This window comes from Muntiacus reevesi, chromosome 7, assembly GCF_963930625.1.
Source record: "Muntiacus reevesi chromosome 7, mMunRee1.1, whole genome shotgun sequence".
In the NCBI taxonomy this organism is placed as follows: Eukaryota; Metazoa; Chordata; class Mammalia; order Artiodactyla; family Cervidae; genus Muntiacus; species Muntiacus reevesi.
This window is the reverse complement of record NC_089255.1, coordinates 77,679,031-77,800,926: the sequence shown is the minus strand read 5'-3', so window position 1 is coordinate 77,800,926 and position 121,896 is coordinate 77,679,031. Positions and strand designations below refer to the sequence as shown.

Here is a 121,896-nt window from a genome sequence, read left to right as displayed (position 1 = left end):
ATAACGCGGTCTTGTGTTTTGCAGATGTACCTGGAACTAATGAACAGAAGTCCTTTCTGCTCACCTGGACCTTTCTCAACTCGGTTTTGGCAATTTTCTTACCAGATCTGAAAAATTTATGTCCCCCTCCTCTGCCCCCCCGCCCCCCCCCGCCCCCAATATACCACTTTATCATCTAACCGATGGAACCCAGCTCAGCCTTTTTCACTGAATGGGTGGAGAAAGGGAAAACTAGGCAACTGAATGGGGGGAAGGGTGGTGTTAAAAATACCTTTGGGGAGGGGGGGGTGCGTCAAGCAACCTTGGGCTTCCCTTGTGGCTCAGCTGGTAAAGAATCCGCCTGCAGAGCGGGAGCCACGGGTTCAATCCCTGGGTTGGAAAGATCCCCTGGAGAAGGGAAAGGCTACCCACTCCAGTATTCTGGCCTGGAGAATTCCATGGACTATATAGTCCATGGGGTCGCAGAAGTCGGGACACGACTGAGCGACTTTCACTTTCAAGCAACCTTACTCCCAAGTGTCCAGTCCTAACTCCTGATTCCTTTCTCTTGGACAGGACTCGGACGGCCCAAGGATGAGGCGAACTGAGGGAGAAAGACCGGCGCCTCTGTCTGCAATCCTCCCTCCACCTGTGTGCCACCTCGGGCTGCATTTTCCGGACCCGAGGCAAAAAAAAAAAAAAGAAAAAAGAGCGGGGAGCACACTCTTCCCGGCACCCGCCGGGCATCGGGGCGGCGATGGACAGTGGGCCGCCGGGGGAGGAAGGCGAGTCCGCAGACCCGCGACCACTTTGATTGTTGCGCGCCTCCAACTTCACAGAGTGCACCGCTCAGGGAGGGGGCGGGTGGGGTGCAGCCCAGCCTCCGCCCAGCGCGACCCGGGTCCTCGCACGGGGGAGGAGCTGTGGTGCGAAAGCCCCAGCCGCCGCCCGCGGTCTCAAGGCCAGCCGCCCGCGTTCTTCCGGCCCCGCAGCCCGCGGCGGGGGAGGGGCCGTCGCCGCCAGCGTTCTCCCGGCCCACCGCGGCCGGCGGAAGGGCCGCGCGCATCGCGGAAGCGCGGCCGCAGCTGTGGATCAGCTGCTGGAGGAGGCGGAGGAGAGGGAGGAGTCTAGGGGAGGTGGGGGGTGGAGGGAAAGGGAGGGAGGGGACCGTCAGGAAGCCGCGAACGCCACCGAGTGTCTGCACACCTCGCTCTGTCTCTTGCTATGGCTGGTTAAAAGAACCAGCCGGATCGCAGCGCGGGGGGAGGGCCGGGTGGGGGGGTGGCGGTGGAGAGCGGCGGCCGCGCGTGAGGCCGAGGGAGGGGCGGCGGCGCGAGCGAGCGGCGGCGGCGGCGGCGGCGGCGGCGGTTCCAGCATGAAGAGGAGAGCTGGCCTGGGGGGCAGCATGAGGTCAGTGGTGGGCTTCTTGTCCCAGCGGGGCTTGCATGGGGACCCCCTGCTCACTCAGGACTTTCAGAGGAGACGCCTGCGAGGCTGCAGAAACCTCTACAAGAAGGACCTCCTCGGCCACTTCGGCTGTGTCAATGCCATTGAATTCTCCAACAATGGAGGCCAGTGGCTGGTCTCAGGTAAATCAACCCCCTTCCCCTCCCCACGCTTCCCGGCCCCCTTCCAGCCTCCCCTTTCCGCTCTCTCTCTCTCTCTCTCTCTCTCCCTTTCTCGCCACCCTCCTCCTGCTCTCCGTCCCTACCCCCTCTCTCCTCAACCCACACCACCCTCCCTCCTTCTTCGGCGGTGGGAAGGTGGGTGTCAGATTAAAACCCTGGCAGGGGGAGGGTGGAAGGGGGAAGAAGAGAATGTCTTCTATTAAAAAAAAAAAAAAAAGACCTAAAATGGTTGACAGGTCCTTAATTCGCTTTATCCCGAGTGTAAAGTGATCTGTCCAGATGACTGCCCTGGAAGTGTGGGTCGGCGAGGAGGGGGGGGCGGGCGAGGTTACGGCCTGACTAAAGTTTGATGGGAAACTCTTCCTTCGTGTACTTTAAAAGGTGCGGGGGGCCTTTGGGCGTTTTGGAGCGGGAGGAGGCCGAGGCGCGCCTCAGGCCGGGGTTGGGGGGAAGGGAGGGGGAGCTCGAGCCCCTGTCGCCGGCGTCCTGGGAAGGGGCCTTGGGGGGGCCGGGGGTAGGGCGGTGACAGGGCTGGCCGCTGGGAGGGGTCGGGGCTGCGACTCCGGTTGAGCCGAGGGGAGGTGACGGGCGGGTTCCTGTGGGCCGCCCCCCTCGGCGCCCTCAGGGGCCCCAGCGCCATCTCCTCGGGTCCTGGGGGTGGCCTCTTCCGTGTCTTGTTTTTTTTCTGGTTTCGGGAGTGCCGAGGACTCTGGAAGGCCAAGGGGCACCGGCCTGAACTTGTGAATGCGCAACTTGTGAGGGCAGGCGGTGGGGGGTGGGGTGGGGGGCGACCCCGGGAGGCTGGTTGGCGGGAGCCGCGAGCCCGCACGCCCCTTCCCCGGCGCCTGCCTGTTGCAGGTGGTCTCCGCGCCTCCTCCTCCCGCCCACCTGGGCTTGGTTGCCCCCTCCCAACTCCCCCGACTCCCCCTCCGGTGTGGGGTAGGTGGCGAAATCGAGGCCGGGGCTCCGGCCCGGCGATGTAGGCCTCGCTCTCCCGGGGCTCCTAGCGACAGGCAGCTGAATCGATAGCCTATTGCTCCCGGGGAGGCCGGGGCCGGGCGGGTGGTGGCGACAGCTGCCCCGGAGGAGGTGCGCCTGCGGCCCCTGGGGGCGCTCGCCGCCGCCCTCATCTCGGGGGGTCGTGGGCCCAAGGCGGGCGAGTGGGAATGGGGTACGCTGGGGACGGCTCCCAGAAACCCGGCCCAGGGTAGGAGGGCGAAGACGGCTGATCTGGCGTTCCCGCTCGCCTTCTGCCCTCCCTACCCCATCCCTTTTCCTACGTCTAGAGGGAGGAAGGGGGAGCCCTGCGCTGGACGTGGCGCTTCGCTTCACCCAGCCCGGTCCCTGAATGGTTTTCTAATTTACGTCAGTGGGCAACTCGCCAGAAACTTCTGGGATCCTGGCAAAGCATCCGTCGTCTTCGGGAGTAAACTCTTCGCGAAGTGGCACGGGACGTGCCGTCCAGTTTGGGGGTAGCAGAGATAAGACTTGGGATCATTTCACGATAAGCCTTCTGGGGTTTCTCCAGGACTGACTTGACTTCTCCACCTCGTATCATTTTCTCTTTGACTAGGTAGAGTTTGGCCCTAGATCATCTCATGGAGACATCTGATATCCCACTTTGAGGCATACCCCCAAACAAAAGCTTCCTTCCCTCACAGGGCAAAAATGGGGGGAAGAGCTCTTAAAAGAGTTAACAGTTTTTTTCCCCTAACTGCTACTGCTGTATTCATCATAGTCTGTCTTCTTCCTAGACTGATGTTTTCGGACAGAGATATTCCCAAGTAAATGTACCCTACAGAGTGAGGGAATTTGTCGGGGGGGAGGGCGGCAGGGAGGTGCTATTACAGACTGAGCTAAGCATGTTGATTAAATGATAAATGCAGTCATACATTGCTCAATTTAACAAGCTTTTTAAAAATAACATTAAAAAAATAAAAATAACATTTATTAAAATATAATTCACATGTCATACAATTTATCCATTTAAAGTTCATTAGAACTTTTTTTTTTTTAAGGCGATAAAAGCCTCCTCTTTACCGTTTTTCCCTGTGTTGTATGTTCCCCTTTGTCTGACGTGAACCCCATTTTCTCTAGACTTGACCAGTTCATTTCCTTTATCTTAATTTTAGTCTATAGAAGAGCAGGACCCTTTCCACAGGGCAGCTCTGGTGATCCTTCTGGTTCTAGGCACAAGTAGCCCATCTCCATCAGTACTTCCTGGGTTCCAGCTTTCTTTGCCCCTTACCCCCCCTCCCCCTCACAGTTCCTCTAGCTCAGTCCTTCCTGTTTGCTTTTTATACTCCTGTCCCTTTCCGAGTCTTGTAGTAGGCTTTTTCCTGCTCCTCCAGTTTAGCTCAGGTAGTGTTAGCTTTTCTTACTTGTTCCCAGAAGGTAGGTAGAGTTTTGGTTAATAGCCTTATTAGCTTATTCGTGTGTTATGAATACAACTTACACAACAGAAAGTTCCTCCTGTTTGCTTCAGATAAGGAAACCCCCTTTGGGAGTCATAAATACACCTTCACTTCTTAAAGCTAATTAAATTTTGTTTTAGGAAGTCTTTCAGTAATCTTCCCAAATTTAAAACTATTTAAGGTATCATATTTACATTTTATCTATCATTGTTCTTCAGCAGTTAACACCTGAGGGGAAGAGCACAAGATATTTGAGGCTAATGCTATCTATTCCTAATGTTTCACCAAAAATGTGGTAAGAGGTCAAATGAGATTACTTTTATGCATTTTGTTGTAGTTCCTATATCTTGTCTGAATTGGTTAAAGCCCTCAAATGTGATGATTATGATGATATAATGTTCCATAGAAAAGGAGATCACATATGTGATTATTAGAGGCAGGGGTCGGGTGGGGGGGCGGTGAGCAATTGGGTGAAGGCAGTCAAAAAGTACAACCTTCCAATTATAAGATAAACAGGTACTAGGAATGAAATGTATAGTGCAGTTGTTAACACTATTGTATGTTATATATGAAAGTTAAGAGTAATTTTTTTTTAAAGAGTAACTCTTTAGAGTTCTCATAACAAAAAATTTTTTCTACTTTTTAAATTTTATATCTATATGAGCTGGTGGACCATTCAGTAAACTTACTGTGATTATCATTTCATGATATATGTAAGCTGAATCATTATACTGTACACCTTACAGTGCTGTATGTCAATTATATTTCAATAAAACTGGAAGAAAAGCAATTTTTATAAAATGATAGATTGCCTTAGTTTGTTCACTTTTTATTTTCCAATTGTTTGGGCAGGCTCACATTTCTTTTAACTGACACACGCTATTTGTATGGAGTTTTTTTGTTGTTTGTTTTTTCTTTTAAATTTTGTTTGGTCATGCTGGGAGGCTTATAGGATCTTAGTTCCCTGACCAGGAATTGAACTGGGGCTGTGGGAGTGAAAGCGCAGAGTCCTAACTCCTGGATTGCCAGGGAATTCCCTGGCACATACTATTTGATAGAATAAACTTAGACCTAGGGCAAAAATACTTGATGAATCCTGTGACCTTATAAACAATTCTGTTTGTTAAGGACACATCATTGGTTTTTTGTTCTAACAGCTAACCCCTTTTCCAGGGCACAGTGAGTTCAGTAGATATTAAGAGTAAAACAGAGACAACCAAGAAGGAGAAAAGGTGCTCAGCTGGGAAGTGAATGTAGGACAGCAATGAGTAGGAGGGTGGTTTTTGGACATTTTAAAATACAAAAGTGCTTTAGCCTAACAAATATTTTTGTTTGTTACTGTAAAGGGTGTTAACTGTGGTATCAGGTAAGGCAGTGTGGTATAGCATACACATGGTTAAAATCACTGCTAATTCAATTGACAAGAGGAGCCTGGTGGGCTACGGTCCACGGGGTCGAGGAGTCAGACATGACTGAAGCGATTTAGCACAGCACAGCACACGTCATTTAATGTGTGACCTTAGTCAAGTTGCTAAGCCTTTCTTTCCTGATGTGAGCAGGGAATACCAGCACCCACCTGAAGGGCTGTTGTAACAACTACATTAGGCCAGGTAATGAACAGAGTGCAAGGCCTCTCAGAAAAAATGCTGAGTTTGTTTTCTTTCCCCGTTGTACTTATAATTCATGATGTCGTAATTAGCTGACAGTTGTTCCTAGAGTGCTGGTAATGAACATGTGCAAATTGGGCAGACAGGATAGTTTTGTGACTTTTTGATGTGGAATGAGGAGGTACAGAATGGTATGGGACAAGTCTGGAATTTGGTGTCACATGATGTTGGAAGCTCTTCTAGTCTCAAATTGTTTGAATTTAGGCAAGTCCTAATCATTCCTCATCAGTAAACTGGGATTATCAAATTACTGTCATTACCTAACAAGGAGGTGTATTCAGTGAAATGTCATATGTGAAGGTACTTTGCAAACTCCATAGGTTTGAGTGAACATTACTGTCTGTGAAGGACAGTTTATGCTTGATGCTTGCAGGTTTCGTCTTAGAATATTTAAGGGTGTTAATTCTTTGAGAGAGGTGAGGAACAACAATTGTATATTGAAATGGTACTTATGAGAGATCCTAACACCATCAAAGAGGTTTATGCTAGTGCACTTATTTAGGGCATAGCCTAGGTTTACCTTTTGAGTCTGCTTGCATCTGATTTTTTAAATTGCCTTCAGTGTCTCCTCTTTGTTGCTGTTGTTTAGTTGCAAAATTATGTCTGAGTCTTTGTGATCCCCTTGGACAATAGCCTGACAGTCTCCTCTGTCTATGGGGTTTCCCAGGCAAGAATCCTGGAGTGGGTTGCCATTTCCTACTCCAGGGGATCTTCCAGCCCAGAGATTGAACCCGAGTCTGCTGCATTGGCAGGCATATTCTTTACTGCTGAACCACCAGGGAAGCCCTGCCTCCTCTTATGTTTCTCCTTTTCCCTCGAATGGAAATATGTTTACTTCAAAGTCTTTTTATTTTCTCCTGGGGAAGATGAACATCTTCCTGGAATCTGATTGGAAGACCAATCAGAACATAGCCCTGGGGGAATTCCTGACGGTCCAGTGGTTAGGACTGGGCATTTTTCACTGCCAGAGCCAGGGTCAGTCTCTGGTTGGGGAACTGAGATCCTGGAAGCCCCCCCCCCCAAAAAAAAAGAATGAATGTAGTTCTGTATATATATCTCTGCTTTCTTGTATCTTATAAATGGTTTGTATAAACAGACTTAGCAGTAAACAAAAATATTCAGCTCTTTGGGATAAGAGTTGCTGTAATATTATTTACCCTGAATTGATGCTTAAGACCTTGGAACTTGTAGCACCAGCATATTAATAGCCCATAGTGTGAAGTTTTGAGTTATAGTGAGAGATTATGATCTCTTTTTTAACCCTTATGACCCAATGTAGAAAAAGCACCTTCAGAAGCTTTTCAGATACCATCAGCAACTGCACTATTTCAAAGTGTTAATTAAGTAGGAGCTGTGAATGGGGAGAGGCATTTAATTACTTGGTCATAATATTTAGAATTGAACTCACTATTTAGTCCTATTTCTTTTTTCTGTGGGTCTCTGACTTATCATTATAAGTATCCACAGTTATACATAGAGGTTAAGAGCATGAACTCTGGATTGGGAGTGCCTAGGGATGAAAATCAACTAAACCGCTTGCTTACTGGGTTACCTTTGACAAGTCACTCATCCTTTGTGTTTCCGTGTTCATACAATAAGGACAGCGATACATCTCACAGGGTTGTGGTAAGTGTTGAATGAAGTAATACTTGTAAAGTTTTTCTAGCAAGTATCTAGACCATACTGTTACTCTGGTTGCTGCTACTGCTGCAGTTGTTGTTACTGTTGTTGTTTAACTTGAACTTCACAAAAATCTTTTAAGAGAGTGACACCTCAACATCTAACATTTATTGCAAATGGCACAGAACAGTGTGAAAAATTAAGAATGATCTCAGTGAGGGGAACTATTAGAAACGCTTTATGAATAAGCTTAACCCCAATACTATTGTCACAGCATAATTTTAAGCATCAAATAATAGCTGTGATAATAACTACATGCTTAATTGGAACCTATTTAACTGATGATCATTTCCTGTTGCCCAATCACTGGTTGTATTTCTTTTGCGGGAGTGGGGGGGTTAGGCTGGGCTACTAAGTTTATGTAATTAAGCTTTATTTATTTATTTTTAAATTAATTAATTTTTTTGTCTGCACCTTGAGGTATGAGGGATTTTAGATCTTCCCTGACCAGGGATTAAACCCACAGCCCCTGCAGAGAAAATGTGCCATCTTAACCACTGGACTACCGAGGAAGTCCCTATATTTCATTTTATAGAATCAGTTTTCTGTAAATTAACTCATGTAAGAACATATTACGTACAGGCAAAGTGTTTGACTTAGCCAGTTAAATGAATTCTGACTTTATAAAACTTCTCACATGTTTAATTAGAATGAATATCTTGGTCCAGGGGTTAGTTTATCAGGAGAAATAGGGCCAGATTTCTGACTAAGCTTTTGTTACATACATTTTGACATGGTGATTAGGAGAATTCTTGGATTTTCTTCTGGGCTTTTCTATTTACTGATAATTCATTGCTGTGAAGGTGTTAAATTTTATTCTTTGGTCTGTTAGTTCCACAAATAGTTTCTGAGCACATGCTGTTTATCAGACAGGAGCTATGGGAAGCACAGAGATGGTGAATCAGGTGTAAATCATACTCTTAAGCTTGCATTTGTGGAACTTTTATTTCTCAGTTGTAACAGTGTGTGGCCCTTTAAAATTTTTCTCTTCTGCTTTATGATACTTTAATAGATATTTGATTTTTTCTGGTTTTTAGTGTTTAATATAGCAGAAATCCCCTTGTCTGTTAGCCTGAATGGGAAAAAAAGATGGCTCATAGAAATGGCCTTGAAGGACACTGCTATGATAAATTTTAGAGATCATGTCACAAGGATATGGTATCACAGATATTTATAGATACACATTATTTTTCCCACTCGTTTTTCAGTCAACTAATTGCTATCTGTCAAAGACTGGCAAATGTAAAATTATGCCTGGATTTGTCACTTTTGCTTTAAAATAACCTAGTGAGTTTTAACTGATGGCCACCAGTTTCATTAGACATTATAAGTACATCAAAAAATTCTTTATTTTCATTATTGTTCAGAAGATCATCACTGAACTTAGTACATTTTTTGATCCCTAAGAGTTCTGAAGAGCCGTGGCCCTCAGTTGTGTATCCTGGCCACACATTGAAGAGAGGTGTCAGCCAGGTACAAGTGTGTGCTCATTGATTTGATTACTGATAGATTTGGATGTGAAGTAGTTGTAATCATTTAGATCAAGGACACTTTATTGACCAGTAAAACTTGAGACCCAGGAGTGCTGCTTTCTGAATTCAGAGTTAAGTGTGTTCATTTGTTTTCTCATGAATTGAGCAAGGTGAAGATCACTTTCATTGCTTATAAACAGTGTTTAATTTTGATCTTTTTGTTTTCTTTTTCATGGTTTCAAGAAAGAAGTAATTGCTTTTCTTATTGTTTTAGTCTGAATTTAAATACTCAAGGGTGAAATTAAAGCCTTTTAAGGTTAAAGGAACCAAAATCCTAATTCAAATGAAGATTATGTAGGTTAAGAAGGAATCAATTCTATTTTCAATTCTTGGTGACCCACATTATATTAAAAGTGTTATCTCTTATAGTTTAAGAACTGAATATTGATTTGTTAAGATTAATGCTTAGATTATTGTGGAAACATGAAATTACATTTATTTTTTACTTAATTTGTGTTCTTTAAATTTTTTGCTTTTTAAGTTATAAGTAACCTATAATAGTTGGGTTACTATTTGCCAAAGTGTGGGTATACAAGCTGACTTTAAGGGATCTTTGAATGACTATTTACATTTTAATAGTTAGTACATTTATTTTATACAGGTTAGAAAAGTTAACTAACCTGTATAAAATAGCTTTCATGGATTTATTGCTTAAATTTTTAAAAGTTCTTTTAAAGAAAAATGATAGTGGCTGTGTTATGTAGCTGTGGCAAAAATCAAAACTTGACTGATCTTGACTGACTGGGAAATACTACTTTAGAAAACCTATTGGTTTCGTCCTTCTTTCTCATGGAATCAGAGGGATGGAAAGGTCTTCATTTACTGGAAGAGGGAGTGGAGAAGTAGAAAGGTGACTTGCCCAGAGTGCTCGGTTAGTCTTTGGCAGTGAGGACTGAGTAGGGTTCACTGCTCCTAGGCAAGAGCTGCTTGTAGGTTACCTTATAGTAATTTTTTGCCCCTTCTTATCAGGCAGGCGACCTTTTCTGGAGCTCTTCAAAAGAACTGAAAGCTGAATGTTAGCAATTTCTGAGCACATGTCCAACTCTAGTTGCTCCTCTTAGATGATAAATTGTATTGCTATGTTTTGATGTAAATAACTTGCTTCAAATAGGTATGTTATGTTTATTCATTTAAAATATTTACTGAGAACACACTGTCTGCCTCCTTAATCTCAATAATAGCTCTGAGATACTTTTTAAAACATTTATTTAGCAGATAGTGTGTGAAAATGCACACACGTTTGCCACGCCCTCTGCTAAGCACTTTGTATGTCTTATTTGCCACTTACAGAATAGCCAGTGTTACTTACGATCTAGAAAGATGGGGGATTTGAAGGTTTTGTATTAATTGTCATAACTAAGTGCTAAAGAATCAAGAAAGGACACTGATAGATGACTGCTGAGGATCTGTGATGAGAACAGGTAGGGCAGTAGTGGGCTGCCCTGGCGGCTCAGATGGTAAAGAGTTTGCCTGCAATGTGAGAGGCCCGGGTCATCGAGAAGATGCCCTGGAGAAGGGAATGGCTACCCAATACAGTATTCTTGCCTGGAGAATTCCAGGGTCAGAAGAGCCTGGTGCGCTACAGTCCACAGGGTCCTACAGAGTCAGAGTGACTGAGCGACTAACACTCACTCACTCACTCACTCACTCAGGGCATTAGTAGGAATATAGATACTGGAATTCATTGTCTCTTGTTAAAAAAAACATGAAATAGAATTCTAGGAATGAAATAAGATTTTTTTTTTACTACCTTATATATTACCTTAATCTTTGTAGAAAATTTGATTCCAATAGCTGCTTCCCAAATTTTTATTCTTTTCAGCTTTAATACTTGTTACTCACCACTGCCAACATAGTATAAGCTCCCTAAAATTTAACTCATTATCTTATATCCCCTGCTGATCTCTCAAAAATCTACAGTGCTCCCCAGCATCTACCACATTAAGTAGGAATGGTTCATCTGGTGTTCGAGATATTACTGTTTATAAAAATAAATGTTCAACAGTGACTTATCTGGTAGTCCAGTGTAAGACTGCACTTTGACCTCAGAGGTGCGGGTTCCATCCCTGGATGGAGAACTAAGATCCCACTGCAGTGGTGTCAAAAACAAGAAGGAGGAAAATATTGTTTGACAATAAACTGAGGCTTAGAGAAGTTAAGTAACTTGTGAGACCTGTAGTTTGTGGTGAAGCTGGATTTCCCGCCTGGGTCTGCATGAGTTCTGAGACAAGCTGCTAACTGCTCTGAAATTTTTAGAATGTTATATACATTTTAAAAGGATTTGACCTTTCCCCTGTATTCTCATCTCCCTATGCTATCACTCTGGTTTGCTGAATGGTTTTTTTCACCTTTATGTGAAAACAGGAAGGGGTTGGGGTTGAGGGGATGGATCATGGGCTTCGAGCACATAGGCACAGTTCTGGTCACAGCTTCAGTTCTCACCTCTCAAGATCTCTCTCAGGACTGAAACTTAACTTTACATGGATTTTGATTTTGGCAGTCTTCTAAAGTCTTCTTTCCTAACACTGCATGTTTCATGCTTGCTTCTATAAACCATGTGACTAACTTCATACAGGGTTAAACTCACCTGCTTTAGTCTGAATAGGAGTGGGTATACATACTCTGGTTACCAAGTTAGTTCCTATTCCCCATTTACCTCACTAGAAGTACAAACAATATATATGTATTCACTGAGCCTGTGATTTGAGTTTGATTTCTGCTGAAAGTATGCTGCTTGAATATGTTTGGCTGAATTCCAGCCAACAGAAATAAGTGTATTTCCTTATAATTATACATGGGGAGAAAATATCTATGCCTGGGGCAGAGATAAATAATGTGCTTCAGAATAAATTGCTTTTTGGAAGAAGGTTTAAGCAATGCAACTTGGGAGATCTGCCCAGAGTGCCCAAATGACTGTAAGTCATTTGGAAGCACTTTTAACACTAACGAGTATGGTGTTCTTGCAGGTTAGGTTTACTTCTGTCACCAGCAGCTTCACTCTGTTTCTGTGAGAAGAGAAGGTGTTTTGGTTCCTTCCAGAGTTACTCACTGATTGGGTGAAAAAGGAGGGTTACTCTTCAGGTTCTGATCTTGGATTCCACTTGCCCTTACGTCAGTTTTTATAGGTCAGGGATTAAGGGGAAGAATTGACAACAGCAGTTTGTCACTTTAGATACCTGTTCTTCCCATGCCTTCATGTTCACACTTCCTTTGTCACCTTGCTCACTCCTTGCACTTTGCAGTGTTAGATACCCGAGATTCTGTCATGTACCTCTTGGGATGCAGAGTTGATATGCATTGGAGATCAGGTCTGTGTGCTTTGAGTACTGTTTTCCTGTTAGGACCAATCTTAAAGGAGTTTATTCCAGAGGGCTGGGACACGTAGGAATCAATGAGAAAATGGCACCAGAGGTAGCTGACAAGTTTATATTGTACCCAAGGAGCAGAGATGATATTAGCTGAAAGGCTGATTTCCATCTTCCCTGTTGCCTCTGCTGGGGCTCCTGTGGTTGATAAGGTGAGGTAAGATTTCGTTATATGGTCGATCAGCTAACTCTGTAGATCCCCTGCCTTTGCTTTGTTGTTGTTTAGTTGCTAAGTCATGACTGACTGTTTTGCAGCTTCATGGACTGTAGCCCGCCAGGCTCCTCTGTTCATGGGATTTTCCAGGCAAGATTACAGGAGTGGGTTGCCATTTCCTCCTCCAGGGGATCTTCCTGACCCAGGGATTGAACTCGCATCTCCTGCATTGCAGGTGAATTCTTTACCACTGAGCCGCCGGGGAAGCACCCCTGCCTTTGCTGGGGCCCTTAAAACCTAAGATGACCATATATCTGATTTACCTGGGACCCAGTTTCCCCATAGACCTAATACAATTATTAGTGCTCTTTCATTCCTAAAAGGTCCTGGTTTGGATGATAAGTCATATGGCCACCTACTCATGACCATAAGAGCTGTCTGGCACTCTGGTAGAACCAAAGCCTTAGTCTCTTCACTCCTCCTATTCACTGTTGAATGCCTCTGCTGGAAAAGTCTCCAAGCCTCCATTCTCCCCATGTCAGGTCTTTCAGCTGCCACTTTGAAGGTATAAGTTTGAGAGGCAAAGAGGTTGGGTAGTCATTTTTCTCCTTGTCCTAGACACCACCCCCCTTCCCCCTCCAAAAACAGGCTAAAACCGTTAAGAAAATGCTAGATCTAGAGGCTAAGTTACCTCCTCCTTTCCATATACTTCCTCTTATAGTTCTTGTCCTGCTATTCACTTGTACATTCTTTTTTCTTTTCTTTTTTTGTTCTTTAATATTTGGCTGTGCTGGGTCTTCATTGCAGTGCTGCAGGCTTCCCTGTTTGTGGCTTGCAGGCTCCAGAGCACACGGGCTTAGGATTTGCAGTGTGCGGGCTTCTCTCTAGTTTTGGTGCTCAAGCTTAGTTGCCCTGCAGCCTGCGGGATCTTAGTTTCCCTACCAGAGATCGAACCTGTGTCCCCTGTGTTGGAAAGTGGATTCTTAACCTCTGGACAACCAGGGAAGTCCCCTTCCTTTCTTTTTTAAAAAACTCTTTCCTGTGGGTTGGTTTTTTTTGCAGAGTTGATTTTGAGGAAAGGCATTTTGATGAATGATTCTCCACTGAGTTGGGATTTTTTTCCTGAGGTGTTTTTAACCCAAAGTGATGTGATATAGATTTTAAAACCATGCCAAAGGCTTAGCTTTGTGGATTATCTATCAAACGCCAGGTAATTACTTTGCCAACAAAGGTCCGTCTAGTCAAGGCTGTGGTTTTTCCAGTGGTCATGTATGAATGTGAGAGTTGGACTGTGAAGAAAGCTGAGTGCCGAAGAATTGATGCTTTTGAACTGTGGTGTTGAAGAAGACTCTTGAGAGTCCCTTGGACTGTAAGGATATCCAACCAGTCCATCCTAAAGAAGATCAGTCCTGGGTGTTCATTGGAAGAACTGATGGTGAAGCTGAAACTCCAATACTTTGGCCACCTCATGCGAAGAGTTAACTTATTGGAAAAGACCCTGATGCTGGGAGGGATTGGGGGCAGGAGGAGAAAGGGACAACAGAGGATATGATGGCTGGATGGACTCGATGGACATGAGTTTGAGTAAACTCCGGGAGTTGGTGATGGACAGTGAGGCCTGGTGTGCTGCGATTCATGGGGTTGTAAAGAGTCAGACATGATTGAGTGACTGAACTGAACTGAAAACTAATTCTTACTGTTGTTGAGGCCTGGTGTGCTGCAATTCATGGGGTCGCAAAGAGTTGGACATGACTGAACGACTGAACTGACTGACTGACTGACATTTGGAATAAAAGTTTACGCTTTCAAGTGTATAGTTTGGCCCTGTGAAGAGTTTTCAGGTATTGTAATTTTTCAGGTATGTGGGCAGTTGGCTGTCTAGTGTCTTTGATGCCGTGTAATGTCATCATTGAAGAAGTTTAAGAGACCTGGGTTAAAGGCCTGATTTCACCCATCTTGTGATCTTAGGCTGCTGATGTTCTGCCCCTGTGGAATCATGCAGTTTTATTGCTGAAAAGAACTAATGATCATCTGACCCCTTTAATTTTACATGTAAGAGCATGAAGGAGTAAAGAGGTAAAATGATTAGCCCAGTAGCTCACAACTAGTAAGCAGTACAAGCAAGATTAAAATCTAAGTCTTCTGACGTGGTCCTCAGTAGGGAAAATATGAGGTTCTGCATCTATAAAGGACTTCCTCAAAGTGGCTTACTCCACCAGTACATTTTATCTGAAGTTTTATTGTCTCTGAAAGGGATTGTTTTGATTAAGTTGGTGATGGCTCATTATTTTGCAGATGAGTAGTAGAGATTTTCCAGGGTGGAGGCAGACTGTCAATCTGGTTGACTCTTCAGTTTTAATTCTTAGCCTGCCTATACTTCCTTATTTTAAGTCTTCCAAGAACATTACTCAGAAGGAGGAATTTTTTGCAAATCCAGATACCTGTCAAAATCTTGTTATACAATTTTCCTCATTCTAAATTTCCATTAGTCTTGTATCTAACTCCTGTTTGTATATTTGGCATTACTCCTTAAAGCCAAGTGACTAATTGGAGTCTCTGAGGATTGTTTTGGGTTTTTTTTTTTGTAGATTTCTTAACTATGTTTGATGGCCTAGTACTAATATTTTATGGCTTCCTGCCATAGGTGGCTGCAGCATGTTTTGCCTTAGACATACTGGCAAGAAACAACTGAAATTGGCATGTTTGGGCAATCACCGTCAACTTGATTTAGTCTCAGAGTTGACCTCTCTGTTTACCTTCCTGGAGGGACTAAGCGTTGGTGCCTACATTGGTTTAATTGTTAGAAATTGCCTATGAAGGGTAAAAGAAAGCTTTATTATGTTGTTACTGTTGGTTATGCAAGGAATTCTGCAAAAGTTAGGCAGGCAGTTTTCTTACTTAAAGAAAAATGTAAAAATAAGAAACTTCCCAGAATGAATGAGGAGCATCTATGCTTGAATCGGGAAAGCATGTTGTCCAGGTTAGTTCTCTATGGCAGAAATGAGACAGGACATGAAGACAGTCTGTGGTCTGGGAATACCTCAGAATGAATGCATCGTCCACTCTCATAAATTCCCTGTAAATTCTTACTGTTGTTGAGGCCCTGAGAATCTGTTTTTAGTGTTGCCCTAGCTCTATTTGGGGCTTCCCAGGTGACAGTAGTGGTAAAGAATCCTCCTGCCAATGCAGAAGACACAGGATACCCAGGTTCCATCCTTGGGTAGGGAAGAGCCCCTGGGTAGGAAAATGGCAACCCACTCCTGTATTCTTGCTTGGAAAATTACACTGGCGGGCTGTAGTTCAAGGGGTCACAAAGAATCAGACACAGCTGAGTGACTGAGCACTCAACAGCTCTGTTTGAGGAGCTTTTGTCCTTTGACATTTCACTACTTCCATACTTTACTATTGAGAATTTCCTGTTGAATCATACAATTTATCAGATTATGGCACTTATAAGACAGACTTCATGTTTTTAAAATGTCATGTATTAATTATGGGAAATTTGGAAAATAGATGTTTAAAGAAAGAAGTATCACACCTACTCAGGATGACCATTTTGGACATATGGGACATGCTTTATTTAGTCTTTATATTTATATGTGCATATTTTTAAAAAAAATTGAAATTAGGCCACCCCTGCTGTTTTATGTTTTTTCTTAATTTTTTTTCATATATCACCTTGCTATTTAACATTTTTTCTCAATTGACACCTTAAAAAACAGTATTTGAAAGGAAACTTTATATCATTATAATGTCCATGAAATCACAGGTTTAATATGCTAGGTTTTTTCTTCCTGCTGCTGCTACGTCGCTCCAGTCGTGTCCGACTCTGTGCGACCCCAGAGACGGCAGCCCACCTAACACACGTTAAAATACATAATTGTTAAAGTCATTTCTCTACTGTCTGAAATCATCCAGTGGCCTCTGCTTACTATACTTTAGGAGAAACAGGGGCTTTGGACTCAGACATCTTGGATTTGAATCCCACTTTGCCTCTAACTGGTGGTGTGTTTTTTCGGACAGGTGAGTTTACCTCTTTGGGCCTTAGTTTCTTCCTTGGCAGAATGGGGATATTGGAGAAGATGATCTGTTGGGTGTCTTCGGACTCTATTCTGTGATTCTGATATGGATTTTTTCCCTCTATTTCTGTTTAGGAAGTAGAGACATTTTCTAGGGATTGGTGTGCTGGCTTAGGATTTAAAGATCCTAATTCTATTGAACTCCACTGCTGTTAGTCGTCAGACTTTAGAGAAACCACTTTATTTCCCAGTGTTCTGGTTGTCTCTCTAGTTGTTGCTGCCACTTTAATTTCTGCTTCTCCTTTAGTGTAAAGTCTTCCAAACTGGGAGTCAAGGCTTTCTTCACTGAGGCAAACCAGTGCCTTACTCTTCATATCCTTAAAATGGGGATGATATTTCTGCCTTACTTACTTAATTGGATATGTGGAAAAATGAGATAATCAGTAGATGAGTGGAATAATTTTCAGGATAAAGATACTACATAAGAGCAGAGTAATAGCAGAAGTATTTCTCCTGTGGCTACTTCTTTGTAGTGAACAGCAAAATTCATGTGATACCATCTTCTCTCTCCACCCCTGCCTGCACTTGCCATTTGATTTTTTTTTCTCCCTAATTTCAGTTTAGTTCAGTCGCTCAGTCATGTCTGACTCTGCGACCCCATGGACTGCAGCATGCCAGGCTTCCCTGTAAACTGAGTAAACCCGGAGTTTACTCAAACTCATGTCCATTGAGTAGGTGATGCCATCCAACCATCTCATCCTCTGTCGTCCCCTTCTCCTCCCGCCTTCAATCTTTCCCAGCATCAGGGTCTTTTCCAATGATCCAGTGAGTCAGTTCTTCACATCAGGTGGCCAAAGTATTGGAGTTTCAGCTTCAGCATCAGTCCTTCCAATGAATATTCAAGACTGATCTCCTTTAGGATGGACTGACTGGATCCGCTTGCAGTCCAAGGGACTCTCAAGAGTCTTCTCCAACACCACAGTTCAAAAGCATCAGTTTTTCAGCGCTCAGCTTTCTTCACAGTCCAACTCTCACATCCATACATGACTATTGGAAAAACCATAGCTTTGACTAGACGGGCTTTGTTGGCAAAGTAATGTCTCTGCTTTTTAATATGCTATCTAGGTTGGTCATAACTTTCCTTCCACGGAGTAAGTATCTTTTAATTTCATGGTTGCAGTCACCATCTGCAGTGATTTTGGAGCCCAATAAATAAAGTCTGCCACTGTGTCCACTGTTTCCCCATCTATTTGCCATGAAATGATGGGATCAGATGCCATGATCTTAGTTTTCTTAATATTGAGTTTTAAGCCAACTTTTTCACTCTCCTCTTTCCCTTTCATCAAGAGACTCTTTAGTTCTTCGCTTTCTGCCATAAGGGTGGTGTCGTCTGCATATCTGAGGTTATTGATATTTCTCCCAGCAATCTTGATTCCAGTTTGTGCTTCATCCAGCCCAGCGTTTCTCATGATGTATTCTGCATATAAGTTAAATAAGCAGGGTGACAGTATATAGCCTTGACTTACTCCTTTCCCGTTTTGGAACCAGCTTGTGTTACATGTCCATTTCTAACTGCTGCTTCCTGACCTGCATACAGATTTCTCAAGAGACAGGTCAGGTGGTCTGACAGTCCCATCTTTGTAAGAATTTTCCACACTTTGTTGTGATCCACACTTTGTTGTTGACTTTGGCATAGTCAGTAAAGCAGAAATAGATGTTTTTCTGGAACTCTCTTGCTTTTGTGATAATCCAACGGATGTTGGCAATTTGATCTCTGGTTCCTCTGCCTTTTCTACATCCAGCTTGAACATCTGGAAGTTCACGGTTCACGTACTGTTAGTCTGGCTTGGAGAATTTTGAGCATTACTTTACTAGTGTGTGAGATGAGGGCAATTGTGCAGTAGTTTGAGCATTCTTTGGCATTGACTTTCTTTGGGATTGGAATGAAAACTGACCTTTTCCAGTGCTGTGGCCACTGCTGAGTTTTCCAAATTTGCTGGCATGTTGAGGGCAGCACTTTCACAGCATCATCTTTCAGGATTTGAAATAGCTCAACTGGAATTCCATCACCTCCACTAGCTTTGTTTGTAGTGATGCTTCCTAAGGCCTACTTGACTTTGAATTACAGGATGTCTGGCTCTAAGTGAGTGATCACACCATCATGATCATCTGGGTCATGAAAATCTTTTTTGTATAGTTCTGTGTATTCTTGCCACCTCTTCTTAATAACTTCTGCTTCTGTTAGGTTCATACAACTTCTGTCCTTTATTGTGCCCATCTTTGCATGAAATGTTCCCTTGGTATCTCTAATTTTCTTGAAGAGATCTCTAGTCTTTCCCATTCTGTTGTTTTCCTCTACTACTTTGCACTGATCACTGAGGAAGACTTTCTTACCTCTCCTTGCTATTCTTGGAACTCTGCATTCAAATGAGTATATCTTTCCTTTTCTCCTTTGCTTTTTGCTTGTCTTCTTTTCACAGCTATTTGTAAGGCCTCCTCAGACAGCCAGTTTGCCTTCTTTTTCTTGGGGATGGTCTTGATCCCTGTCTCCTGTACAGTGTCATGAACCTCTGTCCATAGTTCTTCAGGCACTCTATCAGATAAAATCCCTTGAATCTATTTGTCACTTCCACTGTATAATCTTAAGGGATTCGATTTAGGTCATATCTGAATGGTCTAGTGGTTTTCCCTACTTTCTTCAATTTAAGTCTGAATTTGGCAACAAGGAGTTCATGATCTGAGCCACAGTCAGCTCCTGGTCTTGTTTTTGCTGAGTGTGTAGAGTTTATCCATCTTTAGCTGCAAAGAATATAATCAATCTGATTTCGGTATTGATCATCTGGTGATGTCCATGTGTAGAGTCTTCTCTTGCATTGTTGGAAGAGTTCTCTAATTTAGGAACTGCCATTCGACCCCAGTTTTGTGACCTTGGACAAATCACCCAGTTTTAACTTCTCCATGGTCTAATTGCATGCAGCCTGCACTGAAGCCTGCACTCAGCCTGCAAAAATCAAGGTGCTGTCTTCTCTCAAAACATTGGGAGATATGTCTGACTTAAGCCTGTAGTCCTCTGGCTGAGTAGTGGCTTTCTTTTAAACAAGGTTGTGTAATCTCTCCTCTGCTATTTAATCTGGCAAGTTTTTCTCATTTGCTTTGCTGTGTGGCCCCTGTGTACTTAAGAGGCTGGACTGTATAGTGGTAAGGAGCACCATCTCTGGAGAAAGGTTACTTGGATTCAGATCCCAGCTCACAATTTTGGTTGCTTTGTACCTTCAGGTTACTTAGTTTTTCTGTAGTTTCATCTGGATAATAAGGATAATACCTGATTCATAGGGTTACTAAGAGGATTAGAAGATCCACTACATGTAAAACCCTTAGGATAGTCCCTCACCCAGAGTAAGTTTAACTGATGTTAGCTATTTTGTTTTAGTTCAAATAGCATAATAATTAGCTAACATATTAGCTAACATTTATCTACCTGTGTTATTTATCAGGCAGTAGGCCAAGCCCTTCACGCAGATTATTCCTAACGTGTGTTTGTCCCTCAGTCATGTCCAACTCTTTGCAATCCCATGGACTGTAGCCCGCCAGGCTCCTCTGTCCATGGGATTTGCCAGCAAGAATACTGGAATGGGTTGCCATTCCCTTCTCCAGAGGATCTTCCTGACCCAGGGATCAAGCACGTTGCAGGCAGATTCTTTACCATCTGAACCACCAGGGAAGTCCAGTAACACTGTAGACAATAGGTAGAGTTATTTTCTCAGTTTTGCAGATTAGAGGATATAATTCAGAGAGGTTACATAACCTGTGTGAAGGTACATAGGTGGGACAGTCAATCTCTGCCTTTTTTGAACTGGCCAGCTGACTCACAGAGACAGAAATGTGGAGACCGTAGAGCTGTTTTCATGCTCTAAACTGACGTATCCTCGGTTCATCAGCTCTCCTTATTAGCTTTTTGGGGTCAGAAATTTGGGCACAGCCGTTCTGCTCCCTCTACTGGCTAAAAAGCAGCCCAACAATTTCAGATGATGCTTCAGTTTGTATCCTTTGTATTTTTTGCCAACACATGGTTGAAAAGTGTTATCTTTATACAGGGCTCTTAATACCTTGCCTAAGGAAATGGGTCTGGGTGGGGGAGAATGTGCACCTTGCATCTTCTGACACTGACCTTGAGGGCAAGCAGAGGAAGCAGGCCCTGTCATAATGATAGTTTCTGCCTCAGTGATTCCAATCTCCTGTGGACTTGGGCTGCCATTATCATTTTAGGTATTAAGGACACATCATTTTAAATGATCCCAAGGCACTCTACAAATAACCATTCATGTTAAATCACCGAGTATTTATTTTGTAAAATTAAATCCAAAATGAGCATTAAAGATAAATCTGGGTGATAGGGGAAGATTCTTTGGTTGAGAATGGTTATGACTTTGAGTGCATAGGTGTAGTTATTGTTTCCTTTTTTGTTGAACTTTGTTTTTTTTTTTTTAATGCTACTGTAGTTCAAAGAGGTGGTGCTGCTGGCAGAGAGAAGTTGTGCTGCCTGTTCATATATTTTTTTTTAATTATTTATTTATTTTACTTTACAACATTGTATTGGTTTTGCCATACATTGACTTGAATCAGCCATGGGTGTACATGTGTTCCCCATCCTGAACCCCCCTCCCAACTCTTTCCCCATCCCATCCCTCTGGGTCATCCCAGTGCACCAGCCCCGAGCATCCTGCCTGTTCATTTCTTAGTGAAACACAGAGGTGCCCTCAGTTATATTTCTTTTCTATGGATATCTCAGCACATCCTGGAGAGTTTTATTTTCTTTTTCTATCACGAACATTAATATATATATATATATATAAAAATATATAGGGACATCCCTAGTGGTCCAGTGATTAAGTCTTCACCTTTCAATACAGGGGATGAAGTTTGATCCCTGATTGGGGAGCTAAGATCCCACATGCCCCCTGACCAAAAAACCAAAGCATAAAAAAGGATACAATATTGTAACAAATTCAATAAAGACTTTAAAAATTGTCCACATCAAAAAAAAAATCTTTATATATATTTTAAATTTTTTGGTAATGTGCAAGCACATACAAAAATGTAGTATATCCATCTATAACAATTAACATTTTATCACCTATTCACCTCCATTTTTTTCTGGAATATTTTAAAGGAACTTCCAGACATTCACCACTTAACCCCATTAGAGAATGCATCCTTAACTGATAAGAAGTATTTTTTCTTTTTTAACATAACCACAATACCATTACTATACCTAAAAGATATAACAATGTCATACAATATTTAAATAGGAAGAGAGAGAATGAATTTGACAGTGTGTTGGTTGGTTGTTAAATTTGCTTCTAATCTTAGTTTTTTAAAAAAGAAAATTTTACACATACATTTGAGGTCCCCTTTTACTGTTTGTGTTTATTCTTAAATAATATGGTGATGTTTTGCATATTTATATATACTTAATGCTTTCCTTTACATATCCGTCTGAAACCTGTTTTTATTACTTAAAATTAGGTTTTCAAAGTTTATTCATTTTGGTACATCTACCTAGCTCATTTTAAATGCTCTATAGTGGTTCCACTGAGCTTAGATTTCATTTGTATTTTCATCCTAATTGTTTTTATTGTTTATATATCGATGGATATTTATGTTATCTACTTTTTTTTTTTTTTTGCTATTATGAACAGTGAGGCAGTGGACATTCTTGTACGTTTCTTTGTGCCATTTTGAAAGAAGAGATCTATAACTTATATTTCTCTAATTACTATAGAGGTTGAGATCCTCTATAATATCTGTTTGCCATTTGATTTTCCTCTCCTGTGAGTTGTCATGTTTGCCTCTTTTCCTACAGGTTTTCAAAATTGATTTGTAGAATTCTTGTGTATTCTTCAAAATAAGCCATGATCAGTTTTGTGTGTTGCTACTAGAATCTTTATCATTTCAGGCAGTCCCTTCTTGGTCCCTGTCTCTGCTCCCTCTGTTCAACTCCAGTTAAGTTGATTTCTGTTTTAATTCCTGTGGTCCTTTGTTTTATTCTTACCTAGGGGGTTTTGAGTTGTGCTACCAAGGCAGAGAATCCCTTCAGTTGTCCATCAACTGGATTTGCTTTGTTGGTTATGGTTTGTTTTTCGTTGTGTAATGCAAACAAGCTAGAATAGTGGTTAAGAAAATGAGGACTATAGAGTCTTTTAACTATTTCCTTTTGAATCTTGAAAGTGAAAGTCGCTCAGTCCTATCCGGTTCCTTGTGACCCCGTGGATTATACAGTCCATGGAATTCTCCAGGCCAGAATACTGGAGTGGGTAGCTGTTCCCTTCTCCAGGGGATCTTCCCAACCCAGGGATCGAACCCAGGTCTCCCACATTGCAGGTGGATTCTTTACCAGCTGAACCACCAGGGAAGTCCTTTGAATCATGACTTAACCAACCACTTTATTTACTGTTGTTACCTTGGCAAATTACTTAACTCCTCCTGTAGTCGACTTTATAAAAGTCTCATAAAACCCATGAGAGTAGAGCTATTACGATTCTAGGTATGTATTTGATGAAACTCAGGCTCAGAGAGATTAGATTAGAAACATGAATATGTGGAAGAAACATGTGGGCCTCTTTATCTTTTAATATGCACTTTTGATAGAGAAGTGGGCACAGAAAAATATTTCTCTAAGATACAAAGTAGCAAAAACAGTGCCAAGTCCCTGACCTGTGGCCTCAAGTGGTGGGGGAAAACAGAGTAGAAACTATGTAGAACTAAAGTGCCGATGGCTTGTCCAAATCTATGAATAGGGAGGAAAACCCCTTTATGCCATTTTTCTTAAAGCAAACAAAACCCCAAACTTTATTTTCATGACTTTATAAGAGATATGGAATTTAAATAACCATCCTAGGCCAGCCTAGTTGAATTAGGCAAATCATAAACAAAGAACATCATGGGTCTTAGTTAAGGGATCATTCTGGTAGACAAATGAAATACTTTGGAAGAGGACACAACTTGATTTTGACCAACAATGGAAGGAAGAAGAATCCCAAGAAACAAAGGAACTCAAGGAATGAAGGCAGCTTCTTTCTAGAGGATGGAGAATAAGTTTGATTTGGCTACTATATTTTCTACTCTTTTTTTTTTTTAACTAAAAGAGGAAATATGTTTATGGCAAAATGTCAAGTAGTAAAGGAAGGTATAAAGTAATAATTAAAACATAATGATTTTCCTACAGTATATACCCAAAGAACAGAAAGTAGGGGCTTGAACAAATATTTATACATCCGTATGCTCTTAGCAATGCCAAGCACAATAGCCAAAAGGTGGAAACAATCTAAATATCTATAGATGGATGAATGAACTTTAAAAAAAAATATGGTATGTGTGTAATGAAATATTACTCAGCCTTACAAAGAATGAAATTCTGATATGTGCTACCATATGGATGAACCTTCAAGATGTTATGCTAAGTGAATAAGCCAGACACAAAGGGACAAATATTATATGATTCCATTTATATGGGAGTACCTAGAGTAATCAGATTCATAGAGGTAGAAAGTAAAATGATGGTTACTGAGCATTGGGAAGAGATATCATTTATTGGGTACAGAATTTTAGTTTGAGATGATGTAAAAGTTCTGGAGATGGATAATGGTGATGTTTGCACAACACTGCAAATATACTTAATGACACTGAATTGTGCACTCATAAATTATTAAAATTCTGCATTTTCTGTTATATATATTTTATCACAATGAAAAGTCTCCCAGCAGCTCTAGCCTAGAAGTGGTGTCCACTGAAAACAACTTCTTTTACAGTCATCTAGATATGCAAATACAAGCATAGACGTGCAAGCATAAGCATGTTAAGTCAGTGTCTACTCTTTGGGGCATTCACTTAGGTGCTAGAAATTCTGCAGTGAACAAAGCTGACAAGGTTCCTGCTGTCATGGAGCTTTTTAAAAATTTGTTTTACACAAAAGGATGTTGGTATGCATACTGTTCTACACTTCATGTTTTTCCCCTGACAGAGACCTTTAGTCATCTTTCTGTGTTAGTTCTTATAGACTTATTGATTCAGTGGTTGCATCTAGTGGTACACTCTTGTATGATTGTGATACAGTTTGTAGCTATTATATTGAATGGAGAAGAGGAGGCAGAAGTATAGAACTTACTATTTTTCTGCCCTGTTGTAAGTTACATTTTTATTAGGAATAGAATATAGGCTTATTATAAAGAGTCAAGCCATGCCAAATCTATAAAGTAAAAGTAAAAGCTTTCTAACATGTATTCTACCTCTCTTTTAATCCTACTCCCTGGAAGTAGTAAACCCTTTTAATAGTCTATTGTTCATCCTTTCAGACATGTATAATGCATTTGCAAAAATAAAGAATATGTAGAACATGTACCTTCTCATTCTCTAGGAGCTGGCCCATGCAGTAGAATATTGCTCTGTAGAGAGTTGTGCAGAGGAAAGAGCTGGACTGAGCTTCATGAGAGCCAAGTTCTGTCTTGATCCTGCTGCTGTGACAGGCATTTCCTCAGTTATCCTTTGTCTGGTGTCCCATAGTTAATGAGATCTCATCAAAGAGAGTGCTTTGGAAACTATTACGCTTTAAATTTTGGGAAAATTTCTTTAGAGTTCTTTGATTGCAAGCAGTAGAAAGCAACTCAGGTTCTGTTAGACCAGAAAAAAGTGGGGGAACATTAGTGGAAGAATTTTAGGTAGCAGATGAAGAAATGTGTAAATGACTGGGTCTCTGGAAATTCAGGAATTTCTGTGTGTCTGTTCCAAGATGTAATTCCTGGGGAAAAGTGAGGGACTTAGAGGCCACATGTCCACTGATGATTAATGGGGTAGAGTCCTGGGTTTATGTGCCTCATCAGAATCTCACGGAGGTGGGGAGATGCAGTTTTGAAAAGTATGGGATTCAGGCTGGCGAAATGGAGCGTCAGCCTTGAAACGCCAGCTGTTCTAACCCTAGGTTCTTGCTCCCCTCTCAAGGAGGAGATGATCGCCGGGTTCTACTATGGCACATGGAGCAAGCTATCCACTCCAGAGTTAAGCCCATACAGCTGAAAGGAGAGCATCATTCCAACATTTTTTGCCTGGCTTTCAACAGTGGGAACACCAAAGTATTCTCTGGAGGTGAGCAGAAGGGAGATTTCCCCTTGGGAAATTGACTGTGGCTGGGATTTCAGATAAAAGAGTGCTAAAATTACTCCTAATTTTCTTTCCTTTAGCCTATTGAGTTGTGGAAATATTGGTTTCCTATAGCTTGTCTTCTCTGTATGATAGCAGATTAGATACACATATCAGACTAATGTCTGTCTGTCCTTTCTCTCTTTTGCTCGTTTCTATCTTTTTCAGTAGAAAACTTCACATTGCAGTCTGGTACACAGACACATATTAGAAAGAGTACTTAATTTTACTATGTGTGACTCACTCTGATTTTTCTTTTTCTATTCTGTTTTGTTATTAAAGATTTTAAAGGTTGTGATTCCAATCGGTATTATGACCCATTAGTGGCTCCATGAAAACATGTTTTGTTCGGGTATAACTGGAATGGCTTGCCGGCAAGCCAGCCTCTTGATGGCATCCATTAATCACACTCCTGTCTGACCACTACATTTCTAGGTCTAACCTCTCTTCTGCTTGCATGGTAGCTCAGACGGTAAAGAGTCTTCCTGCAATGCAGGAGACCTGCATTCCGTTCCTTGGTTGCCCTGGAGAAGGGACTGGCAACCCACTCCAGTATTCTTGCCTGGAGAGTTCCATGGACAGAGGAACCTGGCAGGCTACAATCCATGGGATCACAAGGAGTCAGGCATGATTGAGCGACTAACACTTTCTCTTCTGCACTGCAGATTTCCCCACTGGATATCTACCTTGTGTTCCAAATGTAGTTTAAATGCAGCAGATCTAAAACTAAGATTTTAGTTCTTCTCACCTGCACAAATATTTCCTCTTGTTTCATGGATTCCTTCTCAGTTATCACCATTCAAGTAATTATCTAAATTTTTAGGTTTAACTTTTAAGGAACTGCTGACATTAAAGCATTTTCAATCTATAAAAATGACAATTTCATATGGTTCAATCTAATAGAAATCTCAAATTCAGTGTCAAACGTGCCTTTCTGTCATTTTTACATCTTGTAAGTCACCAGCTATTAATATTTTGAAAGCCTCATATTCATCCTTTAGTTTCTGTTCTGTTGCTGTACCTACTGCTCTGATTCAGGTTCTCATTTTTGGCCTAGACTACTGTAGTGTCCTTCTGTAATTTCTGCTATCAGTATCTCCTTACTCATTGGTTATACAAGTTTTCTTAAAAGATGATGAAGATGTGAATAGTAGCAAATATTTGTTGGGGGGGCCTAGTTCTAATCTGAATGCTTTAACACTTTTATCTTCACAATTACTATGAAGTAGACACAACTATTCCTATTTTGCTGAGACATGGAAAAGTTACAGATTCCAGGTCTCACGGATAATGAATGTTTTGTTTTTTAAAAAAAAAAAAACACTAGCTTGGAATAGTTGATTGATTTGCCAATAATCACTTACTCTTTTCCTGAAGAGCCATTGTTTTGTTTTTGTTTTTTTAATCATTCATTGGATAATGCATTTTGGAGATTGCTTTTTGTTATTTTTAGTTGCTATTATGTTTTTTAAAATTCTCTATAAGTATATTCTATCCTTCTTAATGATTTTTATAAACTTTCTTCTAATTAGCACTCTTAATTTTTATTAACACTGACTTTGTCCATTTGTTTTCCCTGAAATCTTTAACATACTGAATTGTAATATGAATGGGACCACTTTGCAGGAATTGTCAAATGTCTGCTTTTTCCCTTACAGGAAATGATGAGCAAGTTATCCTCCATGATGTTGAAAGGTAAATAGATTGTTGATATGTGAAAGTGATTAACTCTGTTTTTCATATGAAGAAAGGTAGATATCTCTTTAGACCAAAATAGTTCTTCTTTTTTTGAAGTAAATAGCATAAAATCAACTGTCTTTTGCTGAAAAAAAGATTTCAGTAATAGTTTTCAAATTAAATTTTGATTTATAAAAAGATATACAAAGTTGATATAAAATTATAGTTTTCTGGTGAAATTTTAAAGGGTGAGGTTAGAGAGGTTAGAAGGGAAGGAAACTCTTAACCCTCACAGTAATTTTATGAGGCAATGCTGTTATGATCTCAATTAGGAAACAGGCATGGAGATGTTAGGTAACTTAAGGTCAAGTGATGTTAGGATCTGAACTGAGGCAACCTGGCTTTGGGGCCAGGTATTTTCTCACATGCCAGACATCAGGAATTCCTCTTCTTCCCTTGCTGGCATCAGGGCTGCTTTATTGTTTTCCCTCACTTCTTGGAAATCCAGCATCACTCCCCAAGTCTGTACACAAGCAGATGCATTCTATAGTAAGTCAAAACATGAAACTCATATGTTGAGTCACTTTTTTTTGGCGGTCACTTGGTGGGGAGGAGTACAGTGGGGATCTTAGTTCCACAACCAGGGATTGAACCTGGGCCCTGGCAGTGAAAGCACCAAGTCCTGACCACTGGACTGCCAGGGAATTCCCTTGAGTCACTTTTAAATACGCTCAGTTAGTGCAAAAAACAGTCTTGTTGTGAGGTCTTGTCTCTTTAATAATACCTTTTTCTTTTAACCTGAAAGTTGAATACTACTTTTTACTTTTTAGTAAATGTAATATTCTTGGGGTTTAGCTGGGTTGATTTTCTCCTGGAAATGAAAAGAGCTTCATTCTAGGAACTAGAGGGCTGGGACTCTGCACTATTTTTGTTTGAATGTGTATGCCTATGTGCCTCTCTCTGTCTCTCAGCAGTGAGACCTTAGATGTGTTCGCTCATGAAGATGCGGTGTATGGCTTGTCAGTGAGCCCTGTGAATGACAACATTTTTGCCAGCTCCTCCGATGATGGCCGGGTTCTCATCTGGGACATCCGGGAATCTCCCCATGGAGGTAGGGCCCTGTGCACAAAGTAGTTGGACTGTGCTTCAAAGAGTTTGACGTCAGCTTCATTGAGGATCCAGTTTATGACTTGAGGAACCCGGGCGGAAGTGCTGCAGAGGGAGAGGAAACTCACACGGGGACATAACTGTGTTTCTGGAGGTTCTGTACTGCCCCCCAGTAGTCAGAAGTGAGGCTCCTTGGCCAGTGCTCTTCCAGCCACTTGTGACCCGCAGGCCTTTGCACGAGTGTAAACACCACAGTATCTTGTTGTGTAGTGGCCCCAAGGAACAGAAAGTGTGGAGCCTCGTTTGTGGAGGGTAGCCACAAGGGCCCTGGGTGCGTGGTGCTGAAATGCACATGTTCTGGGTTATTTAAGAGAATGGGGGTGTTGTGCACTTTGTTGCATTCTAGTTCCAGGGTTGTTGTTTTGCTGGAAGAACCACAGACCCTCACCTTAACTGTGTATAGAAACTTAAAATGATAGCAGATACACTCTGTTTAAGGGGGATTGTTTGGGTGAGTTCCTCTTCTGAATGTTTTCTTTGCATCTCTGAAATGTAAAATGAAGAATTTGTCTTGTTGACTTTCTCTGAAGTTCTTCAGGAAATTCACCTTTTCAGCTCATTTCCTGCAGAGAGATTTCAGTCACTCTGTCTTCAAAGGCCCTTTTCTCCAGCACAGCCTCAGTGCCGCCCACAGCCCCACTCTGGGTGCAGCTGTGTCAGCACCGTAGCTCTGTACCCGAGTTACCGTCCTGCCTGCCTTGTCTGGCGGGCTCTGAGTCTTTATTCTATATGTGGAGCATTTCATATGTTGGTCTGTGCTCACTGCTGAGGTTCAGGCTGTAGGAGAAGCTTATTCTCAGGGTCAGGAAGATAAGGTAGCCACAGCAGCATCTGTGATTGAATGTAATGGTTTACTTCCCGGATGGAATTCTCCTTTGTCTGAACTGCCTCCTGGCTGAGACGATGGAGCGCTCGCTGTGCCCTCTCCCCACACAGAGGCCTGTGACGCATCCTGTACGGAATCACAGACTGAGGAGTGCTTTCCTCCTGCCACCTCTAAACAACTTCCACAGGATTGAGTCCTCCCAGGCAGCAGAGTGGTTCCTTCCTCACCTGGAGCCAGCTAGTATATGCAAGAGGCTGCAGGGTTTCTAGGGGAAGTTGATATACATAGGAGCTGGCTGGATGCAAGAGAAGTTCAAGTATTAGATGTCTTTTTTTTTCTTTTTGAAGAATTCCAACATTGGGAATGAAATCTTAAAATTCTAGACTGAAGTCATTTTCTTTTCAATTTAGGGAGCAATATTACCAGAAGGAACAACTGCACTGTTATTTTAAGTCTATATAGTTACAAAACTTAATTTCTGAAGCTGATAAATTTGGACTAAGGTATAATAATCCTACCAGTAATTGAGTGTGAATTTTTTTTAGCTCATGAGGAATTCAGTTTTACTTACTGTGAAACAGCTTACCTTCCTGGTTACAATGACCATTTTTGTTTTATTACAGGATCTAAATAGGTGCTATGTGTATTTCTCAGTATTATAGCTTAAACTTTGTGCATATGTGTTTAAGTTGTTGTTTTTAGACTTTCTGTGTACAGAGGGTATGTGCCAGGACTCATGGGGACTTTGTGAGTAAGCATGCTGGTGGGATGATGTACTGCGTAGGGTTCCAGCCTCCGGGGGTAGTTGTTAAAGACTGTGCTCCTCTTTGCCTTCACAGTCCTCCTTGTCTACCTGCCATTGGCCCAGAAGTGCCTGAAGTGGACTGATCAGAATTTTTCTCTTCACAGAGCCCTTCTGCCTGGCCAACTATCCATCAGCCTTTCACAGTGTCATGTTTAACCCTGTGGAGCCCAGGTTATTGGCCACAGCCAATTCAAAGGAAGGAGTGGGACTCTGGGATATTCGAAAACCTCAGAGGTGAGCTCCTTTTATTTAGAAGGTGTTAACGCTTTTCCCTGCCTCAACTCTGAAGTATAATCAGCCAGCACGTGTTGTGGGAACCTGGTTGCCAGTTGATCTCAGTTGGATATCTCCTAACATATCCTGGTTTCTCTGAAACCAGGAGAACTCTATTCCCAAGGGGCAGGCAGTGTGAGATATCCACACTCCTTGCTAAGAAGGAATCATTAATTGTAATCTGGGCTCTAGACAGGATCAGTTCTAGGCAAACTTTGCAATGGGAAAGCCTTGCTTTAGCACTACCTTCTATCTTTAGGTCCACAGTTCTCCAGATGCATGGAAGGGGGATTATGGTGATTTATTAAACTCATTACTACTGAGCTGGGGATTTTTAACCCCAGACTGAAGGAGATATGAACTTCAGGAGAACTATGAACTCCCAAATTGCATGGAAATTATATTGTGTTCAACTAAGTGTGTTTTTGTGAGGAGGAAGTTTGGTTTTTGTTTTTTTTTTCTTTCAGTTTCTCAAAAGGACCAATGACTACAACAGTAAAGGTTAAGAGCTACCACTGCAGTGTTAGGGGATGTGTTCCCCTTGTGTTTGCACTATTAAAGAGTGCACTTAGGACAATTCTGAGCTGATGATTCAAATCACTTATGGGGGAATTTCAGACATCATTAAGAGAAATATGTGGATGGGGCAAGTAGGAACCTCTTTGATGTTCATTAAATCCCACGGGGGAGAGATGACCTTCTATGGCACCTATGACCTTTTATGGTATATAAAGCCAAACCTTGCTTTATGAAAGATTCACATGTATTCTAGCTCTTCTGAAAATTCCACATGGCAGTAACGTCCCACTTTAAGGTACTATTGCAGAAGCGTATCATACAGAGTAAACAAGGTTATGGTTTATTTCATGGGCCTCAGATGAAAGGGGCAATTAAGTACAGAGGATTATCTTCCTTGGTGATTTTTCAGTCCTAGCTAATTCCCTCCATGGGGCAGTCTGATGAGGTTGGAACTATGGGATCCCAGAAGGGGATCCCTGGTGTTGAGAGGGGATCCCTGAGGCTCTGTCAGGCAGCAGAGATTTCCCCTGCTCTCCGTTGCATGTGCACCTGGCTCTTCCTTCTCCATGTGATGGCAATGCATGTAGTGGCAGGACCCCTGTGGTGCCTTTGCACCGTGTGCTTAGGGAGGTCTGTCCTCTGCCACGAAGACAGTCTCCTGTGTTTAGCTTTAGCATTCTCTCCACCTTGCGCTCTTCATGAGCAACTGTTCTGCCTTGTCCATATCACAAAAGGCAGAATTTGGAATAACGATGCCAGCTTTCTCCCAGCCTGCTATCTCCTGTACTGAGAATGAATAGCTGGCAACTGGAGTGAGGCCTGAGCTATTCATCCCCAGTGGAAAGCTTGAGTAGCTTGTGATGTCAGCAGTGTCTTGAGAGAAGAGGGCGGTTGAATGTTAATGCTTCTCCCGAGTTTCCTCCACCAGCTTCCTACTGTGCATTGTATTTGGGCCCTCCTCCCCTTTCTACTTATCCTTTCACTAAACATGGCTTCTTTCTCTTTAAAAAAAAATTCTAGGTGAGATTTCTGCTATATTTTTATAGTAACACTACTAAATTTAGGGTCTGTATCCAGACAAACGTAAAGAAAAAGATAAAAAGAAGACCCTATCTCAAGCTGATCTTTGTTGCTTGTGTTTTTTAAATGCTTTGTGTCAGTACAGTTCTTCTCTTTGCTGGTCTCTAGTCACTTTCTCCAAAAATAACTACGGTGAATAGTTTTTTAGGTATCTGTCATGAACAAAGTTTAATGCATATAACTAGCATAAAGAATATATATCCTTAGAAGAATTTAAACTAAAAGGACCACATAATAATACCTTGTTTTCAGCTTCTTTTTTCGATTAATAATATGTCTTGCAGCTTTTTTCATATCAGCATGTAATGGATCTAGCATATTCTGTTGATGGCTACTTGGTATTCCATTCATGTGATATACCCAACAACCAGACTTCTTGTTTCCTGTTGGGCCATGATAAACTATGTTTCACTGACCCTGGTCACACATATTTGGCCTACCTTTGCAAAATATCTAGGTAATTACTGCATCAAACAAAGAATGGATGTTTTTACATCTTTTTAAAATAAAAATTGTCAAAATTTCCCACCGCCAAGAAAGGCTACACTGATTTACAAACCTGTCAACTGCACAAGATCACATAAATCTCATTAACATGTAGTCCTTCATTAATAGTCCTTCATTAGCACATAAACTGTTACAAGTCTTATGGGGGAAAGTACTATGTTCTAGTTTTGACTACTTCATTTATGTGTGAGGTTATGTGGTTTCTTTGGTAACCTGTAGTTTTCAAAGCCCATGTGGGAGAAGTCATCTAGTAAAGCTAATTGGCATTCTTGACTGGTTGCTTTCTTGGAGTAAAAGGGAGAGCACAATGCTGCAGAGACTAGGATGTTTTTACCTGTTTCTTTCATCTTTTCTAAGGTTCTATGTGATTTTATGGATACGAGGCAGAGAAAAGCTATGAAATATTCTTGGGGTCCTGTCCTCTAGTGTTTGGGGATTAAAGTGCAGATCTTTTCTGTTTGAACTTTGTCAGTACAAGTTGGTATGGGGAAAAAGAGACAGCCCTTTGTCTTTTCCATGTGGGATTAATTATGCTGTGTTGCAGTGGATGATTTGTCTCCTAACACAGCTGCCTAGAAACCCCAGCACCCAAATCTTGGGACACTTCTGAATCACCTGGAAGGACAAGCCTCAAACAGGAGAGATGATCTAGTTCAGGGGTACTTTAATGTCTAGGGAGAGATTTTCGAGAATTTGTGAACCCCTTATAATTGCAGGTCAAAAGATGTGTGCTTGTGTATCTGAGTGAGCACATATGGCATTTTTTTCTAGGAACGAGGAGAGCTTTTACCAGGTTCTCAGAGACCCTTGAATTCCAAGGGGATGAGTCGCTCAGCATTCTAAAGTTTCTTGATTTAGAGCCTATTGTGGTTCCTTAGCTGACTTCTCAGTAACTTTCAGCTTGTAGTAGCTTGGGTACATCTGTGTGTTCTGGGCCTAATTGAGTGGCCCACTGCTTCCTAGAAACAAATATATCTCCGTGGAACAATAAAGGGGTCTCACATTGAATACCTTTTCCTTCCTACCTTGCCATAGGGTTAGTTCCGTGTAGAATGGTTTTCCTGCCTTACCCCAAGCCTGAGCTGTGTCTTTCCACTTCAGCAGGTAGCCCATAAGAGTGTGGACAGGTTCATGTTTGTCCCACTGCTGCCCTGAAATAAGCTGATTAGAGGTCTGTAATTTAGAATAAAGTATCAGCTTTAGAAGGGACTTCAGTTATCTTCTGATCTGACTGTGACTTATTTTACAGATTTTAAATGGAGGCTTGAAGAGCTTGATGGTTTAGAGAGTAGGATCTGAAGTACATCCTGGATACAAAGCCAGGCAGTATACCTTAATAGCCATGGGATCTTGAGCATGTTACTTTACCTCTCAGTGCCTCATAATAATAAATAATAGCTAACATATATTAAACATGACTTGCTGGGGATAATGACAGTTATATGAATAATTCCTTATTTAATCCTATGACAGCCTTATTAAATCAATTCTGTTATTCCTATTTTAATGATAAAGAAGTCAGGGTTCATACAGAGAGGTGAAATAACGTGTGTATATGTATATTATTTCCTTCCCCCCTTTAAATCAATTAGGGACCCTGTATATCCTAGTTTTCTTTCATCTGTGCTTCCTTGATATAAAACTTTGTCAAAATTCATCTCAAATTTTTCTAATACAGACCTATCCAACTCTAAAGTCTGAGTCCTTTAGACTTTCTGCCTCACTTTTCACTGTCTTATGGCCCAGCCCCAGTTTGCACACTGACTTTCCAAGTTTTTTGCTCTCTTAACCCTGGAAATCAGAACATGCTATTAATTTTTCTTTGTAAAGTTTTAGAACAGAAGTTGTAAACTAGTTGCCCATAGGCCATATTCAACCCACAGGGATGTTTTCTTTGACCTACATGATGTATTAGTGTTTAGAAAATTACACAGAAAAAAATCAAAAATTTCTAATATTTCTTAAAAAAGTCAAAAGACCTGAAATCATTGGACCTTTATTCTCATGTGGCAACAGCCGAAGCTGAATCATGCACAGGTTCCTCTTAAAACCTGTAGTAAGTGTTACAGGTTCCACCACTCCTTCATGTCTTAACCCAGGTTGTTTCCTTTCACTTATATTACTTCCCTGACCCTGTTGTCTTTGGAATTTGAAGGTTTGCTTTGGGGATTTTAGTGCAAATGAGTGGACCCTGGGTAGGTAACTTGAATATAATGACTGGATAACAAAAAACTTCACATATAGAAGTATAATTGCAGGTTTGGATGAGGTTTCATTCATTTCATGTAAATTGTTTCTGCTGGAATCTTTTCACAACCATCCTCTCCTTTATCACTGCCAATGTCCCAGTTGTGATGACTTGCTTGGTCTATTGCAGTTTTCAGAACTGAGCTCCTTGAACATCCAAAGCATTAAGGAAAAGTGAAGTGTCCCCGGCTGTTACTCTCCTTGTCTCACCATTTTCATCGCCTGTTTTAGCTGTCTGCTCACTCACTACCTCTCTCCTTTCTTGTGTCTTTATAGTTTCTGTCAGTTTTTGTCAGGAACTATTAGTTCTGTGAGAGGTAACAATGTCTTGCTTTGACAAGGATAATAAAGAGAGTGGTTCTTTCCCACTCAGTAATAAAACTAGGGCAAGCCAGGAATTCCTGTAGACTTACTTCATAAGCTGGTGCTTTTACGTGTTGTGTAAATGGGCAATAAATGCAAATTCCTGCTGTCAAAAAGGACTTGCTTGCTCTTAGTAATTCACCTGGCTTTAGGGCCTAAATATCTGTTCTCTGGGCCTGTGCCAATCCTACTTCTGTTGAGACCAAATTAAGTGCAACTCTGTCTTCTGAACAGCCGGGCAGTCTCTGCCACATTACCTTTGAGGGCTGCTCATAGTGTTGTGGGAAAATAGAGCCCAAGAGTTCAGCTTCAAAGGCTGGAAAAAAAATCATTCATGCTCTGCTTTTTCTCTCTTCTCTCCCACTTACTCATCTTTACTTTTTATATGAACATATCCAGTTCTCAGGCAGATGTTCCATCAATTGAAACCCATGATAAAAGCTTGTTTTTTCCCTGAAACTGTATTCCTTCCTTAAGTTCTTTATTTTTATTAATGTCACCATCACTCTTGTAATGATACTGGCTGAAATCCCAGAGTCCCCTGTGCCTCTTCTGTTTCTTACCCCCTGTGCCATAACCAGCCTTGCTCTGTGTTAGTGCTGGCCACTTCTCTCAGTTCTTAAAGCCTCTGCCCTATTTCAGGCCCACATTAGTCTTCCCATAAGGGGCTGACTTCTAAGGTGTTGGCTGGATTCTTAACTTGCTCTTGCTTCTGGCACACAGCACGTGTCCTTAAACTTACTTCTGCCATTCCCCTACCCAGGAGCTCTAGAGGCTGCTTCTTATCTTTGTTTATGGCCATATTCCCCAGAACCAGTAATGTGGGATGCTCCAAGAAAAAAGATTTTTTTTTTGAATGATTGAATGGATGACCTAGTTTATGGACAAAATAAAAACTCGTTAAGCAAGCAGTCAACCCCTTCTCTGGTGCCAGTGTCCCTTTTCCCCTTGTAGCTTGTCTTCTACATACAAATACATGTAAAGGAGAATTTATCTTTTCTTTTCCTATTCAAATTCTAGTTACCCTTCAAGGTCCAAGATCAAATGGAAGCCCATCAGTGGAGACCTCCTTGCTGTATCTCCCTGTTACATTCTCTTAAAGCGTCCTTCCTTTTTTTAACTCGCTGTGTCCGCAGCACCTAGCCCAGTTTTGGCGCAGGGTACATGTTGAATGAATGAAGCTTTCCCTCACTTCTGGCAGAAAGGATCACTCTGTCCAGAGCCTCTGTAAAGTACTTAGGGTCTGTGTCATTCATGTTGCATGTCTTAGTGACGTGAAGTCGTTCAGTCATGTCCGATTCTCTTAGTCACCGTTTTTGCCATCATTGATTATCTTTACTATGACTATGTTTTATCTCCAGATAAAAGATTATGTCTTTTCTTTCTAGTGCTCAGGAATTGCTTCTCAGAAAGGAAGCTCTTGTCTTAATCTGTTCTATTACTTTGCATGTTTTTCTGTGGATTTTTAAAGACAGGGCCATGTTTTATATCTGTTGTCTAGTACAATGCTTTGAAGTTATGACCTTCAGTAAATAGTGAGTGAGTGCAGTGTTACACTCATCCCGAAATAATATGTATTTTCAAAACTAGCTCTCTGTAATGTTTTCATTAACTCCCTGATTGTAATAGCATAGATCAAAATGTCATCTGTAGAGAATAAACCCTTAGAGGAGGTTGTAAGGGTTCTTGCAGGGGTTTGAACGGTTGTCAGTTAGTTAAATTAGCGCTGTAAGGAAGTCAAGAATTCTGGCAAAGTTGCTTTCTAGTGTTTGGGCCACAAGGTGGAGCTCTAGAATCAGCTTCACTGCAAGAAGACACCAGGGTCCCATTATCCTAACCCAGTAATTCTCAAATTTCAGAGGGCATCAGAATCACCTGGGGAGGTTGTTAAAGTGCTGCTTCCTGGAGCCCAGACCCAGAGATTGAGTTGTCCATCCAGGGCCGACCCTGTGAATCTGCCATTTTTTAATACATATCCCAGGCGATTTGGCAACTTTGCTTATCCTGAAAGGTGGAAGCTGTGATTTTTCAGGCATCTGTGTTGAATTTGCTGCTGTGTTCATTTGGATCTAGGGCCTTCCGGCTTTAGGCCAGAGCTTCCGTGTGTCTATTCATTCTCACCAAACACAAATGTACGTTTTATAGCAAGAGGTTTAGCTTCAGACCAGAGCATCTGGGGAATGCCTGGTGAATGGATGGGAGTTGTGGAAGCATGTTCCTCTTCATATCCTCCCTTTAATACTTCCCAACTCCTCTTACTCAGGGGAAGGTGATACCACACCCCTAAATCCAGTAGACATTTTTACTTTAAAATCAAGTCTTGACTCTTCCATTTTAAAAAAACTTTTTATGTTTAAAAATTCTCTCTCTCACCGACACACTGAGAAATAGTAAAATAAACTCTGTTAAACCTGGCACCCAGCTTCAATAATTAACCCATGGACAATCTTATAGGTTTATTCTTCCACTGAGATGACTCCCATTTCTGTGTAACTTTGTATTATTTCCTCTGTAAATACTTTAGTATGCATCTCTGAAAGATATTCTTTTTTAAAAATTGAGATAAAATTCACATGATATAAAATTAACTATTTAAAATAGTTAAAATTAGCTATTTTAAAGTGAAAACTTTAGTGGCATTTAGTTCATTCACAGTGTTGTGCAACTACCACCTCTATCTAGTTCCAAAGCATTTTTATCATTCCAAAATAAAACCCATACCCATTAAGCAGTTTCTCCCCAGAATACTTCTCCCCTAGTTTTTGGCCACCACCAGTCTGCTTTCTGTATCTGTGGATTTACATGTTATGGCTCTGACCTTTAGTCTGTCTCTTTTATTTAGCATAAAGTTTTTGAGATTCATCCACATTGTAGCATGTATCAGTATAGTATTTCATTCCTCTTTATGGCTGAATAATTTTCTATTGTATGGATGTATATACCACATTTTATTTATCTACCTACTGATGGACATTTGAGTTGTTTCTACCTTTTGGCTATTGTGAATAGTGCTACCATTATGATTTATGAATAAGTATTTGAGTACCTGTTTTTAGTTCTTCTGGTTCCATCCCTAAGAGTGTAATTGCTGGATCATATGGTGATCCTATGTTAAACTTTTTGAGGAGCTGCCATATTACTTTCCATGAAAAGATAATTCTTTTAAAAATCATATTATTATTATCATACCTAAAAAATTAACAATAATTCCTTAATACCACTGCACATTTAATATTTACATTTTCTTAATTGCCTCCTGAGTGTTACAGTTGGTTCTTATGGATCAAGATTTGAATAAGGTCTGTACCAAGCAATTAGTTGATATGGCTTCTTTTTTAGTCTATGGATACTCCTACCTTTCATTTTTTTCTCTTGTAACTTATTTGTTAAAGGAATTGGATTATTTATTTTATGGAATTTCTCACATTTTCGATTATATAGGAGGCCCTTTGTATCCTTGGGTTCTATATCTATATCTGTGGGGTTCGTGAATCCAATCCCCCATAGATGCCAAGGGGCAGCTGTCCTGATTGTGTGTTTATATCATCATTTAGTATGTTCCCTCTTATCTCAGTATTTTTCATAAATTGGTATTAGGTCTAGGGACTGAAATAGTTTTAGGTTTGATTCTTTTTGGCGGGGGTTACAAAAATAATTCATAGATGGTGTTGTATAAGGAAACCAAAAATGTCTGGTTTTGTGTTTTGTTTTAAAATACATTGACTGACTTCTCAGTTCAGCTTTTTAAAATACAAGTAATGCTGGTGAAGATGTGGAGAAACTGAATCACTCATACATTGTGAGTAAGAATGTAAAATAGTACAAAATATCTAGAAAATGTTTTGGTAGTTCCTTTATAAACTAAAAATGAACTTACTATCTGACCCAGCAGTTGCATTCTTGGGTGTTTATCCAAGAGAGAGGAAGACTTATTTTCATATAGCAACTTGTACGAATGTTCATAGCAGCTTCATTTATAATAGCCAAAAGCTGGAAACTACCCATATGTTTTTCAATCTGTAAGTAATTTAAAAAATAATAATAAAACTGTAGTGCATTTATACCATAGAATACTACTCAGCAATAGAAAAACAAAAAAGTGAACTGTTGATACATGCAACAGTTTGGATAAAGCTTAAGTGAACTATGCTACATAAAAAACCCAATCTCAAAAGGATATGTACTGCATGCTTCCATTTATATAAAGCTCATGAGCTAATGTAACAATCATGAGATGGAGAACAAATTAGTCATTGCCAGGTGTTAGGGTTAGTGGTAGAAGGAGTGGATGTGGCTATAAAAGGAAGTCTTGTGGTGATGGTACACAAAAGTATTGTGGTGGTGATTACTTGAAGTTGTACACGTGATACAATGGCATAGAGCAACCCACACACACACGCAAATGAGTGCATGTATAGCTGACAAAATATGAATAAACTCTATAGATTGTACCAATGTAAATTTCCTGGTTTTGATATCATACTATAGTTATGCAAGGTGGTAACACTGGGAGAGTCTGGGTAAAGGGTTCAAAGAACCTTCTTGATTTTCTATATATAGTATTATATTATTAGCAAACAGTGACTATGTTACTTTTTCCTTTCCAATTTGGATTCCCTTTTATTTCTTTTTCTTTTCTGATTGCTGTGGCTAGGTCTTCCAAACTATGCTGCATAAAAGTGGCAAGAGTGGCCATTCTTGTTTTGTTCCTGATCTTAGAGGAAATACTTTCAACTTTCCACTGTTGAGTATGATATCAGCTGTATGTTTGTTATATATAGACTCTATTATGTTGAGATATGTTCCCTTTACACCCACTTCTGGAGAATTTGTTATAAACGGTTGTTGAGTTTTGTCAGAAGCTTCTTCTGCACCTCTATTGAGATGATCATATGATTCTTATTCTTTGCAAGCTCTTTTTACAAGAAAATTTCTTTGCAAATTCCTCTGAAGATGACTCTCACTCTGTCATGTCTGACTCTGCGACCCCATGGACTGTAGCCCGCCAGGTTCCTCTGTCCATGGAATTCTCTAGGCAAGAATACTGTACTGAGTTGCCATTCCCTTCTCCTTCCCCAACCCAGGGACTGAACCTGGGTCACCTGCAGTGCAGGCAGATTCTTTCATCTGAACCACTAGGGAAACCCTAGATTCCTCTGAATCTATAATTATTTCAAAATAAAAAGTTAAATGTAAGTAATACATAATAGCATTCTCCTTTTAAAACTATGAATAAGGCTAAAATTCCTCCTTACTACTTCCAATCCTGGTCTTCTGCCCCCTTTCCTGAGGGTAATGAATGTTAAGAGTTTGTATTTGCTTCCAGAAATTTTTCTTTGGTTTTATATGCTTATACATGTACCTGTAGAAAATACATGATTTTTGTTTCTATATGGAGGTATGTGTTTCACACGGACGATGTACTGCTATACAGTTATTCTACAACTTGACTATTTCACCCATCAGTATGTTTTGGGAATTTATCCATGTATTAACATATCATTTATCTTGTTTCTTTTGCCAGTTAAGAACTTGAGTCACCTCTGACTCTCTGTGAAGAGTCAGCTTAGATTTTTCTTCTAGGTAGTCTTTTGGACTGCTCCTCTCCTGTGTTCCCAGTGGAGGGATAGATATTCTTCCTATGTCTTGCACAGCACATATTCCCCTTATTACAGCATTGTTCATATTATAGAAGGAAACTGATGGCTTTCTTGTCCCTCATTAATTCTTGAGGATGTCTTTTCCATCTTATTTCATCTTTAAATCCGTGTGCTTTGCATAGTATCTAGAATAGTTAGCAGATTTTTAGTAAGTGGTTATTCAGTAAAGGCATGCATATATGAGTTACTGAACTACAGGGAAGGATATGAAGTGAATTATTTAGATGAATCCTTCTGGCCTTGATGCATTGTCATCTGATGCTGTTCTTTTTGCTGGGTGGAATAATTAATCTCCACCGTGTAGTCTGTGAATCCTTGTTGAACCAAGAAGCAGAAAACAACTTGTTGGCCCTGTTTCTGCTGCTTAATTTATTGTATGGTCAGGGCCAAGTCATATAAACATTTAGGACCTAGGTCTCCTCAAGTTTGAGATGAAAATAATGTTACCATCACTATCCACCTTATAGGGTTATTTTAACTCATTGGAAAAGACCCTGATGCTGGGAGGGATTTGGGGCAGGAGGAGAAGGGGACGACAGAGGATGAGATGGCTGGATGGCATCACCGACTCGATGGGCATGAGTTTGAGTAAACTCCAGGAGTTGGTGATGGACAGGGAGGCCTGGTGTGCTGCGATTCATGGGGTCGCAAAGAGTCAGACAGAACTGAGCGACTGAACTGAACTGAACTGAAGGGTTAATTGATACAACGTACATGTAAACATTTTGGAAATTAAATTTAATGAAAAACCTGTTGCTTCTTCAAGGGTATCTGTTGTGATCTGATTCCTTCAGTGAATTCTTAATAGTTTGAACTTTTTATTTTGTGATCTTAGGTTTGACCATTTGTACTTTATCTGTTGTGAGTTACATACTTTAGACAGGGATATCTTGATATATCTTAATAATCTTGGCTTCATTTATCCATGACTTTAGCCATGTATGGAAGACTTTCCAGGAACCTTGCTAATGTTTCTGGATTCTACATAAAATACTTTGCACTTTGAATTGGTTTTTTATTCCAATAATACGCTTTGCCATTTATTTAGAGATACCTGGGAAATGGGATGGTGTATCTGCAAAGAGAGGAAGTGGGATGGTGTATCTGCAGAGAGAAACCAAACTAAATGTAGTTTCAGATCTAACCTGGTACTGTGTCCAGTGCTAACCAAGGTGGGGCCTGTTTATTACTTAAAATCCTTTCAAAGGAGGGATGTTATTTGCCTTCATTGAGAAGGATGGTGAGGGACACTGGTAGTTTTAGAGTCCTTTGCAAATTTTTAACTGTCTTTTAAAGAATTTAGAACAATGGCTTAATTTCAGATTTGCGTCTGCACCAGAATCCTGTAGGGCAGCATATTGTCTGCAGTTTCAGTTAAGCTCTTTAAATTCCGCTCTCTTGTACTTCTCTCAAAGCTATCTTCTATCGCCCCTTAATTAAAGAAGGAGTATGTTTGAGATGACGTTTTAGAATAACATATTTTCTTCTGATTACAGTTTATGTTCATTGTAGGAAAACTTGGAAAATAAAGTGAAAAGTATAAAAATAAATTAGCTAAATGCTGTAGTTTGATTAACATATCTTCTTGTTGATCTCAGTATATTCATCAAACTGAATGTTTATCACTATCTAATTTTAGATATGATTGGGTAGGGCACGTGTTCAAAGCCTATAGAATTCATTGTCTACTTTCTGGAAATGGGTAAATGAATTTTCTTTTTTTTCCAGCTTGTAATTGACTTCCTAAGGTTTGACTGTTAATTTACATTTTGAACTTTTATTCTACAAATACCAGAAACTTGCGTTAAAGTACAAAATATAATTAAGATACGTGTTGACCTGTTAAACTATTCCTTCTTGTTGACTGCTTATTAGCAGGTAGATAAATTTAACTCATTTGAAGGATGTGTGGTGGTGTCAGTGCAGAGAAGACCTGAGTGGTCATTGGCAAGTCATTTTACTTTCTGGGCCACAGTTCTTTGCCTGTAATAGAAAACTTGGACTCAGATGTTCTCCAAGCCTCCTGCTGTTTCTTTGATTTTTCTGCTGCTCTGTTGCTTGCCTCTCAAGATAGGGTTTTTGAGCAGACAAATGTCAGGAGCCAGGTAAACCTTTGTGGAGCCTTTTTTTTTAATGTTCTAAAGTCAGAGTGTTTCAGATCGCTGCTCATGATCCATTAGATCATGCAGCATCTATTTATTGAATGCTGTTACATGTCTGACACTGTTTAAGCACTTGAAATGCACAGGAAGCGATATAAAAGGTAATAACTTAGTGGGAAGGGACAAATAAGAAACAAAATAAATGGTATGTAAGATGGTGATTCATTAGTAGAAACTAAACAGGAGACAGGGAGCATTGGGGAAGTTTCATTTTTACATTGGGTATCAGGACAGGCTAATTGAGGAGGATATTTGAGTAAAGAAGTAAGTGAATGAACCATGTTCATATCTGGGGAGGAACATTTCCCTCAGGATTAGCAAGCACAGAGACCCTGAAGCAGATATTTGATGTGTTCTAAAGAGGCATCATGTGGCTGAAGTAGAGTAGGGGAAAAAGAGTGCTAGGAGGTAGATTCATGAGGGGTTGGTGGAGAGAGGTGTCTAGGGTCTCTGTTGGCATTGTAAAGCGTTTGAGTTTTAACCTGGTTGAAATCCACTGGCAAATGAATGATGCAGTCTGACTCATGGTTCAGCATCCCTCTGGCTGTCATATTCAGGATGAACTAAAGTATGGGCCAAGAGTAGAGGCATGAAGACAAGGTAGGAAACTCTTTCAGTAATCCATAAGGCCATGGAATTGATTTAGGTGGTCACAAGTATTTATTAAATGGAAAATCAGTGCACTGCACATAGTAGATGGCAAGTTGTTTAAAGAATTTATGCTAAATAAATGTGGGTGTACTGGAATACAGTATAAAATAACCTTATTATAAAAGGTTACTATAAAAAAGCTTGAAAACCATTATCTTAAGGCATTTATATTTTTGCCAGCTAGAACTGACTTTGGTTTTTGGACACTGTCAGTAAGCGGCTCCTGTATGAAACAGGCTGCCTTCCTATAATCACGTCTCATCAGTCAGCACTTTGGCCTTCCCATTGCATTCATCTCTCCTCCTGTTTTCCACTGTTTGCATAAGTGTTCTTGTAGAAGGGATCAAATTGTGATTTTTGTTTTCAAACCCTCTTCTGCTTAGCATTTTTTCTAGGCTTTGCCTCTTTCCCCTTTAACAGCCCTCTGACTTTGTGACCTTGTTCCCTGAGAGTCAGCACACCCACCTAGTTTCTTCTTCTGCCGTCAGGGACTGCCTGTTTACCTGCCTGTATTCCTACCCACTCCTTCTGCACCCTAACTGTTGCTGTAGCAACTGCCATCTCAGTCTCCCGCCTTCCCCTGACTTTTCTCTTCCTCCCGCCAACCTGTATTCATTAAACTTTCCCTCTCCAGCTTTCTACACTGTGAGGTCAGGGCTGATGCTTTGTAACATCTGTCAGAAGGTAGAGCCATTAATAACTTAGGATGAAGGTTAAATGACTGCTTATAAAACCCTTCTCTACTTTCCGCAGCTTGCAGTAAAGGGGGATTTTTTGAATAAGCAGGTCATCTGATGAACTGAGATGACTAAATGCTGAGTCCCTAATTCTACAGAAAAATCACGAGTGTCCTAGGACAAATCTGTTATGGCACTGCCTTTTAATTCATTTTGGGATCTTGCAGAGGGTTGAGATCTTGGTTGGTTATATGTGGCTTTGGGGATCCCCTGAGCCAAAGACAAAGACGTGGGCTGTAGATCACTTCAGCTCTGGGTGAGATGCCCCTGTTCTAGAAGGTGGTGATTAGAGACACTGCAGTACCTGAAAGCCCAGGTTCTTCCCCTTCTAACTTGCACAGAAGAAACGGTTAAGGAAGATGTGCTAGGGATTTCCCTGACAGGCCAGGGCTTTCCCTGCTGTGGCCCCTGATTCAGGCCTTGGCTGGGGAAGGCAGATCCTGCAGGAGTGTGTGCAGCATGATCATTTTTAAAATAAATAAATAAATTTTAAGAAAGGAAGATGTGAGGAGTATATGTATATATTATGTATATGTGTGTATAATGTATATATAGTGGGATACCATATAGCCATGAAAAAGAATGAAATAATGCCATTTGCAGCAATATGGACAGACCTAGAGATTATCATACTAAGTAAATCAGAAAGAGAAAGACAAGTACCATATGATATGACTTATGTGTGGTATCTTACAAAACAGACTCAGAGACATAGAAAACAGACTTAGATACCAAAGGGGAAAGGGAGCAGGGGAGGGGTAAATTAGGAGTTTGGGATTAGCAGATACAAACTGCTCTATATAAAACAGGTAAACAGCAAGGTCCTGCTGTTGAGCACAGGGAACTATATCTAATATCCTGTAATAAATTATGATGGAAAAGAATATATATACACACACATATATATAACTGAATCACTTTGCTTGCACACCAGAAACTAACACAATGTTGTAAATCAACTAGACTTCAATTAAAAAAAGAAAGAAAGAAGGCTTGCCTGGTGACTCAGTGTTGGAGAGTCCCCCTGCCATTGCAGGAGGCCCCTGTTTATCTCTGATCCGGGAAGATCCCCGTTGCTGTGGAGCAGCCAAGCCCGTGCACCACAAACTGCCGCGCCTGCCCTGGAGCCCAGGAGCTGCAGTTGTGGAGCCCACATGCCCTGGAGACATGTTCCGCAATGAGAAACCCATGCACCGCGGGGGGGTGGCCCCCGTTCACCACAACTAAAAAGCCCACACAGCAACAAAGACCCAACACAGCCAAAAATAAATAAATATAACTATTTTTTAAAGTGGATTTTTTTTTTAAAAAGAAAAAGTTTACAGGATTACCAAGATCTTGAATATACTTGAACGGAACTGATACAGGCTGTAACTTTTTAACTTGTCCATTTTTTACTTAATTCTAGTATCCTCTAGGATCTGTCATGTTCTCTGTGTTGTGTTATAGAAAGTATAAAATGCCACCTGTATTCCTTACAGGTCATCCTGTCCTAAAGCAGAAACAGAAGGGGAGAGATTTTTTCCTACCTATGTGACATTGAATTTTCCTCTCTGGTTGACTGGTACCAGCTCTGATGTCTGTGGTTTGGAATAGCAGTGCCTTGACTCCAGCCATTTCACAGGTGTTAGGAAACTTTAACATGGTAACTCTGAGGAAATACATGCCAGTGGGCTTTAGAAAATCTTGTTGGCACTATTTGATGAATTACTTAGTCGTAGATTTATGGAAGTCTAGGTTCATGAAGCCAGATCTTGGAATGTTTACAGGTGCTCTATCTTGTGCTGGATGTGATACTCCCAGTCACTTTTCTGGAAACAGCCTTGTTTTATTTCTCTTCTGTTCCAAAACTTTAGCCTTGGCGAAAGACTTTTTGTAAATGTTCTTTTTATCCTGCCAAAGCAATAAAGAAATCCAATTGACTATTTCTGAGGAGCCAAAACACCAAAAAAGGGCAAAAAAAAAAACCAAAAAACCACACCAAAAAACAGAGGAGCACACTAATGAGGAATATTTTCCTGATGTTCTGAGGTTCTCTTGCTTTTTGTCCCGGGCCTTTTACATGCTGATCCTTGGATCACCTCCTGTCCCATTCTTGTTGCATTTTGTCACAAATTCTTGGTTGAAGATAGGTCAAAAGTGAAAGTGTTGATCACTCAGTCATGTCTGACTCTTTGCAACCCCATGGACTGTAGCCTGTCAGGTTCCTCTGTCCATGGAATTCTCCAGGCAAGAATACTGAAGTGGGTTACTATTCCCTTTTCCAGGGAATCGTCCCAACCTAGGGATCGAACCCAGGTCGCCTGCATTGTAGGCAGATTCTTCACTCTCTGAGCCACCAGGGAAGCGGTGTGTGAAGATAGGCCAGGAATTGATTTTTGCTTTCCTTTTTCTTATAGGGATATTTTGATTTGAACTCATTTCAACTTGTTGCTAGTCCCTTCAAGATAGCACTCATCTCATTTAGGTGTGTAGTGGTAGCCACTTCTCTGGAGGAGCGGAGACACTGTCAAATTTAAGGCATTCTTGTGTGTAGGTACCATCAGTTCTTCAAAGAGTAAACAAGAAACTTCTCCTTCAGGGAATGTGTTGAGGGCAGGAAAAAAGCATTCAGGCATTGTGGGTAGAGTGGAAGGAACTCTGATCTTAAAAGGAATTGGAGTCCTTTCTCCTACTAGGCATTGGGCTGTAAAAAGAAGTGCCCTATTGTGTAGTTGGCTTTTCATTTAGCTTCTAGTAATCTGCTTTCTCTCCACCTTATTTTCACACTCACCCCAAATTCTGAAATGGAACCATGTTTTTCAAAGAGTGGTTTGAAAGTCACATGCATCATAATTAATTAAGGTTGCTTGTTAATCTGATTCCTGTGCCCACTTCTCTATTGAATTAGATCTGTATATGGATCCTGAGAATCTGCATTTGAGAAACAGTACCAGATGATTTATCATGCATCTTACACTTGGAATCATAAACAACAGGATCTTTGACATTGTATCTTGACTTTGAGGGGAAACTACTTCTAAGCCTTTTCTTCCTGATGAAGTAGATCATTCTTAACATTCTCAATAGGAGGAGCCAGCAGCAGAAACCCCTGCTGAGAAATTACAGTTAATGTAGCTCACTTTCTGAATTTCAGGTGTCAGTCTATCCCTCTGAAAGGATTCTTGCCCCCAAACATGAAGTATTCAGTTTTAGTAACTGCTGCTACAGTTTTGGTTGTTTTGGGGTATTATTTTGTAGCTGTATTCTTAAACATTCTAGGAGCAAGATTCCTACGTACCTACCCTCTCTGTGTGAGAGATAGGAATCCCCTGCCCAGAAGCTAAGGGAAAAGTTAGTGACTCTTGTGGAGCCCACAAACAGACCCCTGGAGAGTGGCCGACGTAGGAGCTTGGGCGGGAATGGGATGGGCCTAGATGCCTGTCCTGCAGGTCTACTGGAACCTGCAGAGGAAGTTGCTGTTAACTGATGCAAAGGGCTTTTGCCAGAGGCCCCAGCTTTCCGTCAGGGCTGCCTCAGCTGATGCAAACCCCTGCTGCTGTGGCTGGTGGGGTTGGCCAAGTTTCTTTTTGTTGAGTCTTGTTTCCACCCCCAACTTCTTGTCAGTCCTGTATACAGATGCTGGTTTATTTGCACACTCTAGGCTGATCTTGAATTTGAAAGGCTCTCATTGTTTTTGAGCTTAGTGTTCAGATAACACTGCATGCCTGTGGCAGCTAGGACACCCTGTGAAGGAAATGCCTGAACTTAGCCCTGTCATTCATTCCCGATATGTGTGTGAGTGTGGCCAGTGTTCAGGACGTTTTAAGAACATCGGTCTGTAGGGACAATTACTTGGGGCCTACAGTAGGACTAGGCTTCTTCTCTGTGATGTTTGGAGTTTTAGGGACCATTTTTTCTAAGTCACTTCTTTCCTTCCATTTCACAGTTAACAGGATTAAAGTCTGTTTGCCCAAGCCTTGTTTCCACACATAATTGAGGTACTAGAGTTCTTCCCTCTGGTGAAAAGACTGCCTTGGGGGGACAAAGGACTGACTGGCTAGCGGTGGTGCAGAATGTGTTTTATGATCAGGACAGGTTGGCAAATTCCTTTGCCCTGTGGTCCAGGGACTCCTTTCTTTTTTTAAAAAAAAAAGTAGTAGTCTCTTTAATTTGTATAACACTTAGTTACAAAGTTTTGTACCACATACCATTTTATTATATCTGTATAATGAAATAAATTTAATTGTGTATAAATAATGTATTAAAGAGTCTTCAGAACCAAAGTTAATATCAGAGTTTCAGAGAAAAGGTGACTACTTGGATTTATGTTTAGTAAAACAGCATGTTGAAAAAACTAAAATTGTGAATTAAATTATGTCAAATGGTCAAACATCCTAATACTAATAAATTTCAAATAAATCTTCCAGGCTCTAATTTAGATGTCTCAAGGCCCTTTCCAGCTCTGATTCCTTAAATGTATAAACTTTTTTTCTTAAACTACTAGACTCTCTTTGCAAGATCACAATGTCTTGTGAAACAGAGTGAGTTAATAGCACTAATGTGGCCCTCATTTCCAATGCACATAATTAGTACATAATCTCACTTTCTTACCAGTAATTTGGTTATGTATGGACAATGAATAGTCATCCCTCTATAATAAAACAGTGTCCAGGTAGTCAAGGAGACTGACTACTAGAAAGATAAGTTATCTAGTACTGTATAATTGTTAATATTCATGGTCATCCTAGTTAACTGTAAAATTGAAAGTATCTTCTGAGTCATCATAATAAATAATTTTGAACCATACCATCTGACTTTTTAAAATGTTATGAAAAAAAATGTTATGAATATTATGAAGCTGCAGAAGAATACTGGGTGAATCAGAATATACCAGTCTCTAGTAGAAGCTAGATAAATGGAATTATATGTATTAGTCAAAGTATATTTTAAAGCTAAATATAAACGCATTGGAAATTGTAAAGGGAAGCAAGTCATCCTGCTTTTGTTATTGTTGTTACTGCTGGCTCTATTTAATTTTAAATTTTTCTTTAGTATTTATTCTTGAGTTATGCCATATGGAATATAAAAATTCTCTGAACAGATTGAAAATTAAAAAATAAGTGCATAAGCAATAAAGTGATTATTATTTTTAAAAATCCAGAATAAACTAGAGTATCTTGTTTTTCTGGCTGATGGTTTCTGTGTCTCTAATTCAAAAGACAGATATATTTCTTAAATACCATCCATGATGGTCAGTTAGAGTGGACTCCACTGACTTCCCAGGGTCTTGACAAGTAACTATTTGCTTATGTAGCTCAGGTAAATAAAAGAACTAATCATTTTAATATGTCTTTTCATTCAAGATTCTTGTTGTATCCTATTCCTATAAACTTACTGGTACTTCAACTTTTGGAGATTAAAGAGAGGAACTGCCAAGTTAAATAACTTGCTTTAATGTAATCAAGGAGTCATCTCTGTCCTTTTTATTACCTTCTAGCCCACTGTGTAGAAATACCTTTCTGCCAGAATTCTGATGTGCAAGCCTGACGGGAGGTCCTGGTTATGAAATGCAGTGTTTTTTTTTGCAGACTCTCATCCTGCTTGCCTCATGCCTGATCCTTGTGCTTTCTGCCTTCCAGTTCCCTCCTGCGGTATGGGGGCAACCTGTCCCTCCAAAGTGCCATGAGTGTGCGATTCAACAGCAATGGGACCCAGCTCCTGGCCCTGAGGCGTCGCCTGCCCCCTGTGCTCTATGACATCCACTCCCGCCTGCCTGTGTTCCAGTTTGACAATCAGGGTTACTTTAACTCTTGCACCATGAAAAGCTGCTGTTTTGCAGGAGATCGTGACCAGGTACGCGCCTTCTGCCTCCTGCATCCCAGATTCATGCTTTCCTCTCAGATTGTTCTTTCTGTACTGGTCTTTATTTCCCTTTAGCCATGTCAGGTAGAAACAGTTGAGGGGAAACAGTAAGTGTCTGGAGACATTCCAGCTTAATAGTGAGTTTCTTCATCAGAGTTGCCTTTCGATAATATGAGGTACACACCATAAACCACAATATAGTTCTGAGCAACCTACATCTGCCGAGTTTGTGAAGAGATTTTAAGATTCTAAGAGTATGTCATTTCAGAAGAGAGGAGGAAGTCCACAGAAAATTAGCCTGCCAAAAAGGATACATTTTTTTTTTTTGGTATCAGTGAAACACCATGGGTACCAGCTAAGAGACTTACATCCTGAATAGCCCTTTTGGGTGGCATCTTTTTCCTGGATGAAATGGTCTGTGCAACTTTGAGAGGAAGCCAGATGCTGACTCCCTCCTTTATATAACCAGCACCACAAGTGGGAGGGAGAACGAAGCTGTGAAGTTTCCTGCCTTTTCACAGTCTTACTGGGAGTCGAAATACTGGTGTTGACTTAGAGCTGGCAGTTTAAAAACATACCTATACCTTGTCAGTCTTGGCCATAGAAGTGCTGAAGTGTCAGTGAATGGACCAGTTGGACTGGTCTGAGTAACCAAGTTTAAGTAAAGACAAATAATGTTTCTTTTTTCCTTCTTTTTTTTTTCTTCTTCTTCTGAAACATAACAAATCTTATTGCTGTTGCACATCTAGATTGGAAAAAGAAACCTTAGTTTCTTGCTAATTCTTCATGTTCTCTTTGGATCCATCAGCTATGTCAGAATTATATGTCAAAATTCTCACATGCTGTATTCCATTGCTTTAAAGTTATTTGTGGGCAAGGGACATACAAGAAATAGTTATTTGAGAACTTGTGAAGATCTTATTTTTTTGAAAACAGTAGCTAGGATTTTTCTCCCTAGCTGAGGTTGCTAGAGGCTCTCCAACATCATAGCTTAAAGATTAGCATATGTGGTAGGAACACAATAAAACTTTTTAATTAGAGTTGCTTGTTAAAGAAGCTGAGAATATCTTCTAAGTTGCCCAGACTAGGGATTTCCCCTTTTGTAAATAATAGAGAATGTATATCTAAATTCAGAATTTATATTCGAGTCAGGGCCTACTTAGCTGTGATCTACACTTAAAACCACTAGGTGGCCTCAGTTATATAAGTGATAAATTTCCCTTGAGAGACCACAGTTCTTGATAGACTTAGTTTTTATTAGGCAGTTTGTTTCTTGGGTGGAAAGAAGCAGTTTCTAGAGATGAACTGACTCTTGATAGAACAGGTAGCTTTCTGCTCTGCAGATGGTTGATTTAATTTCATTTAGCTGTGGAAATGACAACCAAGCGCCTCCTCCCTCTCTCTCTACCTTTCTTCCTTGCTTTTGTTGATTTTCCATCTTCTGTCAACCTCTTATGCATGTGAATTTTATTTCATTGAGCAATAAAGAGCAGGCACTACTTCATGAAGTGGTTTATTAGGTTTTATTACTGGAGACACAGGGCCTGAGGAAAAGGAGAAAAGAGGTGAAGGAGAATGGGTGCTGTGTTTTCTGTCGGTGCCTGTGTTAGCAGCCGGAACCTGTCTGCATGGAGTCCTTGAACCAAGATGTAAGAGCACCTAGGCCATGATTTCTCCAGCTTGGCACTGTCCACATTTTGGTCAGATAATTCTTCATTGTGAGGGACTGTCCTGTGCATTCTAGGATAGTTAGCAGCATTCCTGGCCTCTCCCCACTAGGTGCCAGTGTTACCTCTCCCAGCTTTCCCCCAAACAACCAAAAATGTCTCCAGACATTGCCAGTTTATCTCCTGGGTGGAGAATTGCCCCAGGTGAGAACGTTTGACCTAAGTTACAATTATGAGATATATAGGGACAAGTGGGCTTCCCTGATAGCTTAGTTAGGTAAAGAATCTGCCTGCAATGCAGGAGACCCCGGTTCAATTCCTGGGTCAAGTACAGGTATTACCATAGTCAGAAACAGATGAGTTATTTTGTGGTGGTCCTGATTATCTACATTGACAGGATGCAGTGCTTTTTGCCTTTCAGGTTATATATAATGATAAAAACATTGGGTGGCTTTTGATTTTCTCTATTCAGATTTGATGGTTATGTATGTCTTATGGGAAGAGTTTGTGGGTAATGTATCCTTTCTGACAAACTAGACTGTTTTTTAGATGGGCTAAGTGGTTCGCCATGGATAGAGGAGGATGGGAAGTCACTGAATCTTACTTCAGATCCATTTCAGAGTTAAAATCTATTTATATTCCTCATATAGATTATCAGAGTATATAACCTAGGGAATGAGACAGAGATTTATGTGTGGCTGTTTTCTTCACCCCTTAGGGACTAAGAAATGTAGCTAATTCATCATTATCTTGTCTCCAGTGTCTGGTGTACTAAAAGCACAATAAATATTTGTTGAAGTGAATCTTAAGTATTTTAGTCAGTGTGTGGTTTTTAGCTTTCTAGGCCTAAGGCTTGTCTAACTGTAAATCAGGACTGATAATACCTGTTTTCTTGCTCAACTTCCAGGAGCTTTAGGAGGATGATTAAATAATGGATTTTCAGTGAAGCTAATCAGCTGAGCTTATACTTCTAAGTGTTACACAGGAGGCCAAAATTATTGTCTCATTTCTGAAACATGTCTCTCAAAGGTGATTTACAGGCTCTGCATTTATACACTTTGGGCTGAAGCAGCGGCTACCATAGTTACTGTATGATCTGTAGGACTGATACTGACTAGTTCAAACAGGATCTTTTTAGCTGCTTTCAAATTCCAAAGCCTACTCTTTCCTTATATCAGGTCTTTATATTTGATCTTGTTTTTGTATACTTTAAGAACGCCCACAGCCTGAGGTTCTGCGCTCTGCAACTCTTCATTTAGTCATAGACTGGGTAAGTAACCATCCCAGAGAGGAATCTGAGAATTTCCATAATAGGAATGAACACGGTCAGGAAAGGCAGTGAGTGACTTATCTATCTGAGACAGTCTTCTGGCTTTTCATTACAATGAGATTACGCAGTCCACCCAAATCAAAACATTATGCAAGAGAGTCTGTATTTCTTATTAGACTATCCTAGGTTCACTAGGTAATTCATTAGGCCCAGAATGAAACTAACTTTTCAAGATCTTGGACTTGGAATAAAGTGTAAAACTGAATAGTGTTTTATGTCTTCTGCATGCTCATGGCCACCATTGTGGATCAATTCTAATTATAGAGCTTTTAGAGATTTTGTCCAGTCCCTAGGAGGGCCTTTTACAGATGAGAAAACAGGCTTAGAGAGTTAAGTTAAAACAAGTTAAGACATACAAGTTTGAGTAGGACTAGAACCCAGATTTTTGAGCTCTCAATAGAGTCTCCTTTTCGCTGTAAGAAGGTCACAATTTAATGCCAACAGAAGCAAGGCAAGCAGCAAAGACAAATGAGTTGGGCTAGAAGTAAGCAGTAGTGAGTGGTGGGGACTATAGCCATGACTTAGATTTACCCTCCCTAAATCTAAGTGAATGCCATGTAAAGGAAGCTTTGACTCAGCTTCAGCCTATTGTGGCCAAGAGGGCCTTTGATTTTTTTCAAGAGAAACCAGAAGTAAAGATGTATTATATGATGTTTCTGTCCTTTATTGTGCCCATCTTTGCATGACATGTTCCCTTGGTATCTCTAATTTTCTTGAAGCGCTCTCTAGTCTTTCCCATTCTGTTGTTGTTTTCTTCTATTTCTTTGCATTGATCACTGAGAAAGGCTTTCTTTGCTTGCTATTCTTTGGAACTCTGCATTCAAATAGGTATATCTTTCCTTTTCTGTCCCTCTAGTCAAAGCTCTGGTTTTTCCAGTAGTCATGTATGGATGTGAGAGTTGGACTATAAAGAAAGCTGAGCGCCAAAGAATTGATGCTTTTGAACTGTAGTGTTGGAGAAGACTCTTGAGAGTCCCTTGGACTGCAAGGATATCCAACCAGTCCATCCTGAAGGAGATCAGTCCTGAGTATTCATTGGAAGGATTGATGTTAAAGCTGAAACTCCAATATTTTGACCACCTGATGCGAAGAGCTGACTCATTTGAAAAGACCCTGATGCTGGGAAAGATTGAAGGCAGGAGGAAAAGGTGACAACAGAGGATTAGATGGTTGGATGGCATCACCGACTCAATGGACATGAGTTGGAGTAAACTCTGGGAGTTGGTGATGGACAGAGGCCTGGCATGCTGTAATCCATGAGGTCTCAAAGAGTCAGATGCGACTGAGCGACTGAACTGACTGACAAACTGATGTGAAGTTTCTTGATTTCTAAGTATTGCAGCAAATTCATACTTCATTGTATGAATTAAATGAACAGGTGTACCATAACACCTGTTCTATTCTAGAGCCACAAGTTTCAAACCTCTGCTTCAGCGGGAAAACATCCATTTTTCCTGTTTCCTACTGAACCTGTCCTAACTTCATGCCCTTTCCCCCTTCCATCTTTTAAAATAAGAAGACAGATATTTACTGAGCATCTACTGTGTGCCAGATGCTGTGGTAGACACATTTACATGACTGCCAGTTTGTATCCTCTTTGAGACTTTCATTCAAAGCCCTGTATACACTCTGTCACCCCCACTTTTGGCTAAAGATAGACGGTTTATTTATTGCTATACATAATAATAGTATAGGGCTTCCCTAGTGGCTCAGATGATAAAGAATCTGCCTGCAGTGCAGGAGACCTGGTTTCAATCCCTGGGTTGGTTAGATCCCCTGGAGGAGGGCGTGGCTACCTGCTCCAGTATTCTTGCCTGGAGAATCCCCATGGACAGAAGAGCCTGGTAGGCTACAGTCCATGGGGTTGCAAAGAGTTGGACACAACTGAGTGAGTAAGCACAATCTTATTGTTCAAATTTGATAACTTCTGTCATCAGATAAGGTGATATAAGTGACATCAGATTGGTTGGGCATCTACAGGACCAATTAGCCCCAAATAAAGCCTTAACTTTTTTTGTTTTTTAAGGCAGCCTACCTTCCAGTTTTGCAGTTTAATGAAGAATCTTTCAGTAAAACAGCAAATAGCATTCCTTCCTCTGGAGGCTGCCTAAATCTAAAGGATTCTCCTCCTTGCTTTTGTGTCATACTTGGATTTTTGTTTGCTTGTTTTCCCTTTTCTCCCTGAAGCCTGACTAGGTACACTCTGTCTCCCAAGCTTCATACTCCCCTCTGTATACTAGTGAGTCAGTCTCTTAACAGGGTTAAAAAAGAAGGCCAATTTTCCACCTGCTAGCTTTTCTGGCACTCACTTTTAAGACAGCACTCAGTTTTTGTTCCTTTTCTCTCACAATTCCTTAAATGGCTCTTGCCCTAGATTGCTAGAGTCCAGCGGAGTAGCTCAGGCTTCTGGGAAATAAGTCTTTCAGGCTAATGGGTTTGTGTGACTTGGAGATGGACAGTGTGGTAATTTAAAAATCTTCTCTTGCTTTAGTCTCATTTAACACCTGACCTAATAGTCGCTACATCTTGCTGAAAGTGGGAGAGGGAATAAAGTTTTCTTGAAAGGGCTGAGCCCTTGAGTGTCTGAACATTGGTATCATTCACACAGGTCTTTTGAACTTGATAGATGGCAGAACCCCTAAAATCATGACAAATCATCATATCTCATCTTCTGACTTGTACCCTGTGAAGCCAACAAAACAGCCTTGTATACCTGGCTTGGCCTCAGACGTTACATCACCACTCAACCTTTCTGTGTTGACACTGTATGGGCATAGCAGAGGTATAGGAATTTGCAGAAAGCGCGATCCAGGCCAGTAAGGCAACCTAGAGAGTTAGAGCTTTGCTTTTTTTCTTTTTCCCTAATAATTCCATGCAGTGAGGGACAGGAGCTAGCGTGTTGCAGGGGTTGCAAACAGTCAGACACGACTGAGCAACTAAACAACAGCAACAATAAAAACTCTGATTAAGCTCACTTGGGGGCCTAGTGTGCCATATGTTTCCCTGCAGTTGAAATAAAGGCACCCTTTTAACAGGGGAGATTCAACTCTTGGGTTCTGTCTCCTTTGACTTGTTTTGTGTCGGCTTTTTCTTCTTCTTGTCTTTCTTTTATGTCATATATTTTTAGCCCTTTGGGCTTTCCAGGTGGCACAGCGGTAAAGAACCCGCCTGCTAATACAGGAGATGCAGATTCAGTCCCTTAGTCCGGAAGATCCCCTAGAGGAGGAAATGACAACCCACTCCAGTATTCTTGCCTGAAGAATTCTGTGGACAGAGGAACCTGGTGGGCTGTAGTCCATGGGATTGCAAAGAGTGGTACATGACTGAGCAACTGAGCACGCACACACACATTTTTGGCACTTTAGCTTCAAAAGTGCTTTCATGTCATACTAATCCTCCCAGCGACCTTTGGGTGTTGTTGGACAGATTTGATGCCCATGTGACACTAAGGTCTAGAGTGGTTTGAAACTGCAGATCTAGTCAGTAGCTGAACCAGGACTAGACTCAGTCCCTTGTCTGTGATGTACCCTCTTCCTCATAGGCATGCTGCCACCCGTGTTTTCAAATCAAGTGGTGATATAGCCTTTTCCATGGGCTGATGAGAAAGAGCTGAACACAGAATATTGTGGCCGAGGAATTCCTTATTGTATGTATTTTTTAGGTGAATATTTTAGGAAACTTTATTCTGTAAAGAGAAGGTAGCATGAAAATAACTTGTTAAATCAGCCATTTATAATTCTTTTCTAATCCTGAGCCTCTTTGAAATTCTAAAAGCTTTGAACACTCATTTCAGAAAAAGATACATACGCACATAGTTTTGCATATAATGTTAAGGAGTTTATGGAATTCCTGAAAACTAGGGGTTTCAAGTATTAGCAATCCTGAATTAAGGTTTAACTCAAGGATTAAACCATCTTTTGGTTCATTTGCTGATGTAGAACTTAGAAAGCTTAAAAGGTTTTGGGGTGTATGCAGACCTACTAGATATGGTCTAGTTTTTAATTGTTAAACTGAAAAGGAACACTAGGTGACCTGATTTCTTCTTAGGAACAAATGGAATTGACGTGATCCGCTAACGCAGCATGATGGTGTTCCTTTAATGTATAGTTCCTGACTAGAAGTCTGGGCTCCGCTTGGAAATCCCTGGTAGATGTTAATAATGGGAACAGAGTATAACCTGCCTGCTTGCCCTTTTCTCCTTGTAGAGTTTACGTTAAGTAGGTTTACCACAGAAGAGAAATTGATTGCTGAAGGCCATTTGGTTAATGACGCATCTTCTTGCCCACGTTTCCAAAAGAGTTTTGCCAAAGATTCATCTCTAAGTAATCCAGGCTACTTTGTTACAAGCAGCTGTTAGAGATTTAGAGCTTTTTAAAAAAATTTCTTTCTTACTGATTATTTCACAATTATTGGCTGTCTTTATGGAACGTTTCTTTGTTAATAGAATTTTTCCTACTCAGAACCCATGAATGTTAGTTACTTTAATAAACCAAAGAATTCAAGGAGCCTAGTGGAGCTGACATGGCAAATGATCCAAAGAAGCAAAAATCATATTACTTCACATGCAAAAAATAGTGTTAATCTTATGAGTATGCATATTTGTTTGCATTTGTTGGGAGCCAACAGACCTCTATTTTCTCTTACCAAATAAAATCACATAAACCTATGGCTTTGGCCGTTTCCAAAGAAAAATTTTCTCGTTTGCTTTAGATGGTATTTGTGGCAGGCACTCAGTATAAATGATATGATCAAAGGTATATTATATACCAATAGGCAAGCCTTTTACTGAAAATAATCTCATAGAGAGCACATCACAGAATTGTTCAGTCACATTTTTTTTCCCTTCTGACAAAGGTCAAGGAGAAATGAGAACTGTGTTTGATTTAAATGTTAGTAGCAGTTTCTCTGCTCTTGCTAATCCAGGCCAGAGAGCCATCTGGTTTTTCTGACCTAGTCAATATGGTTAATTAGACAGGGATGCCATTTACTGGAGAAACAATTAATCAGTTACTATGGGAAGAACCTTAGAACTGTGTAAACTGATCAGTACTCAGTGAATAGTAGCTGACTGATGTTTCTTTATCCATTAGCAGATACTCAGTTCAGTTCAATCACTTAGTCGTGTCCTACTGTTCGCGACCCCATGAATCGCAGCACACCAGGCCTCCCTGTCCATCACCAACTCCCAGAGTTTACTCAAACTTATGCCCATCAAGTTGGTGATGCCATCCAGCCATCTCATCCTCTGTCGTCCCCTTCTCCTCCTACTCCCAACCACTCCCAGCATTAGCAGATATTGGGGAATATAAAATACTGTGCAAACACATGTATGCACACACTTGACACTTAAACATACACATTGTGTGTGTGTGTGTGTGTGTGTGTGTGTGTGTACACACTTTGAGAGAGAAGTAGGGCAGAGAAATTGAGCAGAAAGAGATTTCTGTGTTAGTAAAGAACCTAAGACATATTCTGGGTTATTTTTGGAGTGTATCAGGTAGATGGTCTGTTCCTCCTGCCTTCTAGAACTTTTTCGTCTTTTTAATATAGATTTTGATGGGTGTGAAGGGGGGGGGGTTTGGTTTTTTTTTTTTTTTGGTTTCTAAAACCAGGGAGGCCTTAAAATATGATTGATAGGGAGTATCTATATTCCAAATTTGTCCCTATATTTGGTTTGTTTAACCGTTAAGATTTATTTATTTTTAAATTTTTTACTGATGCATTTTCTTTTTTTTTAATCTTATTAAAGTATAGTTGATTTACAATGTTGTAGTAGTCTCAGGTGTACAGCAAAGTGATTCAGTTATGCATGTACATATATTCATTCTTTTTTAGATTCTCTTTTCTCTTATAGGTTGTCACACAATATTGAGTAGAGTTCCCTGTGCTATACAGGAGGTCCTTGTTGATTCTCTGTCTTTTAAATAGTAGTGTGTGTGTGTTCATCCCAGGCTTCTGATTTATCCCTCCCTCTACCACATTTCCACTTTGGTCACCATAAGTTTGTTTTCGATACCACTAAGGCTTAAATAAAGATGTTAGGAAAAAAGAAACTATTGCTTTGCTTGAAGATGGCTAATAAATAATTTTTTTTCCCAGTAAGCTTCTATTTAGTAGGCATTTTTGCCATGGCAGAGGCCATATTTAGATCCTTCTTTGAACTTTCAAGTTATTAACAATTACTTGTGGTTTAGGTCACTCTACCAAGGTGGTCTTTATATTTAGAGGCATGGGCCTATCTGGGAGTTCAACTAGCAAAATGCCTTTGCACGTAGGAAAAAGTCTTTCTTGAGAGCATGCTTGGTTTGTAGGCTCGGTTTGAGAATGCTAAAAGATGAAGAAAGGGGCAGGAGTTGTTGGAGGGCGTTATGGCAGTCTACCAAAAGAGGGGGTTTTTTGTGAGTGCCTGTTTTCTCTAAAGGTTAATAGATTGACAGAGGACATGTGGGTGAATAAAATAGTGACAGAGTGCTAATATGGTGATTTGGGTGGGGTGGTTGGTGGTGATGGTGGTCATGCTGGTGGTTCCTTGAACCTATTAGGAGGAACAATTGTTGCTCTTGTATGCTTGAACAAATTAGTACCTCCATACTGACAGTGGGTGAGATAAAATGCACTGGCCTCAGGTTAACTCTGCTTAAGATGACTGGGTTGCATTAAGATCAGTAAACAGGCTTTCCTCTTGGGATGTGAAATGAATGAACAGTTAAGAGATGAGGTTAAAGTGTAGCCAACCTTTAAGCTTTGTGGCCGGCTGAGAAGGATTATGGATGGTGTGCATCCACACAAGAACTTATGCTCATTTTTGCATTGGTATCACCTGTCTTAACCCACAAAGCCAAATTAAAACTGAGTATGTCTTCTACTCGCTGATCTGAAGTAGCCTGTGGGTCTCCCACCTCCCCGCCCCCCCCCCACCAATACCTCAGCATTTTAGGAAGTGGGACTTCTATTGCCTAAAAAACGGATTCCCTAAAACATTGTTTTGCCTTTGGAACCCTGCCCTATATGTCTGTGTTAGGATACAAGGTGAGACACTCATGGGAATTGAGTTTTTAATTTGTCACTCACCCCTCAGTCAGAGGCTTCACCCTCCCTCAACCTGGGAGGAGAGGGATCTTTCCAACTGCTCTGATGATGTTAAATGTATCTCTGGACTCAGCCCACTTGAAATGATGCTTATTTTTGCAAAGCTTTAAACAGAGAAAGAAAGGGAAGGAGGATGGGAGGGAGAGAAAGAAAGAAAGAGACAGAAAGTAAGGGAGGAAGGGAATAGAGAAGAAACAGATCTCTTTTGGCTTCCTTGTATTTTAAAATAGCCCAGGGCTCTAGCCTTTCTCCTAGAATGTTCCTCTCCCAGATATCCACGTAACTTGCTCCCTCATTTCCTTTGGGGCTCTGCTCAAAATGCCGTTTTATCAGAGAAGCCTTCTGTGACCACCCTATATGAAATGGAATTAACCACCCCCAGCACTCCCTATATGCTCTAAGCTGCTGTTTAGTTTTTCTCTGTAATGCTGTTTCTGGACATATTACATATATATATATATTTAAACTTTTTTTTCCCCTGTTCACTCTCCAGTATATATGCGTAAAATTATTTTCCTCTTCCCACCCAATAAAATGTAAGTCACATGAAGGTAGGGACAGGGTCTTTTTTGATCAGTACTGTGCTCCTTTCCCTGGGACAGTGCCCAACACATAGTAGACATTCAATAAATATTTGTTTGATGGATAAATGGATGAACTCATTTTTATTTTACTCTCCCACAGTCAGCAGTATCCCAGGCAGCCAACTTTTAATGTTGGAAGGGGCCCAGCAGACAAGCAAGAAATGTCATAAATGAATTCCTCAGGGCAGTTATGTGATTCTAATGTGTGTGAACACTTAAACGGTCTGACTAGACGGCAGTGGGTCAAGACCCCCTCCTTGGAAATTATCCCGAACTGTTCCCTTGTGGTGGTTGCAAGAGGAAAAAAGGGTCAGGAATTGCCCTTATCCCTGAGAGGAAGCCTGTACGTTGTACTCATTTTCTCTGTATTTCTGGAGCTGTCATATTAAATCCAAGAGGCCTTAGCTCTGCGGGAGTTTTCTTCCTTCTAAGGCAATCTTCTGAGTCAGCATTCTGTCTGGGAGTCCCCTTTAACTTGTTATGGCTTTCCCTGGTGAATAGTTGAACAGAGGAGGGAAGCACTGATCCTTCGCAGTGATGTGTTAATACTAAAACCTCTGAAAAGCCCAGCCTCAGCTCACTCCTTTTTTAATAGTTGTTTTTTGTTTGTTTAGTTTGGAAAAAGTATGGGAGTGGGCACAGGATAGAGGGAATTCTCTGTGTGAAGTTTTATAGCCTCTTTTAAACACAGAACATGAAATGATGAGGTGTTGAATAATATGTGTATTTTATATATAAATTATTAGTGCACAGTTCTTTTGTGTCCTGTGCCCCCTCTCCTATGTGTCTTAATTTGGGTTCAGATGTCAGATACAAGTAGTTTATTTGGAAATGCAGGAAAACATCACAGGAGTGGAAAAGAGAAATAGGAAAAGGAAGGATGATTTAGTGAGCCAGCTACAACTGTGGGCAGTTGAAGTTTGATCCTGAGGGGAAGGGGTATAGAACACATGACATGTGTGCACACTTACTTGTGTCTGACTCTTATGACCCTGTGGACTGTAGCCCGCCAGGCGCTTCTGTTCATGGCATTTTCTAGGCAAGAATACTGGAGTGGTTGCCATTTCCTCCTCCAGGGGATCTTCCCAACCCAGGGATCGAACCCACATCTACGGCTTGTCCTGCATTGGTAGGTGGATTCTTTAGCACTGAGCCACCAGGAAGTCTTTTAGGACACACACTTCAGGCTGTTCTACCTGGGAACGAGGTAGATGGAATATTGATGTGCTAGCTTCCTTGAGTCATTGTAGGAACCTGCTCCCAAGGAGGTTCGTTCCCTAGAGCAGCCTGCAGCCCCCTGGGCCTTGGAGAATACTTTAGAGAGAGAGACATGAATACTGGCACTTGGCGATCAGGTACAGTAAGCAGTAAGGCATGAGGGACATGAGCCGGGTATGAAGGAGCGAGTTACCCATGCTTCCGCTTCTGTTAAAACGACATGAGTACCATAGCTTTATCTTTGCTCTTTGCTTCATCCTTTTTCTACCACATCTTTATCTGGGGGTGCTCAGGGCTCAAATCTGTCTTGCCTTGACTTCTGTGACTCACCAGGCACCTTATTTCTCATAACGGCACCTAGTGATGTCTACTTAATGGCATGGTAGTTGTGTACCTACGTGTATGTTTTCTACTTAAATTAAGCTCCTTGGGAATCTGGATATTACCTTATATTTCTTTGTAAACATCAGAGTGCCTGGCATGTAAGAGCTTGGCTCTTGTGTAATTAATGAATTTTTCCCCCTAACGTACTTTAGCAAAACAGGCTGTGAGAGGAAAGACTTGGGCTCTTGAATTCCAGCTTCCTAACTTCAAATAAGAGAGTATCATAAACTGAACGGAGTTAGTGAATGGACCTTAAATCAAGACAAAGAGGATTCATCTTCTCTTTTTTTCTTTTATTTTTAAGGGAAAAATTTTAAGTGTATAATATTGTGGTGATAAGTACATTAACATTGGTCTGTAACCATCACCAGCATCTGTCTCTAAAAGTTTTTCACCTTATAAAACTGAAATTCTTAAAAAAGCAAAGAAAACAAAAACTGAAACTCTGTACCCAGTTAACACTATCTCCCCACGCTCCCCTGCTCCCTGGTCTTGGTAAACCAGCATTCTACTTTCTGTCTCTATGAATCTGACTACTCACTTATTCTATAACCTCATAAGTGGAAGCATACAGTATTTGTCTTTTTGTCATGAACACACAAATGTTCAGGATACATCCGTGTTGTAGCTCATGTCAGAATTTCCTTCCTTTTGAAATCTGAATTATATTCCATCATGTCTATACACCACATTTTGTTTATACATTCATCTGATGATGGGCACTTGGGTTGCTTCCCTCTTTGGCTGTTATAAATAAAACTGCTATAAACATTGTTATATAAATATCTCTAAAAGATCCTGCATTCGGTTCTTTTAGATATGTATCCAGAGGTGGAATTGATGACTCATGTAGTAATTTTATTCTTAAATTTTTGAGGAACTGTTTTCTATTTTTTTGATAGTAGTCATCCTAATGAGTGTGAGACAGTATCTCATTGTGGTTTTGATATGCCTTTCCCTAATGATGAGTGACGTTGAGCTTTTTTTTATGTGCTTATTGACCATTTGTATATGGCCGTTATATGTTTCTTCTTTGGAAAATGTCTGTTCAAGTACTTTGCCCATTTTTAAAATCTTTGGTTTTTGTTGTTGAGGAAACTTTTTAATTGAAGTGTAGTAGGACTAGACTGAGTTTCTTTATTTTGAGCATACTTACGTAGTGACTTGTCAAGTAACCATGGACCAGGAGTTTAGGGACTTTCAGCCCTGATCTGGCTTCCATCATTCCTTCACAGGGTAATCATAGAATCCTAGAACTAAAGGAGCCTTAGCCTCTTCTGGTTGCCATAACAAAATACCACAGACTGGGTGACTTATAATTTTTATAATTTCAATAATTTCTTTCTAACAGTTACGGAGGCTGGAAGTCCAAGGTCAGAGTGCCAACCTGATTGGATTGTGGTATAGGCTGTCTTCATGGTTGCAGCCAGCTGACTTCACTGTTTCTTCACATGGTGGAAGGGGCTAGGGAGCTCTGTAGGGTCTCTTTTAAAGAGTGCTAATCCCATTTATGAGGGCTCTACCCTCAAGACACAATCATTTCCCAAAGGCCCCATCTTCTAATATTACCACATTAGGCATTAGGATTTGAACATGTGAATTTGGGGGGACACAAACATTTAGACCAGAGCAACGAGCAACCAGATGAGGAAACTGAACCCACTTCTTTTTCCACTGTCCCCTGGGCCAAATCACCTAGTCCCCGTGGATAACATTTTCTTCATCTTTGAATACAAGTTTCTGTGTCTCCTTTATCATGTCACTACTGGTGTTTTGAAGACTGGTAAATTGATTTTTAATGATTATAATGTATTTAATAACTTATTAGGCACGAGGTTGTGCCTATATTGGACTTTTACTTTTTTTTGGATGTTCACAGTGTCATTTTTAAGTCAGAAATTTTCATTAGAAAACTGTAGGCCTTTATTTTTCTAGGTAAATAAGCAGATGGGACCAAAAGGCAGAAAGTAATGCTGATCTAAATGTAAGGTAGAGCACTTTTGTTAATCTTTGGAAATAAGTGAACTCACAGAATTGCTCACTGGTTGCCATTAGACAGTGTTAGATAATGCTCTTATGAGTTCTAATTAGACTAGATCTGGCTTAGTGACCTGTCTTTTTGAGATCAGGCAGTTTGAAGCCACCCCATGAAAGGGGCGCTAACTCATAGCTGGATTGACAGTGGCTTCCTACTCAATGATGTCAGATGACAACAGGCAACTTCAGGATGCTTGGGCTTGCATAAAAGGTCTCTGGGAAGCTCCTAAATTTTAATTTTTTTTTAATGTGGTATAAAATATATGTAATATAAAACTTAACACTGTAGCCATCTAAACTGTGCAGTTTTGTGGCATTAAGTATATTCACATTGTTGTGTAACCATCACAACTGTCCATCTCCAGAACCTTTTCATCTTTCTAGACTGAAACTCTATACTCATTAAACAGTAGTGCCCCATTTCTCTTCCCTCCCCGACCTTGGCAACTACCATTGTGCTTTTTGTCTCTGAATTTGACTACTCTCTGGTCCTCATACAACAGTTGTCTTTTTGCATCTGGCTTATTTTATTTAGCAAAATGTCTTCAGTTTTCACCCATGTTGTAGCACGTGTCAGAATTCTTTTTAAGGCTAAATAATATTCCATTGTATGGATATATATATATACCACCTTTTATTTGTCTGCTCATCCATTGATGTACATTTAGGTCGTCTCCACATTTTGGCTGTTGTGAGCATTATACTGTGAATATTAGTGTACTGATAGCTTGAGTTCCTGCTTTCAGTTGTCTGCTGTATACCTAGGAGTGGGATTTCTGGGTTGTATGGTAGTTCTGTGTTTAACTTCTTGAGGAGCCTCCATTTTCTGTTCCACAGTGACTGCAGCATTATATAGCCCCACCAGCAGTGCACATTGGGTCCAGTTTCTCCACATACTCACGAACTCTTGTTTTCTGTCCATTTGCTTTCCGTAACAGCCATCCTAATTGGTGTGAAGTGGTACTACATTGTGGTTTTCATTGTCATTTCCCTAATGATTAGTGATGTTAAGCATTTTTTCATGTTATTGGCTATTTTTATACTTTTTCTGGAAAAATATCTATTCAAGTCCTTTGCTCATTTTTAAATCAGTTTGGTTGTTTGTTACTGAGTTTTAGCCAACTAGTCTTTTGATTTGTAGATACTTTTAAAAGAGTGCTGTGCTGTGCCTTATGACTGTATGTTCATTTATCTTGTTTATTTTTAAAAAACCTTTTCCTGTATAGATAGGTGGATACATATATTATCAATCACCACATAAGTAATAAATACATATTTTTTTTTGTTTCAACAGTATATCCTTTCAGGCTCTGACGACTTCAACCTGTACATGTGGAGAATTCCTGCAGATCCAGAAGCAGGTGAGCATATCCTTAATATGAACCTGCTGCTAATATTGGCGCTATTGACCTTCTGCATGCTGTGCCCTGAAAGGGCAAATCTGTAGAAACAGAAGAAGATATTTCTCCTTTAATATAATAAATTTATTGGAGAGTGACCAAAGTAAACTTTAAAATAAAAATTAGAAACCAGATTTAGCTATAACCTTCATGCATACCCTTATCTGACATAATCATGCTCAGATTTTTTCTCCTAAGAACTTTTCTTTAGACTTCTTGGGTCGCCTCCTCTTCATTGTCCTCTCTCCTGTTTCACACTTGGAGTGTTTCTTACCTTGCTTTTCCTTTATCGGTGTGCGTTCCTGCTCCGCGTGTTCCTCTACAAACAGTTGTTAGGGCCTCTGCCCTCCCTTTGGCCTCCCTGGTGATGTTAACTAAAGGGAAACTTTCTTTATTAATGGACAGATGTACTCCCTGGAGTTTGGCGGATTCCAGACATGAGAGAAATTAGGAAGAAATGTTTCTGCCTTTGCTCTAGATGTATTCTGAAAAAGCTTTCCATAAGTTTGGATCTAGACCATCTGAGCTTTCAGACAGCATGGATCATTCTTGATACTAGTGTCCTCATGTGCTCAGATGAGTGTTTCACTGGTGGCTTCCTACTGGTAGGAAAATAGCTGTTTTTTATTCTCAGGACACTTCAATACAGCCACCTGCTCCAGGTGATACATGGCATCAAACTGGAAAATGTAGGAAAGAAATAGAGGGCTGTGCTGATAATATTACACAAAATGTGTCCTGGTCTCAGAGTTGAGGAAAGTTGTTGGCTTGCCTATTGCCGAATTAACAATATTGTTACCAAACATCTGCCTTTCAGAACTTGATGAGGCTTACTTTTGGAAAAACTATCCTATTGCTATGCTCTGGTTACTAAACAAGTTACAAAAGGCCTTTTTCCCCTTATGGAATTTGGAAAGTGTGATGAAGCATCTTACTTTTGACGTACAACCAGATGGGACAGCAACAGTCTATCTGAACAAAAAATGATGTTCTATCTCTAGAATTAATCCTGTATTAAGTCTCCCACCTCCATGAATCCTAGATTGATTAGCTGAGAAATAGTCTTTGGGCTTAATTGTATCTTTTACATGATCTTGAAGACTTTTCATTATTAAGTCTATGTGACTTTTAAAATGGAAGGTAGATAATTTCCCTCTCCTAGGAGTGCTCTCTGGAATCTTTTTCATGTTTGTATTGAGAGAAGGGGAAAGAATTATCACTAGTATTGTAGATTTTTTTCACCTGCTGATTTCTGTACTGGCTTAGGGTATGGGCCACTGTTAGGCTGCCTTTATACGTAGATGATTATGCGCTCTCTGGGTTGGCAGGGACCCTCAGAACTGATTTAGGACTCCAGTACTGAAACTGGGAAATGGGTGCCTAGACCTTCCAAGGGTTGTATAGGCACAACTAGTTTAAAGGAATCCATTTCTAGATTCTTAAATTCCATGTGTATTGTCCTTTCCCACTTCCCCTTTCCCCTTTGTCCTTCTCCACTTTACAGAAAAAGAAGCAAGCAAACAGATAAACAAAAAATACCAGAAAATCAGAAATATTCCAGAAATACCTGACCACTTGAACCTTGGCGTGGTGCATTGCCCTTAAGGTATAAAAATCTCTTAAGGTGGCAAAAAAAACAACTGAAGGATTCTTTAATCATAGGGCTATAGCCCAACCACCCCCTCCCTCCTCCCCTATCTTCTTATGCAATAAATTGCTTCTTTTTATAGTAACTGGTTTTTATAAAACATTAAATGTATATCTGTTTTGATCAGTTGTGTTCCAGTAAGAATTATAATTCCCTGGAGAAAGAAATGGCAATCCACTCCAGTATTCTTGCCTGGAAAGTCCCATGGTCGGAGGCCCCTGGCGGGCTATAGTCCATGGGGTCACAAAAGAGTCAGACACAACTGATCGACTGAGCAGAATTGTAATGGTAACTCTAATCTGATACAGTACCAAAATGTTAACACTTAGAGCCTTACAGTCACAGCAAATAAAAAAAATCTGAATTTGTATTTATAGTTTTGTTGGTGATTCTGATAGAGTTTTTATAAAAATATATTATGTTGAAGTTTGGGGAAAGTAAGTAAAGTAAAAATGTTATTTCAAAGAGGAAAAAGGAATGATGTAAAATTTCTATTAAAAAGTAGTTAGACTTCAGATTCCACATAGGATGCAGTAGGTAGTTCCCACTGCAATAAGTACAAAGTCAGATTACAAAAGCCACCTTTTTAAAGGTGTCAAGAGAGCTGTGGTAATAGTGTGTGAGAACTAAAGTTCTGAAGAAGGAAGAGCCTTCCCAACTGAGCAGAAGGTCTGGCCGTGCTCTGTCCTGACGGCATCTGTGCCCAGGTGTCAGTGGAGCTGCCATGAACAGCCTCTACCAGGGTCAAAAGAAATCAGTTTTCAACAGCCACATGGGTTGATGGGATAGATTAGATTCAGAGGAACCCCAAGCACATGACCAGTCTTCTCTGTAGGACATTTGCTGGGTGCTGGTGTTGTACTGGGAGTTAGGGGACTAGACTGGAAAACAGAATGAAGTGCCTATGGTATACAGGGCTTAGGAGACGGAGTTCCCCTAGTGGGAGGGGTCTGCTCCACAGGGTATTTCGAACCTGCTTGGAAAAGGGTGATAAAGAGATAAGCTTAAAACCTCCAAAGGACAGAAGCAGAGAACAGAGGTTTCACAGGCTCTCCATCAAAGGCCCAAGAGGCTACACTCGAGGATGGAGCTGGACCAGAAAGGCAAAGTGTAGTCTCTTGCAATCTCCTGGTATGTAGAACACAAACTCCCACTGGTGGAAGATACCTGCAACATGCGGGCTACAGATCTTGCCTTTGAGAGATTTGAAACGAGAAGCAGACTTAGTCTGACTAAAGAAGCAGCCGAGCCCTGCCTGGCCCTCCTGCTTGGATGAGGGTGGCCAGCCCCTTACCTTCTCGAGAAAAGCAGTAGAATGGGTGAATGCTAGATGGAGGAAGTGACTTTCATCTCTGTATCGGTCTGCTACGGCTGCCATTACAAAATCTCACAGACTGGGTTATTTAAGCAGCAGAACTGTATTTCCTCACAGTTCTGGATGTCCAAGATCAAGGTTCTGGCAAGTTTGATTTCTCCGGAGACCTCTCTCCTGGACTTGCTGATGACTGTCCTCTGTCTGTGGTCTCACATGGCCTTTTCTTGCTAATGTCTCATTACTGATGTCCCTTCCTCCTCTTATGAGAACATCAGTCTTATTGGATTAGAGTCCTACCCTTATAATTTGCTTAACCTTAATTATCTCTTTAAAGCCTCTGTCTCCAAATAGTCACTTTGGGAGGTTGGGACGTCGACATATGAATTTGCAAGAGACACAGTTCAGTCCATAACAGTCACTGTGGTTCTTTATCCTCCATGTCCAGCATACAATAAAAAAGTTATGAAACAGGAAAATGTGGTCAGGGATCAAAAGAAACCAATCCACAATGTTACCTAGATATTGAAGTCAAATAATCAGGAACTTTAAATATTATAAATGTGATAAAGAAAATAGAAAAGATGGACAAAATTGATAAAAAGATGGAGAATTTCAACTGAGAATTGGAATCTACTTAGAAAAAAAATTCGTGTAGACATTCTAAAACTGAAAAATATGTCTAAAACTAAGAATTTTTTGGCTGGGTTTAATTGTGAAAGGACAGGTTTGGTGAATCGAAGACAGGTCAATAGAAGACATTTGAACTGAAGGACAATGAGAATGGAGAATGGAAAGAGCTAAACCAGAGTGTAAGAGACAAGAGGGACATAGATGATCTCACATATCCATATGAAATTGAAATCCCAGAAGGATAAGAGAAAGTGAAGCAGAAGTAATACATGAAGAAATAATACCTGAAAGTTGCCAGAACAAATGAAATATGCCAATTTTCAGATTCAAAAACTCAGAGTAAACACAACAATGTAGATTCAAACAAACAGAGTAAATACAACACACCTAAGCACATCATAAGTCAAACTGTTGAAAGCAAAAGATAATGAGAAAAGGCCTAAAAGCAGCCGGAGAAAATGGACAAATTACCTGTAAATAAACAGCAATAAGATTGATGATCAAACGATGGGAGCCAGACTGTAATAGAACGATATCTCTGAAGTGCTTAAAGAATTAAAACCTGCCAACCTTGAATTCTATACACAAGGAAAATATCTTTCAAAAATATAGTAAAATGCATTTTTTAAAAAGAAATTACAGTTTTTATATAATTACTTAGCAGCCCTCATGAATTGATACGTCTAAACATTGAGCATCGACCGGTTATTTGCATTACAAAAAGAAAGGCAGCTAGACATTATGAGCATGCTGAAGAGAAACCCTGAATCTGATCAGACCTCAGGGTCCAGCTTTAGTCTGCAGGGAGCACGGAGGACGGAGGGTGTACTATAGTACTGCTACACTGTGAGGGTACAGTCCACGAAACCCAGACTGTTAGAGACTGCAGGTGAAGTGATCTTATGTTCTTCAACAGATGCATTCTGATGATAAAGCATGGACAGGGGGTAACCTATTGTATAAAAAATCCAAAAGGTATATTAACTATATTGTATAAAAAATCCAAAAGATATATTAACTAAAACAAAAAACAAGCAAAACTATTTAGGAGGGAATTCCCTGGAGAAATTGAGTGGCTGTTCAGTGGTTAGGGACTCCATGTTTTCACTGCCGAAGGCCTGGGTTTGATTCTTGGTTGAGGAACTAAGATCCCACAAGCTGTGTGGTGTGCCCACTGCTCCCCTCCCCCCACCACAAATGAAAAGTATTTAGGAATGTATACTAAAATAAATAAAAAATTATTTTAAAAAGCAAGAAAGTGATTAATATAGAAGTCAAGGTAATGGTGTATTTGTGGGGTGTTTTTTTGGTCTGCGCTGGGTCTTTGCTGAGTGTGGGCTTTTTCTAGTTATGGCAAGTGGGGGCTACTCTTCATTGAGGTGTGCAAGCTTTTCATTCTGGTGGCTTCTCTTGCTATGGAGCCTGAGCTCTAGGGCATGTAGGCTTCAGTGGTTGCCGTGCCCCGACTTGGTTGCTCTGCGGCATATGGGATCAAACCCATGTCCCCTGCATTGGCAGGTGGATTCTTAACCACTAGACCACCCAGGAAGTCCCAGGATAATGATTTCTTTAGGGAAGGGAAGAGGTTGTAATAGGAATGAGGCACATAGAGGCCTCTGAATGGCCAAGAAAAATTCCATTTCTTGACCCGGGTGTTGGTTATATAGGTGTTCATCTTACAAAATTTCATGAAGCTATACTTTTTAAAATTTTATTTAATTTATGGCTTTCCTTTATTTACTTTTGGCTGTGCTGGGTCTTCATTGCTGTGTGGGCTTTTCTCTGTTTGCAGCGAGCGGGAGGGGCTACTCTCTAGTTGTGGTGCAAAGGCTTCTCATTATGTGACTTCTCTTGTTGCAGAGCATGGGACCCTAGGCACAGGGGCTTCAGTAGTTGCAACTCCTGGGCTCTAGAGCACGGTCTCAATAGCTGTGGCGCGTGAGCTCGGTTGCCCAGTGGCATGTGGGATCTTCCCAGACCAGACCAGGGGTCAAACCTGTGTCTCCTGCACTGGCAGGTGGGTTCTTTACCACTGAGCCACCAGGGAAGCCCTAACTTATACTTTTTATGCTATTTTCAGTATCCTTTTTTTATTCCCTGATGAAAAGAAAGAAAAAATTAGTAAATAAACATTTGTCAAAGAAAAATCACAATAGAAATAAAATTTTATTAAATGAATAAAAATGAAAACATGATATCCCAGCAGAGGCATTTACGTGCTGGAGTTTATTTAGCACAGATCAGTGGTCTATAGAATTTTCTGCTCACATACCCATCCCCACAATGATTTTTTTGAATTATAACTTGCCATATATTCAAGTGCACTTTTACTGAGGAGTTTTAACCGGAACCCTCTGCTAGGTTCCCCACTGTGACAGCATGCTTATTGTCCCAGGGCAGCTCCAGTGATCAGAAGTTTCTTCTATGTAATTTCTCTATTTTTAACTGTTGGCCATTTGTAGTTTTAAGAAACATTTAGCAAGGTTCAGTGAGCCAGACATAACATATAAGGGCTTGAAGTGGCCTTGAGTTTTAGCTTTGAATGCTTAGATGATGGAAAGTCTGTCAGGAAATTCCTAATCTAATCTACTGCCTCTTTGACTTAACAGATCTGGAATGGGGCTGAGTTGCTGTCTCTGTTCATACCATTTCAAAGTAAGATACTGAGGCAGGCTATGTGGGGAAGTTGGCTTGCCGTTGTATGCCTTAATGGCATAATCAGATGATACGCAGTTGACATTTTTTATTGAATGCCTGCCGTGTGCTTCTCAATGCATGCCAAATGCTGAGAGAACTAGATAGAGAGCAGTGCTAAGTGTGAGCCAAGGGCAAGGGCATCTTTTTCTTCTCCATGCTCCTGTTCAGAAAGACTGACAAACACTGGGGAGATGTTTTTGCTACACAAACACCAAAGAGATGAAATTTATTTATTATATAAACAGAATTTAGTATTATTATATAAAAAGAATTAACCAATTGGCTAAGTAATTCACATAGGGCTTCCTAGTAGGTTGAGGAAATAATTTCAAGATGTAACACCTAATACTCAGGGTAAAACATCTTACCTGGAAGATTAGGCTCAATTTTTTCAATTGATTTCAGATGACAACTCATTTCTAAAAACCCATTTAAAAATCAGAGGAAGGAATAGAACTGGGAATTTTAGTGTCGCAAAGAAAAAAAAAACCGATGAGAATATGTTTTACACCTCTGAAGTATGTAGGAAGAGCGTCTATTTTTATGTGACAGTTCTGAAGATAAACAGACTGACAGTTATGTATAGAGTCAGCATGGTATATAGGAAGGAGCATTAGGCTTAAAATCATGCCTGGATTCAAGTCCAGTACTTCCAATAACTGATTGAGTGATTCTAGGCAGGTTATGTAACAGCAATTGTGGGTCTGAGTTTCTTCTGTAAAATTGCTACCCCCACCCCTCACCCTACCATCTCATATCATGGAATGATTTAACAGTCTTGGAGGCTTTCTAAAAACTAGGTGTGTTCAAATGGAAGACATTGTTACTGCTATGGATAAGATCAGTGCTCATAGATCCATAGTTTCCAAAGTATTTGCTCTGTAGTAACTTAGGTAATAGAAGTGATGGAGGATTTGATAACATGTGGTAGAGGTGGGTGTCTCTGGAAAATATTCATATGGCCTTCTCCTTCCCTTTTTCCTAATTCTTGTTGGAAGGGGCTTTTCATTGATTGACTTGCTTCCCCTCAGATATGCCTCTACACTAAGACCATACTATTTATGGAAAGAAGCACAGTGTAATAGAGTTGGTAGACTTGGGCTTAAAATTTCTGATGCATTCATCTTCTATTTGGAGGCTTTGGAAAAATTGTTTAATCTTGCCAAAACTTTCTTCATCTGTAAGATAAGAATATTAACAATGCAAATAACAACAGTAATAATAATACCTAGTTTCTTAGGGATATTTTAAGTGTACTCAGTAGCTACTGAGTTGCTATTTGTAATAAATAAGTGTTGCTGTTTTTCATTTCAAAAGCTTTCTCCTTTTTAACTTTGCTGTAAAAAACTCCTTTGAGACCAAGACATGGGCCTTATCTGGAACCCTCCTGAATGGTCAGTTCCGTTTTTCTTGCATGAAGGTTGCACTTGACTCATTGGTAGTTTAAGAGGGGAGATTTCTATGACAGATTTTTCCTTGAATGGAGGGGGAAACATACCCCTCTTCACTGCAGCCACTCCCACTGCCAGCAGGCTGAGGAAATAGGCTGGAAAAGCTGTCGATGCATCTCCATGAGCCTGCATGTGTGTGCGTGCTCTGTCTCTCCTCTCATTACTATCATAGGTGCATTTACTCTCAGGGAGTCAGACCTGGGCATCTGCTTTTTCCTCCCAAGTAATTGGTGGAACAACTGTTTTTAATTGTTCACAAGTAGTTGGTTGCAAACACATGTGAAATACAGATGATGAAAGAAGAATTTAGTAATTGACTTTTTTGTACAATTAAGCATTGCTGTCTGTGGGGCTCTTTGAGCTTTACTGACAGCACTGACTGTCCCCATCTGACTTTTCTTAGCTCTTAAGTGGTTACATGATCCCCAGGAAGCAGCCACTGCTCTCTCCGTATTGTCAGTACCCTGATTGTATTTCTCTCTACGGTTGGAAACTTGGAGCCCTGGGAATGTTCACGCAGACTTTTTGGAATTACTAAGAGATTGTTTGGACAACTCTTTTAGATATAGTGAGGAAAAGTAGTAGTCTCTTGCCCCTCATAGCCCTTCTTAATTTCTGCTGGTAGAGTCAGGAATGAAGTAGATTAATTGCTTGAACAGGTATTTATCAGACCTCATTTTAGTAGATAATAGCTTTAGCCTTCTCCTTCAAGCCTTGTTCCAGAGAAAATAATGAGATTTACTTTAATTTGTTCACTTACTGAGTACCCTTAGATAAAATGTTATGCAAATCCTATGGGTGATTGAAAGATAAACACTTTCTTACCCTCCAAGAACTTCTAGTCCGAGAGATGACAAAAGGTGTGTGTGTGTGTGTGTGTGTGTGTGTGTGTGTGTCTAGTCCGAGAGATGACAAAATGTGTGTGTGTGTGTGTGTGTGTGTGTGTGTGTGTGTGTGTGTGCTGTAGTAAAAAATGCTATAAAATAAACATCCAAAATTGACAGCAGGAAGATGGAGAGAGACACTTGGATAACCCACATGTTGGATGTTGAGGTCCACTAGTGGAGGTTAGGTTCTTTTCCTGCATTCTTATATTCCAAAGTCTAATACACATGCCTTTTCATTCATTCATCAAATACTTGTTGAAAACTTATCATGCGCTAGATAGACACTATTTTAAAAACCTAGGATACAGCAGAAGAACAAAAGAGCCCTGCTAGAATGGAGCTTACATTCTGGTGGGTGAAACAGACAATGAACAATAGATACAATAAATTATATAGTATGTGTAAAAGGTTAGAAGTGCTTTGGAAAAGGAAAAATTAGAACAGAGTGGGGGAGATAGGAAGTAGTGTGGGGAAGGGAATCAGGGAAATGTCATTTTAAATAGGATATTCAATATAGTCCTCATTGAAAAGGTCACATCTGAATAAAACCTCATGATGGTGCGGGAGCATTGAGGAAATCCAGGGTAAGAGCATTTCAGGTAGAACCAGCATGAAGGTGTTGAAGTGAGAGTGTGCCTGTTATGTTTGAGAAATGGCACGGAAATCAATGTGCTGAAGCAGAATGAGAGAGGGGAGAAGAATAGGGCTTAGTCATAGAGGTAAGTGGGATATAGGGGTGTCCAGTCATGTAGGCTCTTCCTATAAATGAAGTGGGAGCCATTAGAGAATTTTGAGCAGAAGAGTGACTTCATCGTGACTTGTTTTAACAGCATCACTCTGGCTACTGAGTTTTGAGGGTAAATGTTGGGAGTGGGACTGCCAACTATAGAAATGAGGAGAACCAGTAGGGTTCTCTCATAATACAGGTGAGTAAGTGATGGTGGTTTGAACCAAGGTAATAGGGGTTGGAGTCTAGATAGGTTTTGAAAGTAAAGCCATCAGAATTTCTGATTCATTAGATTGGGAGAAAAGTTGAGCAGACAGAGTTTGAGATGTCCCTAGAGATGTTGAATAAACAGTTTGGATATAGAGGTATGGAGCTGAAGGAAGACCTGGACTAGAGATAACATTTTGAGTTTTGGTATCGTAGGTAGTGTCTGAAGTTTTGGTACGACATTAGTAGTATCTAAAGCCACAGACTGTATGAGGTCAGCAGTGGGTGAAGTGAGTATAACTAGTTAAAGAGAAGGGGACCAAAGACTGAGCCCTAAGGCAGTCCAATGTCAAGAAGCCTGGGAGAAGAGCCAAAAAGGAAACCAAGAAGGAGTGACCATCATGTTGAGGTTTGACAGAAAACAACAAAATTCTGTAAAGCAATTATCCTTCAATAGAAAATTTAAAAGAAAAAAAAAAGGAGTGACCAGTGAAGTAGCAGGAAAACCAAAAGAGGATGACCCTAGAAAGACAGTGGAAAAAAACATCACATGAGGAGGCAGCTCTGTTGAATCTTGCCAATAAGTCAAATGAGATGAGTAGGATGAAAACTGAATTAACCATTGGATTCTTTGGTGAAAAACACCAAGTCCAAGTCTTATTGCTTAGGGGAGGACTAGGTAATTACAGAGTTCTGAAGTCAGTTGCATCATTGAAATAACCATTGTTACCTGATTTTTCAACTTCTTTCTCTATAAAATAGTACCACTCTTTTATGTCCTTGCTTACCACCTTGCCCCATCAGTGTGTTCTAGAACTACCAGATGAAGTTCTCCCATGAAATGCTTTCAGCATTTCCTGGACCATAATCTGTGTTTTTTAAACCTGTGTATTAAGTTTTTTAAATACCACTCTTAATAGTACACGCGTGAGTGCTCAGTTGTATCCACCTTTTTGTGATCCCTGTGGACTGTAGCTTGCCAGGCTTCTCTGTCCTTGGAATTTTCCAGGTAAAAATACTGGAATAGCTTGCTATTTCCTACTCCAGTGAATCTTCCCAACCCGGGGAATGAACCTGCATCTCCTGTGTCTCCTGCATTGGCAGGCAGATTCTATTAACTACTGAGCCACCTGAGAAGCACCACTCTTAACCGTGTTCTCCACTAATTTCAGTCATTTGTTGAGTCCTTATATGCCCGGCTCTTATTATCCTTGGACGTGTCAACATATAAACCTTGGAAGATCAAAGATGTTTACCATCTTCATGAGGACTCAGTGCTCTTATTTTTTTTTTTTGAAACTCAAATCTATCTCCTGCTGTCCTAATTTCTTATCTTCCAACAGACCCTTCCAGTCATCTAGTCCCTGTTCCTGGTTCCTCACTGTTGCTTTCAGACCCCCCCTTCTTAATCTCTGTGTTGTCCATTGTTTCTCCTTCCCATTCTCACAGAGGTGTTTGTCCTACCTGTTAATTAATGGACTATTAGGTAGGAGTGGAAAATCCAAAGGCTGCAACAAGAAAATTAATACTGCCATTTTACCCAGTTTGATTCGGAGTTTATTTCAGAACAAAATATTTCCGTGTCCTGTTCTGTAGTCAGTCCCAAGTGCTGTTGAGGATCACGCCCTAGCACAATAGATAAGTTTCTGTTTAAACCAAAGCATCTAGAAATCCTGACCAGGGTGCTTTTAGCTTTTGAGTTGAAAACATCCTCATTCTTGGAGGACTTTGTTGAAAATGAATGAAATTGACAAGAAACAGAAGTAACTGAAGTTGGCAAGAAGTGGGAGTGGTGTCCTGACCCTCTTGAGAGGCTTGAAGGGACAAATCTCTGGCTGAATCTTATGAAAAGAGCATAGTTAAGAAAAGAAGGCAGTGAGCACATGTAGGCTTAGTCCTTTGTCTTCTCTGTGGGAACATTTGGCCGTCGCATTTTAGAAAGGTCTTTATCAGGGTTCTGAACAAGTTGTTTTTTCTGAGTCCCTTGTGTTTCCTAGAATCCCAAGATAGTGAGTGAATCACTAATGCTGGAATCTTATGAGATGACCCTCTCACTCATTTTCTTTTCTGAGGTCTTGCAGTAGAATAGAGAAGTAGAACAGATAAGATATAACATTCCCCACCTCCCTAGTATCCCTTCTGAAACAAAGGAAAGATAGGTATATGGAAACTTTGACTTCAACTTAAAAAGAAACCTACAAAATGGTACCAGCATGTTTGGCTGAGCCAGCCAGAGCAGATGGTTTAGAGAAATGACTGTTGGTTTGTACAGAACTTTATAAACAAATGACAGCTCAAGAATGACCAAGGATCTTATTCTTGAGTATGTGCTGTTTTGTTTATTGGTACCATTATTAGTAATAGTGTTGTGACTCGGCTCAGTGACCATGGGGTGGAATTGATCCTTACCAGGCCTCTTACCCACAGATGAGTGATGACCCTAAAGGGAGATTATGTAGGTTATGTAGTTCTTGTCAAAAATGTTCCCTGCCTAAGTTTTTTTAGCTTGATTTTGCTGTTGATAGGCAGGCTCTGGTTAGATAATGGAGGAGAGGAGAACCCAAGTTCTTACTGGTATTGGCGTCTTGACATTAGTCATTTGAGACTCAAGGAATCTATCTGATTTATACACATCTCCAGAACTGATAAAAATTTCTTCTCTAAACTCATTTAGAATGTAAATTGTACAGTAGCAGCTGTTTTCAATCACTTGAAACCCCTAAAAACTGGAGAGGGACTATAGAGAACCTCTCTGAAGCCTGTTCATTGCTGTGATTCTGTGTATAGCCTGGATTACTTTATGCACATGGCAGCAGTAATTCTTTCTGTACCTATTTTCACCTTCAGTCTCTTGGCTTTATTGACTTCCTCCTCTTTTTCAGGTTTCTTGGGTACACGTTTGGATAGGAAGGAGAAACTATCTTGTATTAAAATTACTGCCAAGAAGAGAAACCAAATGAGGTCACAGCATGTGAAAGAGCAGTAGAAACAGATTTTCTGTGGTCTGAATTTTTCAAGCACTGATACCCTTCAATTATTCTTTAGATGTGAAAGTTAGTGTAATTGTATTCTAACTCATCTTTGACAGAAAGATTGGTTTAGTTTATAAACCTTGGTTCTGTGGTAGCTGTTTCTTTAAGACATGAGACCTTTTGTCTGTCCTCCTTTGGTGGTACTTATTCTAGAATTGTCCTCTCCTGAAACACTGTCCATTCAACAGTGGTTACCTGCTTTAGTTATAGCAAGTACCTGCTTTAGTTCAGGCGTTGCACTCCAGGTTCTAGGTGTGCATGAGATCCAATTCTACTTCATAGACTATTTGGTATTAGCAGTGGGATGAAATGTCCTATGCTGACACTATAGACCTTGCACTCAGGATACCATTGGATAGAATCTTGCGTGTGCTCAGTTGTTCAGTCATGTCCAACTCTTTGCAACCCCGTGGACTGTAGCCCATCAGGCTCCTCTGGTTCATGGGACTTTCCAGGCAAGAATACATGAGTGGGTTACCGTTTTCTCCTCCAGGGGATCTTCCCAACCCAGGGATCGAACCGCCTCTGTTGGTCTCCTGCATGGGCAGGTGGATTGTTTACCTCTAGCGCCACCTGGGAAGCACCCCACCCCCTATTAAATTTAGGGCTTAAAATGAAAACCAACTTATATGATGACTGCCAGAAGGATTTAGAAATTGGTTATGACCTTCTGACTCTATCCCTATTCAAATCTTTTCATCTCTTAAAGGCCACTGATACAATGGAAAGGATATTGGGCATTAAAACCAAACAGACTCTGGTTCAAATTCTGGCTCTGCCAAGCTAGGTGGAAGAAGTCACTGAAATTCTCTGAGTCACTTAAATTCCTTTTCTTAGAAGCAGAAGGATTAAACGAGATTGGTACTAGGTTCAAGCATAAGTTTCTTTGCTGGTGACCACCCCAGTGGAGGTATGGATAGGAGTGGGCTGTTGAAATGCAGGATTGAGAAGAGATCCATGAGCCGGACGGCTGCTTGTTGAATCAACCATTTATAGAAAAGAAACAGACCCAAAGGAACTCTTTAGGGGTGTATCGAGACAACTGATTTAGATTCCCATGTATCCCTCTTAGTTCTCTCAAGTTTCTTTTTGTTTTGACTAGGCTCCGGTTACCTTCCCCTCTTCCCTCTCCACCTTAGGAACCTAGTGCACCCAGGATGCCTAGGTGTTGCCAGCACGGCAGCCTACCTTGATGCTTAAACCTTTCCTGACTCTTTTGTCTCCATAAAAACACACCTATGTCCTAGTTACTTTCTTCTCTTTTATGGTTTATTAGCAAACGTGATGATGTTGGGCTGAAATATGAATAGCTGTAAGTGTATTGTCCATCCTGAGTTATTCAGATATTAATAATGTCAGACATGGGGAGAAATTTAGGGAAAGGACATTTTTGTCACTCGGCAAGTAGAGTAAGCACCTGGTGCTAGCCAAGTTGACACCACTCAGAAGCAAATCAGTGCAGTCTCCAACCTCTTGCTGTTGTTAAAAAAAAAAAAAAGATAAGTTGTATACATGTCAGTAGAGAGGAATATCTCATGAGGCAGGAGAGGTAAGAGGAATTGTGTCAGGAGGCCAAAAGCAGAAGACACCTTCTGCAGAACCAGATTATCCCTGGAAAAGGGATATTGTTCTAGCCATTTTCCCTGCAGATAGTGAGATGAGAAATGTTTGGCGTGAATGTTTGAACTGAGTGAAGTTGGCCCTGGGAGCACGAGGAGCTGAGGTGGTGCTCATGGTACTTTGTGCCCCAGCGATGCCATGCTCCTGACAGGGTCTGCGAAGGCTCTCCCCGCTGAAATAAATGAGCACTCATTTGTCTGTGTCTGTATGCATCACATGTTGCCAGTTGACCAGGAGCACGTGTCAGTCTGTGTGTACTGAGCTGTTGATGGCTGCTTTAGTGACCTTTTTCAAGACATGGGTGCATGTGTCCTGTGGGAGTGTGATGCCCTTACCAGTGTAGTTGAACCTTTAAGATTATCCCACATACATAAATGATGACATTTTCATCTGTGTTACAAGTTCTAGGCGTCTGGTATTTTTCTCATCATTGAAAAAGAAAGCCTACAGTGTGGTCCATAAGATACCGCTTTCTATCAGTGGCCTCCATACATGATGTCTTCAAGGCCCACCTTCTGTAATTTTCCATACGTGGACTCTGCTTATTATGAAGGTGACCCGTATCTCCTTGCTTTATCCTTAGTTCTCCCTATCAGAGTGAAGAAAGAAATTTCTCCATTATTTTCCCAGAGGTTTTTTTATGTTTTGTTTGCTACTTTCATCATAGAAGCTGAGGGCAACTGGATCAGTGATGTTTTGGGTACACTTCAGTAATTATATGCTTCTGGTTCTGCATGTCCCTGACTTAGCTGCCTAACTGTTCCCAAGCAGATCAGTCTCATTTTGCTTATGACTGTCTTTTCTAAGGTAGCACTGGGATTCTATCCTAGGGATCAAAAACTTGAGAAATGTTTTAAGTGGCTGTAGCTTCAGTGACAATGGAATTGCAGTGGGTGGGTGTAGGCAATGCTTAAAGGCTAAATAAAGGCTCTGGGTAAGCGCACATATGCTGAGAGATATTTCATCTTCCTTCTTTCCATAGCAACTTTATCTGTAAGAGTAAGCGTTCTGCTGGTGATACAGTTAGTAAAAAATTTCAGCTCTGGTTCAGAACTGTTTGTTTGCCATCACTGGAGCCTGTTTACTGCCATCTGTTTCATCGTTTGATTTTGTTTCCTTCTGTCTTCCCAGGTGGCATTGGTAGGGTGGTCAACGGAGCCTTCATGGTGCTGAAAGGGCATCGGTCTATTGTTAACCAGGTCCGATTTAACCCCCACACCTACATGATCTGCTCTTCTGGTGTAGAAAAGATTATCAAGGTGAGGCACCTTCCCCTTTTGTCCTTTGAGAGAAATTACTGCAAGTTCATAAATGGAAAAAAACAAAACACTGTATGTAGCATGTCATAGCTAAACATATTAAAGGTCTATCAGAATTCTCAATTATTTTGACATATTACAAAATATGGAAAAATTGATGTTATAATAAATAGAGTGGTTTTTAAACCCTCCTTTCAGGAGGGACTCTTTTCTTAAAAATTAGTCATGAGGCTTGGAAACCAGATACTACCTGTATGCTGCTGCATTTCCAGTGGCGTTTGATCTGGAGTCTGATGAATTCTGCTTTCCAAACCCCATCTGGAGAAAGCTACCATCCCCTCAGTTACTGGGTGTGCACTTTGCATTAATTGCTGTCCTCATATGGCACAGATATAACAAGTGACTGCCAGAACCACAGCTAACTTGTCTCAGGACATATCAAAAGCCCCTTCATGTGGTTGTGATTGAGGATGAACACTTGCATCAACTACACATTGACTGAATGAACATAACCCTGCCAAGGGATATTTTTAGAGCTTGTAAATGAGAGACCCAGCCTGGCCTGTGTCCACGGAAGGATGGCCCACTGCCCATCACTCACATTCCAGTGGACTGCTAGTAACCCTTCTCCACAGCTGAGAAAATGAGGGCTCAAGGCAAATGATGAATTCCTGAGGACCCTGTGATAACTTGACTTTTAAATAAGGATAGGTAATCTCTCCTCCCTCTTCCCCCCAGCAAAACATAAAACTCCTCACTTTCCCCCAAAATAATATTTGAAAACTTGAGGGAGATTTCAGGGGAAATGTGAAGATTGATTTGTAACAAATGGATAGTTTTCATTTTCTTTTGTTCTTTTTGGAAAAACTATCCAACTTATGTCTGAGGCAGAGGAAACTATCAGAAATGTAATGTTGGAGTATCTGTCAGTATTTTTATTTGTCGTTATTCCAACTCCCTTTATTTAGGTTTTGTTGGTCCTGTTGATCAGGGCTGACTTTCATGATTGCATACATTTATTTACCCATAAATAAACAGGGCTAGACCTAGACCTAGATTGTTTTTATTGACTTTTTCTTTTTGCAGAGGATGAGATGTAAATTATAAATTTACTGTTTGGGGTTAATTATATAGCTAGTAGTGGTAAGGCTAGCACAGGGCCCTGTTCTTTGTTCTTCTCGATGTTTGGCCACCCTTCCCATGCTAGTGGGAAGGCAGCAGGTGGCCTGGTGCTCCTGCCGTATTTGTTCATCTCAGCAGTCCTTCACTTGGGTGATCATTGAACCGCCCTGTCCCTTGCATTGAGTTCCCTTTTCCTTTAGCCTGTGACTCACAGGTTGGCACAGCAGCGTGTCCTCTGTAGTCCTGTTGACATCACTCTCTTTCTCAGGGAGCTCTGCTTGAGCATCTCCTTTAGCAGAGAGATTCCTGCTTGGCTGACACCCTAGGATGCTTCTGTGCTAAGCCTCCCAAGCATTGTTTAGTCAGTTGGAGTCCTTACCCGAGAGGTCAGAGGTTGGAGACTAGCCAAGTTCTTAAATGAGAAAATATCTTCTCTGTGAAAGTATTCCCGCTAAACTATAGAACTCATTGCTTCCAGGTTCCAGTGGGGCCTGAACCCTGCCCCACCAGGAGGCATGTTTAGCCACTGGAAACCTTAAGTCAGTGCAGTTAGTACCCCTGGGCAGGTCTTCGAGTCTGTCTCCCTTCTTTCAAGTTAATGACACCTAGGAGTGCCTTGCAGGTTACCTGTGCCTGACAGTTTCTATTTTAATAAAAGTCACTTTCAGGTATTTATCTGGCAGTCCAGTGGTTAAGATTTTACCTTCCAGATTTTACCAGCAGAGAGGGCCAGTCTGGTGCCTGGTTGGGGAACTAAGACCCCACTTGCCTCATGGCCAAAACACTAAAATATAAAACAAGCAGTACTGTAACAAATTCAATAAAGACTTTAAAAATGGTCCACCTTTAAAAAAAAAAAAAAAGAAATTTTTAAAAAAAATCTATCTATCTTGTATTTTTTCTGAGAGGGTCAGTGGCTCAAAGAGCATCATTCCACCATACTTGAATCCAGCCAGCCTCTCTCTCCACCTATCTCTGTTTGCTCCACCTTCTCCCTGACTTGTCCTTTACTGGTGCCTTACTAGCCTGGAGGAAAGGAGTCAGGGCCAGCCTCTTCTCACCCACAGCGGATCTTATATCCCTTTGAATGCCCACACTTAGCAAAAAACGAGGTTATTTTGTAATTAAACATAAGAGATAGAAAGATGGAACAATTACTGGCTTTTTTTTTTCCCTCAAAGACCAATATTTGTCTATTCACCCAGTATTTGTGAACCGTACATACTGTGTGTGATTTGCACTAGGCCCTGTGAGGAATGCAAAGATACGTAATGCAGTCCCCATAGGAGTTGATAACCCAGTAAGAGAGAAAAGAAATTAACAAAAAATGCAAAGTACATAAGAGAAACATTGCTGTGTGGGGAGGCAGAGATTTTTTTCCCCCCATCTGGGGTAATCTCAGTACCCTTGAACTATCTCAAGTAATACTTGAACTAGATTTTGAAGGAAAAAGTCTGCAAAAGAAAAGAAAGGAATAAGATGGGAAGACCATTTTAAAGAGAGAGATTGGATGTTTAGTTATTTTACTGAATCAATAAATATTTATTGATCCCCTGCTACACTCCAGGTAGTATGCTCATGAGTAAATGGTCACAAGCAGCAAAGTGTAGGACCTGTTTAGGAAATGATCATTTGGCCAAAATGAAGAACACAGAAAGGGGAGGGCTTGGGTGTAAGCCTGGGAAGGTGTAGGCCACAGGTGGGCCCAGGGAGTCTTGGAATCCAGATTAGAGAGTGTGAAGCATCCCTGAATAAAAACTTAAGTCTCTGTCTGTGTCGTTTTTCTTGGTAGGTGGCCAAATGTCTGAATTTAGTATAATAGTGCAGAGAGAGAAAAGGGTTTAGAGTTGCTACATCAAGCATGTCACGGTCAGCTGTGTGGGTCAGAACACTTATTACTGAAATTGCTTTCCATTTCGATGATGTTTTAATAAGAATTGAACTGCGTCTGTTTGCTCAACAGCCTCTTGAGCTAAACTTGTCACTGTTACTGGGCTTCAAGAGAAAGCTGTACACCCCTCCTCCTTTTCTCATGAACCTTGTCCCACGAAGAGGGATATCTAGCCACAGTTCACATGCAACAGGAAGCTGTGTTTTCATTGCTTCACTTCTGAGTTGTTGACTTTCAGTATTAAAAAGATAATTTCACAAATGTTTGAAATTGATGTTTTAAGGATAAGGATTAACATAATTGGGATGTCAGTGCCTCTGGTGTTCAGAAGTCTGTTTGAGGATGAGTCTAAAACCTCTAGTTGAGGTGTTCGTTTGCCAAATGAAGGAGGAAGCACTATAGTTATTGGTACTTTGGTATATGTTACATCATTTCATCCTTCTCATGTCCACAACTGAGGAAAGAGGCTTCAAGGATAAAGTCATTTGCTCTGGGCCATGTGAGTGGCCCAGGTTCCTACCTGTTCTGCCTCTCCCACAGCTCTGTGCTTTAGGTCCCTTGAGGACTGGAGACTGACCTTCTGGGATGGATCTTTTGTTTTGCTCTGAATCTTTGGGTTGCATGAGACCCATCTAATTTCACTGTTTAGATGGGGAGCTGAGCAAACTAGAGCTGTGTGGGAACCCGCACTCAAGCCTCTTGCCTCTGATCCAGCATTTTGTTCCATTACTCCAGGCTTCAGGAATGAAAGTCTACCTCAGCTTAATACATTCCAGAGCTCATATAAATGCCAACTTTCAGTATTATGATTTTCATTCCTGAAGTGAAGATGTAGGGGGCTGGGTAATAGACTAAAACCCAGGCTTGTTGGATAGTTGAGCCAGCAAGCATCTCACCATGAATGTTTTGTTCTTCTGTTAAATTCTGAGTTTCTGGAAAGTACATAAGGATTTATCTTCATGTTATATAACATGGCTAGTAACATTTTCCATTTTTAACTGGGGGAGTGAGATTTAGCCCAGCGTATAGACTACGACTCTGAAACATCCTAAGGGCTTTGCTTGTTGAGCCTTTCAGTTTTTTCCTAAGCCACCAAACTTTTATTCCCAGAGACATCTGTTTGCAAAGACAGTTCATTTATAGCTTGAGCCTGTTGCTAAAGACCATATCTAAATGTTTCCCAAACATTGAGTCTCACAAAGAATTTGAGAATTGTTTCAGACAAAGCCTTTATTTTTTGCAACTTATTTTATGCTAACTATTAATATATTCCAGTGTTTCTTAAAAGTTGGTCCCTCCACTTTCTCAACTCCTCGAGTGCTTATTAAAAGTGCAGAGCCCTGGTAACCTCCCCATGACTTACTGAATCAGAATCTCTGAGGGTGGGGCTCAGGAGTCAGCGTTTTAATTATTCTTCAGGTAATTCACGTTCACATCAAAGTCTGAGAATCACTGCCTTAACACTCCCCTGGGTGAGATTGTGAAGCTGGGGGTGGGAGGACATCTGAGGAGTTGTAGGCAGGGGACAGAGTTGAAGGATGAATGAATCTGAATTGGGAATTGGTGAAGAGACCTAGCCTAGAAGGTTTCTTCAGCCTGTCTTGAACTTGGGATCCTCCTGAGAGATACTGCCTCCTGGGAGATCTAAGTAAAGCATGGAGGGAGTGGGCCTCAGGAGCATGCTCACAGGAAGGCAAATTTGTCCTTGGATAACTTTGGGGAAGCAAAGCCATTGGCTTGATAGAGGACAGGGAACGAGAAGCCACTACTTTCTGGGTTGGGTGCCATCTAAAGATAGACACCAGCCTGTTAAAGCAAGAAAATCACCTGGAATTTCATCTGAGTTGCCATAACTACCAGCTGATATAACCGAGCTTCTCTGTGCTGCTCAGGACCAGTCTGGCAGAGTCAGGTGAAGCTAATCGTTCTCATCTGCAGTGACAGCTTAATTACCTTGAACTCCACTTTTGCATAACTTAATTCAGCTCGTAAAGCTGGGCTTCTGCATTCAGGCAGACTTTAGTTTGAATTCTAGTTCTGCTACTTTTTGGCTATGAGCACATATGTCTGACTGTGGGGTGGAGGGGTATTAAGAGATGGGTCTGTGGGCTTGGAGGGTGAGTCCTGCCTATTCCAATAGCTAACAGGATAGTTGGGGAGCAAGCCAGCAGATCCCTGATTAAGAGAACCCAGTTTCCTGGGTAACTGATGCCTGCATGTCCAAGAGGGAACTGCAGTGTAGGCAGTTGGCTATTCTTACCAAGCTCCAGTAAGCAATTCCCATTAGTTAAAAATAGAAATGTTGCATTTGGGGAGAAGTAGTTATAGGCTGAAATATTAACTGTTGCAGAGGACTGACTGCTGGGTCTGTTTTCACTTTGGAAAAGTGGTACCTCTCCAATCTTCTGAGAGTTTTGAACACATTGGCCAATCTTCAAGTCATCCTTTGTCCTCTGAGATTATGAAGGGGGTTATTGTGATTTCCAGGCTACTGGTAGAGGAAGCTAAAGGGGAGGCGGGCAGTGGGAGTCATGGTATGTGTTTATCCTGGGCCTAACATTAGTTAGCAAGTCCCGGCTAAATGACAGGGAGAGTCTGGGGAAGCTCTTTATGACCAACAGCTTTAAAATACATTCCAACCAGGCTTCCTTGGTTTTGTTTTCACCTTCTGTGCAGATCTGGAGCCCGTACAAGCAGCCAGGATGTACCGGAGATCTGGATGGTCGGATTGAGGATGATTCTCGCTGTCTCTATACCCACGAAGAGTACATCAGCCTTGTGCTGAACAGTGGGAGTGGCCTGTCTCACGACTACGCCAACCAGTCTGTGCAGGAAGACCCCCGGATGATGGCCTTCTTTGACTCCCTGGTGCGTCGCGAGATTGAGGGCTGGAGCTCTGACTCGGACAGTGACCTCAGCGAGAGCACCATCCTCCAGCTGCACGCAGGGGTCAGTGAGCGCTCGGGCTACACCGACTCCGAGTCCTCGGCCTCGCTGCCCCACTCCCCCCCGCCCACAGTGGATGAGTCTGCCGACAGCGCCTTCCACCTGGGGCCCCTGCGGGTCACCGCCACAAACGTGGTGGCGTCCACCCCACCGCTGCCCTCATGCGAGGATGCCACGTCTCGCCAGCAGCGCCTGTCTGCCCTGCGGCGCTACCAGGACAAACGCCTCCTGGCCCTTTCCAACGAGTCTGACTCTGAAGAGAATGCCTGTGAGGTGGAACTGGACACAGACCTCTTCCCCCGGCCACGGTCTCCCAGCCCCGAAGATGAGTCCAGCAGCTCCAGCAGCTCCAGCAGCTCCGAGGACGAGGAGGAGCTGAACGAACGGCGTGCATCCACCCGGCAGCGGAACGCCATGCGGCGCCGGCAGAAGACACCTCGAGAAGAGAGGCCCAGCGCCCCACCCAAGCCCACCGACACCTACATCGGCGAAGACAACTATGATTACCCCCAGATCAAAGTAGATGACCTCTCTTCCTCCCCCACTTCCTCCCCTGAGCGGAGCGCGTCCACTCTGGAGATTCAGCCAAGCCGAGCATCGCCAACTTCCGACATAGAGTCAGTTGAGCGGAAGATTTATAAAGCTTACAAGTGGCTCCGCTACTCCTACATCTCCTACTCAAACAACAAAGATGGAGAGAGCTCGCTCGTTTCTGGGGAGGCCGATGAAGGGAGGGCGGGAACCAGCCACAAGGACAACCCAGCCCCTTCTTCCAGCAAGGAAGCCTGTCTAAACGCGGCCATGGCCCAGAGGACCCAGGACCTGCCAACGGAAGGCCGCAGCAAGGACGCTTTTAAAGAAGGGACTTCTGCCATAAGCCCCAGCCATGGCCCAGGCCCTGAGCCCAGTGGCCACCCTTGGGCAGAGGCACCCGAGGATGCCTCTCAGGACTCCAACAATGGTGGCACTGTAGAACACACTTTTGAAACCAAGAAGCTCAATGGAAAGGCCCTAAGCAAGGCCCTGAGCAGCCGGGCCGAGGAGCCACCCTCCCCTCCTGTCCCCAAGGCATCTGGCTCCACTCTGAGCAGCGGGTCTGGCAACTGCCTCAGGACCCAGTCTGATGACAGTGAGGAGAGGAGCCTGGAAACCATCTGTGCCAACCATAACAATGGACGCTTGCACCCCCGCCCTCCGCACCCCCACAACAATGGGCAGAACTTCGCGGAGCTGGAGGCACTGGCCTGCTCGTCCCCAGGATGTGTGGACACTGACCACGATAACTTGTCCCTGACAGGGATACTCCTACACAAAGATTGTTGTGGGTCTGAAATGGCCTGTGAGTCCCCCAGTGCTGGAACGAGAGAGGACCCCACTGATCCCCCAGACACAGACAGCAGCAGGGCTGTTCATGGCCATAGTGGCCTCAAGAGGCACCGAATTGAATTGGAAGACACAGATTCAGAGAATTCCTCCTCAGAGAAGAAATTAAAAACATGATAAATACAAAGGGAAAACCAAAAGCTATGAAAAGTAGCTTTACAAAAATTTTAAATCCTGTTTAGTGAACACAGAGGAAAGGAAAAATAGTATTAAAGGCACATAAAACCAGGGCCTGAAATTTTGTGTCTGATGCTGCTCCCTTCTCTTCAACAATGGGTCTGATGTTTAGCTGGCCATTGGTCGTGCTGCGTTAAGAAAGGGAAAAAATGCAAGTGAGTCCTTTCTAGTAAGACTTGAGCATAGTGTACCTGTGCAGATTCTGTTACAGTAAATCCTTGTTGAGATATTTGACTTGTTCTCATGTGTGTGCACTGGCACACGTGAGCTCACTGTCTCAGACTTTTCTTTCCATTCTCCGTCAGAAAGGCTCTATGGATCTGTGTTTTTTGCCATCTCACCTCGTTTACGTGCCATAGGTGTTCTGGTTTTAATGTTGAGTGCCTGCTAAATCAGATTGTGTTGCCAGTGAGTAGTGGATTTACGCTAAAAGAATGGAGACAAGTGGAAACAGGCCTTCAGCCCATTGGCTGTGCTGGAAAGGAAAGCATGGTTCCTTTCTTAAAGAAATCTTCCATGTTTTCTCAGTAGCACTTCTTCACTGAGCATTAAAGTAGGTGTACTAAAAGTGGAGCGTTTTTCATGCTAATGAGAGGTTAGCACTTAAGATCAGATTTGAGAGAACATAGATCCCTGATAAAGTTCACTGGTTGCAAATTGAGCAATGGTGCAACACCATACTGTAGGGGGGCCGTAAAATATAACTAGTTGTGGGTAACACTTTAACAAGTTAGGTGCTAGTTCCTAAGAGGCACTCAGAAGACCAGCAGGCACTTTCTTGGCCCCACATGGTGGCATCTCGGCCTGTGGAAAGAAGGGGAGAGACAGCTCTCAAGAGCTTTGTGCCCAGACTACTAAAGTGGGTGTCAAAGGTGTGTTAATGGAGAAGTGTAGGGAAGAGCAGAGTGTGGTACTGCATTCATTTAATTTACCCTGAAATGATCAATCAGAATTAGTGGGCCTGGCATCTTCCCTCCGGCCTGCAGTCCACAGAGGCTGCGGTGTTGTGACTGGATCTTGCAGAGTAGGCATCTCAGAGTAACAGATTCTTATTGAGTAGGTCTCTCAGGAGGCAGAGAGTGTGGAAAGAGGGGTCAGTGGCTTCTAGAGGAGACTCTGTTCATGAAGGTAGATAAAGATTGAGAGAGGAAAGGACAAGGATCTTTTCAGCATTGCGTGGTAGTTACAGTCACTTGGTTATTAATGAAGGCTTGTACGAGACAGGGAAACCTAGAATGACAGATAGCTTGTTGGCATGGATGTCATGAAAGGGCAGGAGAATGCTGGGAAGAAATGAGGGAGAGAGAACACTACAGCTTTCTTGAGCACAAAGGTGCTGGACAGCTAGGAGCCCAGTGCCATTGGCCTGGAGAGGTCCTAGCTTGTGACTGGTGTGGCCTCACGAATCCAGCATTCTTTTTAGGAATGGACATGTCCTACTGGAACTGGGACCAAGGGGAGGGAGCCTGTGGAGGATGAAGATGTGGACGAATTTAGTGACCAGGGGAAGGGGGGTTATTTATAAAGGAAGGTTGTTGATCTAAGCCGGAAGGAGGGATCATCTTGCTAAGCTTTGTGAAAAGAAAGACGTGCCTGGTGTGTGTGCCATGACTTGGGTGTGAAAACACTGTCTGAGGAGGAGGAGACAAAGGAGTGTGAGTAGCAGTGGAGATGCTTACAACTAAACAACTGTAATCTCACCGGGGAGTGGGTCAGTGATTCTGTAACCAGTAGAATTACTTTAATCTGTAATCAGAACGGTTCTATGATTTGTCTTTGACTATACACAGATAATTGTAAATTCTGGTTTTATAAGCCCAAGTCATTTTACATTTGCTTTTCCAAAATTTATTATTAAATTGGAATTTTTTAATCCTTTATATACAAAAAAAAAAGATATAATCACTTAGTGTGTGTTTCTCTTCCCCTTCCTAGTCAGCATGCCCAATCTTTTTGTTTTATATTACTGCATCTAGTCAGTAGCTGGCCACTTCTGACTTCTCTAAGGACAATCCACATGTCTTCCTGGAGAAAAAGAAGTAGGTAAAGTTCTCTTGCGAACTAGCCAGTTGGTAGTTACTGTTCCCAAATGCAGAGTTTGATCTTTTCATGTTAAGAGCCTTTATCTCATTTGGATACTCAGAAGAGAAGTCAAAGTTTATTCTGGTTCAACTTTAGAGTCCAAGAAAAGATGTTTTTAGCAAGGATGCCTTCCATCCTTGGGAGACACCCCAGATTCTGCTTGCCAGGAGCTCGGCCCCACAGTGTACCCACAGAAGCAAGCTGAGAAATGCGTGTCTCTGTAGCCATTCCACTCTGATCCCCAGAGATCACCTGTCTGTGATCATGGTCCTGCAAACCTGGCAGGAACTTCCACTTCTAGGGTCCCTTTGCCTAAACTTGTAGGATTGAGGCCCCAACTTTGGAGGCACATTTAATCCCCAGATTCTTCTGTGATAGCTATTTTTACTAACAGGGCAGATGGCACTTGATTAGGTTTGAACTATTCAGAAGTGCCTCTTATGGGTTTTTTCCTGCATCCTGTACATAAAGTTTTAAGTGGCTGGTCCAAATTTATAAAATTGGTTCCCTCCACTTTATTTTTCACCTGGTTTTTTAAGTGATTCCCATGTCTCTCTGACAACAGGTAAATGAGTTAAATGAGTAGTGGGCTTGGGGCAAAAGAAGGTTGCAACTGTGCTTGGTTTACTGAGCCCGGAGTCCTTGTTTGTCAAGGTGCCTTCCTCTGCTGAAGCCTTACCTCCTCACAAGCCCTGCCTCTCTCCCAGCAACGCTAGCTCTTCTCTTATGTATATGCAAATAAACCTATTATTCACTTCTCGTGGCTTCCTCTTCTCTTCCAGGGAAGACTTGGTTGCTTAGACACCCCTTCTCCTTTATTCCTTTCCTGTTTCAATTCCTGCCTAATTGGAAACTTGATTCAAAGCCACCCTGAACACTAGAAGAAAAGCTGTGGTACACTGCCTCGATGCCAGTGGTCAAGGTCATTTCTAGGTATTGGGACAAAGGTCACATTAGGACCACAAAATTTAGAGTTGGAGGAAGTATCTACTTGATCTCCTTTCCCAGGCTTAGATGGACTCAGGATATTGAAATCCTGGAATTGACCCTTTTATTAGTCGGAACTGAGGGAAAGATACAGCGAAATGACATTGCAAATAGCCTCCAAAGAATTATGTTTTCTGGTGTTTCCAAATATCAAGCTGCTTTTCCTGCCCTGTCCCAGACATGCATGGTAAACTTTTTCTAATAGAAATTAAAAAAAAAAAAAAAAAACCCAACCCATCATATATCTCCTGCCTATAAAGCTGCCTCCTTCAGTTAATTGAAAAGTTCTTGCCAACCAAAATTCTTGTGAGGAAAATCTATACTGGCAAAGGAAAACTATCCGTCCCTTATGACCTAAGCAAGGCAACGTGCCAGCAATTGAAATACCAAGGTGAAGTAAGGCTTGGTGAGTCCAGACTTGCCCACAGCATCAGGATAAGGGCTTTGGACAAGCTGTGTGGTTCTCTCAGGCGGGATATTTCAGTCTAAGCACTCATTTGTCCTTGTGCACTCATGCTGGAGTAAAAATAACATTTAAGTGTCTTGGGAGTAATTTTGAATTTCTTCAAAGTACAGTGCTTCCCACATGCAGCAGAAGAAAAATGTATATGAAAAGAAAATCTAAGCCATCTGCACCCTAATTGCATTTCACTCTTAGTACAAAGGTGGTAAGATGCTCCTCAGCAAGGAGGCTGAAAGGCAAAGATAAACTTCACCGGGCCAGCACTGACATGGCCAGGGACCGCAGGAAGAGTGGGTCAGTCCTGTTCACTCAACAGAGTTTACTTGAGCTGTGAGCAGGGGCCCACAGTGCTTATCTACAAGACAGTCACATTGTAAGGAAGTCGGGTATCTAGTATTTCAAATTGTTGGGAAATGACTCCTTTCTGGAGCCCAAAGCCATGAGCTAATGGAATATTCCAGCTGAAATGTAGAATGCTAGCTTTCAAGTCTTCCTGTATCTGACTCTGTCAGTACCTCCACCAAGGCTGGAGAAAGGCAATAAAACAGAAAGATACCTGGGTGCTAACCCAGATCTTTAGCCATGAGAGATGTTCTTGTGGTCCAGGGAAGCTGGCATGGAAGATGTTTGAAGGGAAGAATAGGAAGGCTGCAGTAGAAGGAGTGAAATGCTAGGTGCCTTCACACTGCTTTCCAGATCCACAGAATGAGCGTTGAACATGCCACAGTTTGGCCTCAAACACTGGGTCATCAAGATTCTTGAAAACTGTCAAATTTATAATGGAAGTCAGTAAAAGTGAAGGATTGGTTTGGGAGAAATAATCCTGAGAACCAGCACACTGAAACAAGTACCCAAAACAGATGAGTATGCAGTTGGTGGTGGTGGTTATAGGCTTTCAAAGGGTAACATCTCCCTGTTGGCCTATTCGTAGATGCTATGGTCAGTGACACTATTTGGGGCTTCCCCTTACCACTTCTTAAACTTATATTTTCTTTCAGAGTCAGTGTTTTTTTAACATTTCTAGTCTATCCAAGACCCCACCTTAAATTGCTAATGTCTGTTTTCCCTTCCTCATAAGAGAGACCTGTGAGCAGGATGGAAATAGTATTGAAATAACAAAAGAAGAGGATTCTGTATTGATTCTTCAATGGAGTAGCTTCATGAGCCTTGGACAGATCACTCAGATTCTTGGGAACTGAAAAATTGAGGTCCCTCTCAACTCTAAAATGTCATTCTTTCCATCCTGTTGCAGGAAGTTGGGGGGGCCCTTCCAGGGCCCAAGAGTGGGCTCTTGGAAATTGTCTGAGGAGACATGTGCTGACAAAGCTAGAAACTTTATTGGGAAAATGGGCACCTGGGTGGAGAGCAGGAACGTAAGGGTACCCAGGAGGACTGCTCGGTCACGTGGCTTGCCGCTTCCATTTTTATTGTGTTGAGATTAACTTCTGGGTTTTCTCTGGCCAATCACTCGACTCAGGGTCCTTCCTGGTACCCCGCGCATTGCTCAGCCAAGATGGATGCCAGCAAGAAGGATTCCAGGAGGTGGTAGGACACATGACATCTGCTTTTGACTGTTCCTGAGTTCTGGTTGGTAGTAGCTTGTTAGTTCTGTGTTCCTTACCAGGACCTCCTATCATAAAATAACATGCAAATGATTACTATGGTGCCTGGCCAGGGTGGGTGGTTTCAGTCAGGGTGTTTCCCCTAACAATTCCATGTACTGTCTATGTCCCATTCCTGTGAGTTCTCATTCCTGAGACATCACTATGGGGCCCACCAGAACCTACCGGTGAGCCAAAATCTTTGGTAAGTATATAGCTGCTCGGAACCTCAAGCTCCTCATTTGTAAAGTGGGGGGAAATGCTAGTACGTTGTTAAAGGATAAAACGTGCGCACATGGGCATGCATGGGTGCATGCGTGTTTGTGTGCCTTAGAGCCTGATGTATAGAAAGCACTAAAGTGTTTGCAGTCACTAGCATATCCTCTCTATTCTGCCCTCATTGCTTGTTGATAGCAACCACGAAGAAGACTTTTTTGAATGGGGTCTGCCAAGGAATATGAAAGTTCTCCTTCAGAGAAAGAATTTACTATCTATTAACAATCCCTGGGGCTTCCCAGGTGGCGCTAGTGGTAAAGAATGCACCTGCCAATGCAGGAGACACAAGAGACATGGGTTCTATTCCTTGGGTTGGGAACCCCTGGAGTAGGAAATGGCAACCCACTCTAGTATTCTTGCCTGGAAAATTCCATGGGCAGAAGATTCTGGTGGGCTACTGTCCATGGGGTCGCAAAAATTCGTACACTGAGCATGCACACAGGTTCAACAAAAGCAAACCTTACTCTGAAATCATAGAAAAGAGTAAATTTTCCCCACTATAGTAGACCAGACTAAAGCTGAGTTTGAGGCCTTGGACACTACCTCCAACTTGGGAGACAGCTGTCTAAAGGTTTTGTTTAAGAGCTTCTAAAAAAGAACCAGACTTGGCTGACAGGGCCCATAGATCCTTGCTTAACTATTAGCAAGCCTTCGGGGCTAGGGGGTGGGGGATACTGGCAGATTTTATTAAACTAGAGTCTTAATATGGTGGTACTAGAGATGACCCAGACCTCAGGAGCTAGGACAGCAAAATTCTCTCTGGCCTTGAGAGCCAAAATTCCTCCACCTGGCCATGAGCCAGCCCTAGAGAATCAAGAAAGTGGAAAGCCATGGAAATGTTCTGTGTTTGTGCCAAAGAAAAGTTTTGACCAGAGTTTTCCATGCAGGATTGTTTCACATGTGTATGTGTGTTAAATATTTTGTAACATCTAATTCAAGAAGAAGCTCAACCATAAAAAAAAAAAAAAAAAAAAGAAGTCCGACTAGGCCGAGAGGGGAAAGGGTCAGAGCCCACTAAAGCCTCAGGCCACATCTGGAATAGAGAACTCAGAGCACAGGCCCTTGGAGAGGGTGAGCAGAGGAATAGGAGAAAGGAGGGATCTGAATTGCTGGTGGAAAAAGACAGTGGAATTATACTGCGGTTGGGTGAGGCGGGGGACTTCTCAAAACACATCTGCCAGAAGGGAAGCAGAAGGAAGGGTAGGAAGGGCTGGTCCTGAAGGAGTGGGGTGGGCAGCTGTATTGTCCCGTCCACCCCCTTGTTTCTGAAATGGAGAGCCCAAGGCCAGTTAGTGGCTTGGCCTGGCTTCTGAGACTGGCACCTACCTTACATCTTGCTGTCCCGAGATGTAGTTCTTTGGGGGAGGAGGAAGTGGGGCACTTACCTTGGTCCCCCCACCCCCAGTGTGACTCCAGCAGGGTTCTGATGACAGTACAAAGCCCTAGTGAGGGAGTGAAGATGGCCTGTAAGGAGGCAGGGCAAGGAGGGAAGAGCCTTATGCAAAGGAAAACCAGAGTGAGCTGAGCTTGGACCACCCTCACCCTCAGAAAATCAACACCAGGGCCCTTAGACTCAGACTGACGTGACTTGTCGCTGCACCTCTCAGCAACTCTGACAGCTCGTAGGTTACTGAGTGCCATCCTGATGTTTCAGTGCCCAGAAAGGTCAACAAGTCTCTTGGGTGAATTTCAGAGGGGAGCAATAAACATCTTGGGAGACTGGAAGAAAAGATCAAAGGGATCCAAGTATGGTCATTAGGTTTTTTATTTATTTTTAATTGAAGGATAATTCTTTACAGTATTGGTTTCTGCCATACATCAACATGAATCAGCCTTAGGTATACATATGTCCCCTCCCTCTTAAACCTCCCTCCACCTCCCACCCTATCCCACCCCTCTAGGTTGTCACAGAGCCCCACTTTCTCTTCCCTGAGTCATATAGCAAATTCCCACTGGCTCTCTATTTCACATATGTTAGTGAATATGTCTCCGTTCTACTGTCTCCATTCATCCCACCCTCTCCACCATCCCCGTGCATGTCTGCAAGTAGGTTCATCAGTACCATCTGTCTAGATTCCATATACATGCATTAATATACAATATTTGTTTTTCTGACTTACTTCACTCTGTATAATAGGCTCTAGGTTCATCCATCTCATGAGTACTGACTCAAATGTGTTCCTTTTTATGATTAATATTCCACTGTGTATATATTCCACAGCTTCTCTATACATTCATCTGTTGATGGACATCTAGGTTGCTTCCATGCCCTAGCTATTGTAAATAGTGCTGCAGTAAACATTGGGGTACATGTAACTTTTTTCAGTTATGATTTTCTCAGGGTATATGCCTACGTGGGATTGTTGGGTCATATGGTAGTTTTATTCCTAGTTTTTAAAGGAATCTCCATACTGTCTTCCACAGTGGCTGTATCAATTTACATTCCCACCAACAGTGCAAGAAGACTCCCTTTTCTCCACACCCTCTCCAGCATTTATTGTTTGTAGATTTTTTGATGTAAGCTCATTAGGTTTTAGGTATGCTGGCGCTCAAGAATGGGAGAAGATCTTTCCAGTTATAAGCACCCAAGTACCAGAAGAGGAAGGAACACATTTCAAATGGAATCTACCCAGTTGGAGACCAAAGAAGACTGGTCCAAATCTCTGTACTCTTCTTGGCTGTGGGGTCCTGGTAAGATCTTCTTCCTAAACTAGCTGTGAGAAGCAGCTTACAGTTCAGCTCTCTTCATCTTTATCTCAGTTTTAAACTTCCCTGCTCAAAGGAAACTCCAGCACTTTGCTCTGCAAGCACCTGCCTGGGTTGGCATTCCATGAGCAGGTGCCACCTAGTTTAGCCTGACAGGGGACAGCAGGGCAGCCCCAACAGGTGGAAGAGCTGGCAGAGACCCTGCCTTGTTCATGTCTGTCTGACCGTGGGGGCAAGAGCTGACACCAAGGCAAGTTTGTCCTTCTGCTCAGACCAGTGTCCAAACCCTACAACTCTCCCAGCTTGTCCTTCTGCCGGGAGACTGGAGAGGAAGCCCTAGGCTTGGCTCCTGCTGAATCGGGGTGCTGTGTGTCTTCCTTGTTAGGTCAACTGAGTCCAGTGAGAAGCTCCATCTGACTACTGACTTCCTATCTCTGCTCCCCTCATCTGGGATCCAGTGGGCAACCTCGCTTCCCCCTAAGATGGGCGAGTATACTTGAGGTATCCCTGAGGGGTGGGGCTTGGACCCCCTGCCCACTAAACATCTATACTCTTTTTACTGATGGGAATCCAGGAGGAGGGATGGGGACCCGAAAAGGCAAAGAACCAATGTCAAGCATGCCTCTAGGGTCTCCACTAGAGATTATTTAGACTTTCTCTTTTTAGCTGGGATTGACTCTTGTGATTGCTGATGCAGGGAAATATCAAAGACTGCCATTTCAGTCCTGGGTACCTATGGGGCCAGGGACAAGACAATGGCAGTCAGGCAGATCTCTCTGACCAGGCCCCTGCCAGGACCACTTGACCTTATGACTGATGATGGCCTCTTCAGGAGGCTTCTTCAACTCCTGAACAGTGCTCAAGTCTGAGTGCTCCCACCTTCAAAGTCTAGAATAGCCAGTAGCCTCTAAAATGTTCTCTAGGCACAGAGACAAACCTAGACAGTATATTAAAAAGCAGAGACATCACTTTTCAGACAAAGGTCCATACTGTCAAAGCTATGGTCTTTCCAGTAGTCATGTACGGATGTGAGAGTTAGACCATGAAGAAGGCTGAGCACCGAAGAACTGATGCTTTTGAACTGTGGTGCTGGAGAAGACTCTTGAGAGTCCCTTGGACTGCAAGGAGATCAAACCAGTCCATCCTAAAGGAAATCAACCCTGAATGTTCATGGGAAGGACTGATGCTGAAGCTGAAGCTCCAATACTTTGGCCCCCTGAGTCGAAGAACCAACTAATTGGAAAAGACCCTGTTGCTTGCTAGGACAGATTAAAGGCACAAGGAGAATGGGACAGCAGAGGAAGAGATGGTTAGATAGCGTCACTGACTCAATGGACATGCATTTGAGCAAACTCTGGGAGATAGTGGAGGACAGAGGAGTGTGTCCTGCTGCAATCCATGGGGTCTGAAAGAGTCAGACATGGCTTAGCAACTGAGCAACAGCGACTAGGCAGAGGGCAGGACTACCCCTATGCCGTGCAGCCCATGGAGCGCCTGACCCTAAGGGTTGACATCTGCACTGTGGTCTACATGACTGGCACCTCCCAGTGCAGTGGGAGGCACCATTTGCTCAGCTGAACACCATGGTCCTGTCAGCCCCTTCCAGTGGAGCTCCCAGTCCAGAAAAGGAGGCACGTGAGTCCCAGCCTCCTTCATTCTCTCCTCGCCCCTATGCTAAGTGCACAGTGGACTCCCTCCCTAGAGCATTCCCTTCCCTGGTCTCCCTTCCTTCCCCTCTCCTGACCAGCCTTTAGCACAAGGACCAGGTCATTGCACAAGCGAGGAAGAGGGAAAACCCAAGCCCACCGCACATCCATGACCCCTGCCAGGCTGACAGTCACGGGAATCTTCTGCTCAGTCCTCAGGGTGACTTCAAGGCCTAGGAGAGGGTCAGCTGCACGGTTTCCCAGGTGCTTCTGCCATTCAGCCCTCCCCCTGGGACACTCTCTGGGCCCTGCTCTGTGAAGGTCTAAGGGGTCAGAGAGTGAGATTGAGAAATATCTTGTATACCATCCCTGCCTTCTGGTGACCAGACCCCCTCTGCTCCTTTCTGTCCACTCCTGGGCCTTTCTCTCCTGCTGCTGCTTCCCTCCGGTCCCACAGAGAGGGAACTAACAGCCCCACGTCCCTTTCCCCTTCCTGGTGCCAAGGAATCTCCTTCCTCCCATGCTCTGAGTCAGAGCCCAGTCACCTTCGAATAGCAGAAGAGTGAGTCAGGGAGAGATGAGGGTCTTGGTGGGGTAGACAGTGGTGTCCAGGGTAGCCTGGGCTTGTAGGGTACATAAAGCTGAGATAAGGCTTACCCTGCAATAATATGGTCATGGTTAGTGGGAAAGGGAAAGGTTGTTTTCCAGTCACTCAGTTGTGCGACTCCCACGGACTGCAGCACACCAGGCTTCCCTCTCCTTCACCATCTCCTGGAGTTTGCTCAAACTCTTCTCCGTTGAGTCATATTGATGCCACCCAACCATCTCATCCTCTGTCGTCCCCTTTTCCTCCCGCGTCTATCTTTCCCAGCATCAGGGTCTTTCCCAATGAGTCGGCTCTTCACATCCAGTGGCCCGAGTATTAGCACAACATCCATCATGAAGTGGGCACTGGATAAAGAGTGCCACTGTTTTTCTCGTCATGATCTTGTTTTCGGGCTTCCTGGTAGTCCAGTGTTTAAGAATCTGCCTGCCAATGCAGGGGAAATGATTCAATCCCTGGTTGGGAACGATCTCACATGCTGTGGGGCAGCTAAGCCCAGGAACCACAACTACTGAGGCTCCTATCTAGAGCCAGCGAGCCACTTGCATGCCTATGTTCCACAACTAGAGAAGTGGCCGCAGTGAGAAGCCTACGCACCTCAACTAGAGAATAGCCCCTGCTCCCCGAAACTAGAGAAAAGCCTGTTTGCAACAACAAAGACCCAGTACAGCCAAAAATATATTAAAAAATAAATACAATTTTTAAAAATGGGTTGTTTTAAGGAGTAATAATAATCTTGTCTTCTTCCAGGTCCAGTGACCTGCTAACCTTTGACCTCATGTCTGTGATGCCAGTATTGAGCAAAATGTTGAGGACAAATGGCAGTGGGAAATCAGGGTGACTTCTCCATAGGCGTCATCTCCTCTTCCTAATCTGTTCCCTCTCAGCATTTATGAGAAAGCGACGTGGAAGTGAAGCTCAGCGTTTTGAAATGCTGGGTTCTCTCTTTGTCCTAAATACTTTCAAATAAAGCCAGCCACAGAAGCCACTCCGCAGAGCTAGAATTTGAAAACCAGAAGCCAGTGAGGAGAAAGAAGTGACGACAGGCAGAGAGAGCACTAGACCCTCACAGGCGCAGCAACCACTCCCAGCTGTCCACCAGGCCCTTTCAGTGACTTACTGGGACTGTCCAACAGGGATTTGGTCTGTCCAGTAGGAGGATGGCCTTCACTTAGGAAAAGCCAGTTATGAGAAATCCAAACTTACGGAACCAGAATGAGGACAAAGGGATTCACATTACATACAAATGGATTCTTTGCAAAAGACTTCTGATGACATGCACGTGCTTTGTGAAAAGATGCACCCCTGTGGGTAAGGGTGTAGGGTAAGCTCTGAGCCAGTCCCTTAAAAAGAAACCACTTGGACTTCCCTGCTGCATTTCCACTGCAGGGGACATGGGTTCGATCCCTGGTCAGGAAGTTAAGATCCTGCATGCCCCGCAGTGCAGCCAAAACAAACAAACAAAAAGAAACCAGTCATCCAAGGGATGTGTTAACTTCGAGCTTTGCCCAGATGGTTGATCCTCCCAAAATGTAGGAAATTTTCCCAGGGAAGAAATTTCACAGTTTCCACTATCCGTAAGGATTTTAGTGTCTCTCTAGGAAGTCAGCAGAAACCCCAGGGAAAATTCCCAGCTGATCCCTTGAATCCTCCCTTCTCATCCCCAGTTCCTTGGTGCTCCTAGTGCTGGAAGAGTTTAAGGAGCCAGTCCCCTCCCACTCACCTCCTGGATACAAAAAAAGAAGAAGGTCGTTATAGGGTCAAAGTTCTTTGCACCCCAAGAGCAAAACAAAAATTTTGTAACAGTTTTTTTTTCAGAAATTTTATCCACAAGGGTTAAAGAACCATCTCACTGTATGATCTCAGGAGGTATAAATGTAGTGAGTGTCCTAGGAACTTAGTAAAGAGATGTGAGACAGGAAATAAAAAGGTGTGTCTATCTCTGTCATTCAGTAGGCATGGTGCATCTCAGTACTGATGTCTGAGGCTTTGCAAGTCGGGATGGCGAGTATCTGTTTAGGCTATTATTTCCGTGTGGGGAAAATGGATGAAAAGAACAATTCTGACTCCTTGCAGCCCCAGTCTTGTCTGCCAGCAGCGGAGACTGTTCATAGTCAGGCACCACTCAAAGAAAGTATGCACGTATTCTGTGTCCCAGCAATCCTCTCTCAGACATATGTTCTAGCCATTCTCGCCAGGTTCTGAAGGGGACACATACCAGATGTCCACTGCGGGTTTGGGCGTGGTGCCAGCAAAGAGGACAATAAAGTGGAAGTCGGGGTCCAAAATGTGGTTGTAGCCCACCCCTGAGGACCCACAGCAGACAGCACAATGAACCAGATGCTGCTCAGGGCAACATAGATGGATCCCCAAACCACAGAGCTGAGTAAAGAAAAGTACAGAAAACGAACTGCACCGTAATACCACCATGTGAGCAAATTAAAAATGCACACACCCAAGAGGAATACACATTTATCAGAAACACATTAACTAAAAAACATTCCGTAAACTGAAACGGTTACTATATGGGAAGGAACCTGAGAATGGGGAACAGAGATGAATATATAAATAAACCAGAACCTCATGAAAACTTGTACGTGAATGCTCATAGCAGAATGATTGCTAGTAACCAAAAAGTAGAAACAACCCAGATGTCCATGAACTGATGACTGTATCAGATGATATATCCATACAATGTGGTAATATTTGGCCATAAAGTACTGATTCATGCTACAACATGGATGACCTTTGAAAACATTATGTTAAGTGAATGAAACCTGCTCAAAAGACCACATAATGTGGGGCTCCATTTTTATGAAATGTCCAGAATTAGCAAATCTAAAGAAACAGAAAGTGGATTGAGTAACCTAGCAATGGGGGAAGGGAGATTGAGGGCAAATGGGGAGTGACTGCTAATGGGTATAAGGTTTCTTTCTGAGTGATGAAAATGTTTTAAACTTAGTTTGTAGTGATGGTTGTACAACTCAGTATATATCTATATCTATATATATATCTATATCTATATACATATAGATATAGATATATATCTCAAAACAATTGTTGTACACTTTAAATGGGCCAGTTTTATGATATGTGAATTGTATCTCAATAGAGACATTTAGAAAGAAAAATCAGAGGGGGAGGGCATGCTCACGTGGTTGCCAGTAAGTCCTTCCTCTTTGTGCTTCTGGTTTCACAGGGAACTGGGTGAGTTCACCTACCTTAACCCTGCCCGCTGGCCATTTCCCTCAAACGTGCACATCTGCCTCTGGCCCTTCTGGCTCGATGGACGTTGATAGTGAAGGAGAGGGAAACCTGGCATGCTGCAGTCCATGGGGTCACACAAAGTCAGACACAACTTAGCAGCTTCTAAGTTGAAGTTGCTAAGAACACAATGAACAACTTCTGATTCAAAACTCCAGCACTGACAAAGGCTCCCTGGAACTGACTCGAAGCTGACTCCAGGGCAGGACTGACTAGCCACACGTAGACCATGTCCACCACTGCCCAGAGAGGGTCACAGGCAGCCTGTGGGGGAGGGCTTTCTCACAGTGGAAGTTGAAAAGGACCTGCGAGGCCTTTGGTGTTCTCTTAAGTAGATTTAAGTTTATCATCAGTCAACAGTGTCACTCTAAGAAGACATATCTTCTCTTCCCGGTCTTGTCAGTTTTAGCTGGGTGACTTTAAAATGCTACTTAGCTTTCTCTGAGCCTCAGTTTCTCTATCTCTGGGAAATGGGCATAGAATTACCTAGAGCAGTTTGGATAGTAGATAAAGTAATATATGTGAAAACCCCTGGCACAGTACTTGAGAGACGTTTGCTGAATCTGCCTTCCAAAAATCGAACCTGCTCCTCCAAAGAGACAACCACATACACTAACACATTCTTGAATTTGGCAAAATCAGTAGAAGGCTCCAAATCATGGGAAGTAAAGTCATAATCTTACCTGAGAGTCTCTTATGTGCCAGACAGTGTTGGGTGCTGGGGAGCAGAGATGGAAAGAATGGCTTTAGGAGTCAGATGTCTACACCAGCGACAGAAACCCAACTTAAACCCAACTTCGGGAGGAGCCGAAAGGGAATGCGGTGGCTCAGTAATGAGCTGAGCTGTTGGGACTCCTCTCCTGTTCCTCCTCCTCTTCCTCTGCTGCATTCTCTCTGGATGAGCTGAGAAACACTCTCTCTCCTAGCTTACTACTGACCTGGGTGGGAGAGGAGAGACTCGCTCAGCAGCAGATCCCTGGTCTCGCTTCCAGTGGAAACAGAGTGCGCTTGGCCGGTGCTGTAACCACAGCCATTGAGTGGAAACTCAGAGAAGCCAGTTTCCTATTAGGAAAAGTCTCAACACTTTTTTTTTTTTTCACTTTTTAAATAAAATTTCTTATTTTCCTTGTTGAGGTATAGCTGGTTTATAGGAAAAACCTCCACATGTTTAAGCCTGAAAGGAGTCTCCGCCCCATTAAGAGGCGGGTAGTGGCAGAAAAGGCAGCTTAAACCAACCGCATGGAACAATGATGGTAATTTACTGGCTCCCCCATAACCGAAAGGTTCTGGGATACAGTGGACATTTCTCAGGCCCTATCATTTCCCCTGCAGCTCTCTCAGCTCTGCCTCCACGTGTGTCTGCGTGTCAGGCCGGCTTCCTCCATGGCGGCGGGGTAGTGCTCACCACGCAGATCTCCCATTTGGAGTTACATCAAGAGCAGTTTCGGGCAGTCGTGGCAGGAAAGTCTGAAGGGGTGGCTCTGCCTGGACCACCACAGCCAAGGAAATGCCCAGGTCGACTCCTGAGACCGTGATGGGCTGATGTCCTTCGGTGAGTCAGAGTCCACCTGGAAAATCACAGTTCACAGTGGGACAGCATGGAAGCCACGGAGCACATGCGCACAGCGCCTGCCACAAGGCCACAAACCTCACAGGTGGGGAACGGCGGCCAAGCCCGCCCACGGTTCTACAACGACTTTGGGGCCAGATCTAAGGCCAGGCATCAGCGGCTTTTGCCTACAGCTGGCTGCTTTTCAATCAGTAATGGGACGGAAGACCTTCTTGGGTAACAAACACCCCATCCCTAGGGAGATTCAAGCCGAGGCTGGATGGGATCATAGCTATAAAAGGAATCACTGCACTTATCTCCAAGGGAGGAGGCCTGGGTTACTGGTGTTTTGTGGGAACAGCATGGGGATGAGACAGTTAATCCCAGGATGGGCTCATGGAGACAAGGCCCTCCAGCAGGGATGGGCCTGTCCTGTCCACTTCCTTGGATTTGTAACTTCCTGAGCGAGGCTCTGACTCCCCTCTGCCGTCCCCTCCTGCCTGCCCTGTTCCAGGCTGAGATGGACAAGCTGGGGCTGGTAATTGTGTTTAGTTCAGTTTCCTCCCTGGCCCTGCCCACCCGATAATCTGATTTCCAAGGGCTGAGGGATGGCAGGGCCCCGGCTCAGGAAGAAATCTGCTCCCTTGTGTCCGCTGGGCCTGTTAATTTGATAGAACTACTTGCTGAGCTTCCACAGAACCCTCATTAGGAACAAATTTCATCTGGTTCCCACAACCCTGGCCCTGGGGAGCTCTCCAACTCAGCCCAGAAGGAAATTCAGCTTCCAATTTATTACTAATTTCTGCGTAAGAATATTGTCTTTATCATAATAACAGCAACCCAAGATTGAGCACCTACTGCGTGTCAGATGCACTACCAGGCACTTTAGACCTGATGACTCACTAGGTGTGCTGGTCCCCTTGTGAATTCACAGGTGCTACAAGCTAGGCCCCTGGGTAATGATCCCCTTTGTCACAGGACTCTCCCTCCATTTGAATGGATTTACCCTCGGACCTGGGACCCTTGGCCAGATCAGAAGATCGTGTGATGCTCAGTGTTTCTAGGGCAAGACAGCTGTCCGAGTGGAGCAGGATCTGACCCAAGTCTCCTCTCCTGCCCAAGGGCTCCTGGTGTCTAACAGATGCCAGCAGTCACTCAGAACACCTATTGGAGCTCACCTTTGCCATCCCACTCCATCACCGTAACAACCACCTGTGGCTTCAAACCCTATTCTAAAGCTCAGCGTGGAAAGACAGACTCTGGGTCCTGGAGAGAATCAGCTTTGCCATCTGTCAGCTATGTAAACTTGAAAAGGTATCTCAACTCCGAGCCGGGGATTCTTCATCTGGGAATAGTGAGGGTATAAGCTACCTTAGAGGGAATTTGTGAGCCCTGAACAAAGTAAAGGATAAGCAACCTAGTCTCCGGTTTCACTTTGTGGAATGGGAATGATGAATCACCCTTAGCTCAAGTATTTTCCCAGAGCCTGAACCACCCCTGGGCCAGGCCATCTGGCCTTCTACTTTGACTTCCCCTCTTAAGAGGGGGATGGAGGGCTTGCCAGATTGCTCATCACATGAATTTGCTTTATTTTGCCTTTGGCCACATCACACAACATGTGGGATTTTACGTCCCTGACCAGGGATCAAACACATGTCCCATGCATTGAAAGTGCAGAGTCTTAACCACTGAACCACCGGGGAAGTCCCTCATCACAAAGAAATTGTGTGAATCACCTGCTTGTTCTGTGTAGGTCTCTGTCCCCATGGAGCTCATGTTTTCATGACACTGATGACAGATAAGTAAATGAATATATATTTTCTTTTTTTTTTTTTGGCTGTGCCATGTGTCTTGTGGGATCTTAGTTCCCCGACCAGGGATTGAGCCCGGGGCCCCTGCAGTGGAAACGCAGAGTCCTAACCACTGGACCACGAAGGAACTTCTGTGAATGAATATGTAGAGTATCACACTGTGGCACATGCTCTGTCCCAGTAGACGCTGGGGAAGCTACTGGCCCCCCAGCTAGAGTGCTGGTGTCCCTGCCACCCGAGGGAGGTGACAAACGGCTTTCCATCTACCACTCGACCCAGACGATAGGCACTCCCTTCCCCAGGCAGTCAGCCTGCTACCTGAGTCAGTCTCTGTGTCTGTTACTGTGTTTGTGAGTTACTGGCTGCATTGCCCCCACCCCAAAGAAGCCTCTTCTCTCAGACTTTTTCCAAGGGGCACACCTGGGCTCAGCCCCTGATTCTGCTGCCAGCTCTGTTGTGAGTATAAATTCTGGCAGCCCTGGGAGACCCCCAACTCCCCCTCTCAAAGACCTCCATGTCTGGTTTCCCTGCCTCTTTCAAATCTGTTCAGATGTCACCTCTCCTAGGAGGTCTTCCCTGACCACCTGTTCTAAATTAGCCAGCCTCACACGTGACCCTCCCCACCCCACTTTCCCCATCCTGACCGCCCATCTCCTTAGCCAAAACTAACAAGTGAGTTCAGCAAGGTCACTCTATATAAAGCCAATATACAAAAATCAATTGTATTTCTAGGATTAATTTTTTAATTAACTTTTGTATAAGAAGGTGTGAGGGAAGGGTTGAAGTTAGTTGGATATCAGGTTGTTCCAGCACCATTTGTTGAAAATGCTGTTTCTACATAAAATAACCTTGGCACTTCTGTAAAACATCTGACTGATTATATACATATTGGCCTATTTCTGGCTCTATAATGTTCCATTGATCTATAATCTATCTTTATAGTAATACCGCATTGTCTCGATTATGTAGCTTTGTAATAAGTCTTGAGATCAGATAAAGTAAGTTTTAACTTTGTTCTTTTCTTTAGCTGCACTTTGTTCTTACTTGTTGGCCGAACTGTGTAGTTTGTAGGATCTTAGTTTCCTGACCAGGAATTAAACCCACTCTCTCAATAGTAAAATCATAGAGTACTAACCACTGGAAATCCAGGGAATTCCCTGTTCTTCTTCTTTTTTTAAAATTTTTGGCTGCATTAGTGCAACATATGAGATCTTATTTCCCAGACCGGGGATTGAAGCTGTGTCCCTTGCAGTAGAAGCGCAGAGTCTGAACCACTGGACTGCCAGGGAAGTCCCTCCGTGTTCTTCAGTTTTCATAAAATTATTTTGGTTATTCTAAGTATTTTCTATCCCCACATACGTTTTCTTTTTATTTAATCTTTATAAACTTTTAATTGAAGGATAATTGCTTTACAGTAATGCATTGGTTTCTATCAAATATCAACATGAACCAGCCATAGGTTTACCCATCTCCCCTCCCAATTCTTAAATTTTTAATTGACGTAAAGTTGATTTACAATGTTGTGCATGTTTCTGGTATACAGCAAAATAATTCATTTTTTTTCTTTTTTTTCTTTTCTTTTTTCATTTTCAATTTTCATTTCTTTTTTTTCTTTTTCATTATGATTTATTACAGGATATTGAATATAGGTCCCTGCGCTATACAATAGGACCTTATTGTTTACCTATTTTATATATAGATGTAGTCAGCTTTTTTCAATTTCTTTGAAAAAAAAGAAAAAAGCCAACTGGCATCTTATTGGGGTTTCTTAGAACAATTTGCTTTTCAAATATAGCTTCATTTGAGGAGAATTGATATCTTAACAATATTGAGGCTTTCAGTCCATAAACATGGTGTATCTGTCCATTTAACAGTAATTTAATTGGATCTTAAAATTTTCATAGGAATATTTTATAGTTTCCTATATAGGGTTCCTCACATATTTTGTTAAATTTATCCCTGAGATACTAAGTTTTTGTGTTATTGTGAATGGTATTTTATATTTTTATTTCTAAATATTTATTGCTAATATACAGAAATACATTTGATTTTTGTTCATTGACTTTGTATCATGTGACCCTGCCAAAGTTATTTGTTAGTTTTGATAGCTTTTTGTAGCTATCTTAGGACTTCCAAAGTAGACAATCATGTTGTCTTTGAATAAAGATAATTTCCTTTTCAATCTATATGTATTTTATTTGTTTTAGTTTCCTTATTGCACTGTCTAGGGCCTTCAGTACAATGTTGAAAACAAGGGCTAAGGTGGTCATTTCTGCCCTTTACCCAATCTTTGGGGGAAAGCATTCAGTCTTTCACCATTAAGTATTATGTTAGCTGCAGATTATTCATAGATGTCCTTTATTAAGTTATAAAAGTTCTTTCTATTTCTTGTTTACTGAATGGCTTTTGAATTTTGTCAAAAAACTTTGCAACTGTATTGAGATGATCATATAGTTGTTTGGTGTTTTTTGTTTTTTTTTAATTGTGCTAGTATGGTGAATTACACTGATTAATCTTCAAATGGTAAACAAACCTTCCATTCCTGGGATAAACCCGATTTGGTCATGCCTCATTTCCCTTTCTATCTGTTGCTAGATTTAATTTGCTAAAATTTTGTTAAGGGTCTATGTTCATTAGAGATTTATTTCTTTTCTTGCAATCTTATAATCAAATATTTTTCTGATTTGCTATCAGAGTAGTACTTCACTTAAAATATGAGTTGGGAATTGTTTCTTTTTTTTTTAATTTTCATTTTCTGTGTAGAATTGATACATTTTCTTCCTTAAATATTAGGTAGGATTTACTACTGAAGCCATCTGGACCTGGAATTTTCTTTATGGAAACATTTTTTTAAAATCAATTTACTTAAGTTTTCTTATACTGAGATAAATTCCACATAACATAAAATTCACCATTGAAACCATTTAAAAGTATATAATTCATTGGGTATTTACTATATTGACAGCATTGTGCAACCATTTCCACTACTGAACTCCAGAATGTTTCCATCACATCAAGAAGAAACCCCATACCTTTCAATTCCCTCTTCCCCCATCCCCTGTTAACCAGTAATCTACTTTCTGTTTGCATGGATTAGCCTATTCTGAACATTTCATATAAATTAAATAGTACACTGTGTGGCCTTTATGTCTGGTTTCTTTCACTTATCATAATATTTTCAAGGCCCATCCATATGTATCATGTATCAGGACTTCATTCCCTTTTATTGCTGAGTAATACTCCATTGTGAGGACATACCACAGTTTCTTTATCCAGTCATCGTTAATGGAAACTTGGGTTATTTCCATTTTTTGGCTATTACAAATAATGCCACTATGAACATTCATGTATAAGTTTTTGTGTGAACATATGTTTCAATTCTCTTGTGGAATTGCTAGGTCGTATAGTAACTCTATGTTTTAACTTCTTGAGGAATCTCAAAGACTGTTTTCCAAAGTGGCCATACACACCATTTTACATTTCTACCAGCAATGTTTGAGGCTTCTGAATTTTTCATATGCTTGCCAACACTCATTATCTTCCACTTTCTTTCTTTAAAACAAAAGTATTATAGTCATTCTAGTAGGTGTGAAGTGGTATCTCATTTTGGTTTTGAATTGCATTTCCCTGATGATTACTGACATTGGCCATTTTTATATCCTTTTTGGAGAAATATTTATTCAAATCCTTTGCCTATGTTTAAATTGGGTGGTTTGTCTTTTTATTGTTGAGTTTAAGAGTTCTTTCTGTATTCTGAATACTAGACTGTTATTAGATACATGATTTATAAGTACATTGTCCTATTTTGTGGCTTTTCATTTCACTTTTTGATGGTTTTTTTAATGCATAATAGTCTAATTTTTTTTCCCCTTTTTGGTTGCTTGTGGACTTTTGGTGTCATAATTAAGAAACTACTATATAATTCAAGGTGATAAGCATTTACATCCAAGAATTTTATAGATCTTTGACCCTTTTTGAGTTAATTTTTAAATAAAGTGTGAGATAGGGGTCCAACTTCATTCCTTTACATGTGGATGTCCAGTTGTCCCAGCACCATTTGTTATAAAGACAGCTCTTTTCCTGAATGGCTTGATAATCTTATAGAAAATCAATGGACCATAGATATATGACTTTATTTCTGAACTCTTTCTGGTCCATGTAACTGTGGTTAAGTGAGGGAAGAGTGATGGGAGATGAGGTCAGAGGAGTCAAGACCTGGAATGTCTAGGGTCTTACAGGCTGTAGAAAGGACTTTGGCTTTTCCTCTGAGTGAGATAGAGCCACTAGGGCATTTTGTTCAAAGGAATGAAATGATCTGACCAACATTTCAGCAGAATCATCCTGTGTGTGCTACTATGTAGACAATAAGCAGAGGGCAAGGCCTTAAATAGGAAGACCAGCTGGGAGGCTGTAATGATAATCCTGGCCAGAGAAGCAGATCAAGTGTGAAAGCAAAGTACGTGGCCAACAGATGCCTAATGCATGGACTCTGTCAGGACTGGGTTAGTTTCCAGGAGCCGAAACCCATCACCTAGTTGGTTATGTGTGTGTATGTTTCTGTGTGTGTGTATCTGTGTCTGTGTCTATGTGTGTTAGTTGCTCAGCTGTTTTTGGGATCCCATGGACTGTACCCTGTCAGGCTCCTCTGTCCATGGAATTTCCCAGGCAAGAATACTGGAGTGGGTAGCCACTCCCTTCTCCAGGAGATCTTCCCAACCCAGGGATCAAACCTAGGTCTCCCACTTTGCAGATGATTCTTTGCCATCTGAGCCACCAGGGAAGCCCTAATTGGTTGTAGGTGGTAGTTAATAGGATGGAAGGGAATCTGGATTCAGGAACCAGCAAATCAGTGGATGACCCACCTTCATGGATCTCAGTGGTCCATGGTCTTTCAGCTGCTCTCAGTGGACCAGCTTTCTCTGCTTAATCAGCATTAGGTTGGAGAGGAGCTGTCCTTCCCCAGTGTCCAAGGATGGTACCCCTGCCCCCTTTAACTGGCCTAACTCACTTCATTAGACAAAAGCAGCTCCTGACAGTTCCAAGTCTCAGCCTCTCAAAAGGCCCTCTGTCTAGTGCTATTATTAATAATGATACAAATATTTTGCATTCATGTCCATGCTTCACAGTGTTTAAAGCCAGAAGACAGCATATTCTAGGAGGCCAGAAAGCATTATGATTAAGATGTGATTCTGGAGCCCAGGGACTAGAGCTGGAATCCCAATGTGACATCACTTACTAGTTCTGAGACCTTCATAAAGTTGCTTGACCTCATTTACAAAAGCCATTTAATTGGATTGTTTGAATAGTTAATTCATGCATATGTATAATATTCAAAAGGCATAAAAGAATATAAAGTAAAAATAATTATCCTCCTACCCTTCTCTCATAAGTTATCAGTGCCTACAACGGGCAATTTCTTACTTAATCTTGGGAGCCTCAATTTCCTCTTCTGTACAATGGAACTGTGACACTTCCCCAGCCTCCCACTCACAGTTTTCACAGAGATCAAATTAAATAACCTGTGCAGAAATGCTTCATTAGCAAGGTGTCAGCCTATACAAATAGGAGACAGGTTATATAAGACAGGGGCATAGCTCAGACCTTCAGAATGGCTAGAGTACATCATGCCTTTAAACAATCATAATGCAGTGAACAGAGCTTGGATTTTGATGTCACTACCAGGGATTAGATGGACCTTAGTTGGCAAAGTAATATCTCTGCTTTTTAATATGCTATCTAGGTTGGTCATACTTTCCTTCCAAGGAGTAAGCATCTTTTAATTTCATGGCTGCAATCACCATCTGCAGTGATTTTGGAGCCCAAAAAAATAAAGTCTGACACTGTTTCCCCATCTATTTCCCATGAAGTGATGGGACCAGATGCCATGATCTTAGTTTTCTGAATGTTGAGCTTTAAGCCAACTTTTTCACTCTCCTCTTTCACTTTCATCAAGAGGCTTTTTAGTTCCTTTTCACTTTCTGCCATAAGGGTGGTGTCATCTGCATATCTGAGGTTATTGATATTTCTCCTGACAATCTTGATTCCGCCTTGTGCTCCTTCCAGCCCAGCGTTTCTCATGATGTACTCTGCATATAAGTTAAATAAGCAGGGTGACAATATACAGCCTTGACATACTCCTTTTCTTATTTGGAACCAGTCTGTTGGTCCATGTTCAGTTCTAACTGTTGCTTCCTGACCTGCATATAGGTTTCTCAAGAGGTGGGTCAGGTGGTCTGGTATTCCCATCTCTTTCAGAATTTTCCACAGTTTATTGTGATCCACACAGTCAAAGGCTTTGGCATAGTCAATAAAGCAGAAATAGATGTTTTTCTGGAACTCTCTTGCTTTTTCTTTGATCCAGTGGATGTTGGCAATATGATCTCTGGTTCCTCTGCCTTTTCTAAAACCAGCTTGAACATTTGGAAGTTAACAGTTCATGTATTGCAGAAGCCTGGCTTGGAGAATTTTGAGCATTACTTTAATAGCGTGTGAGAGGAGTGCAATCATGCGGTAGTTTGAGCATTCTTTGGGATTGCCTTTCTTTGGGATTGGAATGATGTTTTCATTCCAAAAGGTCCGTTTGACCTTTTCCAGTCCTGTGGCCACTGCTGAGTTTTCCAAATTTGCTGGCAGATTGAGTACAGCACTTTCACAGCATCAGGTCTGTCTAGTCAAGGCTATGGTTTTTCCAATGGTCATGTATGGATGTGAGAGCTGGACTGTGAAGAAAGCTGAGCACCGAAGAATTGATGCTTTTGAACTGTGGTGTTGGAGAAGACTCTTGAGAGTCTCTTGGACTGCAAGAAGATCCAACCAGTCCATTCTAAAGGAGATCAGTCCTGGGTGTTCATTGGAAGGACTGATGCTGAAACTGAAACTCCAATACTTTGGCCACCTCATGCAAAGAGTTGACTCATTGGAAAAGACCCTGATGCTGGGAGGGATTGGGGACAGGAGGAGAAAGGGACAACAGAGGATGAGATGGCTGGATGGCATCACCGACTGGATGGGCATGAGTTTGAGTAAACTCTGGGAGTTGGTGATAGACAGGGAGGCCTGGCGTGCTGCGATTCATGGGGTCGCAAAGAGTCAGACACAACTGAGCAACTGAACTGAACTGAACCAGGGATTATGTGACCCGGGCAAGTGATTTAATCTCTAAATCTTAGTTTCCTCGGTCATAGATTTGGTTAATAATTTTACCTCGAAGGCAGCAGTTTGGTCTTAGGACCTGTGACTTCCAGGAAAACAACAGTATGAACACAGAGTATGAAAGACCACAAAGAGCTTGTATTTGTTTAGTTTATAGCTATGTATTTAGATATCCATATATTTACTAATTATTTATAATTTAGAAATAATAAATTTATTTACTGATAGATTTACCATATTAAACATTAAAGCCGAGAAATGAAAACATCTTTATTCATTTAAAAATAGCGATAGCCATGTTGTACACCTGAAACTGATATAATGTTGTAAATCAACCATACCTCAGTAAAAAATAATAAAATAAAATAAAAATTTTAAAGTCCAATCCAGGACTTCCCTGGTGGTCCAGTGATGAAGAATCCACCTGCCAATGCAGGGAACATGAGTTTGATCCCTGGTCCAGGAAGGGTCCACATGCCAAGAGACAACTAAACCCATGTGCCAGAACTACTGAGCCCATGTGCCCCAGGGCCTGTGCTCTGCAAAAAGAGAAGCCACCACAATGAGGAGCCCACTCGAGGCAACTAGAGAAGGCCTGCTCACAGAAACAAAGATGCAGTGCAGCCAAAAAGAAATAAATAAAATTTAAAAAACAATCCATCAAGGGTGAAACAGATCACCAGCCCAGGTTGGATGCATGAGACAAGTGCTCGGGGCTGGTGCACTGGGAAGACCCAGAGGGATGGGATGGGGAGGAAGGTGGGAGGGGGGATCGGGATGGGGAATACATGTAAGTCCATGGCTGATTCATGTCAATGTATGGCAAAAACCACTACAATATTGTAAAGTAATTAGCCTCCAACTAATAAAAATAAATGGAAAAAAATAAAAAAAAAAATAAAAAACAATCCAATCCATTATATGTTAACATTATTTTTAATTCTTCAAAGTTACTTGTACCTTCCAAAACAAAAAAATTTACTGAGAAAAACTATTCAATAATCTTTTCATAGCCTGTCATATTAAAATCCATGGGTCTATCTGGGACTTCCTAGTGGCTCAGACGGTAAAGCGTCTATATGCAATGCTGGAGACCCGGGTGCGATCCCTGGGTCGGGAAGATCCCCTGGAGAAGGAAATGGCAACCCACTCCAGTACTCTTGCCTGGAAAATCCCATGGACAGAGGAGCCTGTTAGGCTGTAGTCCATGAGGTCGCAAAGAGTCAGACACAACTGAGTGACTTGACTTTGACTTTACTTATCTTATACTTTAAGTGGATCTTTTTTTTCCTATGCATGGTTTTATAATTTTGTGCATTAATCATTTAGAGAGTACTTTTTATTGAATATCCAAATCTTCCAAAAGCTGACACATTTTCTTTATCAACGTAGAAAAACCACATAGCTAACAACATACGTGATTTCATCAGAAAAGTCTTTAAGCATGACAAGCTGTCAAGATCATAGTGATAGATACAAGTTTTACAAAATTCTACTATACTGTTGTTTTCCTTGAAGTAGCAGGCTCATTTTTGTCTATTTTCAACAAAACATGTGCCAAACATTCAAATATGAATAACCACGGTTTGTCTCTGAGGCATTCTTTTGAATAAAAATGATGTTCCATGTAAAAGGTGAGTAATACAGCTCACAATTCAGTCATATGAGTACTCTTCCCTGAGACAATGGTTGTACTTGGAAGGCGTTAGAGGTGCTATCTGTGTGTTTCCCATTTTGTCACACAGAAGAGGAAAAAGACGTGTACTCGGGGAGATTTAATAAGATTAACACTGTTTACTGTTTCATCAAGGGCATTCTTTAGTGAAACTGAAATCTTTTCTCCACAGCTGTGTGGTGGTGAAGAAAACAATGACCATTAGTACAGTTTGGTGCCACTGCCTTGATTTATGCTAAGGCATCAGCAGTCTTGCCCACCATAGCTTTTGTGCCATAAATGCACAGTTAAAAAATAAAAAGCAAATAATATCCTAGTATTATAATGAAAATACTCTAAACCTTACAGGATTCCTTGAGAGTCTTGGGACCCCCCCCCCAGAGGCCAGCAAAATACACTTCTAGAATCACTGCTAAAGAATTGTTGTCAGGATTAGATAAAACAATGTATGTAAAGCAGTTGCTATGGTACCTGACACACTCTAAGTGCTTAAATGCTAGCAATTCTATTTATTATTCAAAATGACTTCACATATTTTATCTTACAAGGACTTCTCTGTACCCACCACCTCTCTAGCCAAGGCTGCCTTCGTCCTATGAGCCTCACTGGATTATACTTCTCTCTCTCTCTTTAGTCACTAAGTTGCGGCCGACTCTTGCAACCCCATGGTTTGTAGCCCGCCAGGCTCCTCTGTCCATGGAATTCTCCAGGCAAGAATACTGGAGTGGGTTGCCATTTACTTCTCCAGCAGATCTTCCTGACCCAGGGATCGAATCCAGGTCTCCTGCACTGCAGGCAGATTCTTTACTGACTGATCTACTTACCCATGAGCTTTTCAAGGGTGTGTATCTCTAACCCTGTCTAGTATTCAGTTCACTTAAATGAATAAATGAGCTACTCACAGTAATTATGCCAGTTTCCATTTTATAGATGAAAATGGCTGAGTGTCTGAGATGGAGTGACTTTTTGCTAGTGACTGAACCTGGTAAGGTTGATGCTGAGGGTCAGGGGAGAGGGTTGCACAGCAAAGCGGGGAACGACTGGAGAGTAAGGGTTAAAGGGGTAAAGGAAAGGCAGAGGAAACCTTTGCCAAGTGTAAAGATCACAAACAGACTTCCCCAAGGTCCAGCCTCCCCACTGCTGCCTGCGTGATGCTTTAAATTTTAAAACCCTGAGGAAAATGATAAGCGTACAAATAGAGAAAGAGAAAATCCCCAAACTAGAAAGCACTTGAAAAGATGTTTACTCTCATGAGTAATCAGAAAAATGCAAGCTAAAACAGTAATGAGATTTCCCTTTATACCTAAGAAACTGGCAAAATTAGAAAGCTGAGTGATGCCCAGCATTAGTATCCAATATGAGTAGCCAGGAACTCCCATGAATTTCGGGTTAGTGTATCAGCTGATGCTACTATTCTGAAGCATAACCACACGGTGTCTAGTTAAATGAGGTACAGAGCTACCTAGGACCTGCTCCTGGGCAAGTAACGTATATAAATTCTCAAACTGCTGCATAAGTTTGTACAACACTGTATGAAGCAGTTCAAAATAGTAATGTTTAACGATAATGGAGAACTGGGAGCGCTGAAGGTCTGTTTCAATGGAATAAGTAGGTAACATGTGGTTTACACCATAGAAGATTGTATCAATTGGGTCCCTGCAGGAAGCAGATGCAGCCTTCAAAAGGGGTGACTCAAGACGGTCTTCAGTCAAGGTATGGGCATGGTTCAGGGAACCCAGTAAGGAATTGAATGGGAAAGCCCCAGTCTCTAGCAAGAGGGACAAGTGGACAGCACAATCTGAATCAACCAGAACTGGAGCCCTGACAAAAGGCTCTGGCTTCCATGGAAGATTGCAGCTAGTGACAAACTGGACTAGCAAGAAAGGAGTCAGGCAGCAAATACCCGACCTCTTCCTGCCCTCTGACCTCTTGATAGTGCCCCCTGTTGGCCAATCCAATGGGAATTTGGGGAGTAAGGGAGCTCAGAGCAGGGAGGAAGAGGGTGAAGGGGCAGACACAGAATATCAATCAGACACATAATGCGGTAGTTGCAAATAGTGAACTAAATGTACACACAGCAAGATAGATAGATCTTTAAATAGAGACTGGCGAGTAAAAACTAAGAAACTGAATGAGATCCATAACACCATGACATTTAGGTCATGTAAAAAATGCATAAAATCTTAAAAATAATTATATATAGAGAGAGAGAGAGAAAGGGAGGGAGACAGACATAAAAATGAAAGACGTGTAAAACCTATACACTAGAAACAACAGCACACTGCTGAGAGAAATTAAAGAACTAAATAGAGTGATATGCCATGCTCATGGACTGAAAGAATCAATACTGTAAAGAGGTCAGTGTTCTCAAATCCAATGCAATACATTCATTGCAATTATAATCAGAATCCCATCAGGACAATCTAATTCTAAAGTCCGAATAAGGATATAAAGGACCTATAAGAAACAAAATAATCTTGCAAAAGAAGAAAAAAATTGTAGAACTTACATTGCTGATTTGATGACTTTTGATAAAACTATAATCAAGACTGTGGTATTGGCAAAGGATAAACAAATACATGAGTGGAACAGGAGAGTCCAGAAACAGATCCAGACAAAATACAGTCAACTGATTCTGGAAAAGACATCAAGGCAATTCAAGGGGTATGTCAGCAGATTGCGCTACAATAACAGTTTTGTTGTTCAGTTGTCAACTTGTGGGCTGTTTGTGACCCCATGGACTGCAGCACGCCAGGCTCCTGTGTCCTCCACTATCTCCTGGAATTTGTTCAAATTCATGGCTATTGCATCTCCCTATCTCATACCACACACAAAAATTAGCTCAAAATGTATCACAAATCTAAACATAAGAAGCTAAAACTTACAGTTTCTGGAGGAAAACATAGGAGACTATCTTCACAAACTTGGAGCAGGCAAATTTTTTTTAGATAGGGTACAGAAGGCAATAGCCATAAAAAAAAAAACAAAAACAAAAAACACTGATAAATTTCTCTCCTCTCTCCTTCTAGAGGGTCCCTGAGTCTCTCTCCATGGCTGGCATGCCCCCTCTCCCCGCATGCAAATTTTGCCATGATTTACTCAGCATTTCCTTTTAAAGCAACACACTCCCTTTTACTTAAATCTTTTCCCATCTTCTTTAGCTTTGTTCTAAACAATCTGTGCTGTGAAATCCCTAGCTTGATAGGTTTGTCATTTTTCTATTACATATTAAAACAAATCCTTAACATACTTTTTTTTTTAATGTGCAATCAACCTATTTCATGTACTGCACTTTTTTCATGTTCTTGTGAATACGTGTGTGAGCCATAACAGATGCAGATGTGTATGCATCTGAAGGTATCTGTGGGTGGGTGAGTACAAACATGAATATGTATGAGTGTGTGTTTAAGTGTGGGTGCATGGCAGTTGAGTGTAGGTTTGTGCGTGTGTATATGTGTGAGTGTATATGAATATGTGAGCGTTTGTCTGAGTGTAAGTGTACGTGTTCCTGACTGTAGAGTGTGTGTGCGTGTTGGGTGGGAGGGGGCTGGAGGAAGACTAGACCCGCTACACAGTGATGGGTCATAGTGGGAGGTGACCACCTTTCCCTACCCCGCAACAACGAGCCCCGATCACCAGGAAACGCAGGGCAGAGAAAAGGCATGTGGGCCACCAGCCCCTCCAACTGCTTCCTGCTTATTATCCGCGGGCTCTCAGAGGAGGCAGGGTAGGGTGGGGGTGGGGTAGGGAGTCTCTTCTCAGCCAAGGGAGCACCTGGATACAGCCTGCGTCCTGGTAACCATCACCAGGGACTGGTAGTACTTCTGGGAACTGCAGGAGCCAGCAGGCGGGGGCAGTCCTCTGCTGCTATATTTACAGGTCTGGATTTAGCACGGGACCTTGAGGCGGGGGGCCGAGCTCCTAAGTTTTCAATATGCTCATCTCCTTGGCAACCTTGTGCAATGGATATTTCATAGGAGCTCAGAGAGGTTAAATAAATTGCTCAAGGTCACACCGCTAGGATATTCAGAACCAGAGCAGGACCCAGGGCCAGGGTTTTTCCATTAAAGCTCAGGCAGTACAGTATCCCCCATACCCCACCCCGGCCATTCCTGGCACATGAGAACCTATATAAAAATGCCAAGGTTTCACCATGGCTGCTATCATATGGGTCAACCCTATAGTCTTAGCTAAGTGGGTTGTTTGGGATTTTTTTGCCAGTTCCCATGCCAAAGCCCTCAGCCAGGAAACAGCTGGTGTCTTGTGTACGGAAAGCCCATGAGCAGGCTGACACTCCATATAGGAACTGGCACACAAGGGCAGTGATCAAACAGAACTGCAGGGTCTTGGAGGTGGGGGAGGGTCTCTGGGGAGAGACAGGGGCAACCAGATCATTGAGGGTGTTTGGGGAGCTCAGGGCTGTGGCTACCTACCAACCAGCATGGTAGCATCTCAGTATATAAATAATTCTGGCACATTCTGGCTGCACGTCAGCCTTGTACAAAGGATCCCGGTGTTTTCGATCTTCTCAGAAGTAGAAGGTAAGGAAGCTCCTCTCTCTGTCCTTCCTCTATACCCTGCGCCCTTGCATCGTGGGCTGAGCCTTAGTGTCAGGGACAATGCTAGAGGCTGAAGACATTAGATCCCAGATCCCTCCTGCACCCCAGGAGCTCCTGTCCTCCTTTCCTGACCAGGGGTTGAACCGTGCCCCCTGCAGTGAAGCTCAGAGTCTTAACCACTGGACCACCAGGAAGTCCCCACTCCTCCTTTCCTAAGAGAGATTCTCTCCAGAATCCAGCCCCAGTCCTAGGCTGTAGAGGAGTCATTTGGTTCTGGTCCAGGGCACTGTGCCTGAGTGTCTGGGACCCAGACCACTGTCACTGCCTCGGGTCCCGGGCAGAGGCACTGTGCACGTAGGGACCTCAGGTCGGCTCCTGGACTCAGCAAATGGCAAATGTTTCATAGACTCTTCAGGCTAAAGAAGCTTCCCTCCAAAGAATGTAGAGTCAACCTTGTGGCAAGTGAGATGGTGGTCAACTCAGGGTGGGTGGTATCTGGAAGGCCCTGGACTTCCGCCTAAGGACCTGCCTTCCTCTCATTCAGCGATTCTCAAACTGAAATTAATCACTCCAGGGAATTAATAGTTAGGCATGTAATTTAATACGAAATGGAGGAAAATGACAAGCCTGTTAAACTAGGGGTGGTACAACGCTCTCCATGGCAGGTCCTTTGGGACAGTGCTGGGCCCCACCACTGCGGGCAGAGCGCTCAGGCCCCGTGTCCATCTTTCAGTTGCTCCACTCCGAGCTCTAAGTCCTGGGGGAGGGAGCTGGAGTGACAGCCCCACCAAGATGCCCATGAGGAGAGAAATTCCTCCTATAAAGAAAATCAGGGTGCTGCTTTCGAAAGCAGGGCAGAGTATACGCTGGACAGATGGATAACAGCAAATATCCTCAACTGGTTTATGTGAGAGGAGGGTGGTGCTATAGAAATTTCAATACGGACTCTGGGGCAGAGACACCTGGTTAAGACCCTAGCCTTGGCACGTCTACTCTGTAACTGTGGGCACCCACCACTTATAACTGCACCCAGACCTTGGCTGCTCCTAGGAAAAAGCCCCAGATATGTTCAAGGTTTGGTGTGATCATGTTTCAGGTCTCTCATCCATCCCTGGATGCATGGCCTGGGCCTGAGCCATCACTTCTTCCTGCAAAGCTCGTCCTCTCCCTCTGTCCCTCATCTCTTGTGTAATTATTATGTCTCCAGCCTTCAGACCCACTCAAACCCCCAGCTGCCTGAGGAAGCCCTCTGTATGAGTGAGGGTTCTTCAAAGAAACAGAGGGTCTCTGTCATCCCCATCTCTATCTCTACAGATATGTAGAGAGATTTAAGGAATTTGCTCACATTGTGGGGGCTGACAAGTCTAAAGTTTGTAGGGCAGGTCGGCCAACTGGAAATTCTCGCAAGAGTTCATGTGGCAGTCTTGAGTCCGAAATCCACAGGGAGGCAAGTTGGAAGCTCAGACAAGGAAGGTGTCTATGTTGCAGCCTTGAGGCAGAATTCCTTCTGAAACCACAGCCTTTGCTTGTAAAGTCTTCAACTAATTAGATGAGGCCCACCCACAGTATGAAGTGCTGTTTTCCTTAAAATTCACTGATAGCAAATGTGCTTTTTTTTTTTCTTTTTGGGCCATATCTTGTGGCCTGTGGGATCAGTGTGCCCACCAGGCATTGGTCCTATGCCCCCTGCAGTGGAAGTGGGGCGTTTTAACCACTGAACTGCCAGGGAAGTCCCTGCAAATGTTAATCACATCTTCACTGAAACATCTAAGCTGATATTTGACAAAAAAACTGGGTACCATAGCCTAGCCAAGTTAGCACGTAAAATTAATCATCACTCTTTTCCTGACCTCTAGGCAAGATTAGCACCCTCTGCCCTCTTCTACTTCCTACTTACATGCTATTCTAGGACTGTGAATTCCTCCTTCAGAGAACTATGACATTTTCTAATATTATCTGCTTAGCTTTGCTGTTCTCTTCATTTTCCACTGTGTGCTTAAGGTGTGAATTTGTGTTATTCTCAGAAATTGGGTTGGGCTGCTTATCTGAATTTCAGGTTTTTCTTCAATTTTGATCAATTCTCAGCCATTATTTGGGCTTCTCAGGTAGCTCAGTGGTAAAGAATCCACTTGCCAAGCAGGAGACCCAGTTTCAATCCCTGGGTCAGAAAGATGCCCTGGAGAAGGAAATGGCAACCCACTCCAGTATTCCTGCCTGGGAAATCCCATGGACAGAGGAGTCTGGCCAGCTCCATGGGGTTCATGGAATCGCAAAGAGCTGGACATGACTTAGCAGTTAAATAGCAGCAGCAGCCATTATTTCTTCAAGTATTGCTTGTCTCCTGTTTGCTCTGTTCTCCTGAATATGCTAGCTAAGGTGTTCTAGATCTTGTCATTTTCCCCTCTGTGTCTCTTAGCCCTGGCTGGTTCTCTATTTTTCTTTTTCTCACTGTAATGCTGTCAGAGTGATTTTTTTTCAGAGGTATCATCCAACTTACTAAATGTCTCTTTTTAGCTGTGCGTTACTCTGCTGTTCAATCTCTCCCATTTTAATAAATGATTTGTTAAAACTGTGTTTTCCATTTCTAAAACTTCTATTTGGCTTGTGTGCCATCAATTTTTTTTTTTTCCTCCATAATATCCTATTCTTTGTAATTGTTTCTTTTCTTTAAA

General features: G+C 41.9%; 1 protein-coding gene across 3 annotated transcripts; it reads left to right on the top strand.

Annotated features, from left to right (window-relative positions):
* Nucleotides 1–1,271: 1,271 nt before the first annotated feature.
* DCAF5 (DDB1 and CUL4 associated factor 5) lies at nucleotides 1,272–88,902 on the top strand. Of its 3 annotated transcripts, none has more exons than XM_065940538.1 (9): nucleotides 1,272–1,389; nucleotides 25,433–25,576; nucleotides 27,289–27,325; nucleotides 28,279–28,418; nucleotides 30,210–30,339; nucleotides 49,926–50,139; nucleotides 65,752–65,818; nucleotides 81,203–81,330; nucleotides 87,020–88,902. In XM_065940538.1, exons 2-9 carry the CDS (start codon nucleotides 25,465–25,467, stop codon nucleotides 88,787–88,789), a joined length of 2,598 nt encoding a protein of 865 aa, XP_065796610.1. In that variant the 5' UTR covers nucleotides 1,272–1,389; nucleotides 25,433–25,464; the 3' UTR covers nucleotides 88,790–88,902. The 3 variants fall into 3 exon arrangements, with proteins under 3 accessions (XP_065796610.1, XP_065796609.1, XP_065796611.1); XM_065940537.1 differs by having other exon boundaries at nucleotides 1,285–1,568; XM_065940539.1 differs by lacking the exon at nucleotides 1,272–1,389 and adding an exon at nucleotides 2,278–2,362.
* The last annotated feature ends 32,994 nt before the right edge of the window (nucleotides 88,903–121,896 follow it).

Bases quoted from the DNA above. Each gene is read 5' to 3' on its own strand.
- DCAF5 (XM_065940537.1), top strand. From the start codon at position 1,355: ATGAAGAGGAGAGCTGGCCTGGGGGGCAGCATGAGGTCAGTGGTGGGC. The intron at 1,569-25,432 runs GTAAATCAACCC...TCCCCTCTCAAG, and splicing joins AGGCCAGTGGCTGGTCTCAG to GAGGAGATGATCGCCGGGTT. The intron at 30,340-49,925 runs GTGAGCTCCTTT...TCTGCCTTCCAG, and splicing joins GATATTCGAAAACCTCAGAG to TTCCCTCCTGCGGTATGGGG.